Source organism: Scyliorhinus torazame, unplaced genomic scaffold, assembly GCF_047496885.1.
Source record: "Scyliorhinus torazame isolate Kashiwa2021f unplaced genomic scaffold, sScyTor2.1 scaffold_532, whole genome shotgun sequence".
NCBI lineage: Eukaryota > Metazoa > Chordata > Chondrichthyes > Carcharhiniformes > Scyliorhinidae > Scyliorhinus > Scyliorhinus torazame.
Window position 1 is genome coordinate 35482 of NW_027308259.1, and position 105755 is coordinate 141236.

General features: G+C 48.1%; 2 protein-coding genes, 1 non-coding gene and 2 pseudogenes across 10 annotated transcripts; 1 reads left to right on the plus strand and 4 right to left on the minus strand.

The window, feature by feature from the left end:
* The first annotated feature begins 10484 nt into the window (after positions 1 to 10484).
* Positions 10485 to 61707, plus strand: LOC140406440 (uncharacterized). Of its 6 annotated transcripts, XR_011939151.1 has the most exons (4): positions 10485 to 10751; positions 13362 to 13467; positions 28609 to 28717; positions 61615 to 61691. XR_011939151.1 is itself a non-coding variant. In XM_072494476.1 (3 exons), the coding sequence occupies exon 3, from the start codon at positions 17578 to 17580 to the stop codon at positions 18766 to 18768; it is 1191 nt and encodes a 396-aa protein (XP_072350577.1). In that variant the 5' UTR covers positions 10519 to 10751; positions 13362 to 13467; positions 17147 to 17577; the 3' UTR covers positions 18769 to 23098. The 6 variants fall into 6 exon arrangements, 3 of the variants coding, with proteins under 3 accessions (XP_072350577.1, XP_072350578.1, XP_072350579.1); XR_011939153.1 differs by lacking the exon at positions 28609 to 28717 and having other exon boundaries at positions 10505 to 10751; positions 61615 to 61707; XR_011939152.1 differs by lacking the exons at positions 28609 to 28717; positions 61615 to 61691 and adding an exon at positions 22697 to 23098 and having other exon boundaries at positions 10505 to 10751.
* On the minus strand, positions 11809 to 11881 carry trnak-cuu (transfer RNA lysine (anticodon CUU)). Its single transcript has one exon. It is a non-coding gene; the product is annotated as a tRNA-Lys (tRNA).
* Positions 24897 to 26013, minus strand: LOC140406445 (uncharacterized; annotated as a pseudogene).
* LOC140406443 (uncharacterized) lies at positions 29359 to 89976 on the minus strand. Of its 3 annotated transcripts, XM_072494480.1 has the most exons (3): positions 47297 to 47347; positions 46510 to 46616; positions 29359 to 30564 (listed from the first exon to the last, which is right to left on the minus strand). In XM_072494480.1, exon 3 carries the CDS (start codon positions 30454 to 30456, stop codon positions 29503 to 29505), a length of 954 nt encoding a protein of 317 aa, XP_072350581.1. In that variant the 5' UTR covers positions 30457 to 30564; positions 46510 to 46616; positions 47297 to 47347; the 3' UTR covers positions 29359 to 29502. The 3 variants fall into 3 exon arrangements, with proteins under 3 accessions (XP_072350581.1, XP_072350583.1, XP_072350582.1); XM_072494482.1 differs by lacking the exons at positions 46510 to 46616; positions 47297 to 47347 and adding an exon at positions 87811 to 89976 and having other exon boundaries at positions 29359 to 30430; XM_072494481.1 differs by lacking the exons at positions 46510 to 46616; positions 47297 to 47347 and adding an exon at positions 37248 to 37281.
* On the minus strand, positions 58252 to 62369 carry LOC140406439 (Ig heavy chain C region-like; annotated as a pseudogene).
* Positions 89977 to 105755: the final 15779 nt, after the last annotated feature.

A 105755-nucleotide genomic window follows, 5' to 3' on the forward strand; every position in this document is an offset into this window, starting at 1 on the left:
GTACAGTTCTGGTCACCGCATTATAGGAAGGACGTGGAGGCTTTGGAGCGGGTGCAGAGGAGATTTACCAGGATGTTGCCTGGTATGGAGGGAAAATCTTATGAGGAAAGGCTGATGGACTTGAGGTTGTTTTCGTTGGAGAGAAGAAGGTTAAGAGGAGACTTAATAGAGGCATACAAAATGATCAGGGGGTTGGATAGGGTTGACAGTGAGAGCCTTCTCCCGCGGATGGAAATGGCTGGCACGAGGGGACATAACTTTAAACTGAGGGGTAATAGATATAGGACAGAGGTCAGAGGTAGGTTCTTTACGCAAAGAGTAGTGAGGCCGTGGAATGCCCGACCTGCTACAGTAGTGAACTCGCCAACATTGAGGGCATTTAAAAGTTTATTGGATAAACATATGGATGATAATGGCATAGTGTAGGTTAGATGGCTTTTGTTTCGGTGCAACATCGTGGGCCGAAGGGCCTGTACTTCGCTGTATTGTTCTATGTTCTATGTTCTATCTCCACCTCGGCCCCGTTGATGCTGACAGGGGTGTGTACAGTACTTTGCTTCCTGAAATCAATTACCAGCTCTTTAGTTTTGCTGGCATTGAGGGAGAGATTGTTGTCGCTACACCACTCCACTAGGTTCTCTAACTCCCTCCTGTATTCGGACTCATCGTTATTCGAGATCCGGCCCACTATGGTCGTATCGTCAGCAAACTTGTAGATGGAGTTGGAACCACGTTTCGCCACACAGTCGTGTGTGTACAGGGAGTAGAGTCGGGGGCTAAGTACGCAGCTTTGCGGGGCGCCGGTGTTGAGGACTATTGTGGCGGAGGTGTTGTTGTTCATTCTTACTGATTGTGGTCTGTTGGTCATAAAATCGAGGATCCAGTTGCAGAGTGGGGAGCCAAGTCCTAGGTTTTGGAGCTTTGATATGAGCTTGGCTGGGATTATTGTGTTGAAGGCGGAGCTGTAGTCAATAAATGAGTCTAATGTAGGAGTCCTTGTTTTTGAGATGCTCTAGGGATGAGTGTAGGGCCAGGGAAATGGTGTCTGATGTGGACCGGTTGCAGCGGTATGCGAATTCCAGTGGATCAAGGCGTTCTGGGAGTATGGAGGTGATGCGCTTCATGATCAACCTCTCGAAGCACTTGATTACGACTGAAGTCAGGGCACTGGTCCTGGTCCACAAGATGCAAAATAGCAATGATAATTTGATGTTTCTGAGTTATAGTCAGTGTCACTGGGAGGTGTGTGATAAAATAGGAATGGAAACATCATGACAGAGGCAAATGTGACTGACTCCACCTGATTCAGAGCTGTTCTACCCAAGGTGAGAGCAATGAGGACATGGGGAACTCCAGAGATTTCTGGTATCTGAGGTGCATCTGTCGAGGAACTGAAATCATTCCAGTGGTTCTCGATTTACTCAGTCACACAGGAAATATATCTGACAGCTAAAACCAAAGTTTCAATCTTCTCTTTGAGACACATTGTGATTGAAAAGATCAAATGTTAAAACATCAGGAGAGGAAAATTCAGACTGTCGCAAAGGGCATCATTGCTACCTCACAGCACCATGGACCCTGGTTCAATTCTGGCCTTGGGTGACTGTCTGTGTGGAGTTTGCACTTTCTCCCAGTGTCTGCGTGGGTTTCCTACCAGCATTCAAAGATTTGCAGCTTAAGTGGATTGGCCATGATCAACTTCTCCTTAGTGTCCAAAAATGTGTTGGTTAGGTGTGGTTACAGGGATAGGATGGGGGATTGGGCCTCGGTATAGTGCAAACTCAATGGGCCGAATGGCCTCCTTTTGCACTGTAGACATTCTATGAGTGAACTGTCGAATTCATCTGATTCACGCTAACACTGCCAATTTACCCTCTACAAGTGTACTCCCTTTGAAAGTTACTGTTAATCTGCTTCCAGCAACCTGTCAGTGTCAATTCCACATCACATCACATCACTGTGTAAAAACAATTCTCCTCATCACCCCCTTGGGTTCTGTTGTCAAATATCGTAAATCTCTGTGTCCTCTGGTTACAAACCCTCTTGGGAAACAGTTTCTCCCCATCGACACTATCACAAATCCTTCCTCATTTTAAACACCTCTATTAAATCTCCCCTTCACTTTCCCTGATATCAGAGGGACAATTCCTGTTTCTCCTGCTCTGAGTCACAAGGACTTGAAACGTTAACTCTGTTTCTCTCAGTACCGATGCTGCCAGAACTGCTGAGTTTTTCCAACATTTACTGGTTCTCTCCCTCTTTTTCCTCCTTCAACCTATCACAAACACTTCATGATTTTGAACACCTCAATTACAAAGGAATAGGAGAGAAATATAGAGGAAAGGAGAAAGAAAGACTGAGAGAAGAACTGAGATTTTAAAAAACAGAACGATGAGGTGGCGAGAGATAAAAGCTGAGAAATAGAGGAAACAAGTAACACAGAAAGAATGATATAAAATATAAGGGAGCAGGTTATCAGTTCCTAGCTACAGAGAGCAGAGGGAACTCAGTGACTGATCCACAGACACAGCCGCTTCTGAACGGGAATGGAGACTCTGAACAGAAATAACCGGCTCATTTGTAAATGTCACCACAACGTGATCTGTGTGACTCTGCCCTGGCTCTGTGGGCAGATAGAGGCCGCACTGACAGATGTTCTCACCAGATTGTGGTCCCTGGATTTATTTTCTGCTCAGAAGCGAGATGTGCGGTTTGGAACCGGCAGCAGAGAAACAGGAAGTTGTGTTACCTGCGAATGAAACATCAGGCGTCAGTTTCATGTTATCACTGTGAACAGTCTTCCTGCCTTTGAGGGTGAACTCACTCTGACAGCATCAAGAACACCCACACACATTGCTGCCAGTCTCAGCATTACATTCACCTCCATTCTGATTTTAAACATTAAAATAGGAGGTTATTTATATTTTTAACATATTCACTGAACAGGAAGATGGACTGAGGATTATCACTGGGAGAAATGAGGGGACATTATACAAAATTAACTTTTCCTCAAAGAGGGTTATTAGAAAATAGGAGATTTAAAGTTAGTCAGGGCCAATCAGAGAGAGAGAAAGTGGGAGATAGAGAGAGAAAGGATTGAGTCTCCATAAATGAGATGTTGGAGGAGAGGTTCAGTGTGTTCGATGCTTCTTCAGAGAGAGAAATTAAGGAAGTTTAGGTGCTCTCTGAAATAGAAAGGTTAAAGGAGTGAGTGTCTGAGAGAAAGATAGAGAGAGGTGGGAGGTATGTGAAATGAGTGAGTGTGAGAGCGGAGAGAGGTTAAGTGAGAATCCGAGAGAGAACAGAGATGTTCAGTGAATGAGAGACAGAAGAGCAGGTTCACATACCCGAGCATCACTGAAAATGATCAGAATAAGGAGACCACTCAGAAAACGGCCAACAGGAATCTTCAGCTGAACACATCACTCATTCTTAAAGGGACAGTCCGGGCTCTGACACTGTTCAGCTCCCAGTTAAAGGGGCAGGCACAGCGTCGCCCTTTTCTCTGGTATGTTTATGATTGTTAAAGGCTGGTAGGAGTGAGACTCATTTAAAAGGGCAGAATGTGGGAAGCATACAAGTCCAAAGATGTGCAGGTTAGGTGGATTGGCCTAACCTTAAATTGCCCTCAGTGTCCAAAAAGGTGCATTGGGGTTGCTGGGTTACGGGGATGGGGTAGAGGTGTGGGCTTAAGTAGGGTGTTCTTTCCAAGAGTCGATGCAGACTCGATGGGCTGAATGGCATCCTTCTGCACTGTAAATTCTATGATTCTATGAAAACTGGGAATCCTTGGACACAAGCCGCAGCTCCTTCTTTATCTGGGAATCAAGCTGTTGTATAATTGTCCCAGCAGTTACCAGGCTCCTGTGAGCTGCTCCAGCTGCTGTTTTAATGCAGACTTCAACCAATCTATTTTAAGTAGGTTTCGATTCAATTCATTGTGACTGCCACACAAACACATTTTCAGTCTGGAAACATAAACCAGCTGCTTTACATTCCATCAGGAACATCACAGTTTTACACCAATCTCTGATTTGACAGCACGTTTCCAGCATTCACCATCGTTCTTCCTGACTCTAAACACAGTTGTAAAGGTGCTTCTGTTCCGTGTCTATGAGCTCTGAGATATGGAAGAGAGTGATTGGGACACATTTCTTACACACCTCAGGATTAACCCACACGGGTATTTTGCTGACAGTGAAGAGAGATGAGAAAGACCAAAGTGTTGTTTGTCCCTCTCAGTGTGACCCTGAAGGACTGTGTCCAGGCTCAAGTTCTGTTCCTGCCATATGATCCTCCCCCAGATTGTCCTTTCTGAGCTCCAGACCAGCGATGTTCAGCACTCAGGTGGGAAAGACAAAAGTCTGTAACAACGTTTAAAACACATTTATTCAGAATAATAAACCTCATCAGCAGATTAAGACAGTCAGAGATTATTCAGTCCTGGACATGATTAACAGCATCAATCAGGGTATAATCTAAACCTTGTAGTTGCTTGTGAACTCGCTGATGTGTTAGCAGGTGGGATGAGTGAGTAAACCCCTTTCCACAGACATTGCAGTTGAATGGCCCCTCCCCAGTGTGAACTCTCTGGTGATTCAATAGGCTGGATGAACGAGTGAATCCCTTCCCACACATTGAGCAAGTGAACGGCCTCTCCTCACTGTGAACCTGCTGATATGTCAGAAGATTGTATGAACGTGTGAATCCCTTCCCACATTCAGAGCAGGTGAATGGTCTATCCCCTGTATGAAGTTGCTGGTGTATCAGAAGGTTGGATGAATTAATGAATCCTTTCCCACAGTCAGAGCAAGTGAATGGCCTCTCCCCAGTGTGAATTCTCTTGTGGTTCAGTAAGGCAGGTGGACGGCTGAATCCTTTCCCACACACAGAGCAGGTGAATGGTCTCTCCCCAGTGTGAGCATATTGTGTGTTAGTAAATTCTTTTTGTTTTTAAAGCTCTTCTCACAGTCAGGACAGTTAAAAAAATTGTTATCAGAGTGAACAAGTTGATGTGTCTGCAGGTGGGATGACTGAATGAATCCTTTCCCAGACAGGGAGCAGGAGAACATTCTCTCCCCAGTGTTAATACGTTGATGTGTCAGCAGATCCTTTTTACATTTAAAACTCTTCTCACAGTCAGGACATATAAACGGTCTCTTATCAGTATGAACAAGTTGGTGAATCCCTTCCCACAAACAGGGCAGGTGAATGACCTTTCCTCAGTGTTAACTCGCTGGTGTGGCAGACGTTTGTATGAATGGGTGAATCACTTCCCACAAATGGAGCAGAGGAACGGTCTCTCCCCAGTGTGACTGCGACGATGAACTTCCAGTTGTGATGGGTAACTGAATCCCTTCCCACAGTCCGCACATTTCCAGTTTCTCCATGGTGAGGGGTCTTTCTGTCTCTCCCGGTTGAAGCTTTGTCCACACACAAACAAGTGTTTAATTTCTCCCTGCAGTGAATGATGTGATACTTTTTTTGAGGCTGTGTAACTGGTTAAAACTCTCTCCACAGTCAGCGGACTAGAAAACTCTCATTGGGGGTGGGTCATGGTGCTTTTGCAGTCACACTGCTGAAACAGAACAAACACTTCTTCCAAATTCAAAGACTGAAGATATTGAGCTCTTAATGAATTGAGTGACTGTCAGATTTTGATGTGATGTTTGGTTTGAATTTTCTGTCGGCCAATCCTTCACTTCGAATATCCTGTAAAAGGAGTTTACAAAAGTCATCCCTGTCAATTCAGGGTAGAAATTCTGAACAGACAATTCTAGTTTCTCTGGAACATTTTTCCCTCTCTTGTTCCCCCAAAGCTGTAAATCCCCGTCCCACACACTCTCCCTCCTCCCTGGGCTGAAATCCAAACCCATCTCATCATCTGCACAATTTCTTTCCTCCACTCCCAGTTTTCTGCCTCCCTCACCCTAACTTGAAGGTGATCTGTGGAGGAGTTGTTGTCAAGTGACACTTAAACCTGAAACACTTCTTCAGTGTTTCCCTCCCTACCCCCTTCTCTAGCCAAAAAAAAAAGCAACCGCTGTAAAGATCAAGACTTCTACCTCTAGTCGAGGTAGAAGTAGAAAGCAGTTGAACCGTGATGTCACAGCCTGCAGGTAAAGGATTGGCTGGTGACTGGTAAGTAGTTTTTATTTTATTTTCCCTCAGGTGTTATCGTGCAGAGGTTGCTGAGTGAGTGCTTGTTGAGAAGGGGAGTGAATAAGAAGTAAGCTCTTTCATTCTTTTTCTTTTTTTTTCTGGAGGGGATGGCAGTAAAGGTAGTGCAATGTTCCTCCTGCAGAATGTTTGAGGTGAGGGACGCCGTCAGTGTCCGTGCTGATTTCATCTGTGGGAAGTGCACCCATCTCCAGCTCCTCAGGGACCGCGTTAGAGAACTGGAGATCGAGCTGGATGAACTTCGGATCATTCAGGAGGCAGAGGTCGTCATAGATAGAAGCTTCAGGGATGTAGTTACTCCGAAGAATAAAGATAGATGGGTGATGGTGAAAGGGGCTAGGAGGAAGCAGTCAGTACAGGGAACCCCTGTGGTCGTTCCCCTTGGTAACAAGTATACCGCTTTGGATACTGTTGGGTGGGTGGGGGGGGGGACATACCAGGGCTAAGCCATGGGATACAGGTCTCTGGCACAGAGTCTGTCCCTGTTGCTCAGAAGGGAAGGGGGGGGGGAGAGGAGTAGAGCATTGGTCATTGGAGACTCCATAGTTAGAGGGATAGATAGGGGATTCAGTGGGAACGCGAGAGACTCGCGGTTGGTGTGTTGCCTCCCAGGTGCCAGGGTGCGTGATGTCTCGGATCGTGTTTTCGGGATCCTTAAGGGGGAGGGGGAGCAGCCCCAAGTCGGGGTCCACATAGGTACCAACAACATAGGTAGGAAAAGGGATAGGGATGTAAGTCAGGAATTCAGGGAGCTAGGGTGGAAACTTAGATCTAGGACAAACAGAGTTATTATCTCTGGGTTGTTACCCATGCCACGTGATAGCTAGACGAGGAATAGGGAGAGAGAGGAGTTGAACACGTGGCTACAGGGATGGTGCAGGAGGGAGGGTTTCAGATTTCTGGACAATTGGGGCTCATTCTGGGGTCGGTAGGACCTCTACAAACGGGTTGGTCTACACCTGGACCAGAGGGGTACCAATATCCTGGGGGGGGGAAATTTGCTAATGCCCTTCGGGAGGGTTTAAACTAATTCAGCAGGGGCTTGGGAACCTGAATTGTCGCTCCAGTATACAGGAGGTTGAGAGTAGTGATGTCATGAGTAAGGTTTCAAAGTTGCAGGAGTGTACCGGCAGGCAGGAAGGTGGTTTAAAGTGTGTCTTCTTTAATGCCAGCAGTATCCAGAATAAGGTGGGTGAACTTGCGGCATGGGTTGGTACCTGGGACTTCGATGTTGTGGCAATTTCGGAGACATGGATAGAGCAGGGACAGGAATGGTTGTTGCAGGTGCCGGGGTTTAGCTATTTCAGTAAGCTCAGGGAAGGCGGTAACAGAGGGGGAGGGGTGGCATTCTTAGTCAAGGGCAGTATTACGGTGGCAGAAAGGACGTTTGATGAGGACTCGTCTACTGAGGTAGTATGGGCTGAGGTTAGAAACAGGAAAGGAGAGGTCACCCTGTTAGGGGTTTTCTATAGGCCTCCGAAAAGTTCCAGAGATGTAGAGGAAAGGATTGCAAAGATGATTCTGGATAGAAGCGAAAGCAACAGGGTAGTTGTTATGAGGGACTTTAACTTTCCAAATATTGACTGGAAACGCTATAGTTCGAGTACATTAGATGGGTCCGTTTTTGTCCAATGTGTGCAGGAGGGTTTCCTGACACAGTATGTAGATAGGCCAACGAGAGGTGAGGCCATATTGGATTTGGTACTGGGTAATGAACCAGGACAGGTGTTAGATTTGGAGGTAGGTGAGCACTTTGGTGATAGTGACCACAATTCGATTACGTTTACTTTAGTGATGGAAAGGGATAGGTATATACCGCAGGGCAAGAGTTATATCTGGGGGAAAGGCAATTATGATGCGATGAGGCATGACTTAGGATGCATCGAATGGAGAGGAAAACTGCAGGGGATGGGCACAATGGAAATGTGGAGCTTGTTCAAGGAACAGCTACTGCGTGTCCTTGATAAGTATGTACCTGTCAGGCAGGGAGGAAGTGGTCGAGCAAGGGAACCATGGTTTACTAAAGCAGTCAAAACACTTGTCAAGAGGAAGAAGGAGGCTTATGTAAAGATGAGACATGAAGGTTCAGTTAGGGCGCTCGAGAGTTACAAGTTAGCTAGAAAGGACTTAAAGAGAGAGCTAAGAAGAGCCAGGAGGGGACATGAGAAGTCTTTGGCAGGTAGGATCAAGGATAACCCTAAAACTTTCTATAGATATGTCAGGAATAAACAAATGACTAGGGTAAGAGTAGGGCCAGTCAAGGACAGTCGTGGGAAGTTGTGCTTGGAGTCCGAGGAGATAGGAGAGGTGCTAAATGAATTTTTTTCATCGGTATTCTCACAGGAAAAAGACAATGTTGTCGAGGAGAATACTGAGATTCAGGCTACTAGACTAGAAGGGCTTGAGGTTCATAAGGAGGAGGTGTTAGCAATTCTGGAAAGTGTGAAAATAGATAAGTCCCCTGGGCCGGATGGGATTTATCCTAGGATTCTCTGGGAAGCTAGGGAGGAGATTGCTGAGCCTTTGGCTTTGATCTTTAAGTCATCTTTGTCTACAGGAATAGTGCCAGAAGACTGGAGGATAGCTAATGTTGTCCCCTTGTTCAAGAAGGGGAGTAGAGACAACCCCGGTAATTATAGACCAGTGAGCCTTACATCTGTTGTGGGCAAAATCTTGGAAAGGTTTATAAGAGATACGATGTATAATCATCTGTAAAGGAATAATTTGATTAGAGATAGTCAACACGGTTTTGTGAAGGGTAGGTCGTGCCTCACAAACCTTATTGAGTTCTTTGAGAAGGTGACCAAACAGGTGGATGAGGGTAAAGCATTTGATGTGGTGTATATGGATTTCCTAAAGCATTTGATAAGGTTCCCGACGGTAGGCTACTGCAGAAAATACAGAGGCATGGGATTCAGGGTGATTTAGCAGTTTAGATCAGAAATTGGCTAGATGGAAGAAGACAAAGAGTGGTGGTTGATGGGAAATGTTCAGACTGGAGTCCAGTTAGAAGTGGTGTACCTCAAGGATCTGCTTTGGGGCCACTGCTGTTTGTTATTTTTCTAAATGACCTGGAGGAGGGCGAAGAAGGATGGGTGAGTAAATTTGCAGATGACACTAAAGTCGGCGGAGTGGTGGACAGTGCGGAAGGATGTTACAAGTTACAGAGGGACATAGATAAGCTGCAGCGCTGGGCTGAGAGGTGGCAAATGGAGTTTAATGCAGAAAAGTGTTAGGTGATTCATTTTGGAAGGAATAACAGGAAGACAGAGTACTGGGTTAATGGTAAGATTCTTGGCAGTGTGGATGAGCAGAGAGATCGCGGTGTCCATGTACATAGATCCCTGAAAGTTGCCACCCAGGTTGAGAGGGTTGTTAAGAATGCATACGGTGTGTTAGCATTTATTGGTAGAGGGATTGAGTTTTGGAGCCATGATGTGGAAGCATTGGAAAGGGTGCAGAGGAGATTTACCAGAATGTTGCCTGGTATGGAGGGAAGATCTTATGAGGAAAGGCTGAGGGACTTGAGGCTGTTTTCGTTAGAGAGAAGGTTAAGAGGTGACAAGATTGAGGCATACAAGATGATCAGAGGATTGGATAGGGTGGACAGTATGAGCGTTTTTCCTCGGATGGTGATGTCTCGCACGAGGGGACATAGCTTTAAATTGAGGGGAGATAGATATAAGACAGATGTCAGAGGTAGGTTCTTTACTCAGAGAGTAGTAAGGGTGTGGAATGCCCTGCCTGCAACAGTACTGGACTCGCCAACACTAAGGGCATTCAAATGATCATTGGATAGACATATGGAAGATAGCCGAATAGTATAGATGGGCTTTAGAGTGGTTTCACAGGTCGGCGCAACATCGAGCGCCGTAGGACCTGTACTGCGCTGTAATGTTCTATGTCCTCCTCTGCCTGGGTTCAGTTCTCCAGCTCCTGTCTGCAGACTGACAATAAAACCAATGGGTCTTATTGGGGGGTTTGGGTTCTCACCATTGTCCCCGCTCGCAGCGGCCCTCATTCAGCCTCTGGGAGCCGCATTCACTCTCACTGCGGCTGCGCTCAGCCAGGAGCAGCACCGCGCATGCTGCACAGAGAGGCTACTTCCGGGGGCGGGACATTCGGACGCCTGCGCGTTATGGCTCCTGTGATGGAGATAGGGCGTATTCATTCTCGCTTGGCATCGCCCGGTAGTCTTATCCGCCATTATTCCATTACGTTCCTCATGGTGATAAATTGGTTCCGGCACTTTTGATACAGTTCGGTCACCGAACGGGGCGGCCGCATCGGTGTTCTTCTCTCTGATTGGCCCCTGTTAACGGCTGTCATCTGTTCAGGAGGCGATATGCAGCAGGACGCCTGCGCGGCCGCCATCTTTCTCAAGTGCAGCAGGGCGCATGTGCGGCCGTCGTTGACCCGGAAGCCGGAAGAGAGAATCTTGTGAAATTCCTTTGGAAACTCCTTTCGAAATACGAGGATTTACTGACGGGAATTTCAAACCAAACATCACATCATCCTCTGACTGAGTTACTCGATTCATCAGGACCTGAAAATCATTGGGCGGTAAAATGGTTTGTCTGAGGGCAAAGATTTCAGATATTAGAGTGACTGGGAAAATTTAAATGACCATTCCAGGTTAAATTTGAGACTAATTACACCGATCACATTGGGGAAGTTAAATAATTTGCTGTTGTACTCTTATGTATGCAGGTAAATTTTAAAATGACCGCATTAGCATACTTGGCAGGTCAACTGGGCAAACTGCTGACCTTGTTAGTAGTGAGAGTTACTATCCGGGATTTTGTTAAAGTTTGTTGTTTCTGTTGCATTTCACTCAGCTCATCGTGGCAGCAAAGTAGGTATTCAGCCTAATCCCAATTTCCAGATTGTGGTCTGTAGCTTTTTAAGTTAAATCAATTCAAATGTCTATCTGAATACTTTAAAAATGTTATGAGGGTTTCTGCCATCATTTCAGGCAGCATGTCACAGATCCTCACCACCCTCTAAACCTCCTAGTCCTTCTCTAAATCTCTGCCCCCTTTTATATGTATCTCTCAACCAAAGGGAATAGGACCTTCCTATCCAATCTATTTAGATCCCTCTGAATTTAAAAAAAAATAGAAATTTATATTTTTCTCCAATTAAGGGGCAATTTAATTTTGCCAAGCCATCTAACCTGCACATATTTGGGTTGTGGGGGTGAAACCCACACAGAAAATGGGAGAATGTGCAAACTCCTTACAGACTGTGACCCAGGGCCAGGATCGAACCCGTGTCCCCAGCACGCAGGCACACAACCACTGTGCCACCATGAAACTCCAGAATTTTATACATTTAGAATAATCTTTAACTGCAATGAAGTTACTGTGAAAATCCCCGTAATCACATTCAGGCACACCGAGGGAGAATTCAGAATGTCCAATTCACCTAACAAACATGTCTTTCGGGACTTGTGGGAGGAAACCCATACAGACACTGGGAGAACCTGTAGACTCTACGCAGACAGTGTCCCAAGTGGGAATTGAACCCTGGGACCCTGTCGCTGTGAAGCAACAGTGCTAACCACTGTGCTACCGTGCTGCCCATAAAACAGTCCAGCTCAATGTTCTCAGATTAAAGAAGCTGAAGCGCCCAACATGGGTCTTGAACCCACGGCCCTGGGATTAAGACTCCCATGCTCTACCGACTGAGCTAGCCCGGCTGCTTTTCACAATTTCATTTTGGTCTCCCCTCCGTCTTTTCTGTTCCAAAGAAAACAGCCCCAGTTTATCCAAACTTTCCTCTGAGCAAACATTTTCAATTTCTGGTCAATGTTCTTAAATCCCCTCTATACTCTCTCTGGTGCAATCTTCCTGTGCACAGGAATCTAGCTCTGGCCTAACTAGTCCTGTCCTGCCATTTACCATGTAATCCTTTGCCTTGTTTTCCCTCCAGTTTTCTTCCTCACTATCACCAATGTTTAATCATTTTTGTGTCACATGTAAACTTCTTATTCATGTTCCTACATTTACTTTCAAATCAATGATGTAAACCAGGAGTGAAGGGCCCAGTACTGATTCCTTGGAAACCGGCACTGGAAACAGCCCTTTTATTTTCTCTTTTTTATGGGATGTGAGTGTCACGGGCAAACCAGTTTGGTTGCCCATTCCTAATTGTCCTTAAACTTGAGTGGCTTGCTAGGCAATTCAGAATTAACCACATTTCAGTGAGTTAGCTGGATCAGGTAACGCAGGTACAGACTCGATGGGCCGAATGGTCTCCTTCTGCACTGTAGATTCTATGATTAATTCCGACCTTGGGTCACTGTCTCTGTGGAGTTTTCCTGCGTCTGCGTAGATTTCCTTTCCGGGTGCTCTGGTTTCCTCCCACAGTCCAAGAATGTGCAGATTAGGTGGATTGGCTGTGCTAAATTGTCCCTGGGAGGTGTTACGGGGATAGGGTGGGGAATTTGCCAAGGTAGGGTGCTCTTTCAGAGGGTTGCTATGGACTCGATGGGCCGAATGGCCTCCTTATGCACAATGGGGATTCTATGATTCTACATTGGATCCAATGATGTGTTCACTCACACACTGCAGCCTGACGCTTATTATTGGAACAGACAATGTGTTTGTTACTCTCAAAGTGAGTGAATCCTTTGCTGTTTATCCTCTGGGCCCCATCTCCACTATTAGTGTCTAATTGTCCTACTGAGACTCTCACTGTTATTATTGGACATTCAGCGCACAGTCTGAGCCTGTGGCCGCTCTCACCATCTGTAACCGTCATAATGTCTGGGTGATTGACGGCAGCTCCAGACCAATAGGAGGTGGAGAGGCAGGATTGGAGGACCGACCGAGAGCGGCTAGTCCTCCAACCAATCGGAGTGAATGAGGGGTGGGGCCCATTGTGATTGAAGCATGCGCTGTGTGGGTAATGAAGATGCAGAAGGGCTGTGTCTTCAGATCCGAAATCGTGAGGGGCGGGGCGGCGGGCATGAGCGATCATCCTGGACCAGGGAGCAGGAGGAGAGAATGTTGTGAATTTCTATCCTGGACTGACAGTGATTAATTTTGGAAACTCCTTTTACAGGGGATTAGTAGGGGAGGGTTTATACTCAGCAAATTCAAACCGGGAGAAATATTTATCTTTCCCGAATTTTATTTCTGGACTGACAGTGATGCCTTTGTAATCTTCTTTCACAGGGACTTAGCTAGGGTTTCGCAGACAGGAAATTCACAACCAATCCTCACATCAATTCTGACAGCACCATTCACGTTATCAGGACCTGGAGATTATCGACCTTTGTGTGTAAGCATTGAATTCCATATCATTATCACTCACTGTGTAAAATTTCTTCCTCATATCCTCCCTGTAGATCTTGCTCACAACCTTAAATCTGTGTCCCATAATTCTTTTACAATCTACTGATGGGAACAGATTGATTTATCTTTTTTCCGGGTTTGCTGTTATCGCTTCCGGTGCCAGGGTCATGCCAGATGGTCCGTCCAGATTCCACTCCGTTATTGTGTATTTATAGCGGTTGAATGGACTTGGACCAGTCCATTTCCAGTTCCAGTACACAAGTGAAGTCTCCGCCAAGCATTGATTGACGTGTATCCAGTTCTGGGATGGATCCCAACCATTTTTTTTTTACAAATGCCAGATCGGCCCAGTTAGGGGCTTAGCCATTCACTAGCACCCAGTGACCCACTGCCCACCACGTAACTCTCATTAGTGTCCTCAATGATCCCAGTGACCGAAAGAGGAATCTTTATTGATTAGAATTGCAGCAGCTCGAGCCCTTCGTCAAAGCCCGAGTGAAACACTTGGCTCACCCCTCCGCAGTCTGGTCTGATCTCTAACCTGCAAGTGAGTCTCCTGCAAGAACACCACACCAGCATTTTGATTCTTTAGGTGAGCGAAAACCCTTGACCTTCACTGGTCCACTCAATCCCCTTGCGTTCCAGGTGACCAGCTGAATCAAGGGTCTCTGCACCAGCCCCCATCACGGAATCAGCCATTTCCACCGTGAGGTCTATCCAGCAAATCTTCAAAAAGTACAGGCCAAGGGTCCACCCAAGATGACCGCCACACACACACATCTTCAGAGTAAAACAAAAACAGTTTTATAGTCTTCATCAGCAAAGTAACCCCCCTCCCCCATTTTTCACCAACGTCCCACCGAGACACACAAATCTATCTCCCCCCCCCCCCCCCCCCCCGGCTGAGCTTGTCGAACCAGCCAAAACTGGTTCACCGGCTGCAGCCCCCCTCCCCCCCCCCCCCCCCATCTCACTCCCACTCACCAGCTGACTGCTGGCAGGGCAGCTCCTCTCAGGACAACAAGAAAATAAAAACAACAATGTTGCCCACTTGAGAATAAAATGTGCCGTCACCCCCCACCCCTCCCCATAGATCTATGTTGTGCTTTGTAAAGAAAATCTCTCTTCATCTCCACACAGAAAAACAATCTTTCAGAAAATGTCAAAACTATAGACAGGATATCACAACACTCACCCCACCCCACAGGGAACGTACATCTTGTCCAATACAGATAACTGGCCCCAGTCCATGCTTTACAATAAAGGCATTCGCCCCCTCCAGTGTCGCTAAATGTAATTCTTTGGACCCATTTGTCACCCGCAGCTTTGCCGGGTATACCACCCCGAATCAAACTACTTTCTTACACAGAGCATCCTGAACCTTATTAAAGGCTGCTCGCTTCCTCACCAGCTCGGCTCCCACATCCTGGTAAATCCTCACTTGGATAACTGAGTGAATCCCTTCCCACACTCAGAACAGGTGAATGGTCTGTCGCTGGTGTGATTGAGGTGATGGATTTCCAGCTCACATGGGGATCTGAATCCCTTCCCACTGTCCCCACATGAAAAATGAAATGAAAATCGCTTATTGTCACAAGTAGGCTTCAAATGAAGTTACTGTGAGAAACCCCTAGTCGCCACATTCCGGCGCCTGTTCAGGAGGCTGGTACGGGAATTGAACCGTGCTGCTGGCCTGCCATGGTCTGCTTTAAAAGCCAGCTATTTAGCCCTGTGCTAAACCAGCTCCTGTTTCCACGGTTTCAGCATGCTGTTGGTGTCCTTGTCCCTCTCCACGTTTGATGATCAGTTGAATAATAAACTTTATTAGTGTCACAAATAGGCTTACATTAACACTGCAATGATGACTGAGAAAATCCCTTAGTCGCCACACTCCGGCGTCTGTTCGGGTAATCAGAGGGAGAATTCAGAATGTCCAAATCACCAAACAAGCAGGTTTTTGGGGACTTGTGGGAGGAAACAGGAACACCCGGAGGAAACCTACACAGACACGGGGAGATTGTGCAGACTCCGCACAGACAATGATCCAAGCCGGGAATCGAACCCAGGTCCCTGGTGCTGTGAATCGACAATGTTACCCACTGTGCTATCGTGGTGCCCTTGTCTCCACAGAAGCATGAGTACGGTCTCTCCCCGCTCTGGTTTGATGTTTCAGATTGTCCAGTACCGATGACAACTCAGGATTCAGGCGGTAGGGTGGAAATCCTCAGCCGGTCAAATTCGGTCGGGTGAGGCATGAGGGAGGGATGGAGCCGGCGCATGGGTCAGTAGGCTTCATAAACACTCCGTGTAGCCCGAAGCCCCGAATACGAAGCTAGGATACAGCAGTTGAACTGGCGAAAGCTGCTCGTCTTTTCCCCGAGACAGGCCTGAGTGGACGAAGTGTGGGGCCGGGTGAATGCGGAGGGAGCGATAGCCCCGGCTTAGCTCCACCTCCCATTCACTCTGATTGGCTGGAGGACCAGCCGCTCATATTTGGTCTTCCAGGCCCGTCGCCTCTTCCTATTGGTCTGAACCTGCCGTCAAATCAGTCGCCGGGCATTGTGAGCTGGAGCAAACCCTTCACAATCATTGTCAGCTCCCTGGTTTGCAGCTGCGGGGCTTCTCCCTCCCTCCCGGGAACAGGCCCAGGTTAACGGGCACCATCCTGCTTCAGACACTGGAGGATGGTTCACATCAGAGGATGGGGGAGGGGGGATAATAAATAAGAGCTTACACTTTGCACTCAAATCAATGAGGACTCTGATCTCTGGCAAGGAAGGAAACCCTGGCAGGTGGGCGGGGAGGATTCACAAACACCCGCTGGAGGCCCCAAACCCCCAATAAGACCCATTGGTTTTATTGTCAGTCTGCAGACAGGAGCTGGAGAACTGAACCCAGGCAGAGGAGAGGGAGGGAGAAAACTGGGAGTGGAGGAAAGAGATGGTGAGATGGGTTTGGATTTCAGCCCAAGGAGGAGGGAGAGTGTGTGGGATGGGCATTTACAGCTTTGGGGGAACAAGAGTGGAAAAAATGTTCCAGAGAAACTTGAATTGCCTGTTCAGAATTTCTATCCTGGACTGACCGTGATGGCTTATGTAAACTCCTTTCACAGGGGGTTAGTATTGGAGAATTTGCACAGAACAAACTGAACCCAACAGAAAGGTTTGTCTCTTTGCGAATTCTATCCTGCATTGACAGTGATGACTTTTGTAACATGAGAGATTACAGCGATCAGGAAAGATTAAATGGAGTGGGGCCTTTTTTCTATCGACAACAACAAATTTAGCAGTGACCTGCTATAAATCTTTTAAATTATCAGTAGTTTGGAGAGGGGCGATGTGAGAGAGTCCAAAACCAGGGACCATCAATAAACAACAAGTCATAAATACAAGATAGTTACGAATAAATCCAAGGGGGCAATACGGACAAATTTATTTATCACGTTGAGAATATGCAACTCATTACCATGGAAAGGAGTTGAGGAAAGTGCTGAGATGTTTTCAAAAGGAAACGGGGCAAGCACATGAGAGAAAATGGAATCGAAAATCAGCTGAAAGGCTCAGTCGGAGATGTGTGCCGAATATTGACAGCAGCAGAATCTGTGACAGAATGGCCTGTTTGTGTCTTATATATTCACAGTATTTCAATGTAATCTCCTTTTACAGAATATTTGCAGATGTAAACATCATGTTGAGATCTGACAGAGTCACTTGATTCATCAGGACCGGCCTTTCAACGTGGAAGGAGAAATGTTTGTCTGTTTTGTCTTTCGGAAAAAAATTCAAAAATCGCTGTGATTGGAAAAGCACCGAGACACAGACATCTAAGTAATTTTCCACAGTTAGCTGGAACTGAGCTTTAACCAATCACACAGCATGAAATTAAATTGCAGCATTTACATCAGGGAGACACCGTACTCAGGCTTCAACTGATGATCCAAGTTGGAGAGACAAGGACATTCGCACCAAAGGAGTCAAGAAGCAGCAATGGGACATTCAGCCCCGTGAGCCTGTTCCACCATTTAATAACATCACGGCTGATCTGATAGTGACCGCAAATCTGCATCCCACCTACACCTGATAACCTGTCAATAACCATGGAGAAACCGTGGAAATGTGGGGACTGTGGGATGGGATTCAATTACCCGTCTGAATTGGAAACTCATCGACGTATTCACACTGGGGAAAGGCCATTCACCTGCTCCGTGTGTGGGAAGGGATTCACTAAGCTATCCAACCTCATCACACACCAGCATGTTCATACTGACCAGAGACCGTTTAAATGTGCTGACTGTGAGAAGAGCTTTAAAAGCAGAAAGGATTTACTGATACATCAACGAACTCACACTGGGGAGAGGCCGTTCACCTGCTCCGTGTGTGGGAAGGGATTCACTCTGTCACCCCACCTCCTCAAACACCAACTTGTTCATAATGATGAGAGACCGTTTAAATGTTCTGACTGTGAGAAGAGCTTTAAAAGCAGAAAGGATTTACTGATACACGAACGTACTCATACTGGGGAGAGGCCGTTCACCTGCTCAGTGTGTGGGAAGGGATTCACTCGGTCATCCGACCTCCTGAAACATCAACTTGTTCACACTGATCAGAGACCTTTTAAATGTTCTGACTGTGAAAAGAGCTTTAAAAGCAGAAAGAATTTACTGTCACATCAACGCACTCACACTGGGGAGAGGCCATTCACCTGTCTGGAATGTGGGAAGGGTTTTAATGATTTGTCAAACCTCCGGACTCACCATCAGGTTCACTCTGACCAGACACCGTTTAAATGTGCTGACTGTGAGAAGAAGTATAAAAGCAGAAAGAATTTACTGATACATCAATGCACTCACACTGGGGAGAGGCCATTCAGCTGCTCCGTGTGTGGGATGGGATTTACTCAGTCATCACTCCTCCTGAGCCATCAACTTGTTCATACTGATCAGAAACCTTTTAAATGTGCTGACTGTGAGAAGAGCTATAAAAGCAGAAAGAATTTACTGATCCATCAACGCACTCACACTGGGGAGAGGCCATTCACCTGCTCCGTGTGTGGGAAGGGATTCATTTGTTCATCCCAGCTTCTGAGACACCAGCGAGTTCACACTGGACAGAGACCGTACACTTGCCCCGTATGTGACAAGAAATTCACTCAGTCATCCCACCTGACTTCACACCAACTTGTTCACACTGACCAGAAACCTTTTAAATGTTCTGACTGTGAAAAGAGATTTAAAAGTAAACTGAATCTGCTGAAACACCAGCGAGTTCACACGGAAACAGAATCATAGAATTTACAGTGCAGAAGGAGGGCATTCGGCCCATCGCGTGCACCGGCCCTCGCAAAGAGCACCTTACTTAAGCCATACCTCCAACCTAACCCATAACCCCACCTCAATTTTTGGACACTCAGGGTAATTTAGCATGGCCAATCCATCTAACCCGTGACAAATGTTGAATTCTTTACCCGTCAGTCTGGTCTCAATAAAACTCGAGATGGATTTGTAGGCATAGTATTATTTATTTTAAACCAACTTGCAAGTCTGACTCGCTTCTCAGGGACACAGAACCAGTCTCCTGGACCCCTTGGAAACGAATGAGGTAGGATACAAAGGGATCTCTGGAAATACATTCAAATGGCATCAAGTTTCACAGACACGATTCCCATAGGTCATCCTATGCCCCTCCTGACCTGGCCATACATCCTAATTGGCTCACTTCTCATTCCTTAACCCTGGCCACTTGTTACCCAGCATCCTTTTCTCCTCCTCTACCAGACACACCTCCCCTTCCTTACCATGCTTTCTGAAATCCTTTGTCTGTGAACTCACTAGAATTAGACCGGCCTACATCTACATTACTATAACTAATATATTTAAACTAACTATTTTATATCACATTTGTCACCCGCACATCTTTGGACTGTGGGGGGGAAACCGGAGCACCCGGAGGAAACCCACACAGACACTGGGACAACACGCAGACTCCGCACAGCCAGTGACCCAAGCCGGGAATAAAACCAGGGACCTTGGAGCTGTGAAGCAACAGTGCTAGCCACTGTGCTGCCGTGTCTCCCACACGTGGGAGCGGTACTGTGGCGAGGTTGTTCAACTGCTCCGTGCGTGGGAGGAGATTCATTCAGTCAAACAACCTAAACCGACATCAGCCAGCAAGTTCACAGGCATCAGCGGGGTTTGGATTCAGCTGTTGTTGCTGCTGTTAGTCACATCCAGGACTGAATGATGCCTTGACGTCTGATTCCAGTGAGGCGCCACAGTTTTCTGGTGTATATAATCAGTGATTTAGACTTAAATGCATACTCCAGGATTATACAAAAGTTGCTCATGTGTTTTAGACAATGAGGGAGAAAGCCATGGACTGGGTCAGGTGGACAGAAAAGTGGTAAATGAAAATTTAGATAATGAGCCATTGGGAACGCACTTCAGTTAACTCCCGATAAAAATAAGGTCACTTTAGGGGAATGGAAAAAACTGATTGGTGGGGAAGTTTAAAAAAAATAAATTCAGACCCAATTATTATTATTATTTTTCCAATCAAGTGGCAATTTAGCCTGGCCAATCCACCTAACCTGCACATCTTTGGGTTGTGGAGGTGAAACCCATGCAGACACGTGGAGAATGTGCGAACTCCACACGGACAGTGACCCAGGGCCGGGACTCAAACCCGGGTCCTCAGCGCTGCAGTCCCAGTGCGAACCACTGCTCCACGTGCTGCCTTAGCTACAAATAATTCTAATAACTTTATTGAACAGTTCTCAAATGGAAAGGCACTTGACCACATTAAAACTAAGGATCTGCAATAGACGTTTGATCTAGCAAGTCATATTTAGGGCAAGATTATAAACAGAGGGCATTCATTTAAAGTGATTAGAAAAATAAGCAATGCTGAGCAAGGCTAGGAGAGTGGGCAAAGTGGCAGGTGGAATACAATGTGGAAAAGTGTGAGGTTATCCACTTTGGAAGGAGAAATGGAGGCATAGACTATTTTCTAAATGGGAAAATGCTGAGGAAATCACAAGCACAAAGGGACTTGGGAGTCCTTGTTCAAGATTCTCTTCAGGTTAACGTGCAGGTGCACTGCAGCCTCACGGCACCGAGATCCCAGATTCGATCCCGGCTCTGGGTCACTGTCCATGTGGAGTTTGCACATTCTCCCCGTGTTTGCATGGGTTTCGCTCCCACAACCCAAAGATGTGCAGGGTAGGTGGATAGGGCACACTAAATTGCCCCTTAATTGGAAAAATGAATTGGGAACTCCAAATTTTTTTTTTAAATGTAAAAAAAAGGTTAACGTGCAGGTTCAGTCGGCAGTTAGGAAGGCAAATGCAATGTCTTCAAGTCAAGAGGGCTATAATACAAGACCAGGGATGTACTTCTGAGGTTATATAGGGGCTGGTTTAGCACACTGGGCTAAATCGCTGGCATTTGAAGCAGACCAAGGCAGGCCAGCAGCACGGTTCAATTTCTGTACCAGCCTCCCCGAACAGGCACGGAATGTGGTGACTAGGGGCTTTTCACAGTAACTTCATTTGAAGCCTACTTGTGACAATAAGCAATTTTCATTTTCATTTCATTTAAGGCCCTGATCAGACCTCATTTGGAGTATTTTGAGCAGTTTGGGGCCCCGTATCTAATGAAGGATGTGTTGGCCTTGGAAAGCGTCCAGAGGAGGTTTACAAGAATGATCCCTGGAATGAAGAGCTTGTCGTATGAGGAACGGTTGAGGACTCTGGGTCTGTACTCGTTGGAGTTTAGAAGGATATGGGGGAATCTTATTAAAACTTACGGGATACTGCGAGGCCTGGGTAGAGTGGACATGGAGAAGATGTTTCCACTTGTAGGAAAAACTAGAAGCAGAGGACACAATCTCAGACTTAAAGGGCGATCCTTCAAAACAGAGGAAGAAATCTTACAACACCAGGTTAAAGTCCAACCGGTTTGTTTCGACTCACTAGCTTCAGGGGCACAGTTCCTTCCTCACGTCATGAGGAGGAATTCAAACAGATGAGAAATTTCTTCAGCCAGAGGGCGGTGAATCTGTGGAACTCTTTGCCACAGAATGCCGTGGAGGCCAAATCACTGAGTGTCTTGAAGACAGAGATAGATAGGTTCTTGATTGATCAGGGGTATGGGGAGAAGGCAGAATGGGGATGAGAAAAATATCAGCCATGATTGAATGGCGGAGCAGATCCGATGGGCCTAATTCTGCTCCTATGTCATATGATGTGAAGAAAAACATTCTGTGCTGCGTGTGGGATCATGAATGCACTGCTCGAAAATGTGGCGGAGGCAGATTCAATTGATGCCTTGAAAATAATTGGACAACTATCTGTGACTATCAGATCAGCCATGAGCTTATTAAATGGTGGAGCAGACTGGGCTGAATAGCCAACTCCAGCTCCTTGCTCATCTGTTCGTATCTTTTGAGGAGAAAAATATCTGCAGAGTTCAGGGCCAATGACAGGGGATTGTGACTGTTGCAGAAAGTTGGCACAGATACAATTTGTTGAGTGCCTTTGTTTTGTGCTGTCACCTTTCTATGCCACTGTGTTATGAGGGAAATGCAGAGCACCAATGCAAGAGAGGCAGATTGCTCCCTCGATATGGATTGGATTTGTTTATTGTCACGCACACCGAGGTACAGTGAAAAGTATTATTCTGCGAGCAGCTCAAACAGATCATTTCGTACATGAAAAAGTAAACTAAAAAGAAAATACATAATAGGGCAACACAAGGTACACAATGTCAATATATAGACAAAGGCATTGAGTGAAGCATACAGGAGTGTAGTACTAATTTGGTCTGTCCATAAGAGGTTTAGCGGGGAAGAAGCTGTTTTGAATCCGTTCATGCGTGTTCTCAGACTTTTGTATCTCCTGCCTGATGAAAGAAGTTGGAAGAGTGAGTAAGCCGGGTGGGAGGGGTCTTTGATTATGCTGCCTGCTTTTCCAAGGCAGCGGGAGGTGTGGATAGTCACTGAATGGGGGGCAGGTTTGTGTGATGGACTGGGCTGTGTTCACTACTCTCTGAAGTTTCTTGCGGTCTTGGGCCGTGCAGTTGCCATATCAGGTTGTGATGCAGTCAGATAAGATGCTTTCTATGGTGCATCTGTAAAAGTTGGTAAGAGTCAGTGTGGACATGCCAAATTTCCTTAATTTCCTGAAGAAGTAAAGGCGCTGTTGTGCTTTCTTGGTCGTAGCATCGATGTGGGTGGACCAGGACAGATTTTTGATGATGGAAACCCTGTGGCCCAGTGCAGGAGAGGCGGTTGTTGGGCAGTGTGAGCTGAACATACATGGCTGGATAAAGACTAAGGCAGATGTCAAGACCCTTTGAGCGAAAACAGGTCTGGAGGGAGTGGGTCAGTGAACCTGGGGAGTTGCATTTTGCATGAATCGTGAGTGTGACCCAGTCACAATTATGAACAGTAAACAAACCTATCACTGGTTTGATGAGATGATTTACCGTGTCCCAGATGTTGTAAATACTGTGCATACTGTAGATCAGCCTGCTTGCTGCCCATGTCTATTCTGATATCAGAATAATGTGCTTCTGTATGAAATAAAGTTACCAAACCTCTCATTGTGCTTCATGCCCAGCATCTTGCCTAACTGTGGATCTCCTGTTTTGCTGACTGGGAAATAGAATCTTCCTGTTTACTAATTGCCCTATGGCTGCTGTGTTACCCAGAATCCGCCGCGCTGCAGAAAGTCCCCGATCAGTGAGTGTACGAGGCCAGTGCGCAGGGGCAGTGTGGGTGTGTGCTCCGAGCATGCTCAGTGTCAGTCATGGTGAGAGAGTGAGGAGGAGCTGGGTTGAACACAACAGTGAGCTGTACCCCTGTGAGAAGGGCATCTCCCAGTCTCTGTTTGACTCTCCTGCAGCTTCCTGTCCTGGTTGAGTTGGACAAGGAACCCTCATCATTTGAGCTGGAAAAGGTCATTGATTGCTGAGCAAGCAGAAAGGTGCCCGGCAAGGATGGAATTCCAGCTGAACTGCTCACACACACAAAGTTCCATCGACTGTCACACCTTCCTGCCCTCCCGTTTTGGGCTGTGAGACTGGTCCACGGAACATGTGTGATGCAATAAAAACAGCAGTGACAGAGGAGACAGCATCAACTGCAGGGACATCTCACTCCTTAGTGTCAGGGGAAGACCTTCACTTGGGTGATGTTTAAAAGATTCATCTACTTGCAGACTGAGTTTATCCAGAAGCACAGTGCGGTCTCTGTGCTGACAGATCTACGGTGAACATGATCTTCTCCACACACCAGCTACAAGCGAAGAGAACAATTGGGATTTGATCTAAAGTGTCAGTGCTGAGAAAGTGAAATGTTCTAATTACTGAGTGAAAGTGAACCTTTCATTGTGAATCACAATTTACTGGTCCAATTGGAAAAGACACCAAAATGTTTCGATCTCTGAAGATAAACTTCAACCTTGAAGTTATGTTTCGGAGCTCACACGCTGTGGGAATCTTTGTGAATGTTTCCTCTTCCCTTTTGTAAACAAGCAGAGAAGCTAACCCTTTCCCCTGACAGCACGGCAACAATTTGAAATAAAGACTTTGACTTTTAAAGATTTGGCTTCATCCCATTTGTAGGGGTCATATTCCCGTGCAAATCAGCGCGGGCGGGATGGAAATTTGCCAAATATTTTTATAATCCGAATCTTTATTGTCACAAGTAGTCTTACATGAACACTGCAATGAAGTTACAGTGAAAAGCCCCCAGTCAGCACATTCCGGAGCCTGTTCAGGTACACAGAGGGAGAATTCAGAATTGTCATGTGAGAGTACCTTTAAGAAATGGGTGTTTATCAAATAGCTGCAGTGAAGACAGACAGTCCAGCTCCACCCACACTCTGATATCACTGCAGCTATTTGATAAACATCCATTTTCTAAAGGTACTCTCACATGACAGAATGTCCAAATTACCTAACAGCACGTCTTTCGGGATTTGTGGGGGGGGAAACCGGAGCACCCGGAGGAAACCCAAACAGACACTGGGAGAACGTGCAGACGCCGCACAGACAGTGACCCAAAGCGGAATCGAACCGGGGACCCTGGAGCTGTGAAGCAACAGTGCTAATCACTGTGCGGCTGTGCCACCCCTTTAAAGGTCCTTTACCTTGGGTGGGAATTTCCTGTCTTGGGTTGGGGAGAGGGTGGCGGGGGGGGGGAAGGGGGTGTGTGCAACCGGAAAAAAATCCCTTCCCACTCTCAGAGCAGTGAATGGTTTCTCTCCAGTGTGAGCGCATTGGTGAGTCAGCAGATCCATTTTGCTTCTAAAATTCTTCTCACAGTCGGTACACATAAAATGTCTTCTGTCAGAGTGAACATGTTGGTGTGATGTGAGATGGGTTCGAGTTATAGAGTTTTACAGCACAAAACACGGCCCTTTGTCCCATTGTGTCTGCCGGCGATCAAGCACCAATCTATTCTAATCTCAGTTTCAGGGATTATTAACATCAACTGAAACAAACTCCAGCTGTCAGAATGAACATGGTTCTGTCCTGGATGTGATTTTGGTTCAGTCCTGGATGTGATTAACATCAATAACAGCAGATTCCTGGAGGAACTTGTGAACTCGCTGGTGTGTCTGCAGGGTGGATGACCGAATGAATCCCTTCCCACACAGGGAACAGATGAACGCTCCCCCCTGGTGTGAATGCGCTGGTGTTTCAGCCAGAGGGACTGCTGAGTGAATCCCTTCCCACACACGGAGCAGGTGAACGGCCTCTCTCCAGTGTGACTGCGCTGGTGAATCAGCAGATCCATTTTGCCTTTGAAGCTCATCTCACAGGCAGAACATTTAAAAGGTCTCGTGTCAGAGTGAACACGTTGGTGTGAAGTGAGGTGGGCAGACTGAGTGAATCCCTTCCCACACTCCAGGTGGGTGAATGGTCTCTCCCCAGTGTGAACTCGCTGGTGTCTCATCAGGATTGATAACTGAGTGAATCCCTTCCCACACACAGAACAAGTGAATGGTCTCTCCCCAATGTGAACTCGCTGGTGATCCAACAGTTTGCATAACTGAGTGAATGTCATCCCACACTTGGGGCAGGAAAATAGTTTCTCCGCAGTGTGAACTCGCTGGTGTAACAGAAAGCTGGATAACTGAGTGAATCTCTTCCCACACTCAGAGCAGGGGTACGGCCTTTCCCCGGTGTGAACCCGCTGGTGTGTCAGCAGATTTTCTTTTCTTTTAAAGCTCTTCTCACAGTCAGAACATTTAAAAGGTCTGGTGTCAGAGTGAACAAGTTGATGTGTAGTGAGGTGGGTTAGTCGAGTGAACCTCTTCCCACACTCTGAGCAAGTGGCCTTTCCCCGGTGTGACTGCGGCGATGAATGTCCAGCACAGACGGGGATATGAATCCCTTCCCACAGTCCCCACATTTCCACGGTTTGTCCATGGTGCCGGTGTCCTTGTGCCTCTCCAGGTTGGACAATCGGTTGAAAACCCGTCCACACAGAACACGTGTACGGATTCTTCTCGCCGTGAATGGTGTGATTTATTTTCAGGCTGTGTAACAGGTTAAAGCTCTTTCCACAGTCAGTTCACTGGAACACTCTCACTCGGGTGTGTGTGTCTCGGTGCTTTCCCAGGCACACCGGTGTTTGAAATCTTTCCCACAGACAGAACAGACAAACATTTCTCCGTCCACATTCAAAAGCCAATGATATTCAGGTCTTGATGAATTGAGTGACTCTGTCAGATCTTGATGTGATGTTTGATTTGAGTTTCCTGTCTGCCAATCCACTCCTTGTGACCCTGTAAAACCAATTTGCATAGGTTAGTCCAGGACAGAAACTTAGAACAGATAATTCTAGTTCCCGGAGCATAATTATTGCTCTCGTTTCCCAAAGGTGCACACCCCAGTCCCACACTCATGCTAACTCTTCCCACAAACTCACCACAATGATTTCACAGTCACCAATACCGAGATGAACATTGAATTCCAGGTTTTTAATTGAATTTACACTCCATCAATTGCCATGATGGGATTTGAACCCTTGTCCCCAGAACACTAGCCTGTGTCTGTGGATTGCTGGTGTAGTGAACTCCCATGGAGAGTGGTACTGACCTGGAACTCAATGCTTGCACTCAAAGACCAATAATATCCAGGTTCTGATTAATGAAGTGACTCTCTCAGGTCTTAATGTCTGGTTTGATTTCACTTTGCTGTGTTTAAATCCTCCCCTTGTAACCCCCTGTAAAAGGAGTTTCCAGAATCCATCACTGTCAATCCTGCTGAGTGGACAGGGCTCACCGCGCATGCGCTCTGCTGCTCACTGTCCCCTATGAGGATGGTGCTGGTTAACTGGGGAAAGGCTCTGCAGTAAAACCTTCCCACTCGGTGCAAACTCGGAAGTGGTAATTTTCTTGTTTTAGCTTTGAGGCCTCCACTGGGTGTTTGTGAAGCCTCCCCTCCCACCCACTGCCTCCTTATCCGCCTCCTTCCGGCCTGAAGATGAGACAAACTAGCGTCTGTCCCTGGACATGAGCCGGTTCATCAGGGCAGCATGGTAGCACTAGTGGCCAGCACTGTGACTTCACAGCACCAGGGTCCCAGGTTTGATTCCCTGCTGGGTCACTGTGAGGACTCTGTACGTTCTCCCTGTGTCTGTGTGGGTTTCCTCCGGGTTCCAAAACCTCATTTCCTGCCTGAGAGGTGTTGACCAATGGGAAGATTTGGAGGACCTGATGGACTCTTGTGCTCCAGCCAAACAGACTACGGGCTTTGTGTGAATGAAGTTTGAGCTTCACACATCTTCTTCCTGTGTCAAACCGCTGAGTAAAACACTTTATTTTCACTTCAATGGACTCTTTTAGAGACCATTGACCCTTCTACAGAACTGTTGCAACAAGGAACAACAAACGTTACCTCTGTTTCTCTTGCCACAGATGTGGCATGGTGGCACAGTAGTTAGCACTGCTGCCTCACAGCGCCAGCGACCTGGGTTCAATTCCAGCCTTGGGTAACTGTGCACATTCTCCACGTGTCTGTGTGGGTTCCCTCCGGGTGCTCCAGTTTTCTCCCACCGTCGAAAGATGTGCCGGTTTGGTGGATATGCTATACTAAATTGCCCCTTCGTGTCCAAAGATGAAGTGGGGTTACGGGGAGAGGTTGGGGGAAGTGCACCTGGGTGGGGTGCTCTTTTGTAGGGTTGGTGCAAGCTCGATGGGCCGAATGGTCTCCTTCTGCACTGTAGGGATTCTATGATGCTGCCAGACCTGTTGGTTTAATCTCGCATTTTCTGTTTTTACTTGACATTACGCACCTTTTTAATCTACTAATTATATTTATTGAACCACTGTACCATCAACTACCAGGAGCAGTGTGTTGATGCTTCAGCCATTCCGGCCTCGGATGACTGTGTAGAGTTTGCACATTCTCCCCATGTCTGTGTGGGTTCCCATCGGGTGCTCCAGTTTTCTCCCACAGTCCAAAGATGTGCAGGTTAGGTGGATTGACCATGCTAAATTGCCCTTAGTGGCCAAAAAAAGGATCGGTGGGGTTACTGGATTATGGGGATAGGGTGGAGGCATGGGTTTGAGTGGGGTGCTCTTTCCAAGGGCTAGTGCAGGCTTGATGGGCCAAATAACCTCCTTTTGCACTGTTAGTTTTATCATTCAGTCGAATTTTCTCTCTCTCAATCTCACCCGATTGGTGTCTGGTGGTAAATCCGTGACAATAGCACAGTGGTTAGCACTGTTGCTTCACAGCACCTGGGTCCCCAGTTCGATTTCCACTTGGGTTACTGTCTACGTAGAGTCTGCACATTCTCCCCATGTCTGCGTGGGTTACCTCCCACACAGGTGCCAGAATGTAGCGACTAGAAGATTTTCACAGTAACTTCATTGCAGTGCTAATGTAAGCCTACATGTGACAATAATAAAGATTATTATTAGGTGTTTGTGTATTTTAAGGAGCAGGTAGAACTTTTTGGTTCTCCTGGTTGTGCCCTCAGATATTCCATCTGTTTGTGGCTAATGTGTCTGGAGTCTTTCAGTTCTTCCGCCTCCAATTCCCTTCCTGCCTCGTGTATATGGGTCTCGGTAGCTTGGTGTGATATGTGTTGTTTGGTTGTCTGTCTGTCTCCAGCAGGTATTGTTGTCTCTCGATAATGACTGTGCTGCTATCCTTGTCTTCTGGTCTTATGAACATTTCCGTGTTGGATCCAAGCTCCCAGATTGTCTGTCTTTCTCTCCGGGTAAGATTCTGTTTGTCTCTTGTATTTCACTGTGACAGGGCAGAGACCTGATTGAAGGGATTCAAACATGGGAGTTCTGGAAAAATATGGGCAAGGATTTGGGACGTGACAACATGTTCAAAGAGTTTGGAGAGGAGAGGAAGGTTGAAGATGGGGCAGTAATTTATAAGGATGGCAGGATCAAGGGTTGTTTTATTGAGGAAGGGGTGATGATGGCAGATTTGAAGGACAGAGGGACAGTACCTGAAGAGAGAGAAATGTTGACAATATCCATGGACACAGGGTAGTTTGTTGATCAGTAGCTCAGTGGGAATCGGGTCGATGGAGCAGGAGCTGGACCTCATGGACAAGATGAGCTCTGAGAGGGCATGAGGGGAGATGAGAGAGAAACTAGAGAAAGATGTGAGTTTAGGGCTCGGGAAAGGATGACATTTAGAGACAGTTTGGTCCGGTGGGCTCGTGGAAGGGAGGGAAGCAGCAGAGGCAGCTGATCGGATTTACTCAATCTCAGTCACAAAGAAACTCCACAAGCTCCTCACACTTCTTGTTGGAGCTGAGGATGGAAGAGACAGGGGAGAGCGAGAGTACTTCAAAAGGAACTAACTTGTGTCAGAGATATTAGAAAGTTTCAACACTGCGTATTTAACACAAATCTAATTTATTTGACTTTTAGCCAGAATATTAGCCCCTGTAAATTGTCTGGAGTTTGTTATCAGCAGAAAGAGACACAAATGAACATGGTTCAGTCCTGAATGTGAGTTAACAGCAAAATCCATGCACTGTGGTCACTTGTGGCCTCTTTGGTGTTTCAGCAGGTGGGATGACTGAGTGAATTTCTTCCCACACTCTGAGCAGGTGAATGGTCTCTCCCCAGTGTGAATTCGCTGGTGTGTAGACAGAGCAGATGGCCAAGTGAATCCCTTCCCACACTTGGAGCAGGTGAATGGCCTCACCCCAGTGTGAATTTGCTGGTGTGTCAGCAAGTTGGTTAACTGAGTGAATCCCTTCCCACAGTTGGAGCAGGCAAATGGTCTCACCCCAGTGTGAATTCGCTGGTGCTTCTGCAGCTGGGACGACTTAGTGAATCCCTTCCCACACTTGAAGCAGGCGAATGGTCTCTCTCCGGTGTGAATTCGCTGATGTACAATGAGGTCAGATGATTGTCTGAACCCAGTCCCACAGTGAGAGCACTTAAACGGTCTCTCGTCAGTGTGAACACGTTGATGGCTCATCAGATCCCCAGAACTTTTATAGCACTTTCCACAGACTGGACATTGAAACGGTCTCTCCTCAGTATGAACTCGCTGGTGTCTCAGCAGGTGGGATGAAATAGTAAATGCCTTCCCACACTTGGAGCAGGTAAATGGTCTCTCCCCAGTGTGAACTCGCTGGTGACTCAGCAGGTGGGTTGAAATGGCAAATCCCTTCCCACACTTGGAGCAGGTAAATGGTCTCTCCCCAGTGTGAACTCGCTGGTGTGTGGACAGAGTGGATGACTCGGTGAATCCCTTCCCACACTTGGAGCAGGTGAATGGTCTCTCCCCAGTGTGACTGCGTCGATGAGTTTCCAGCTTGGATGGGTAAGTGAATCCTTTCCCACAGTCCGCACATTTCCACGGTTTCTCCTCAGTGTGACTGCATTTGTGTCTCGTGAGGCCTGATGATAGATTGAATCCTCGTCCACACACACAACACGTGTACGGTTTCTCCCCACTGTGAGCGAGGCTTTTTCCTTCCATGTTCAAAGTACGATGATATTCAGGATATGATAAATTGAGAACTCTGTCAGATCCTGATGTGATGCTTGGTTTGAGTTTCCGGACTTTGAAGCCTCCTCTTCGAACACCCTGTGAAACGGATTCAAAACAGAAAATAGGGAGTGAGAGAGAACCCACAAAAACACAAAAGCAGGTTGTGAAATTGAGCTGAATGAATGAAGGAATTTATAGTATTCCTACCATTCGGTTACCAGCAGCATTTTGCGATTACTGGAACTCAGTAGAACTTTAAAACTTCTCAGGTGCCAATAGAAATTGTTTTATTTGTCTTCTATCCATTACAATTTGAAAGTCATTTAAAAGGCAATTCAAAGACAATTTGAAGCTTTTAAAAGAATCAAAGTAAGAGGAATGGCAGGGAAGGGAGTGCAATGTTCCTCCTGCAGGATGTTTGAGGTGAGGGATGCAGTTAGTGTCCCTGCTGATTTTACCTGCAGGAAGTGCTGCCATCTCCAGCTCCTCCAAGACCGAGTTAGGGAACTGGAGCTGGAGTTGGAAGAACTTCGGATCATTCGGGAGGCAGAAGGGGTCATAGATAGCAGCTTCAGGGAATTAGTTACACCAAAGATTGGAGATAGGTGGGTAACTGTAAGAGGGACTGGGAAAAAGCAGTCAGTGCAGGGATCCCCTGCGGTCGTTCCCCTGAGAAACAAGTATACCGCTTTGGATACTTGTGGGGGGGACGACTTACCAGGGGTAAGCCATGGGGTACGGGCCTCTGGCACGGAGTCTGTCCCTGTTGCTCAGAAGGGAAGGGGGGGGGAGAGGAGCAGAGCATTAGTAATTGGGGACTCTATAGTCAGGGGCACAGATAGGAGGTTTTGTGGGAGCGTGAGAGACTCGCGTTTGGTATGTTGCCTCCCAGGTACAAGGGTACGTGATGTCTCGGATTGTGTTTTCCGGGTCCTTAGGGGGGAGGGGGAGCAGCCCCAAGTCGTGGTCCACATTGGCACTAACGACATAGGTAGGAAAGGGGACAAGGATGTCAGGCAGGCTTTCAGGGAGCTAGGATGGAAGCTCAGAACTAGAACAAACAGAGTTGTTATCTCTGGGTTGCTGCCCGTGCCACGTGATAGTGAGATGAGGAATAGGGAGAGAGAGCATTTAAACACGTGGCTACAGGGATGGTGCAGGCGGGAGGGATTCAGATTTCTGGATAACTGGGGCTCTTTCTGGGGAAGGTGGGACCTCTACAGACAGGATGGTCTACATCTGAACCTGAGGGGCACAAATATCCTGGGGGGGAGATTTGTTAGTGCTCTTTGGGGGGTTTAAACTAATGCAGCAGGGGCATGGGAACCTGGATTGTAGTTTTAGGGTAAGGGAGAATGAGAGTATAGAGGTCAGGAGCACAGATTTGACATCGCAGGAGGGGGCCAGTGTTCAGGTAGGTGGTTTGAAGTGTGTCTACTTCAATGCCAGGAGTATACGAAACAAGGTAGGGGAACTGGCAGCATGGGTTGGTACCTGGGACTTCGATGTTGTGGCCATTTCGGAGACATGGATAGAGCAGGGACAGGAATGGATGTTGCAGGTTCCGGGGTTTAGGTGTTTTAGTAAGCTCAGAGAAGGAGGCAAAAGAGGGGGAGGTGTGGCGCTGCTAGTCAAGAGCAGTATTACGGTGGCGGAGAGGATGCTAGATGGGGACTCTTCTTCCGAGGTAGTATGGGCTGAAGTTAGAAACAGGAAAGGAGAGGTCACCCTGTTGGGAGTTTTTTATAGGCCTCCTAATAGTTCTAGGGATGTAGAGGAAAGGATGGCGAAGATGATTCTGGATAAGAGCGAAAGTAACAGGGTAGTTATTATGGGAGACTTTAACTTTCCAAATATTGACTGGAAAAGATATAGTTCGAGTACAATAGATGGGTCGTTTTTTGTACAGTGTGTGCAGGAGGGTTTCCTGAAACAATATGTTGACAGGCCAACAAGAGGCGAGGCCACGTTGGATTTGGTTTTGGGTAATGAACCAGGCCAGGTGTTGGATTTGGAGGTAGGAGAGCACTTTGGGGACAGTGACCACAATTCGGTGACGTTTACGTTAATGATGGAAAGGGATAAGTATACACCGCAGGGCAAGAGTTATAGCTGGGGGAAGGGCAATTATGATGCCATTAGACGTGACTTGGGGGGGGATAAGGTGGAGAAGTAGGCTGCAAGTGTTGGGCACACTGGATAAGTGGGGCTTGTTCAAGGATTAGCTACTGCGTGTTCTTGATAAGTATGTACTGGTCAGACAGGGAGGAAGGCGTCGAGCGAGGGAACCGTGGTTTACCAAGGAAGTGGAATCTCTTGTTAAGAGGAAGGAGGCCTATGTGAAGATGAAGTGTGAAGTTTCGGTTGGGGCGATGGATAGTTACAAGGTAGCGAGGTAGAGAGCTAAGACGAGCAAGGAGGGGACATGAGAAGTATTTGGCAGGAAGGATCAAGGAAAACCCAAAAGCTTTCTATAGGTATGTCAGGAATAAGCGAATGACTAGGGAAAGAGTAGGACCAGTCAAGGACAGGGATGGGAAATTGTGTGTGGAGTCTGAAGAGATAGGCGAGATACTAAATGAATATTTTTCGTCAGTATTCACTCAGGAAAAAGATAATGTTATGGAGGAGAATGCTGAGCCCCAGGCTAATAGAATAGATGGCATTGAGGTACGTAGGGAAGAGGTGTTGGCAATTCTGGACAGGCTGAAAATAGATAAGTCCCCGGGACCTGATGGGATTTATCCTAGGATTCTCTGGGAGGCCAGGGAAGAGATTGCTGGACCTTTGGCTTTGATTTTTATGTCATCATTGGCTACAGGAATAGTGCCAGAGGACTGGAGGACAGCAAATGTGGTCCCTTTGTTCAAAAAGGGGAGCAGAGACAACCCCGGCAACTATAGACCGGTGAGCCTCACGTCTGTAGTGGGTAAAGTCTTGGAGGGGATTATAAGAGACAAGATTTATAATCATCAAGATAGGAATAATATGATCAGGGATAGTCAGCATGGCTTTGTGAAGGGTAGGTCATGCCTCACAAACCTTATTGAGTTCTTTGAGAAGGTGACTGAACAGGTAGACGAGGGTAGAGCAGTTGATGTGGTGTCTATGGATTTCAGCAAAGCGTTTGATAAGGTTCCCCACGGTAGGCTATTGCAGAAAATACGGAGGCTGGGGATTGAGGGTGATTTAGAGATGTGGATCAGAAATTGGCTAGCTGAAAGAAGACAGAGGGTGGTGGTTGATGGGAAATTTTCAGAATGGAGTACAGTCACAAGTGGAGTACCACAAGGATCTGTTCTGGGGCCGTTGCTGTTTGTCATTTTTATCAATGACCTAGAGGAAGGCGCAGAAGGGTGGGTGAGTAAATTTGCAGACGATACTAAAGTCGGTGGTGTTGTCGATAGTGTGGAAGGATGTAGCAGGTTACAGAGGGATATAGATAAGCTGCAGAGCTGGGCTGAGAGGTGGCAAATGGAGTTTAATGTAGAGAAGTGTGAGGTGACTCACTTTGGAAGGAATAACAGGAATGCGGAATATTTGGCTAATGGTAAAGTTCTTGAAAGTGTGGATGAGCAGAGGGATCTAGGTGTCCATGTACATAGATCCCTGAAAGTTGCCACCCAGGTTGATAGGGTTGTGAAGAAGGCCTATGGAGTGTTGGCCTTTATTGGTAGAGGGATTGAGTTCCGGAGTCGGGAGGTCATGTTGCAGCTGTACAGAACTCTGGTACGGCCGCATTTGGAGTATTGCGTACAGTTCTGGTCACCGCATTATAGGAAGGACGTGGAGGCTTTGGAGCGGGTGCAGAGGAGATTTACCAGGATGTTGCCTGGTATGGAGGGAAAATCTTATGAGGAAAGGCTGATGGACTTGAGGTTGTTTTCGTTGGAGAGAAGAAGGTTAAGAGGAGACTTAATAGAGGCATACAAAATGATCAGGGGGTTGGATAGGGTGGACAGTGAGAGCCTTCTCCCGCGGATGGATATGGCTGGCACGAGGGGACATAACTTTAAACTGAGGGGTAATAGATATAGGACAGAGGTCAGAGGTAGGTTCTTTACGCAAAGAGTAGTGAGGCCGTGGAATGCCCTACCTGCTACAGTAGTGAACTCGCCAACATTGAGGGCATTTAAAAGTTTACTGGATAAACATATGGATGATAATGGCATAGTGTAGGTTAGATGGCTTTTGTTTCGGTGCAACATCGTGGGCCGAAGGGCCTGTACTGCGCTGTATTGTTCTATGTTCTATGTAAAGACATTCTCTTCTTGCTTAGGCAGACAGCTCAACAATAACTTTTAAAAGTCAAAGTCTGAAAATGAAATGTAAAAAAAGAGAGAGAGCTAATCTTCAGCTTCAAACCAACAAAACAAAAACTAATCTAAAACTAAACTCCACCTAAACTAAAACACCAAAAACACACACACACTAAAAACACACACACAAAAACGGCGGGGGAAACTTCTTCAGTTATACCCTTTCATATCTGTCTTAAGTCATCTAATCACACCCCAATACAATCCTAATTGGTTTGGGTTAGACTCAAACACATTTGATTTGACGGCAAGCCGTCCATCTTCAATGTGCAACATTCGTTTTAATTGTTTCATGTCTGAATACTTGTGCATGTTATGGAATGCGATATTCTGCTTTATCTTTACCAGCAAAAACTGGTCTGCTGACTTAGCTGTTATCTGCATTATGAACAATGGTGCCTTCATATTACTGTGGCATTGTTATGGTGTAGCTCTGTCCTTGATCTGACAGAACAAGTATAGTGTCAAATTGTCTTGCAACTGTGCTGTTTTAATCTATGATGGAATTATGCTGTTTCATGCTGTTTTTGTGTCTCTGTATGATCAGAGATGACCTGAGGTTATAAGTGAATTTAAAATGGGTGTCTAAAACTGGGGCTTAATATTTATGCTTAAACAGTTATCTTTTACCTATACTAGTTGTATTAGAAATACCTGGCTTCTACAGTCGTCCCTTTGAAAAGTCGAAAGATTAAGTGAGATATATCAGAATAAGATAAAAGACATCATTAATGCGATAGGATAGGTAAAAGCGCAAAGAATAACTCATTAATATTGTCATTGCAGTTTTAAACAAAAGAATGGACACTTGGCATTGCAACAGGCATTTCAAAATAATTATTATAATTAATAAATTAATCAAATTTGATACTACTGATTCAGTGTTAATAAATTAAATAATATGTTAATAGTCAAATAGTTGATTGATCAGTAACATTTGAACAATAGTATTTCATCTCAAATTCCTCAATTGGGGGTGCAGTTGGGTTAGTTTGAATCATTCTGATAGTTGGTCCCCTGCGTTTAGCGAATAGTTCTTTGATGCACTTAGCACATTGGTATGTTATGTAAATGATGAATACAGCTACACAGGAGAATAGGATTATTCTTATTGTGGACATTCCAGTGTGTCCAAGCCACTCGCAAATTTTATCCCAGAGAGAGATTAATTGGGGTGGATCAAGTTTTTTTTATTTCTTTTTGGATATGTAATGCCAAATCTTTAACTTCTTTAGAGTTATCGGGAATGAAAGTGCAACATTCTGCACCAATTAGGGTGCAGGTGCCACCCTTTTCAGCTAGCACATAGTCAAGTGCCATTCGATTTTGTAATACCATGGTTCGAATTGCTCGCATTTCGTCAGAAATCTAGGGCAGTGGCGGTGTAATCGGCTACGTTTTGTAAGATGGTTGTTATTTTATTCAATTCATTCTCCATCCTCATTTCCCAATAGAAAGGAATCATTCTAGCATAAATTGCATCTCTTAAGGTAATGGAACCTATTTCTTCGAGCAGCTGCTTCTGAAGCATGACGGAGATTAGTCACATGACGAATGGCGGGTACAATGTATCCTAAATAGCAAGATCCTGACCAGGATCTTGGGAGCCAGGGATATGGTTTATTATCACAAATAAAATAAGTTACATTATAAGCAGAATATAAGTAAATATATTCTAAGAACCATCGGTCTTTGAATGTTTTATTATTTTTCAGGTTAGGTATGCCTGTTATCCTTGAGGACCGCAGAACTCTTTGTAAGCGATCATTTGTACATTTATAAGCTGTGTTAACATCTACATAATTAGTACAAACACTATTACCCATTTGTATCCCTTTAGGGTTCTTACTGATGAGGCAAATTGATCCTTTTTGTTTAATATTAGTTGGGAGGTTAAGATGTTGAGGTTTTTTTTTGGTCAAGGTTATATTTTTTTTTGTCAAGGTTATATTTAAGTACCTGAAAAGGTATTTAGTGGATAGCCTGCAGATTTCTATAAGTTAATAGATTTTTGGATGTGAATCTGGTACGACATTTACAAAGCCAGTCAAAAAACTGCAAATGAGTCATTACGGTTGTATTATGGTTAACATTTTACAGATCTTAACATTGATATACTGATTGAAAATTGACATCATGATTACATAATTCAGCAATAAACAATTAATAATAATAACTTCATGTACACAAATAAAATGATTATACAATAAAAAGTTGAACATATGATCTAGTAATAAATGGTAAAATTATTATCAAAATTGTCAGGTGGCCCCTCAGCAAAATAAAGATGGCGGCCGTGGAACTGGGCCTGATACCAGATAAAATCTCCGCAGCTGCAAACGCGGGATTTGCAGCGCCTTATTCCGGCCTTGTGACCGGCAGGAGGTGTTAATGGCGCCTTCACTCCCTCCCCACCCCGACTCCCGGCTCCATTCCTCCCTCCGCCTCACCAACTCTCACCGCCCCAAACAGCCACTCCCGCACTCTCAGACCTCCAAGCAAAGTGACATTGCGCATGCTCCAGATAGCCCCTCATTGCGTCTGCGCACTGGACTCCTGTGGAGTAAATAGGGCACATTCACAGCCGCAGGGAATGTTGGGTAATAGCCGTACCATTGACATCGCAAACAGTTAATACAAAATAACGAGATTACCAATAAAAATAATCAAACAAATTGTCAATGTGTATTCTGCTGTTCTTCATTTCTCAAAATGATTAAATGCTGCTCTCCTGTGGAACAATGCAGAACTTAAGGTTTTTTCCCCAATGGGTCTTTCCTCTCTCCTCCCCAGAAGATGCAAACACTTGCTGGGTTCAATCCCAGAATCAGTAATTCCTCTATCTCCTTCCCACTTGCTCATGATACTGAATGTTCAGTGTTATCTCAAATGATCCAGCACAGATGGAAGTAACTCGGCACATCATGTCTGTACTGACTCTGTACAAGAGCTACCACTTTTCCTGGTTAAATTCCATTTGCCACTGTTCTGCCCATATAACCAGCCCATCTGTATCATCCTGTAATTTAAGGCTTTTGTCTTTGTTATTTTCCACACCAACAATTTTCCATCTGCAAACTTATCGATTATACCTTCACAGATTTCAAATCCTCGATTTTTTATATTATTACTATTGTTGGCTGAGGATGCATAAGGTCTCCATCAGCACCTGAGCCTGTGTTTCTTTCCTGTGAGACAATCAAAAGCTTTAATTACCCTGGAGAAACAATGCTGAAAAAGCTGACGTTCTAGCCAAGGCTAATAACTGGGTGCTGCCTTGCCTGTCTCTGAATGTACTCCACTACTGCCTGTTCACTCCCCACTTATGTAAGAAATATTGACCGTAATGACTGGGAAGTGTTTACTGACAATCAGTCACTATCATGGCAACGTGCCCATCAAACTGCATCATTAGGGCGGCAGAGTAGCACAGTGGTTAGCACTGTTGCTTCACAGCACCAGGGTCCGGGTTCGATTACCGCTTGGGTCACTGCCTGTGCGGAGTCTGCACATTCTCCCCGAAAGACATGTTTGTTAGGTGAATTGGACGTTCTGAATTCACCTGAACAGGCGCTGCAGTGTGGCGACTAGGGGATTTTCTTAGTAACTTCATTGAAGTGATAATGTAAGCCTACTTATGACAATAAAGGTTATTATTATTTTTTAAATTGATGTTCTTGTAAAATATTGAACTGTTATATTTACTTTCGTAATGGAGGTGTCATGTGAAGAATGTGTCAGTCAGGAAGGATTGTCAGTGAGGATTAATCAGCATTTTCTAATGGGCGATGTTAATCAGAGTAAGTGTTCAGACACTGAATTGTAGAGTTTTTTTACAAAGGCAATTTAGGACTAAGTAAAAATTCATTATTGTATTGTTCACCAGTTTCTTTGGGAGTTCTTAAATCGAAGGATAGGATCACTGTTGCATTTAAAAAGGGACCCCGCCATCACACAAACCAACATATATCTTGAAGATTAAACTCCAGCCAGTTAACGTATGAAGAAAGTTAATAATAATTTTTATTGTCTCAAGTAAGCTTACATTAACACTGCAATGAAGTTACTGTGAAAAGCCCCAAGTCGCCACATTCCGCGCCCGCTTGGGTACACTGAGTGAGAATTCAGAATGTCCAATTCACCTAACAGCATGTGTTTCGGGACTTGTGGGAGCAACAGACTCCAACGAATATGGTTCAGTCCAGGGGAGGAAACCAGAGCACCCAGAGGAAACCCATGCACACACGGAGAACGTGCAGACTCCGCACAGACAGTGACACAAGCCAGGAATCAAATCTGGGACCTTGGTGCAGTGAAGCAACAGTGCTAAACACTGTGCCACCGTGCCGTCCACAAGACTGTGATGCGAGTAGGAGCATTAAGGTTCAGACAGGATAATACCACGAGAAAAGATAGAGAGACAACAGAAATGCAGGAAGACATCAATAGACTGATCAGCCGGCTAGAAAGGTTGCAATCTGAGGTCAATCCAGAGAAGCGCGGGGTAATAAATACATTTGGGAGGACAAATGCGGCAAAGGGAAAGAATATGAATGGTTTGACAGTGAGGTGTAGAGGGACAGAGGGGCCTAAGAGTGCAAGTCCACAGATCCCTGAAGGTGACAGGAGAGGTAGATACGGTGATTGTAAAGGCAGAGAGGATACTTCATTCACGGGGACATAGAGTACTAGAGCAGGGAATATTCCCAGCAATTTCTATTGGAGGAAAGACCTGAAACCCCTCTCTCCACAGATGCTGCCAGAGCTGCTGAGTATTTCCAGCATTTTCTGATTTTATTATAAGATCAGGGAGGTTATACTGGAGCTGTCCAAAATACTAGTTAAACCACAGCTGTCCAAAACACTAGTTAAACCACAGCTGCATTACTGAGTACAGGTCTGGTCACCACATTACAGGAAGGATGCGTTCATACCAGAGAGGATGCAGAGGAGATTGATGAGGATGGTGACGCAAATGGAGAATTTTAACAATGAGGAAAGATTGGAGAGGCCGAGGTGGTTTTCTGTGGAACAGAGAACGCTGAGGAGAGATTAACTGAGGTGTTTAATATTATGAGGGGCCCGGATAGAATGGATAAGAAGAATCTATATCAATAACCAAGGGGTTTAGATTTAAAGTAATCAGCAGAGGGTTGGGAGTGGAAGGGGGTAATCATTTCAGTGGTGGGAGTCTAGAACTCACTGTCTGATAGGGTCATAGAAGCAGAAATCCCGATCACTTTAAAATAAATGTCTTGGATATCCAATTGAAGGACTGGGACAAACAGGGCAATCCACTGAGATCTGCAAAATAGGATTAAGCTGAATAGCTCCACTTCAGCCAGCACACACACAATGGGCCAAATGGCCTCTATCTATACCAGAACTTTGAGGTTTTTACTCTGTTGTTGGAGTTTGTTTCTGATGATAATAACCTCTAAGGGATTGGAGTTTAACATTCTAGATATTGGTGAAATAAATCAGCTGTTTTAAACACGTTGCAGATTTTTGTCTTTCCCGCCTGAGTGTTTAACATCACCTGGCTGGAGCTCAGGAAGCACAATCTCACCTCATAGAATCAGAGAATTTACAGTGCAGGAGGCCATTCGGCCCATTGAGTCTGTGCCAGCCCTTGGAAAGAGAATCCTACTTAAGCCCACACCTCCGCCCTACCCCCATAACCCAGTAACCCCACCTAATCTTTTGGACACGAAGGGCAATTCAGCATAGTCAATCCACCTAATCTGCACATCTTTGGAGTATGGGAGGAAACTGGAGCACCCGGAGGAAAGCCACACAGACACGGGGAGAACGTGCAGACTCTGCACAGACAGTGATCCAAGCCGGGAATCAAACCCGGGTTCCTGGCGCTGTGAAGCAACGGTGCTACCCACTGTGCTACCATGCCACCCTTGCATCCAAGCTCCCGGATTGTCTGTCTTTCTCTCCGGGTAAGATTCTGTTTGTCTCTTGTATTTCACTGTGACAGGGCACACCTGATTGAAGGGATTCCAACATGGGAGTTCTGGGAAAGCTGGGCAAGGATTTGGGAGGTGACAACATGTTCAAATATTTGGAGAGGAGGCTTGGATCTCTGTGGAGTTTGCACTTTCTCCCCGTGTCTGCGTGTGTTTGCACCCGGTGCTCAGCTTTCCTCCAACAGTCCAAAGAAGGGAAAGTTAGGTGGATTGGCCTTGATAAATTGCCCATTAGTGTCCAGGGATGTGCAGGTTCGGTGGGGCTGTGGGGTTACAGGGACAGGGTCGGAGTGTGGGCCTAGGCAGGGTGCCCTTTCAGAGAATTGGTGCAGACTTGATGGGCCGAATGGCCTCCTTCTTCACTGCAGGAATTCTATGGTTCTAATTCTATTCTATGAATCTTTATAAAGCTCTGGTCACCACTCTTCAGGAAGAATTGAAAGGCTGTTGAGAAGGTGCAGAGGAGATTTACCAGAATGGTTCCAGCAAAGGAGGTTGAGGGGAGATTTGATTCTGGTACACAAGATTACTCCAGGTTTCCATTGGGTAGACAAAGAAACTCTGTTTCCATTCACTGATCATACAAGCACTAGGGAGACAGATTTAAAGTTTTGGGTAAAACCTGGATTGAACTATAAAAGATCCTGAGGGTTCTTGACAGGGTGGATGTGGAGAGAATGTTTCCCCTTGTGGGAGAATCGAGAACGAGGGCAAAATAAGGAGTCACCCATTTAAGGTGGAGATGAGGATTTTTTATTCTCTTGAGGGTTGTAAGACTTTGAAACTCACGTCTTTAAAAGGCAGTGGAAGCAGAGTCCTTGAATATTTTTAAGGCAGAGCTGGATAGATTCTTGATGAGCAAGGGGGTGAAGGGCCATCAGGGGTAGGCAGGAATGTGGAGTTGAGGTTAGAATGAGATCAGCCGCAATCTTATTGAATGCTGAACAGGCTCGAGGGGCCGAGTGGCCTGTTCCTAGTTTGTATGTAAAAGGTACAGGAGATATGAGGTGATATGAGATATATGTTTTTACAAAAGCGAGCGGCAATGACCTGAAACTTGCTGCCTTGGAGAGAGTTTGAAAATAGATCCATGAATCATTTGATTTCTAAAGGAAATTGGATAGATATTTGAGGGAAATAAACATGCGAGGATAGAAGGGTAGAGCAGGAGAATAGGACTGACTGGATTGCTCCAGAGAGCTGGCATGGATTCACTGGGCCGAATGCCATTCTCTGTACCATCATGTCTCTGACTCTTTTGTGAAGTCTAGTTTTGTAATTTAACCCCGGGGGGTTCAGATATCACTCCGGTAAATCTGAGCTCACTCCCTCCGAGGTCATTCTATCCTTCCTCAGGTTTGTTGCCCAGAACTGAACACAGTTCTCCAGGTTTGGTCGAACCAGGGTTTGTGAATCTCGGGGCTTTTCCAGTCACACTGAGACCTGAAATCTTCCCTCACAGACAGAACAGACAAACCTTTTACCTTCCACACCCAGATGCTGCTGAAATTCAGGTTCTGATGAATCGGGTGACTCTGTCAGATCGCGATGTGGCGTTTGGTTTGCTTTTCCCGTCTGTTAAACCTCTACTTCCATACGACCTCATTAGGGTGGAGTATCACCCTAATGAGGTAGTATGGGTAGAAGTCAGAAATAGGAAAGGAGCAGTCACCTTGTTAGAAGTTTTCTATAGGCCCCCCAATAGTAGCAGAGATGTGGAGGAACAGATTGGGAAACAGATTTTGGAAAGGTGCAGAAGTCACAGGGTAGTAGTCATGGGTGACTTTAACTTCCCAAATATTGAGTGGAAACTCTTTAGATCAAATAGTTTGGATGGGGTGGTGTTTGTGCAGTGTGTCCAGGAAGCTTTTCTAACACAGTATGTAGATTGTCCGACCAGAGGAGGGGCAATATTGGATTTAGTACTTGGTAATGAATCAGGGCAAGTGATAGATTTGTTAATGTGGGAGCATTTTGGAGATAGTGACCACAATTCTGTGACTTTCACTTTAGTAATGGAGAGGGATAGGTGCGTGCAACAGGGCAAGGTTTACAATTGGGGGAAGGGTAAATACGATGTTGTCAGACAAGAATTGAAGTGCATAAGTTGGGAACATAGGCTGTCAGGGAAGGACACAAGTGAAATGTGGAACTTGTTCAAGGAACAGGTACTACGTGTCCTTGATATGTATGTCCCTGTCAGGCAGGGAAGAGATGGTCGAGTGAGGGAACCATGGTTGACAAGAGAGGTTGAATGTCTTGTTAAGAGGAAAAAGGAGACTTATGTAAGGCTGAGGAAACAAGGTTCAGACAGGGCATTGGAGGGATACAAGATAGCCAGGAGGGAACTGAAGAAAGGGATTAGGAGAGCTAAGAGAGGGCATGAACAATCTTTGGCGGGTAGGATCAAGGAAAACCCCCAAGGCCTTTTACACATATGTGAGAAATATGAGAGTGACTAGAGCGAGGGTAGGTCCGATCAAGGACAGTAGCGGGAGATTGTGTATTGAGTCTGAAGAGATAGGAGAGGTCTTGAACGAGTACTTTTCTTCTGTATTTACAAATGAGAGGGGCCATATTGTTGGAGAGGACAGTGTGAAACAGATTGGTAAGCTCGAGGAAATACTTGTTAGGAAGGAAGATGTGTTGGGCATTTTGAAAAACTTGAGGATAGACAAGTCCCCCGGGCCTGACGGGATATATCCAAGGATTCTATGGTAAGCAAGAGATGAAATTGCAGAGCTGTTGGCAATGATCTTTTCGTCCTCACTGTCAACAGGGGTGGTACCAGGGGATTGGAGAGTGGCGAATGTCGTGCCCCTGTTCAAAAAAGGGACTAGGGATAACCCTGGGAATTACAGGCCAGCTAGTCTTACTTCGGTGGTAGGCAACGTAATGGAAAGGGTACTGAAGGATAGGATTTCTGAGCATCTGGAAAGACACTACTTAATTAGGGATAGTCAGCACAGATTTGTGAGGGGTAGGTCTTGCCTTACAAGTCTTATTGAATTCTTTGAGGAGGTGACCAAGCATGTGGATGAAGGTAAAGCAGTGGATGTAGTGTACAGGGATTTTAGTAAGGCATTTGATAAGGTTCCCCATGGTAGGCTTCTGCAGAAAGTAAGGAGGCATGGGATAGTGGGAAATTTGGCCAGTTGGATAACAAACTGGCTAACCGATAGAAGTCAGAGAGTGGTGGTGGATGGCAAATATTCAGCCTGGATCCCAGTGGGATCAGTTCTGGGTCCTCTGCTGTTTGTGATTTTCATTAATGACTTGGATGAGGGAGTTGAAGGGTGGGTCAGTAAATTTGCAGACGATACGAAGATTGGTGGAGTTGTGGATAGTGAGGAGGGCTGTTGTCGGCTGCAAAGAGACATAGATAGGATGCAGAGCTTGGCTGAGAAGTGGCAGATGGAGTTTAACCCTGAAAAGTGTGAGGTTGTCCATTTTGGAAGGACAAATATGAATGCGGAATACAGGGTTAACGGTAGAGTTCTTGGCAATGTGGAGGAGCAGAGAGATCTTGGGGTCTATGTTCATACATCTGTGTACAGTTCTGGTCGCCTCATTTTGGGAAGGATGTGGAAGCTTTGGAAAAGGTGCAAAGAAGATTTACCAGGATGTTGCCTGGAATGGAGAGTAGGTCTTACGAGGAAAGGTTGAGGGTGCTAGGCCTTTTCTCATTAGAACTGAGAAGGATGAGGGGTGACGTGATAGAGGTTTATAAGATGATCAGGGGAATAGATAGAGTAGACAGTCAGAGACTTTTCCCCCGGGTGGAACACACCATTACAAGGGAACATAAATTTAAGGTGAAAGGTGGAAGATATAGGAGGGATATCAGAGGTAGGATCTTTACCCAGAGAGTGGTGGGGGCATGGAATGCACTGCCTGTGGAAGTAGTTGAGTCGGAAACATTAGGGACCTTCAAGCAGCTATTGGATAGGTACATGGATACGGTAAAATGATATAGTGTAGATTTATTTGTTCTTAAGGGCAGCACGGTAACATTGTGGATAGCACAATTGCTTCACAGCTCCAGGGTCCCAGGTTCGATTACGGCTTGGGTCACTGTCTGTGCGGAGTCTGCACGTCCTCCCCGTGTCTGCGTGCGTTTCCTCCGGGTGCTCCGGTTTCCTCCCACAGTCCAAAGATGTGCAGGTTAGGTGGATTGGCCATGATAAATTGCCCTTAGTGTCCAAAATTGCCCTTGGTGTTGGGTGGAGGTGTTGAGTTTGGGTAGGGTGCTCTTTCCAAGAGCCAGTGCAGACTCAAAGGGCCGAATGGCCTCCTTCTACACTGTAAATTCAATGTAAATCTCTGATTAATCTAGGACAAAGGTTCGGCACAACATCCACGGTCAGCTGGTTGACTCTTAAAATGCTCTCTGAGGTACACTCAGTTCAAGGGCAATTAGTGATGGGCAGTGAATGCTGGCCCAGCCAGCGACACCCACATCTCATGAATGAACAGAAAAGAAAATCTGCCATCCTTACCTGGTCTGGCCGACACGATTCCAACCCACAGCAATGTGGTTGACTCTTTAAATGCCCTCCGAGATGGCCGAGCAAGTCACTCTGTTTAAGGGAAATTAGGGATGGGCAATAAATGTTGGCCCAGCCAGTGACTCCCGCAACTGAATAAAATAAAATCCTGGAGACTCCAGTCAGTCAATCCGGGAGAGGTGGCATCCGGTCCAGGCTGGCAGCGCATGTGCCTGCGGCACCGTGTCCTCTGTAAAGATGGCGGCCGGTAACCCGGGCCTGTCACCGCTCAGCTCTCACTCTGTTCGGTGCTGTTTAAGACGGGACCGTTAACATTTTCCTCGGGAGTTGAAGCCTCCACGGGGTATTTATGAAGCCTCCCGGCTCACTCCGCAGCTTCTATCGCACCCCGGCCACCCACCGGCTCCAATCCTGAAAGTTGCTCGATTGTTTCTTTCCCGCTCCTGCACCGTCAGCGACAACCTGAACCGCGCATGCGCCGGTCACAGCCCGAACGCCGCATGCTCCAGTCAGAGCCGGACTCTGTGCATGTGCGAGGAGCTTCTGTCATGTGGATAGAGCACATTCTCAGCTGCTACACACATTGGGTAATAAACCCACTATTGGAATGGATATGTTTGATTTAAATTGCTTTGAGAAATGATTACGATTCGTCACATTGGGCCAAGGCAACACCCACATCCCAAGAACAAATAAAGGAAAGTTGGCAGTTAGAAAGGCAAATGCAATGTTCACATTCATTTCAAGAGAGCGACAATACAAGATGAATGGGGATGAGAAACATATCAGCCATGATCGAATGGCAAAGCAAACTCGAAAACTCGATGGGCTGAATGGCCTAATTCTGCTTCTCTATCTTTTTTTTTTAAATGAGGGAATCTCATCGAAACATTTGTAAAATAATTGTTGGAATCCACCCCAGACCTGGATACAGATCAATTGATTCTTGGAGGGGACTTCAATTGTGTTCTGGATCATAAATGGACTGGTCCAAGCTGATTCAACCAGAACAAGAACATGAAAAAGGAATGAAACCGGACGGACCACCCGGCATCGACCCAGGCACCACAAATGACAATGGCAAGCTCAGCAAAAGATTTTTAAAATCTGTTCCCATCAGTAGATTGTAAAAGGATTACGGGACACAGATTTAAGATTGCGAGCAAGATCTACAGGGGAGATAGGAGGTAGACATTTTATACAGTGAGTGATAATGATATGGAACTCAATGCTTACACACAAAGGTCGATAATCTCCAGGTCCTGGTAACTCGAACAGTGGTGTTAGAATTTGATGTGAGGATTGGTTGTGGGTTTCCTGTCTGCGTATCCCTTTCTAAGCCCCTGTGAAAGAAGTTTACAAAGGCATCACTGTCAGCCCAGAAATGAAATTCAGGAAGATAAATATTTCTCCTGGCTTGAATTTGCTGTGTGTAAATCCTCCCCTACTAATCCCTTGTAAAAAGAGTTTCCAAAATTAATCACCATCAGTCCGTCATTTCATTTCATTTCACATGGGACAGAACGTCTAATAAGACAGTGAAATCCGGAGAGCAGGATTTGCTTCCTTTTCTTTAACAGCCTCCCCGAACAGGCGCCGGAATGTGGTGACTAGGGGCTTTTCACAGTAACTTCATTTGAAGCCTACTTGTGACAATAAGCGATTTTCATTTCATTCATTTTCATCTCTGCCACCGCTTTGCATCATCAATAAGACATTGGGACTCAAAGACTAATCCAGTTTGATGGACAAGTTGTCTCCATTCTGAACAATGGGCAACAAGCTCCTCCCACTCATTGAAACATCGCCCCCGACAAACACGGCAAACGCGCATGCGCCCTGATGCACATCCAATAAAGATGGCGGCCGTTAACCCGAGCTGAAGATGAGGAGCTGCAGACCCGCTCGGTACAAATATGGTGCCGTAAACCTTTCCGAGGTTTGCGATTTCAACAACTTTACACAACGTTTCCGCCCGCTCCCGCGATCTCTCGCTCCTTCCATATTGTTAAACGCCTCTTACCAATTTACGATCTAAAAAAGACTTCCTTCTCCATCGCCATTACCCACACTGCGCATGCTTCAATCACAGCGGGCCCGCCCCTCATTTACTCCGATTGGTTGGAGGACTCGCTGTCCCCGGTCGGTCGTCCAGTCCCGCCCCTCCTCTTCCTATTGGTCCGGAGCTGCCGTCAATCACCTGGGCATTGTGAGGCAGATTTCAGGCTGACTCGCTGATTGTTCAATAATCATAGAGGTACAATCATAGAATTTACAGTGCAGAAGGAGGCCATTCGCCCATCGAGTCTGCACCGGCTCTTTGAAAGAGCACCCTACTTAAGCCCACACCTCCACCCTATCCCTAACATACAAAGTAGCAAAGATCAGTGGGAGACTAGAGGACTGGGAAATCTTTAGGGGGCAACAGAAAGCTACTAAAAAAGCTATAAAGAAGATTAAGATAGATTATGAGAGTAAACTTGCTCAGAATATAAAAACAGATAGTAAAAATTTCTACAAATACATAAAACAAAAATAGAGTGGCTAAGGTAAATATTGGTCCTTTAGAGGATGAGAAGGGAGATTTAATAATGGGAGATGAGGAAATGGCTGAGGAACTGAACAGGTTTTTTGGGTCGGTCTTCACAGTGGAAGACACAAATTACATGCCAGTGACTGATGGAAATGAGGCTATGACAGGTGAGGACCTTGAGAGGATTGATATCACCAAGGAGGTACTGATGGGCAAGCTAATGGGGCTAAAGGTAGACAAGTCTCCTGGACCGGATGGAATGCATCCCAGAGTGCTAAAAGAGATGGCTAGGGAAATTGCAAATGCACTAGTGATAATTTACCAAAATTCACTAGACTCTGGGGTGGTCCCGGCGGATTGGAAATTAGCAAACGTGACACCACTGTTTAAAAAGGAGGTAGGCAGAAAGCGGGTAATTATAGGCCAGTGAGCTTAACTTCGGTAGTAGGGAAGATGCTGGAATCTATCATCAAGGAAGAAATAGCGAGGCATCTGGATGGAAATTGTCCCATTGGACAGACGCAGCATGGGTTCATAAAGGGCAGGTCGTGCCTAACTAATTTAGTGGAATTTTTTGAGGACATTAACAGTGCGGTAGATAACGGGGAGCCAATGGATGTGGTATATCTGGATTTCCAGAAAGCCTTTGACAAGGTGCCACACAAAAGGTTGTTGCATAAGATAAAGATGCATGGCATTAAGGGTAAAGTAGTAGCATGGATAGAGGATTGGTTAATTAATAGAAAGCAAAGAGTGGGGATTCATGGGTGTTTCTCTGGTTAGCAATCAGTAGCTAGTGGTGTCCCTCAGGGATCAGTGTTGGGCCCACAACTGTTCACAATTTACATAGATGATTTGGAGTTGGGGACCAAGGGCAATGTGTCCAAGTTTGCAGACGACACTAAGATAAGTGGTAAAGCAAAAAGTGCAGAGGATACTGGAAGTCTGCAGAGGGATTTGGATAGGCTAAGTGAATGGGCTAGGGTCTGGCAGATGGAATACAATGTTGACAAATGTGAGGTTATCCATTTTGGTAGGAATAACAGCAAAAGGGATTATTATTTAAATGATAAAATATTAAAACATGCTGCTGTGCAGAGAGACCTGGGTGTGCTAGTGCATGAAGTTGGTTTTCAGGTGCAACAGGTGATTAAGAAGGCAAATTGAATTTTGTCCTTCATTGCTAGAGGGATGGAGTTTAAGACTAGGGAGGTTCTGCTGCAATTGTATAAGGTGTTAGTGAGGCCACACATGGAGTATTGTGTTCAGTTTTGGTCTCCTTACTTGAGAAAGGACGTACTGGCACTGGAGGGTGTACAGAGGAGATTCACTAGGTTAATCCCAGAACTGAAGGGGTTGGATTACGAGGAGAGGTTGAGTAGACTGGGACTGTACTCGTTGGAATTTAGAAGGATGAGGGGGGGATCTTATAGAAACATATAAAATTATGAAGGGAATAGATAGGATAGATGCGGGCAGGTTGTTTCCACTGGCGGGTGAAAGCAGAACTAGGGGGCACAGCCTCAAAATAAGGGGAAGTAGATTTAGGACTCAGTTTAGGAGGAACTTCTTCACCCAAAGGGTTGTGAATCTATGGAATTCCTTGCCCAGTGAAGCAGTAGAGGCTCCTTCATTAAATGTTTTTAAGATAACGATAGATAGTTTTTTGAAGAATAGAGGGATTAAGGGTTATGGTGTTCGGGCCGGAAAGTGGAGCTGAGTCCACAAAAGATCAGCCATGGTCTCATTGAATGGCGGAGCAGGCTCGAGGGGCAGATGGCCTACTCCTGCTCCTAGTTCTTTTGTTCTTATCCCTGTAACCCCTCAACCCCATCTAACATAAGGGCAATTTAGCATGGCCAATCTACCTAACCTGCGCATCTTTGGACTGTGGGAGGAAACCGGAGCACTTGGAGGAAACCCACGCAGACACGGGGAGAACGGGCAAACTCCGCACAGGCAGTGACACTTTTGTTGGGACTTGCTGATTTTGGTCTTTTATTTTGACTGGACCACAGGCTTGGGGAAAGCAAGAGAGGAAAGAAGGTTCGATAGAAACTAAAATGATCTATTGTGAATTTCTATCCTATTCTTCCAGTGATCATTTTTGTAAACTTCTTTTTCAGCCATTAGAACTGGAGGATTGGCAGCTGGACAACTCGAGCCAAATATAACATCGAGATCTGACAGCCACTCAATTCATTAGGATCTAAATATCACAAACTGTCAATGTGCTTGTCTGTTCTGACTGTGGGAAGAGATTTCAAACATCAGTGTGACTGGAAAAGCCCCGAGACACACACACACCAGAGTGGGAGTGTTCCAGTGAACTGATGTCTCGGATCGTGTTTTCCGGGTCCTTAAGGGGGAGGGGGAGCAGCCCCAAGTCGTAGTCCACGTTGGCACTAACGACATAGGTAGGAAAGGGGACAAGGATGTCAGGCAGGCTTTCAGGGAGCTAGGATGGAAGCTCAGAACGAGAACAAACAGAGTTGTTATCTCTGGGTTGTTGCTCGTGCCACGTAATAATGAGATGAGGAATAGGGAGAGAGAGCAATTCAACACGTGGCTACAGGGATGGTGCAGGCGGGAGGGATTCAGATTTCTGGATAACTGGGGCTCTTTCTGGGGAAGGTGGGACCTCTACAGACAGGATGGTCTACATCTGAACCTGAGGGGCACAAATATCCTGGGGGGAGATTTGTTAGTGCTCTTTGGGGGGGTTTAAACTAATGCTGCAGGGGCATGGGAACCTGGATTGTAGTTTTAGGGTACGGGAGAATGGGAGTGTAGAGGTCAGGAGCACAGATTTGACTTCGCAGGAGGGGGCCAGTGTTCAGGTAGGTGGTTTGAAGTGTGTCTACTTCAATGCCAGGAGTATACGAAATAAGGTAGGGGAACTGGCAGCATGGGTTGGGACCTGGGACTTTGATGTTGTGGCCATTTCGGAGACATGGATAGAGCAGGGACAGGAATGGATGTTGCAGGGTCCGGGGTTTAGGTGTTTTTGTAAACTCAGAGAAAGAGGCAAAAGAGGGGGAGGTGTGGCGCTGCTAGTCAAGAACAGTATTACGGTGGCGGAGAGGATGCTAGATGGGGACTCTTCGTCCGAGGTAGTATGGGCTGAGGTTAGAAACAGGAAAGGAGAGGTCACCCTGTTGGGAGTTTTCTATAGGCCTCCAAATAGTGCTAGGGATGTAGAGGAAAGGATGGCGAAGATGATTCTGGAGAAGAGCGAAAGTAACAGGGTAGTTATTATGGGAGACTTTAACTTTCCAAATATTGACTGGAAAAGATATAGTTCGAGTACATTAGATGGGTCGTTTTTTGTACAATGTGTGCAGGAGGGTTTCCTGACACAATATATTGACAGGCCAACAAGAGGCAAGGCAACTTTGCATTTGGTTTTGGGTAATGAACCAGGCCAGGTGTTAGATTTGGAGGTAGGAGAGCACTTTGGGGACAGTGACCACAATTCAGTGACGTTTACGTTAGTGATGGAAAGGGATAGGTATACACCGCAGGGCAAGAGTTATAGCTGGGGGAAGGGCAATTATGATGCCATTAGACATGACTTGGGGGGGATAGGTTGGAGAAGTAGGCTGCAAGTGTTGGGCACACTGGATAAGTGGAGCTTGTCCAAGCGTGTTCTTGATAAGTACGTACCGGTCAGGCAGGGAGGAAGGCGTAGAGCGAGGGAACCGTGGTTTACCAAAGAAGTGGAATCTCTTGTTAAGAGGAAGAAGGAGGCCTATGTGAAGATGAGGTGTGAAGTTTCAGTTGGGGCGATTGATAGTTACAAGGTAGCGAGGAAGGATCTAAAGAGAGAGCTAAGATGAGCAAGGAGGGGACATGAGAAGTATTTGGCAGGTAGGATCAAGGAAAACCCAAAAGCTTTCTATAGGTATGTCAGGAATAAAAGAATGACTAGGGTAAGAGTAGGGCCAGTCAAGGACAGGGATGGGAAGTTGTGTGTGGAGTCTGAAGAGATAGGCGAGACACTAAATGAATATTTTTCGTCAGTATTCACTCAGGAAAAAGATAATGTTGTGGAGGGGAATGCTGAGACCCAGGCTATTAGAATAGATGGCATTGAGGTACATAGGGAAGAGGTGTTGGCAATTCTGGACAGGCTGAAAATAGATAAGTCCCCGGGGCCTGATGGGATTTATCCTAGGATTCTCTGGGTAGTCAGGGAAGAGATTGCTGGGCCTTTGGCTTTGATTTTTATGTCATCATTGGCTACAGGAATAGTGCCAGAGGACTGGAGGATAGCAAATGTGGTCCCTTTGTTCAAGAAGGGGAGTAGAGACAACCCCGGCAGCTAGAGACCGGTGAGCCTCACGTCTGTTGTGGGTAAAGTCTTGGAGGGGATTATAAGAGACAAGATTTATAATCATCTAGATAGGAATAATATGATCAGGGATAGTCAGCGTGGCTTTGTGAAGGGTAGGTCATGCCTCACAAACCTTATCGAGTTCTTTGAGAAGGTGACTGAACAGGTAAACGACGGTAGAGCAGTTGATGTGGTGTATATGGATTTCAGTAAAGCGTTTGATAAGGTTCCCCACGGTTGGCTATTGCAGAAAAGACGGAGGCTGGGGATTGAGGGTGATTTAGAGATGTGGATCAGAAATTGGCTAGCTGAAAGAAGACAGAGTGTGGTGGTTGATGGGAAATGTTCAGAATGGAGTTCAGTTACAAGTGGCGTACCACAAGGATCTGTTCTGGGGCCGTTGCTGTTTGTCATTTTTATCAATGACCTAGAGGAGGGCGCAGAAGGGTGGGTGAGTAAATTTGCAGACGACACTAAAGTCGGTGGTGTTGTCGACAGTGCTGAACGATGTAGCAGGTTACAGAGGGACATAGATAAGCTGCAGAGCTGGGCTGAGAGGTGGCAAATTGAGTTTAATGTAGAGAAGTGTGAGGTGATCCACTTTGGAAGGAATAACAGGAATGCGGAATATTTGGCTAATGGTAAAGTTCTTGGAAGTGTGGATGAGCAGAGGGATCTAGGTGTCCATGTACATAGATCCCTGAAAGTTGCCACCCAGGTTGATAGGGTTGTGAAGAAGGCCTATGGAGTGTTGGCTTTTATTGGGAGAGGGATTGAGTTCCGCAGTCATGAGGTTATGTTGGAGCTGTACAAAACTCTGGTACGGCCGCATTTGGAGTATTGCGTACAGTTCTGGTCACCGCATTACAGGAAGAACATGGAAGCTTTGGAGCGGGTGCAGAGGAGATTTACCAGGATGTTGCCGAGTATGGAGGGAAAATCTTATGAGGAAAGGCTGATGGACTTGAGGTTGTTTTCGTTAGAGAGAAGAAGGTTAAGAGGAGACTTAATAGAGGCATGCAAAATGATCAGGGGGTTAGATTGGGTGGACAGTGAGATCCTTCTCCCGTGGATGGAAATGGCTAGCACGAGGGGACATAGCTTTAAACTGAGGGGTAATAGATATAGGACAGAGGTCAGAGGTAGCTTCTTTACGCAAAGAGTGGTGAGACCATGGAATGCCCTACCTGCAACAGTAGTGAACTCGCCAACATTGAGGGCATTTAAAAGTTTATTGGATAAACATCTGGATGATAATGGCATAGTGTCGGTTAGATGGCTTTTGTTTTGGTGCAACATCGAGGGCCGAAGGGCCTGAACTGCGCTGTATCGTTCTATGTATGGGGCAGCACGGTAGCATAATGGTTAGCATAATTGCTTCACAGCTCCAGGGTCCCAGGTTCGATTCCCGGCTTGGGTCACTGTTTGTGTGGAGTCTGCACGTTCTCCCCGTGTGTGCGTGGGTTTCCTCCAGGTGCTCCGGTTTCCTCCCACAGTCCAAAGACGTGCAGGTTAGGTGGATTTGCCATGCTAAATTGCCCTTAGTGTCCAAAAATTGGCCTTAGGGTTGGTTGAGTGGGGTTACTGGGTTATGGGGATAGGGTGGTGTGGGCCTTGGTAGGGTGCTCTTTCCAAGAGCCGGTGCAGACTCGATGGGCGGAATGGCCTCCTTCTGCCTGTAAATTCTATGTTCTATGACTGTGGAAAGAACTTTAACCAGTTACACAGCCTGAAAAATCATTTTGTTTCCTCTTGTGGGAGAGTCTGAGTCCAGAGGGCATAATCTCAGAGTAAGGGATCTCAAATTTAGGACAGAGATTAGGAGACATTCTTCCATCAGAGGGTAGTGAATCTGTGGAATTCTTCAGCTGTGAAATCAATCTGTCTCTGGAGTTAACCATAAAAAGGCAAAGGTGAAGGTGTGTTTACCCGGATGGGCCGCTTGGTGGCGCAGTGGCGCTTTCACTGAGGGGCCATGAGTTCTGTAACATCCCAGACAGGACTGGTGAAAAATATCTGTCTGGGAAAGGGGAGACAACTGTATAATCGGGGAAATGGAGCGGTGCCGATGGACCTCAGAGAAAGGAGTTCTGATTAGTCTTATTTTCTTGATTTTTCATTCAATTTCAGAGAAAATATTACACAAAACTTTAGTTTGATGTTTACAAAAGGGAACATAACGATTGAGGGTCACAGTGAGAACAAAACACATGCCCTCTGAGCTGCCAAATGTATGTACAACTGTAACAGACACAAGAAAGAGAGAACAGGAGCTCAACATAAAGGGAAGGCAACAGTTGTGAATAAGATCGAGATACATTACTTATTTAGACATGACAGTGAGAGAAATTATTAGCTATAATTACATTACAGCCAAAATTATCTCGTACATTTTAAACTGAAAAACAGAAATACTGTCGATGATTGTCTCAGTTACAGATGCAGAATAATAAACTGAGAGAATTTTACTGTTAGAGTCACCAAGAGGAGATATTGTATTTGTGTCACACACAGATCATAATAAACAGCTGAGGAAAATCTACAGCGTCCGAACGTCAACCGATCACTTGATCTGTAAAAGAGAGAGAAAATGATGAAGCAGATGTTTATGATCGGGAACATTGATGTTAGAGTTTTTAATCAATCAAACATTTATAGATTTTTTTAAACGGCTTCTGTCAGTTTGAAGTGTGAGTGGATTGAATCTTCTCACCTTCACCAGAGTGACTGCAGCGCTGTAGGAAATGCTCAGGAAGAACAGGGTGATGAATGTGGAAGCGGTTGTCCAGATGTTCCCGTTATCATCCTCATAGTCTTCAGTCCAGGTGTGCTCTGTGGTATCTATGAGGATAAAGCCAAATAAATATAATCAGACTGTTTATTAATCATGGGTATATTTTTAATATTCTCGTTTCATTTTCTCCCGCTGCTAATTCATTCTTTAATATATTTGTCATTGCATATCTACTGTTGAGTTTGTGACACTCAGAAATCGATCTGTGTAACTTAATTTTCCCAATTAAGGGGCAATTTGGCGTGGCCAATCCACCTACCCTGCACAACTTTGGGTTGTGGGGGTGAGACCCATAGGTCACAGGGAGAATGTGCAAACTCCACTGGGACAGAGACCCAGGAGTGGGATCAAACCCAGGTCCTTAGCGCTGTGAGGCAGCAGTGCTAACCATAGCATCACCGTGCCGCCCTTGCCTGCCGTTTGTGTTTGTTCCTTAGCTTTTGTGTCTGTGTAGATGCAAATTCGTGTTTCTTTACTCTTCTTTTGTGTGTCCCAATGTCTTTATAAGTGTCATTGTGTGTGTTCCTGTGTCAATGCGTATTGATCTGTGTATTTGTGTGTCAGCGTCTGTATGTGAACTTTGTTTATCTTCTGTCAATGTGTAGATATGAGTGTTTTATTGTGCGTGTTGAAGTCTATGTTGATATATTAATGCCTGTGTTAATATAAGTTTATACTTCCCTGCCCAGTAATAAAAGTGTTAATGTGTCTTTATACGTTCAACATGCATGTCAGTGTCTTAATGTTTGTGTCTGGATAAGTGCGTTTATGTGTGTGTGTGTGTTTGTTGATGTGTGTATTTCATCATAGAATCATCATCGTATAATCCCTACTCTGCTGAACGAGGCTATTCGGCCCATTGAGTCTGCACCGACCCACCAAAAGAGCACTCTACCTGAACGCATGCTCCTGCCCTAACCCCAGAACCTCGTAACCCCACCAAATGTTGTGGGTACTAAGGGATAATATAGCATGGCCAATCCACCTAACCTGCACATATTTAGTTTGCGGGAGGAAACCGGATTATGCGGAGGAAACAGGAATAGACACGGGAAAACGTGGAAACTCCACACAGACAATCACTAAAGGCTGGAATTGACCCCGGGTTTATGTAGCTGTGAGGCAGCAGTGCTATTTATGCGTTGATGATTGTTTATAACTATCTATTGATGTGTGTTGATGCCTCTATGTGCACTAATGTATGTTTGTGCTAGCATGTGTATGAGTATGCTAATATGTGACCACGTGTGCCCATAAGTGTGTTAGTGTGGATTATTGACTCTGTTTGAATGGAAAAAATTGTGTCATCGTGAAATTCTGCTAATGTACATGTTATTGGTTACATTTGCGTTTCATATTCTTCTGTCAGCTTGCTTGTCTGGGTTTATATGTTTGTGTGTCAGTGTGAACATGTGGTTGTATGTGTCTGTTTGTATACATTTGTGTAGCCGCTTGTGTGTGTGGATTAGTGTGTGTATGTGTATTTGCACGTGTGTCAGTGTGTGTATAAACGGGTGCTTTTTTGTGTTTATGTGCATGTTTGTGAATTTTTGCGCACGTTTGCGTGTGTTTTTGCGTCAAAATATGTGTGGTTCGTTGTGCCTGGGTGTATGTTTATGCATGTGTTTCTGTGTGTGTGTCTATATGTGTGTTTGTGTCTACGTGTGAGCGTGTGTATGTTTGTGGGTCTGTGTTCATGTGTGTGTAGTGTTTGTCTGTTTATCTGTCTGTGTATTTGTATCAGCTGCCTGTAGCTTGGCCAGTTGTGGGTATTATTGGTACCGATGTAGAATATGTTGAACTTTCTGCTTATAAATGTGTTTTCTGTGAGATGCAAGCTGACATCAGGTGACCGAATGCAAAAATACAAGGAAGCGCCTCAGGAGAGAACATTGAAAACCCAGAGAGAATTCAATCACCAGTCTGGATTTGGATTATGGGGAGTCAGTTTTAGCAGACGGATAAGAGGAACAATGGGACTTTAAAAAATGCATCTTTATCATGATGGTCTTTTAAACCCTTCAGCCAGTAAGCTACATGACGTCTTGTAATGTCAGTAACTGCGTTCTGAGTCTAGAGAACCGTTTACTTCCAAACTCCCTGCTTGGGGACTGGGAAGATATTGAGTTAATAATCTACCTCTCTCTGGTCAGCTCAGCAAATTGCCTTTGGGATCTCCCTGTTGGAGGTGGTGAGACAGAGAGTTCACTCATCACCTTCTTCCTCTTTTGGTCGGGAATGTGGAGGTAAAATGGGTTAGTATTGGCCCTTTGCCCCCTTTGTTGGGGAAGTGTTGGTACAGTAAATTAAATAATGCCGCTCCACTCATTGGTGGAAGCATGTGCACAGTGGATTAACTAATGCCCACCCCCCTCTCGTTGTTGGAAGCGGGTGTACAGTGGATTAACTCAGCCCCCACCGTCTCTTTGTTGGGGAAGTGGGGGTACAGTGTGTTAACTGATGCCCCTCCCCTCTTTGGTGGGCAAGTGGAGGTACAGTGCATTAAGTAATGCCCCTCCCCCTCTCTCTGTTGGGGAAGTGGGGGTACAGTGTGTAAGCTAATGCCCACCCCCCTCTCATTGTTGGAAGCGGGTGTACAGTGGATTAACTCAGCCCCCACCGTCTCTTTGTTGGGGAAGTGGGGGTACAGTGTGTTAACTGATGCCCCTCCCCTCTTTGGTGGGCAAGTAGAGGTACAGTGCATTAAGTAATGCCCCTCCCCCTCTCTTTGTTGGGAAGTGGGGGTACAGTGGATTAACTAATGCCTCTCCCCCTCTCTTTGTTGGGAAGTGGGGGTACAGTGGATTAACTAATGCCCCTGCCCTCTCTTTGCTGGTGAAGTGGGGGACAGTGGATTAACAATTTCACTTTCCCCTCTCTTTGACTGGGGATTGTTGGTCCATGTTTCTGTGTGACCCTCAATTCAGTTCCCAGTGGGTGTGATACAGCAACTTAAAGCTGACATTAATTTTAAAGGGATGGACAATGAGCGAAGCAGGAACACCGAGATCTAAATGTGATGTGTTTGTTTGTCTGAAATGGGGAATTGTCCGATTTCTCCTCAGCCGGAGGAAAGTAAATTAATCCTGTAATGAATGAGTTTCATTCTGTCTCTAACCCAGGGTGCATCTGAGCTGGGAGCTCTGGTTGTATCAGACTTGGGGCTGAGACCTGTAGAAATCCGGGTCTCATTGAACAGATCTAATATCAGCAAAGTGGAAGCTCCATTAATTAAGCGGCTGTACATTTAAATCACAATTGGAGGAAAAAGTTTTTATTATTTTTATTTCAGTTAGACATGTAACCCATAGATTCTCATTGACATGAATTAACGGTGTCCATCAGAGCGAGGAAAATGTTCACAAAACTGGGTTTACCGCGGGATTTATCAACCGTTCTGTTGATGATCTTCAAGGGGATGGCTTCATGTCCCACCACACAGGAGTAAGAAGCGCCGCTGGCCCACTCCTCCGCTGCAATGGATAACAGGCTGTACATGAAGAAGGAGCTATTGCCGTTCTCCGCCATCACCTCGGTGTTCTTGTAGTTCCCGGGATTCACCGGCTTGTCATTGACGGTCCACTTGACGAAGATCTCTCGGGGGGAGAAACCTCTCACTAAGCAGCTGAGGGAGAAGAATCTCTGAGCGGAGACGTCTTTAGCCGAGGGCAGGAGGACAGAGACGGACGGTTCCCGCGGATTGGGATCTGCAGAAAATGTACAATAAATGTTAATAAAATGGGGAATTCGGGAGACATTGGAACCGCGGGTTAGATGTGAAAGAAATGTGTTTTGTGTTGGATTTTAAACGTTTCCATTTCCCAGTTTGGGATCTGTCCGGTTTCCCAGCTCGGAGCTGAGGTGGACACAATCCTTTACCCTGAGAATTTACGGATGTTGGATATGACAGTTTCAGAAAGCGTACAGCAGGGAAACAGGCCATTCGGCCCAACTGCTCTGTGCTGGTGTATAAACTCCACTCCAGGCTCCTCCCACCTTACCCCAAGAGGATTGGGAAACTGCCAATGTAACACCCTTATTGAAAAGGGAGGGAGTCAAAAACAGGTAACTATCGGCCAGTGACCTGAATAGCTGAGCATTTAAGCATACAGAGTGTAATCAAGCTGGGTCTGCCCGGCTTCGTGAAGGGTAAATCATGCCTGACAAATTTATTGCAATTCTTTGAGGTGATAACGAGAAGGCGAGAGAGAGGGGGACCAGTAGATGTGATATACATGAATTTCAAAACTGTGTTTAATAAGTGAATGTACTATTGCCATGGCTGCAGATACAAAAATAGAAAGGCAAGTGGTGAGGATGACAGAATATCCACAGAGGGACAGAGACAGCGTAACTTACTGAGTAAAAACTTGGCAGATGGAACATAATGTTCGAAGATGTGAGGTTAGACACTTCGGTCGGAGGAAGAACATAACGGAATATTATTTAGATGAAGAAAAACTGGAGAAAGCTGAAGTAACGGGGGAATTGGGGGGTCCTCGTGCAGAAACCACACAAAGCAAGTTCTGCAGGTAATATGGAGACAAATTGAATGTTGACATTTATTTCAAAGGGGATAGAATATAAACATGGGGAAGTCTAGCGAAAACTATACAAGGCATTAGTTAGACTGCACCTGATATTCTTTGAATCGTTTTGTTGCCCTTATCTACGGAAGACAGATTGGTTTTGAAGGCAGTGTAGAGAAGGATCACGAGGTTAATCGCGAGTATGGAGGGATTTTCTTATGGGGAGAGGGTAAGTAGGTAGGGCTGTACTTATTGGAGTTTAGAGGAATAAAGGAGGCCTAATTGAGACATGAAAGATTCTCAGGGAGCTTCTTAGGATAGACGCTGAGGGGTTGTTTTCCCCAGTGGGAGCGTCTGGGAGCAGCATGCAGGATCACAAAGTGAGGGTTCATTTCAGACCGAGATGAGGTGAAACTTCCTCTCTCCGAGAGTAGTGAAGCTGTGGAATTATTTAACCCGGTGGCTGTAGATTCTGGGTTGCTCAGTATGTTCAAGGTTGAGAGAGACATATTTTAAATCAGTAAAGCCGGCAAGGGATATGGGGATAAGGCAGGAAAGAGGAGTTGAAGATTATCACATCAGATCAGTGATGACCTCACTGCAGGCTGGACCGGTGTTGATGGGCCCAATGGCCAACGTCTGTTCCTAAGTCTTGTGGTCTATGGTCTCGCTCCATCTAAACCCAATATCACTGTTTTTAATTAATTGTTCATTCATCTGCATATCAATTTCCCCCTTAAACTCTAAACGCCCAGAGTATTTAGTTAGTGGAATTACCAATCAGAATGGACCATAAATACACTGAATGCTAAATACTGACCGCTGCACTGACACTAGAAATAGGCACAATGCCTCACTTATTGCTTCAATCTCACCGCTCACCTATTTTTTTGTGGATTGAAATTCTTAAAGGAGTTGGCAGGTCCTGATGGCTCGCCACACAGTCAAACACAGCCCCACTCAGCCAGGCTTGTGTCGAGATGTTTAATTTGCTGACCACGCTCTCAGTATCTGCCCCAGGCTGGTCGGCAATCTCTGATTTCAGCGGCTTCTTCGCTTCACTCCAGGACACGTTGACTCCATAAGGAGCATTCGAAATGACGCAGGTTAAGGTTACAGTCGCCTCCAATAAGACCTGTTCTATTGGTGGCGGCAGTATTGTTACTGAGGCATCAGCGCAAAGGGAAGGATCTGTGAATGAAAACATGAAAATTAACCCAAGTTTCATCTTCAGAATCAGGACAACAGTATTCAGCCTTCAATCACTCAATGGGAATAAATCAACTTCGAAATACCAATCTCTGAAGACCGCCTTTAATATTCGATATACAATAGAAAACCAGCGTGTTCTGTGAAAACTATTATAGAATCATAGAGTCACTCACATGCAGAAGAGGACCATTCGGCCCATCGAGACTGCACCGACCCTCCGAAAGAGCACTCTACATAAAATAATTCCCCCACCCTATCCCTGTCACCTCACAACCCCACCTAATCTTTGGACATTCAGCGACAATTTAGCATCAGCAATTCACCTAACCTGCTCATATTTCCTCTGTGGGAGGAAACCGGAGCATCTGGAGGAAACCCGTGCAGAGACAGGGTGAAGGTGTAAACTTCACACAGTCACACAAGGTCAATATTGAGCCCGGTCCCAGGCATTGTGAGGCCTCAGTGCTAACTACTATTGTGAAAGTCGTTTAGCCCCGGTATCATTTTAAAGAATCAGTATTGCAGCATTCCCAATGCGATACATAATTCCTGATCTCTGGAATACAGTCATGAACGCTAATTTATAAATAGGTTGGATGAACCTTTCAACACTTTCCCCCGGAGCTGTATCAATAAAGGTTTCAAGACACCCATTGCTTCTCAAATATAATCAGTTGTTTCGGAATAAAGCTGATATCAAGGCCACCTCACTCACTAAATGATTTCAAAGTAGAGGGAAACATTCTTTGCTGTTCTGATAAAATCCTGAATGGCGAGCAATCCTCATGCAGCTCTTACATCAGAATGAAACACAAACCACATGGCAGTAAATTAGAAGTTATTCTCTGCTTTGTACTAACTCCAGTAAATTCCTGATTTGGATTAACATCAGAGTGCAGGATGATTCATTGTTTCCTCTGTTTGTGTCTCTTACCAGACGCGGTGATGGTTTGACTTTGGGTGACCTCTTGATGAGTGACCTGGCAGGTATAGACCGCTTTGCTGAACCATTCCCCAGCGGAGACTGTCAGCCGACTGCTCGCCGAGAAGTTCCCATTCACTTCACAGGCGGGAGAGGTGACAAATCCTCAACCCATGGGTTGTCCATTCTTCAGCCACTTCACGTTAATTGAGTTTGGACAGAAATTGTAGATTGAACAGACGATGGTTGCAAATTTCTGTCTTGAGATTTCTTCATTGGAACTCACGGTGAGGAGAACATTTGGAGGGATGTAATTTCCACCAGCTTCAAAAACACAAGTTAACATTTCTTACAGAAGATCTTGTAACAAATAAAATGACTTATTAGTTTAACTCTTTATCTGCAGTCAATATTTTTCGCCAGGAATCAGAACTATGCAGTGCACCATAAATGTATCATAAATAACCAAAGTTGTAAATCAAGGAATCACATATTTTCTATTTCTCACATGTTCCACAACACTTACATTTCATTCCAATGCTCTTGTCTGAGCCGCTGTGTCGAACCTCACAGCTGATTTCGCTGCATCTCCCCTCTGACTCGGTGATGGTTAACTGACTGCTCAGGGTGTAGGTTCCCTTCTTGTTTCTCACTGACGGGTATTTCTTAACTCCAGTGGTGATCAGCTGCCCATCTTTCTTCCAGGTAAGGCTGGTGATTTCTGGGGAGTAGTCCATCGCCAAACAGCCGTCGGTCACGGAGCCATCACTGTTGTGTTGCTGACAGGAGGAGACCAGGCTGTAGAGAGTGGGCGGAGACGGTGTTGCTGGGAGAGAATGGCCCATTCAACAAGTTAGACTGTGGGATTGTATTTATTCAGTAACCAAACCTTTCAAAATTCGACTAGAACTATGAGTTTATTCTAACATTTTCCTATTAAATGCAACATCCACATTTCAGCGTTTATTTCATCTATCATTTGAGAATCATCACCTGTTTGCCCCCTCATTATAAACTCACATCTCCTGGCAGAAAAGAACATTTGGATACCATCTGAATGGTGTAATTTGCAAAGAGAGGAGCAGTGGGGTTTTCCCCATTTTTTCAGCCACCATGTGGAAATGTCCCATAGTTCCTGAGTCTCCCTCTTTTTGAGAGCTGACTGGTGGTGATTTAACCTGAGGGTCACCACACCTCAGGCGAGGGGCAAGGTTGAGAATGGGGGTCTTTATGAATAACCTCAGCTGGTCCAGCAATTGAACCCACGCTGTTGGGATCGCTCTTCATCACAAACCAGCCACCCAGCTAACTGAGCTGTGTACGTCACAATACAGCTAACTGAGCTGTGTACGTCACAATCCAGCTAACTGAGCTGTGTACGTCCCAATCCTGCTCACTGAGCTGTGCACGTGACAATCCAGCAAACTGAGCTGTGTACGTGACATCCAGCTAAGTGAACTGTGCATGTCACAATCCAACTAACTGAGTTTAATACGTCACAATCCAGTGAACTGGAACTGTGTACGTCACAATCCAACTAACTGAGCAGTGTGCGTCACAATCCAGCGAACTGAGCTGTGCACGTCACAATCCAGCGAACTGAGCTGTACACGTCACAATCCAGCTAACTGAGCTGTGTACGTCACAATCCAGCTAACTGAGCAGTGTGCGTCACAATCCAGCTAACTGAGCTGTGCACGTCACAATCCAGCGAACTGAGCTGTGTACGTCACAATCCAGCTAACTGAGCAGTGTGCGTCACAATCCAGCTAACTGAGCAGTGTGCGTCACAATCCAGCTAACTGAGCGGTGCACGTCACAATCCAGCTAACTGAGCAGTGTGCGTCACAATCCAGCTAACTGAGCTGTGCACGTCACAATCCAGCGAACTGAGCTGTGCACGTCACAATCCAGCGAACTGAGCTGTGTACATCACAATCCAGCTAACTGAGCTGTGTGCGTCACAATCCAGCTAACTGAGCAGTGTGCGTCACAATCCAGCTAACTGAGCAGTGTGCGTCACAATCCAGCTAACTGAGCGGTGCACGTCACAATCCAGCGAACTGAGCTGCGTACGTCACAATCCAGCTAACTGAGCTGTGTACGTCACAATCCAGCTAACTGAGCTGTGTACGTCACAATCCAGCTAACTGAGCAGTGTGCGTCACAATCCAGCTAACCGAGCTGTGTACGTCACAATCCAGCTAACTGAGCTGCGTACGTCACAATCCAGCGAACTGAGCTGTGTACGTCACAATCCAGCTAACTGAGCAGTGTGCGTCACAATCCAGCTAACCGAGCTGTGTACGTCACAATCCAGCGAACTGAGCTGTGTACGTCACAATCCAGCTAACTGAGCTGTGTATTTCACAGTCAACAATATTTTGTGATAAATAAATTGTCTCTTCATTTATATCATTGCAGTTTTGGAATTTGCCTTTATTCAAACTGACTGATGCCTCCTCCTCTCTCCACCTCACTACCCCCAATCCCCAAAACACCCCACTTCGGAATGCACACTTACGTAATTACAACAAAACTCTAAATTTGAGTAGTTGCAACAATCTCTAATTTTAGGATCTTGCACATTAACAGCGGGAGGCGGCCATTCTGCTGTCGAGTCTACTCCCCCATTCAATAAGATCCTGGCTGTGCTGATTGTGGTGTTAACTCCACATTCCGCCTGTCACTGAGACCGGGCTGTCTGCAATCCCCCCGCACCCGCCCCGCGCTCCCTGTTCCCCATCTCTCTGCGGTTCCCGCTGGATCTCGGCACCGTTCGCCTGCCCCCTTCGCTTTCTTTCACATCTCGTGTGCTTTGTCCACTGCTCGTCTCTTTCTCCAGCTCTTTGAATGTTTCCCGTTTCCTGGCACTTTCCATGGGTTGTTTGAACTTCTCGCCAGTATTTTGGCTTTGCCCTGATTCTTATCGCTGATCGCCCACTCCATGGACTTTATTCCGGATAGCTGCAATTCTCTCAGCTCTCTGCGCCTTCAACTGGCTCTGTGTACTACCCCCGGCTCTCTGTCCCTTTCCTATGCTTTCTACCAGCTCTCTGTCCTTTGCTGCGGCTCCCTGTGCTCTCCCCAGCACCTCTGCCCTTTCCCCCACATTCCCCTCCCCATTTCTGCCCTGTTCCCCGCATCCTTGTTCTTTCCCTGGCCCTGGAAGTTACTCCCGGCTCCGGCGCTTTCTCCCGGCTCTGGCGTTTTCGCCCGGCTTCGGCGCTTTCTCCCGGCTCTCTGAACTATCCTCCAGCTCGCCCCAATCCCGGGCCACACAATACATTCGGGCGCCAGTCGTGCTCATGCCTTGCTCCAGTTCTCTCTTTCTCTCTCATTGCAGACATTCCGACGCTGATTTAGGGACCGTGCATGAGAGAATGAGTGAGTAACGGAGTGAGGGGAGGAGAGTGAGTGCAGGTCATTGAATTGGATGACTGAGGATACAAGAGTATGGATGAGTGGGAGAGAAAGGTTGAATGACTGAGTGAGGGTGAATGGGTGAGGGTGTGTCACTGAGGGTGAATGACTCAGGGTGGGTGAGGGAAAGTGAGTGAGAACAAAGAACAAAGAACTGTACAGCACAGGATCAGGCCCTTCGGCCCTCCAAGCCCGTGCCGACCATGCTGCCCGACTAAACTACAATCTTCTACACTTCCTGGGTCCGTATCCTTCTATTCCCATCCTATTCATGTATTTGTCAAGATGCCCCTTAAATGTCACTATCGCCCCTGCTTCCACCACCTCCTCTGGTAGCGAGTTCCAGGCACCCACTACCCTTTTTCATGTCAGACTATAAGAGTTATCATGTTTTTAGAATTCTGTGACTTCTGTGAAATCCTAACGCAGCAACCATGTTCTCTCGATGTTCTTTACTAATACTGTTGGTCTTGATGCCCGGTGAGTCTATGTTCAAATGGTCACTGTCTGTTCCCAGCATTCACTCCCAGGTATTTAATAGATTCTGTAATTTGTTGCAGGAACCAATGGCAAAGATGAAGTATCCCAGGATCCCTCTGAATTAAGGGTTCTGGAAGGACAGTCCATAACACTGGACTGCAGCTACTCGACAACTGGTGCTCCAACTCTGTTCTGGTACATCCAGTCTCCCGGGGAAGCTCCTAAATATTTATTCAAGATATATAGCTCAGGAGCTACGTCTCAAGATTTGCCAACCAGGTTCTCGGCTGTTTTGAACAAAGAAAACAAAACGGTTCCTGTAAATATCGCCGCGGCGCTTCTCTCCGACACCGCAGTGTATTTCTGTGCCATGGAGCCCACACTGCTGCAGAGAAAGAGTGGAGCCCGTACAAAAACCAGTTCCAGTTATTGTCAGCAGAGGGGGCGCTCGCACTGAAAACATAAACTATAACTGAGCCTGTGAGGATCATTATTAAGATGTGAGAACAATCTCTTCCTCAAAGCCAGCAAAACTAAAGAGCTGGTAATTGACTTCAGGAAGCAATGTACTGTACACACCCCTGTCAGCGTCAACGGGGCCGAGGCAGAGATGGTTAGCAGTTTCAAATTCCTAGGGGTGCACATCTCCAAAAATCTGTCCTGGTCCACCCACGTCGACGCTACCACCAAGAAAGCACAACAGCGCCTATACTTCCTCAGGAAACTAAGGAAATTCAGCATGTCCACATTGACCCTTACCAATTTTTACAGATGCACCATAGAAAGCATCCTATCGAGCTGCATCACAGCCTGGTATGGAAACTGCTCGGCCCAGGACCGCAAGAAACTTCAGAGAGTCGTGAACACCGCCCAGTCCATCACACGAACCTGCCTCCCATCCATTGACTCCATCTACAACTCCCACTGCCTGGGGAAAGCGGGCAGTATAATCAAAGATCCCTCCCACCCGGCTTACTCACACTTCCAACTTCTTCCATCGGGCAGGAGATACAGAAGTCTGAGAACACGCATGAACAGACTCAAAAACAGCTTCTTACCCACTGTCACCAGACTCCTAAATGACCCTCTTATGGACTGACCTCATTAACACTACACCCCTGTATGCTTCATCCGATGCCAGTGCTTATGTAGTTACATTGTATACCTTGTGTTGCCCTATTATGTATTTTCTTTTATTCCCTTTTCTTCTCATGTACTTAATGATCTGTTGAGCTGACTTCCGGTTGCGGCGATGACCAGCTAAGCCGCACGTTTCGGCACCTCCCATTTCAACGGACTTTTGGGCTCTTATCGGGAGCCCCAACGGAAATTTTTTACGGCCAAACCCAGTGTGAGGCGACAAAGGAAGGAGTCCCCCTGGGTGTGGATGGAAAGAAGCGATAGTAGTGGCCAGATTGCGGAGGATCCTCTGGAGCAGTGGCAGAGAAGAGAAGGGAGAAGCAAGATGGCGGCTGAGGGAGCCCAGATGGTATGGGGCCCGGAACAGCAGAAGTTCCTCCGACGATGTGTGGAGGAGCTCAAGAAGGAGGTGCTGGCGCCGATGTTGCTGGCGATTGAGGGATTGAAGGAGACGCAAAAGACCCAGGCGATGGAGCTCCATGGAGTGAAGGCAAAGGCAGCCGAGAATGAAGACAAGATACAGGGCTTGGTGGTGAAGACAGAGACGCACGAGGCACTACATAAGAGGTGCATAGAAAGGCTGGAAGCCCTGGAAAATAGCTCGAGGAGGAAGAATCTAAGGATTTTGGGTCTTCCCGAAGGGACAGAGGGAACTGATGTTGGGGCGTATGTGAGTGCGATGCTCCATACTTTAATGGGAGCTGAGGCCCCTACGGGCCCCCTGGAAGTGGAGGGAGCATACCAGGTCCTCGTGAGAAGACCAAAGGCAGGGGAAATACCACGAGCAATAGTGGTGAGGTTCCACCGCTACAAGGACAGTGAGATGGTCCTAAGATGGGCTAAGAAGACACGGAGTAGCAGGTGTGAGAACGCGGTGATCCGCGTGTATCAAGATTGGAGTGCGGAGGTGGCGAGAAGGAGGGCGAGTTTCAATCGGGCCAAGGCGGTGCTCCACAGGAAGAAAGTAAAATTTGGAATGCTGCAGCCGGCAAGACTGTGGGTTACACACCAGGGCAAACACCACTACTTCGTGACGGCAGAGGAGGCGTGGACATTTATTCAAGAAGACAAGTTGGACTAGATTTGAGGAATTGATGTTTGGAAAGAAGTAGCAAGGAGGTGGCAAAAAAATGCAAAGGGGGGAGAGGAGGAGGGTTTATCTGGAAAAATGTTAGACGGGAGAATTGTTCTGCCCCCCTCCCCCCCCCCCCCCGAGGGGGGGCACACGAAGACATGGGGGCGCCGGTGGGGAAGGGGACAGGGAGGGGGAGAGGGAGCTGCGCCACTAGGGGCGGGGCCGAGAGGGAAGCGCGTTTTTTTTTCCCGCGCTATGGAAATTGCGGCGGGAAAAGTGGGCGCAGGAAGGAAGGGGGCCTCACACGCAGGGAAGCCAAGGGTAAACGGGGGAAGCCGAGGTCAGCCAGTGTTTTCTGATTCCAGGAAGCAATATGGGGGGAGCAATCAAGCTAGAAGGGAATTTATCGGGGGGGGGGGGGGGGTAGATTAACTGGTTTGCTGCTGCTGAGGGTAAGGGGGAGCTGATACGGGATGGGATGGTCGGGACGGGAGGGCACCGTCTGGGGACAAACGGGTGTGTGGGACCCGGGTGAGGAGCTGGTTTAAAAAAGGGGATGGCTAGTCGACGATGGGGAGAGTGGGGGTAAAGGGCCCCCCAACCCGGTTGATCACGTGGAACGTGAGAGGGCTGAATGGGCCGATTAAGAGGGCAAGGGTATTTGCGCACCTAAAGAGGCTGAAGGCGGATGTGGTTATGCTTCAGGAGACGCACCTGAAATTGGCGGATCAGGTCATATTAAGGAAAGGATGGGTGGGACAGGTATTCCACTCAGGCTTAGATACAAAAAATAGAGGGGTGGCAATACTGGTGGGGAAACGGGTATCGTTTGAGGCTAAGACCATAGTGGTGGACAGTGGGGGCAGGTACGTGATGGTGGGTGGCAGATTGCAAGGTGAGGCGGTGGTGCTGGTGAACGTATATGCCCCGAACTGGGATGACGCGGGTTTTATGAAGTGTATGTTGGGGCGCATCCCGGACCTAGAGATGGGAAATTTGGTAATGGGCGGGGGGGGGGGGGGGGGGGGGGGGGGGACTTCAACACGGTGCTGGACCCAGGGCTGGACCGCTCCAGATCTAGGACCGGGAGGAGGCCGGCAGCGGCCAAGGTGCTTAAGGGGTTTATGGAGCAGATGGGAGGAGTAGATCCCTGGAGATTTGCTAGACCGAGGAGTAAAGAGTTTTCCTTCTTCTCCCACGTCCATAAAGTATACTCCCGGCTAGACTATTTTGTCTGAGGAAGGGCGCTGATCCCGAAAGTGGTAGGAACGGAATATTCGGCTATAGCCATTGTGGTAGTATGCATTAGGGGTCATGTGGGACTGTGAAGCCGTGATGTCATTGGCTGACAGATCCCGGGTCCTGGTTGGCTGTTGATCTCTAGCTCCGCCCTGAAGGCGGAGTATAAGAACCAGGAGTTCTCCCCGCAGCTCCAGTCTGTTGCTGAACTGCGGGGAACAAGTCACGCTTAATAAAGCCTCATCGACTTCATCTCTATTCGTCTCTCGTAAGTCTTTGTGCGCTACAATTTATTAAGCGTGATTAAAGGACTATGGAGCTCAGGATCGCACCGGAATGCCTGCGGATCAGCCCCCACGCAGTGAACTCAGCAGCAGTTTTTAAACACTGGCAAGCTTGTTTCGAAGGCTACCTCCGAACGGCCCCCGGCCGGATCACAGAAGACCAGAAACTGCAGGTCCTGCATTCGAGGGTAAGCCCGGAAATTTACCCTCTCATAGAAGACGCAGAGGATTTCCTGACGGCGTTCGCAGCACTAAAGAGCGTCTACGTTCGCCCAGTGAACCAGGTCTACGCACGCCACCAACTCGCAACGAGACGGCAAAGTCCCGGAGAATCGCTAGACGAATTCTACGCCGCGCTGCTAATTTTGGGACCGGCCTGCAGCTGCCCGCCCATAAACACGGCTGAACACACGGACATGTTAATTCGCGATGCATTTGTGGCAGGTATGAACTCTCACCAAATCCGCCAAAGACTGTTAGAAAAAGAGTCGCTAGGACTCTCAGAGGCACAGGCCCTTGCAGTTTCCCTAGATGTGGCCGCGCAAAACGCCCCGCGCGTACGGCCCCATCCGCGCGGCAGCCCCTTGGGCTCCGTGGACCCTTGTCGCGACAAACCCCCCCCCCCCCCTCACAGGCTTGCACGGTTCAGACACCAGGTCATCCCGGGGGGGCCCGCTGCTATTTCTGCGGGCAGGCGAAACACCCCCGGCAGCGCTGCCCGGCCCGCGCAGCAACTTGCAAGAGCTGCGGGAAAAAGGGCCATTTCGCGGCTGTGTGCCGGTCCCGGGGGGTCGCCGCTGCCCCCGGAGAAGAAAGAGTCCAGCGCATCCCAAACGCGCCCCAACCCCCCCCCCCCCCCCCCAGCGCCCCATGTGCGACCCGCAGGCGCCGCCATTTTGGGTCCCGGCCACCACGAGGGGAGGAGGGGCGCCGCCATCATGTGACCCCCCAACCATGTGCAATGCATGGGGGTGGCCATTTTGTCCACCCCCGCCGCCATCCTGGGACCCCCAGCCATGTGCGATGCATGGGGGCAGCCATTTTGTCCACCCCGCCGCCATCTTGGACGACAACAAAGGACCCCAGCATCGACGGGTCCACGGGGTTCGAAGAAGACGCTGAGACACTGCGACCACATCTGGCCTCGGTGACGCTGGACCAAGCATGGCCCCGGACGCTCCAGACGACGACAACAACGGTGCTGATCAACGGACACGAGACACCATGCCTGATCGACTCCTGGAGCACCGAAAGTTTCATCCACCCCGACACGGTAAGACGCTGTTTCTTGACCATTCGCCCAAGTATGGAAAAGATTTCCCTAGCTGCAGGATCCCACTCTGTACAGATCAAAGGGTTCTGCATAGTGACCCTAACCGTGCAAGGGAGGGAGTTTAAAAACTACAGGCTCTACGTCCTTCCCCAACTCTGCGCGCCCACATTACTGGGATTAGACTTCCAGTACAACCTGCAGAGCCTAACATTCCAATTCGGCGGCCCAATACCCCCACTCACTATCTGCGGCCTCGCAACCCTCAAAGTTGAACCCCCATCCTTGTTTGCAAACCTCACCCCGGATTGCAAACCCGTCGCCACTAGGAGCAGACGGTACAGCGCCCAGGACCGGACATTTATTCGGTCCGAGGTCCAGCGGTTGCTGAAGGAAGGCATAATCCAGGCCAGCAATAGTCCCTGGAGAGCACAGGTGGTAGTAGTAAAGACAGGGGAGAAGCAAAGGATGGTCATAGACTATAGCCAGACCATCAACAGGTACACACAGCTAGATGCGTACCGTCTCCCACGCATATCCGACATGGTCATTCGGATTGCCCAATATAAGGTCTTCTCCACCGTGGACCTCAAGTCCGCCTACCACTAGCTCCCCATCCGCCCAAGTGACCGCAAGTACACAGCCTTCGAGGCAGACGGGCGACTATACCACTTCCTAAGGGTCCCATTTGGCGTCACAAACGGGGTCTCGGTCTTCCAACGGGAGATGGACCGAATGGTTGATCAACACAGGTTGCAGGCCACGTTCCCGTATCTTGACAACGTAACCATCTGCGGCCACGATCAGCAGGACCACGACGCCAACCTCCAAAAATTCCTCCAGACCGCTAAAGCCTTGAACCTCACATACAACGAGGACAAGAGCGTGTTTAGCACAAACCGGCTAGCCATCTTGGGGTATGTAGTGCGCAATGGGATAATAGGCCCCGACCCCGAACGCATGCGCCCCCTCATGGAATTCCCCCTCCCCCACTGCTCCAAAGCCCTGAAACGCCGCCTGGGGTTCTTTTCATATTACGCCCAGTGGCTCCCCCAGTACACAGACAAGGCCCGCCCCCTAATACAGACCACTGCCTTCCCCTTGTCGACAGAGGCTCGCCAGGCCTTCAGCCGCATCAAAGCGGATATCGCAAAGGCCACGATGCACGCCATCGACGAGCCCCTCCCCTTCCAGGTCGAGAGCGACGCCTCCGACGTAGCTCTGGCGACCACCCTTACCAAGCGGGCAGACCCGTGGCCTTTTTCTCCCGAACCCTCCACGCCTCAGAAATCCACCACTCCTCAGTGGAAAAGGAAGCCCAAGCCATAGTGGAAGCTGTGCGACATTGGAGGCATTACCTGGCCGGCAGGAGATTCACTCTCCTCACTGACCAACGGTCGGTAGCTTTCATGTTCGATAATGCACAGCGGGGCAAAATTAAAAATGACAAGATATTAAGGTGGAGGATCGAGCTCTCCACCTTCAACTACGAGATCTTGTACCGTCCCGGAAAGCTGAAAGAGCCGTCCGATGCCCTATCCCGCGGCACGTGCCAACGCACAAATAGACCGTCTCCAAACCCTCCACGAGGACCTCTGCCACCCGGGGGTCACTCGGTTCTACCATTTTATAAAGTCCCGCAACCTCCCTTACTCCATGGAGGAGGTCCGTACAGTCACCAGGAACTGCCACATCTGCGCAGAGTGCAAACCGCACTTTTTCAGGCCGGATAGAGCGCACCTGATCAAGGCTTCCCGCCCCTTTGAACGCCTCAGTCTGGATTTCAAAGGGCCCCTCCCCTCCACCGACCGCAACACATACTTCCTGAACGTGGTGGACGAGTACTCTCGTTTCCCTTTCGCCATCCCCTGCCCCGACATGACAGCGGCCACAGTTATTAAAGCCCTTAGCACCATATTCACACTGTTCGGCTGCCCCGCATATATCCATAGCGACAGGGGGTCCTCCTTCATGAGTGACGAGCTGCGCCAGTTCCTGCTCAGCAAGGGTATAGCCTCGAGCAGGACGACCAGCTACAACCCCCGGGGCAACGGGCAAGTAGAGAGGGAGAATGGCACGGTCGGGAAGACCGTCCTACTGGCCCTACGGTCCAGGGATCTCCCAGTTTCACGGTGGCAGGAGGTCCTCCCGGACGCTCTCCACTCCATCCGGTCGCTGCTGTGTACCACCACTAACCAAACGCCTCATGAGCGCCTCCTTGTCTTCCCCAGGAAGTCCTCCTCCGGAACGTCGCTGCCGACCTGGCTGGCGGCCCCAGGACCCATCTTGCTCCGGAAACATGTGCGGGCGCACAAGTCGGACCCGTTGGTCGAGAGGGTTCACCTCCTCCACGCAAACCCGCAGTACGCCTACGTGGCGTACCCCGACGGCCGACAGGACACGGTCTCCCTGCGAGACCTGGCGCCCGCCGGCAACACGCACACCCCCCTGACACCGATCATCCCCTCCCTGCCACCGGCGCACCCCGCGACCGCCCCCTTCCCGGGAGGATCGGTCCTCCTCCCATGTCCAACCAGGAGTGAAACAGAAGCAGACACCGAAAAGCTCCCAGAGACGACAACGCTTGAACAAGCACCTGCACCACCACCGGGGCTGAGGCGATCGACAAGGAAGACCAGACCGCCCGCTCGACTCCTGGCATCGGTATAACACAAGAATGTTGTGGGACTATAACGAGAATGTTCTGTTCCTCTTACGAATATTATAAATAGTTCACAAACCTTGTACATAGCCCAGTGTAGGGCACTGTAACGACATGCAAAAAAAAATTTTTTTCCTCCCAGGACCAGCCTTGTAAACCCCTACCACCATGCGAAGCACCACCCCGCCGGGTTCATTTTTAACAAGGGGTGAATGTGGTAGTATGCATTAGGGGTCATGTGGGACTGTGAAGCCGTGATGTCATTGGCTGACAGATCCCGGGTCCTGGTTGGAGAACCAGGAGATCTCCCCGCAGCTCCAGTCTGTTGCTGAACTGCGGAGAACAAGTCACGCTTAATAAAGCCTCATCAACTTCATCTCTATTCGTCTCTCGTAAGTCTTTGTGCGCTACAGCCATTTCAGATCATGCCCCACATTGGGTGGATCTGGATCTAGGAGAGGAGAAGGAGCAGCGCCCACTTTGGAGATTAGACATGGGACTGTTGGCGGACGAGGAGTTATGTGGAAGGGTGAGGGGATGTATTGAAAGATACCCAGAGGTCAATGATGATGGAGCAGTCCATGTGGGAGTAGTATGGGAGGCGCTGAAGGCGGTGGTTAGGGGGGAGTTGATTTCCATAAGAGCCCACAGGGGGAAACAAGAGGGTAAAGAAAGGGAGAGACTGATTGGGGAGACTCTGAGGGTGGATAGGCAATATGCGGAGGCCCCGGATGAAGGGCTATACAGGGAAAGACGGAGACTACAGACGGAGTTTGGCCTGCTGACCACGGGTAAGGCAGAGACGCAGTGGAGGAAGGCACAGGGAATACAATACGAATATGGGGAAAAGGCGAGCCGACTGCTGGCCCAACAACTTAGGAAGTGGGGGGCGGCGAGAGAGATCGGAGGAGTTAGGGACGGGGAGGGAAGGATGGAGCAGAGAGCGGGGAGGGTGAACGGGGTGTTTAAGTCATTTTATGAGAGGCTGTATAAGTCCCAACCCCCGGAGGGGAAAGAGGGAATGATACACTTTCTGAAACAGCTGGAGTTCCCGAGGGTTGAGGAGGAGGAGGTGGCAGGTTTGGGAGCGCAGATTGATGTGGAGGAGGTGATTAAAGGAATTGGGAACATGCAGGCAGGAAAGGCCCTGGGACCAGATGGGTTCCCGGTGGAATTTTACAGGAAATATGTGGACCTACTGGCCCCACTCCTGATGGGAACCTTCAATGAGGCTAAGGAAAGGGGGACACTACCCCCGACAATGTCGGAGGCGACGATATCGTTGATCCTGAAATGAGACAAAGACACGCTGCAGTGCGGGTCATACAGGTCCATCTCCCTCCTAAATGTAGATGCCAAGTTACTGGCCAAAGTGATGGCGACAAGGATAGAGGACTGTGTCCCAGGGGTGGTACATGACGACCAGACAGGGTTTGTTAAAGGGAGGCAATTGAATGCCAATATGCGAAGGTTACTGGGGGTGATGATGATGCCCCCACCGGAGGGGGAGGCGGAGATAGTGGTGGCGATGGATGCAGAGAAGGCATTTGATAGAGTGGAGTGGGACTACCTGTGGGAGGTACTGAAGAGATTTGGATTTGGAGAGGGGTTCATCAGATGGGTTCAGCTCCTGTACGGGGCCCCAGTGGCAAGCGTGGTTACAAACAGGCAACGATCCGACTATTTCCGATTACAAGACAGGGGTGCCCTATGTCCCCGTTACTGTTCGCGTTGGCAATCGAGCCATTGGCCATAGCGCTGAGGGGCTCTAAGAAGTGGAGGGGGGTGCTCGGAGGAGGAGAGGAACATCGGGTGTCATTATATGCGGATGACTTGCTGCTATATGTGGCGGACCCAGTGGAGGGGATGCCAGAGATAATGCAGACACTCAGGGAGTTTGGAGAGTTCTCAGGATATAAATTGAATATGGGAAAGAGTGAACTTTTTGTGATGCACCCCGGGGAACAGGGCAGGGGGATATACGATCTGCCGCTGAGGAGAGCAGCAAGGGATTTTCGATATCTAGGGATCCAGGTGGCCAGGAACTGGGGAACCTTGCATAAGCTTAACTTGACGCGACTGGTAGAGCAGATGGAGGAGGACTTTAAGAAGTGGGTCATGGTGCCCCTGTCACTGGCGGGCAGAGTACAGGCGGTTAAAATGGTGGTCCTCCCGAGGTTTCTTTTCGTGTTTCACTGCCTCCCCATACTGATTACAAAGGCCTTTTTCAAGAAAGTGGACAGGAGTATTATGAGCTTTGTGTGGGCTGGAAAGACCCCGAGGGTAAAGAGGGGGTTCCTGCAGCGCAGTAGGGACAGAGGGGGACTGGCACTGCCGAGTCTGAGTGACTATTATTGGGCCGCCAATGTGTCTAAGATATGTAAGTGGATGAGGGAAGAAGAAGGGGCGGCGTGGAAAAGGCTGGAGATGGCGTCCTGTAAGGGAACAAGTTTAAAAGCACTGGCGACGGCGCCGTTACCGTTCCCCCCGAAAAAATACACCACAAACCCAGTAGTGGTGGCGAACCACACACACATGTTTTGGTCATGTCCGGTATTGCATGGGTTCTGGGTGGGTGTGGCAAGAGTGATCTCAAAGGTGGTGGGGGTCCGGGTCGAACCGAGCTGGGGGTTAGCTATATTTGGGGTTGCAGAAGAGCCGGGAGTGCAGGAGGCGAGAGAGGCCGATGTTTTGGCCTTTGCGTCCCTAGTAGCCCGGCAAAGGATTCTACTTATGTGGAAAGAAGCCAGACCCCCGGGCGTGGAGGCCTGGATAAACGACATGGCAGGGTTTATAAAATTGGAGCGAATAAAATACGCACTAAGAGGTTCGGCTCAAGGGTTCACCAGGCGGTGGCAACCGTTCCTTGACTATCTCGCAGAGCGATAAGGGAAAACAGGAAAGACAGCAGCAGCAACCCAGGGAGGGTGGGGGGGGGGGGGTGGGGGCGGGGGGGGGGGAGAGAGTATTCAGTGTTTGGGTTTTTTGTTCTTTTCTTTCTTTCCATGCTACTTGTTTATATTTATTTTTTCAGTATTATTATTTCTCTTTTCTTGTTCTTTTTCTGCACTTGTTGTTAGTTTGATATATTGTTTAAATAACGGTCAATGTACATTTGTTACAAAGTTGTAAAAATGGAAAATTCTTTTTGATCGAAAAACTTTAATAAAATATATATTTTAAAATAATGATTGTAGCGCACAATGACTTACGAGAGACGAGAAGTGATGAAGTCGATCCAGGCTTTATTAAGCGATGCTTGTCCCCAGCAGCTCAGCAACAGAATGAAGCTGCGGGGAGAAGCTCGGCTTCTTATACTCCGCCTTCAGGGCGGAGCCAGAAGTTGGCAGATCCAACCAGGACCCGCGTGGAGAAGCTGAACCTCTCTCGACCAACGGGTTCGATTTGTGCACCCGCACATGTTTCCAAGCAAGATGGGTCCTTGGGCCGCCAGCCAGGTCGGCAGCGACGTTCCGGAGGAGGACTTCCTGGGGAAGACAAGGAGGCGCTCATGAGGCGTTTGGTTAGTGGTGGTACACAGCAGCGACCGGATGGAGTGGAGAGCGTCCGGGAGGACCTCCTGCCACTGGGAAACTGGGAGATCCCTGGACCGTAGGGCCAGTAGGACGGTTTTCCAGACCGTGCCGTTCTCCCTCTCTACTTGCCCGTTGCCCCGGGGTTGTAGCTGGTCGTCCTGCTCGAGGCTATGCCCTTGCTGAGCAGGAACTGGCGCAGCTCGTCACTCATGAAGGAGGACCCCCTGTCGCTATGGATATACGTGGGGCAACCGAACAGTGTGAATATGGTGCCAAGGGCTTTAATGACTGTGGCCGCTGTCATGTCGGGGCAGGGGATGGCGAAGGGGAAACGAGAGTACTCGTCCACCACGTTCAGGAAGTAGGCGTTGCGGTCGGTGGAGGGGAGGGGAAATCCAAACTGAGGCGTTCAAAGGGGCGGGAAGCCTTGATCAGGTGAGCTCTATCCGGCCTGAAAAAGTGCGGTTTGCACTCTGCGCAGATGTGGCAGTTCCTGGTGACTGTACGGACCTCCTCCACAGAGTAGGGGAGGTTGCAGGACTTTACGAAATGGTAGAATCGAGTGACCCCCGGGCGGCAGAGGTCCTCGTGGAGGGCTTGGAGGCGGTCTATTTGTGCGTTGGCACGTGCCGAGGGATAGGGCATCGGACGGCTCGTTCAGCTTTCCGGGATGATACAAGATCTCATAGTTTAAGGTGGAGAGCTCGATCCTCCACCTTAGGATCTTGTCATTCTTAATTTTGCCCCGCTGTGCATTATCGAACATGAAGGCTACCGACCGTTGGTCGGTGAGGAGAGTGAATCTCCTGCCGGCCAGGTAATGCCTCCAATGTCGCACAGCTTCCACTATGGCTTGGGCTTCCTTTTCCACTGAGGAGTGGCGGATTTCTGAGGCTTGGAGGGTCCGGGAGAAAAAGGCCACGGGTCTACCCACTTGGCTAAGGGAGGCCACCAGAGCTACGTCGGATGCGTCGCTCTCGACCTGGAAGGGGAGGGACTCGTCGATGGCGTGCATCGTGGCCTTTGCGATATCCGCTTTGATGCGGCGGAAGGCCTGGCGAGCCTCTGTCGACAGGGGGAAGGTAGTGGACTGTATTAGCGGGCGGGCTTTGTCTGCGTACTGGGGGACCCACTGGGAGTAATATGAAAAGAAACCCAGGCAACGTTTCAGGGCTTTGGAGCAGTGGGGGGAGGGGGAATTCCATGAGGGGGCGCATGCGTACGGGGTCGGGGCCTATTATCCCATTGCGCACTACGTATCCCAGGATGGCCAACCGGTTTGTGCTAAAGACTCATTTTTCCTCGTTATATGTGAGGTTCAGGGCGTTAGCGGTCTGGAGGAACATTTGTAGGTTGGCGTCATGGTCCTGCTGATCGTGGCCGCAGATGGTTACGTTGTTGAGATATGGGAACGTGGCCTGCAACCCGTGCTGGTGAACCATTCGGTCCATCTCCCGTTGGAAGACCGAGACCCCGTTCGTGACGCCAAATGGGACCCTTAGGAAGTGGTATAGACGCCCGTCTGCCTCGAAGGTGGTGTACCTGCGGTCACCTGGGTGGATGGGGAGCTGGTGGTAGGCGGACTTGAGGTCCACGGTGGAAAAGACCTTATACTGGGCAATCCGATTGACCATGTCGGATATGCGGAGGAGAGGGCACGCATCTAGCTGCGTGTACCTGTTGATGGTCTGACTATAGTCTACGACCATCCTTTGCTTCTCCCCGGTCTTTACTACTACCACCTGGGCTCTCCAGGGACTATTGCTGGCCTGGATTATGCCTTCCTTCAGCAACCGCTGGACTTCAGACCGAATAAACATCCGGTCCTGGGCGCTGTACCGTCTTCTCCTAGTGGCGACGGGTTTGCAATCCGGGGTGAGGTTTGCAAACAAGGACGGCGTTTCAACCTTGAGGGTTGCGAGGCCGCAGATAGTGAGTGGGGGTATTGGGCCGCCGAATTGGACTGTTAGGCTCTGCAGGTTACACTGGAAATCTAATCCCAGTAATGTGGGCGCGCAGATTTGGGGAAGGATGTAGAGCCTATAGTTCTTAAACTCCCTCCCTTGCATCGTTAGGTTTGCGATGCAGAGCCCTTTGATCTCTACGGAGTGGGATCCTGCAGCTAGGGAAATCTTTTGCGTGCTTGGATGGATGGTCAGAAAACAGTGTCTTACCGTGTCTGGGTGAATAAAACTTTCAGTGCTCCCGGAGTCGATCAGGCATGGCGTCTCGTATCCGTTGACCAGCACCGTTGTTGTCGTCGTCTGGAGCGTCCGGGGCCGCGATTGATCCAGTGTCACCGAAGCCAGTCGTGGTAGTAGTGTCGCGGCGTCTTCTTCGGACCCCGTGGAACCGTCGATGCTGGGGTCCTTTTATGTCAACCAAGATGGTGGTGTCCATGAATCGCACGCGGCCGGGGGCGGACAAAATGGTCGCCCCCATGGATCGCACATGGCTGGGGGGGTCACAAGATGGCGGCGCCCATCCTCCCCTCGTGGTGCCCGGGACCCAAAATGGCGGTGCCCGCGGGTCGCACATGGGGCGCTGGGGGGGGGGGGGGTTGGGGGGTGTTTGGGATGTGCTGGGCTCGTTCTTCGCCGGGGAGTGCGGCGACCCCCCGGGACCAGCACACTGTCGCGTAATGGCCCTTTTTGCCGCAGCTTTTACAAATAGCTGCGCGGGCCGGGCAGCGCTGCCGGGGGTGTTTCGCTTGTCCACAGAAATAGCAGCGGGCCCCCCCGGGATGGTCTGGCACTTTAACCGCGCAAGCTTATGAGGGGGGGGGGGGGTTTGTCGCGACGGGGGTCCACGGAGCCCAAGGGGCTGCCGCGCGGTCGGGGCCGTAGGCGCGGGCGTTTTGCGAGGCCACATCAAGGGAGGCTGCATGGGCCCGTGCCTCTGAGAGTCCTAGCAACTCTCTTTCCAAAAGTCTTTGGTGGATTTGGGGAGAGTTCATACCTGCCACAAATGCATCACGAATTAGCAGGTCCGTGTGTTCCATCGCGTTCACCGGCGGGCAGCTGCAGCCTCGTCCCAAAATTAGCAGCGCGGCGTAGAATTCTTCTAGCGATTCTCCGGGACTTTGCCGTCTCGTCGCGAGTTGGTGGCGCGCGTAGACCTGGTTAACGGGCCGAACGTAGATGCCCTCCAGCAATGCGAGCGCCGTCGGGAAATCCTCTGCGTCTTCTATGAGAGGGTAAATTTCCAGGCTTACCCTCGAATGCAGGACCTGCATTTTCTGGTCTTCTGTGATCCGGCCGGGGTCCGTTCGGAGGTAGCCTTCAAAGCATGCTTGCCAGTGTTTGAATACTGCTGCCGAGTTCGCTGCGTGGGGGCTGATCCGCAGGCATTCCGGGGCGATCCGGAGCTCCATAGTGTTTTAAGCTCGCTTAATAAATTGTAGCGCACAATGACTTACGAGAGACTAGAAGTGATGAAGTCGATCCAGGCTTTATTAAGCGATGCTTGTTCCCAGCAGCTCAGCAACAGAATGAAGCTGCGGGGAGAAGCTCGGGTTCTTATACTCCGCCTTCAGGGCGGAGCCAGAAGTCGGCAGATCCAACCAGGACCCGGGATCTGTCAGCCAATAGCATCTCGGCTTCACAGGTCCCACATGACCCCTAATACATACCACCACAATGATCTGTTGAGCTGCTTGCAGAAAAATACTTTTCACTGTACCTCGGTACACGTGACAAGAAACAAATCCAATCCAATCCAAAAACACAACACCCAACAATAACAGGTGAGCAGCAGCTGAGGAATGTTATTTGTTAGTTTTTTTTAAACTTGCAGCTATACCGTAAATCAATTTATGGTGCTTTCACTCACGTTTTGCCGTTTTGTGATCTTGTCATGTCTTTCGAAAGCAAGATGAAATCCTTTCTCCATTTACACTCTCAGTTTCTAGGTCTCTCAGACCACAGCCGACACATGGTGTCTATTTGGCTAGAGTATTTTGCTGGTAACAAGCCGGGAGCTCAGAATTACCTCAATGTTTATTTACCTTCTGGTTGAATGTTTTCTGACACAATTCACAGTCCAATTCTTCCCCCTGACAATAACCAGATGACCGGGGCCATTCCTACCCCGTGCCTAACAATGAAACCTGTATTCTTATCAGGATACTGACTAGATCTCTGTTCGGGTTGTTTAGATTCACTGACAGCCAGTTCCCCAGGTTCAGATGCTAAAACACCATTGGGCTGCGGTGGAACAACGGTTAGCTCTGCAAAAAGCTGCTGAGACGGACCTTTTTGTAACACTGTCGCTGGAAAACGTCCCTCAGTCGCCCGAAGTGAAATCTGTTTCTGATCTCCGTTTATTAACAAGGGTTCTTTTTCTACTTAAGTCTACATTAGACACCGTGTTCTCTCCACGGCCGTTTCTGATAATGGTAAGTCTATGTTCAAAGGGACATTGTCTATTCCATGTGTTAGAATCCATCCCAGACTTTGACACAGCCTGTGTTCTGTTGCCGCAACAAGTAATAGACTCACTACTCCTGGATCGCCTCTGTTGGAACATCAATATTCAAGGTAAGCTCCGAAATAATTACCGAGGTGATATAACTCGGATCATGGAGATAATTCTCAGCGTGTCCTATACCGGCTTTCTGTTCATGTGGCCAAGGATAAAGACAGAATTCAAATGTGTCTTATATAAACCTGTTAGTTTTGTTCACTGAGAGCACGGTAACGAACTCATTTCACAGTGAGAGGCATCAAAAACACTCAGCCGAGAAAAAAATAGTCGCGGAGGTTGTTGTACGAGTTTTTGTCTTTTATCTGACACTGTGCCTCCCTGTATAGTAATAAACCTCTCCGCCCTTCACATTCAGGGCGCTTATATTCAGGTAACCAGACTTTGTCGACTCATCATCAGTCGCCAGATATCGTCCTAAGATTTCATCTTTCTTCAGTCCTGCTACTTTGTAAATTATGCAAATTGGAGGCTGTGCCTGTTTCTGCCGATACCATTGCATAGTGCTTATAACCTGATCTGTATACTCGCAAATTAACTGCGCTGAACGCCCTTCTAATACAGTTAATGTCACTGGAGACTGAGTCAATGCACATAATCCGCCTGTGAAAGTAGATGAACAAAAGAGCACAAGATTAAAGAGAATAAAGCGAAACGTGTGTCTATCGAGACCTGAGTGTGTAAACTCTCATTTGCCAAGCTGCACATAATATGTATATATCTTATCGTTAACGATATTAAAGTTTAGTGCAAACACTTTGCAATCAATATGCTAAACTGTCATGATGAACCTAATCGTATACTTACTGTCCCACAGCGTCGCCAGTATTAACAGAGACATGTCTGACTGAATCTCTGAGTGAATGTGAATGGGATGAGGCAGAGATTGAGAGGAGAGGGGGAACCCGGGCTCTGTTCCGCTCATTGTTCCACCCACACACTGCAGGGGCCAGGCCCATTGTGACATCACTCAGGATACCATCCCTATTGGCTTTGGCATTGATCTCACGTGACTTTCTAATTAGCAAACTGCTGCTTGCCGCCCCCTGCTGACGGATTCTGTTCACTCCAATTTAGAACTACTGAGTGGGTTTATTGAAATACACATCAAAACACTGTTAAATATTCTCTCCCAGAAACCTAAATTGAAGGTGACAAACGCAATCTTGTTTTTTCTTGATATTTATCCTGGAAAACGATGTTAATACGTCAGCGGTTATACATCAGGAAAACAATAATTGATTGATTTGATTTCTTGTCACATGTTCTGAAGTACAGTGAAAAGTATTTTTCTGCGGCCGAGGGAACGTACACAGTCCGTACATAGTAGACAAAGTGAATAATCGACAGAGAACATTGACAAATGGTATATTGACAAACAGTGATTGGTTACAGTGTGGAACATGGGGCCAAACAAAGCAAATACATGAGCAAGAGCAGCACAGGACGTCGTGAATAGTGTTCTTACAGGGAACGGATCAGTCCGAGGGGGAGTCGTTGAGGAGTCTAGTAGCTGTGGGGAAGAAGCTGTTCATATGTCTGGATGTTCGGGTCTTCAGGCTTCTGTACCTTCTGCCTGATGGAAGGATCTGGAAGAAGGCACTGCCTGGGTGGGAGGAGTCTCTGATAATGCTGTCTGCCTTCCTGAGGCAGCGGGAGTTGTATACAAAATCAATATGCATGTGGCAAGCTTGTGTACTGCGTTGAGCTGAGTTCATCACACTTTGCACTTTCTTGCGATCTTGGGACGAGCAGTTGGCAAAGCAAGCTGAAAAAGTAAATGTCAAGTCCTGGATAAAGGTATGGATAGGGTACACCAGAATCACACCTGGAATGAGACTTCCCAAAAGAGAACCGGTATGCTCTTGACTATCTTCTGGCCCGTGAGGGTGGGGTATGCGCCATAAGTGCAGGGCAAGTGTATCATGGGAGTTCAAGACCTAACCGCTAACATCACTAAATTTATGGATCGCATACGGGATCGCCTGGACGGAAGGCAGGACCCTAGCTCTTGGGTAACTGGGGATTCGGAGGTTGGAAGGACTGGTTGATAAATATGGCCATGTATTTAGCAGTGGCACTCGGCTGCATCTTTGTGGGCCTGGCCATCCTTAAATGCGTGATGGGTAAAATGCAGGGTGCACTGGAACGGACAAACACCCCTAGAGTCTTGGCTGTTCGGATCCACGAGGGTGCAGCGGATGACGGAGTGCTGCAACAGGAATTGGAAATGCAGCGACGAATCTTCTTAGATGAGGGGCCATAGCTACGGGTTGGACAGATAGGTCATCATGAAATGATAAAAGGAGGGATTGAGGAATTGAACAAACGAATGTGATATAAAATAGATAGTTCAAATATTAGTTACCGTAATGTGGATGTGATCAGTCTAATAGTACTGAGTTCACAGACAAAGGATTTCAGAAAGCATGGCAAGGAAGGAGGGAGGGGTGTCTGGTGGAGGATGGGAAAAGGATGCTGGGTAACAAGAGGCCCAGGGTTAAGGAATGAGAAGTGAGCCAATCAGGATATATGGCCAGGTCAGGAGGTGTATAGGATGGCCTATAGGAATCTTGTATGTGAAACGTGATGCCATTTGAATATATTTGTAGAGATTCCTTTGTCTCCGATAGCACTCGGCTCCTAGGGTTTCAGAAGAAACCTTGTGTGTTCTGAGGGTCATTATGAAGCGAGTCAGACTTGCAAGTTGGTTAAAAATAAATAATACGATGCCTACAAATCCATCTCGAGTTTTATTGAGGTCAGACTGACGGGTAAAGAATTCAATATTGTCACAGCCAGATCCATCTTTTCCACTCTTGCCACTAAGCGGGATCCAAGATAGGGTAGTGTCTAGTGGGGGAGGGAAGTGTCTCGGATAATTTACAAGGAGCTCATGGGAGCAGAGGAGACGCAGACCGAGGAGCTGAGGCATAAATGGGAGGAGGAGTTGGGAGGGGAGATTGAGGAAGGCCTGTGGTGGACGCGCTGAGCAGGGTTAATGGGACTGCAACATGTGCCAGGCTTGGCCTGATTCAATTTCAGGTCGTCCACCGGGCCCACATGACAGTGTCCCGGATGAGCAGATTCTTCGGCGTGGAGGACAGGTGTGTAAAGTGTCTGAGAGGACCGGCAGACCATGTCCACATGCTTTGGGCGTGTCCAAAACTTAGGAGATATCAGGGGTTCGAGGACGTCATGTCTAGAGTATTGAACATGAGGGTGGCAATTAGTCCAGAGGTGGTGATTTTTGGGGTTTCAGTGGCCCCGGAAGTCCAGGGGGAGAAAGAGGCCGACGTCTTGGCCTTTGCTTCCCTGGTCGCCCGGAGACGGATACTTCTAGCTTGGAGGGACGCCTGGCTGTCAGACATGGCGAGTTTCCTGGGCTTGGAGAAAATCAAGTTCGCCTTGAGAGGGTCGTTGTTAGGGTTCGCCCGGAGGTGGCAACCATTCATTGACTTCTTTGCGGAGAATTAATCATCAGCAGGGGCGGCGTGGGGGTTAGGGGAATGTGGTATAGGGGGTCATTTAGGCAGCTCTGGGTGGGGTGGGCTACGGCAATTGCACTATGTACTTTGTTTACTGTACAGCCCTTTTGTTTTCTCGATCTGGAATTCCTCTGTTTACAAGGCCGAAAAATACCTCATTAAAATTGTTTGTTAAAAAAAGTTTCAACACACTGCTTTTTTAAAAAAAAAAAAGCCAATTTTTATTAAGGTATTTAACGCATATAGAAAAAGTGACATTGTACAGTACAGAAAAAAAGTCAAGACACAAATTACAAATTAAACATAGTGCAAACCACGGCTCTGTTCACGCACGGGCCTGCCTCAATATCCCCCTACTCTACTCTACCCTAGCCACCCCCCCACCACCCCCTCCTGCTGACGCTTACTCCTCTGCGAAGAAGTCAATAAATGGCTGCCACCTTCGGGCGAACCCTAATAGCGAACCTCTCAAGGTGAACTTGACTTTCTCTAGGCGAAGAAAGCTATTCATGTCTGATAGCCATACCTCAGTCCTCGGGGGCCTTGACTCCCTCAATGCTAACAGTATTCGTCGCCGGGCTACCAGGGAAGCAAAGGCCAGAACGTCGGCCTCCCTCTCTTCCTGGACTCCCGGGTCCTCCGAAACCCCAAAGATTGCCACCTCTGGGCTCATTACCACCCCAGTTTTCAATACCCGGGACATGACATCTGCGAATCCCTGCCAATACCCCCTCAGTTTAGGGCACGACCAGAACATGTGTACATGGTTAGCCAGCCCTCCGGCGCATCTAGCACACTTGTCCTCCAGCCCGTAGAATCTGCTCATCCGGGCCACCGTCATGTGGGCCCGGTGCACGACCTTAAACCGGATCAGGCTGAGCCTGGCGCATGTTGCGGTCGTGTTTACTCTGCTCAGGGCATCTGCCCAAATACCGTCCTCCAGCTCCCTCCCCGAGCTCCTCCTCCCACTTAAGTTTCAGGTCCTCGGTCTGCGTATCCTCAGCTCCCATTAGTTCCTTGCAGACGTCTGAAACTCTACCCTCTCCCACCTCTCCCCTAGAAACTACCCTGTCCTGCCTTCCCTTCGGCGGGAGACATGGGAAGGACGGCACCAGGCTGCATACAAAATCCCTCACCTGCAAGTATCTAAAGTTGTTTCCTCTCGCCAGGCCAAACTTCTCCTCCAGCGCCCTCATGCTCGGAAAGCTCCCTTCCAGGAACACATCCCCATCCTCACAATCCCCGCCCTCCTTCACAGTCGATATCCCCCCGTTCATGTTCTCTGGGGCAAATCGGTGGTTGCCGCAGATTGGGGTCCACACCAATGCTCTTACCTCCCCTACATGCCTCCTCCACTGGCCCCAGATCTGAAGAGCCACCACTATCAGGCTGGTGGAGTACCGTGCCGGCGGAAGTGGCAGAGGCGCCATGACCAGGGCTGCTAAGCTAGTGCCCCTGCGCGAAGCAACCTCCATTTGCTCCCAAACCGGCCCCGCACCCACCATCCATTTCCTTATCATCACTATGTTGGCCGCCCAGTAATAGTTGAAGTTCGGCAATGCCAGCCCCCCTTCTCCTCTGCTCCTTTCAAGCATCACCCTCTTCACCCGCAGGGACATCCCTGCCCATACAAATCCCAGAATAATTTTATTCAGCTTCTTAAAGAAGAACCGCGGGATAAAGATAGGGAGACACTGAAAAACAAACAAGAACCATGGGAGAATCGTCATTTTGACAGTCTGCACCCTCCCCGCCAATGACAGCGGAAGCGCATCCCACCTCTGGACCTCCTCCCTCACTCGTTCCACCAGTCAGGACAGGTTGAGCTTATGCAACCAACCCCAGTCCCGTGTCAACTGAATACCCAAATATCGGAAACTCTCCCCCACCACCCTGAACGGTTGCCATAATACCGTTCATCCCACCATTGGGTCCGATACATATAACAGCAGATCATCCGTGTATAACGAGACTCTGGTTCCACTCTCCCCCGGACCAGCCCTTTCCAGCCCCTAGAAGCTCTGTGCAATTGCCAGCGGCTCTATGGCCAGCGCAAACAGCAGTGGGGAGAGAGGGCAGCCCTGTCTTGTCCCATGTTGCAGTCTAAGGTTATCCAATGTCGTCCTGTTCATCCTTACACTCGCCTCCGGGGCCTGATACAATAGCCTAACCCAGTCGATGACCCCCACCCCGGACCCGAACCGTCCGAGTATCTCCCACTCCCAATCGACCCGGTCAAAAGCCTTTTCAGCATCCATGGCTACCACTATCTCTACCTCCCTACTCTCCGGGGGCATCATAATCACGTTGAGCAGCTTTCTTAGGTTGGCCACCAGCTGCCTCCCCTTTACAAACCCGGTTTGGTCTCCACAATTACATCCGGTACACAGTCCTCAATTCTGGTCGCCAAACTCTTGGCCAGTAACTTGGCGTCTACGTTGATCAGAGAGGTCGGCCTGTATGACCCACAAGCCTCCGGGTCCTTATCCCGTTTCAGAACGAGCAAGATGGTGGCCTGCGACATCGTCGGGGGTAAACTCCCTCTGTCTCTTGCCTCGTTAAAGACCCTGACCAGCACCGGCCCCACTATCCCGGCAAATCTTTTGTAAAACTCCACCGGATACCCGTCCAGCACCAGGGCTTTACCCGGCTGCATGACCCTCAGGCCCCCCAATACCTCTTCAATCCTGACCAGGGCCCCCAGTCCATCCACCAACCCCCTCCCCACTCTTGGGAAGGTCAGTCCGTCCAGGAATCGCCTCATCCCCCCCGGTCCCCCGGGTGGTTCCGAAGTGTACAGCTTCCTAAAAAAGTCCCTGAAGACCTTGTTCAGCCCTGCCGGTTCACCCACTAGACTACCCTCCCCATCCACTACCCTCCCTACTTCCATGGCCGCTTCCCTCTTCCTCAGTTGCTGCGCAAGCATTCTACTGGCCTTCTCCCCATGCTCATAAATCGCACCTTTTACCATTAACACACTGCATATTTAACACTAACCTAATTTATTTGACTTTTAGCCAGAATATTAGCCCCTGTAAATAGGCTGGAGTTTGTTATCAGCAGAAAGAGACCCAAATGAACATAGTTCAGTCCTGAATGTGAGAAACAGCAAAATCCAATCACTGTCGTTACTTGTGGCCTCGTTGGTGTCTCAGCAGGGAGGATGACTGAGCGAATCCCTTCCCACACTGAGAGCAGGTGAATGGTCTCTCCCCAGTGTGAGTTCGCTGATGTACAGTGAGGTCAGATGATCGTCTGAACCCAGTCCTGCAGTGAGAGCACCTGAACGGTCTCTCGTCAGTGTGAATACGTTGATGGTACATCAGTTCCCAAGAACTTTTATAGCACTTCCCGCAGTCTGGACATTGAAACGGTCTCTCATCAGTGTGAACTCGCTGGTGCTTCTGCAGGTTGGATGACTCAGTGAATGCCTTCCCACACTTGGCGCAGGCGAATGGCCTCTCCCCAGTGTGAATTCGCTGATGTACAGTGAGGTGAGATGAGTGTCTGAACCCAGTCCCGCAATCAGAGCACCTGAACGGTTTCTCGTCAGTGTGAATACGTTGATGGTACATCAGATTCCCAGAACTTTTGTAGCACTTCCCGCAGTCTGGACACTGAAATGGTCTCTCCTCAGTGTGAACTCGCTGGTGTCTCAGCAGGTGGGATAACTGAGTGAATCCCTTCCCACACTGAGAGCAGGTGAATGGTCTCTCCCCAGTGTGAACCCGCTGGTGTCTCCGCAGGGCCGCTAACTGAATAAATCCCTTCCCACACTTGGAGCAGGTGAACGGTCTCTCCCCAGTGTGAACTCGCTGGTGACTCCGCAGGGCCGCTAACTGAATAAATCCCTTCCCACACTCAGCGCAGGTGAATGGTCTCTCCCCAGTGTGACTGCGTCGATGAGCTTCCAGCTGGGATGGGGAAGTGAATCCTTTCCCACAGTCCCCACATTTCCACAGTTTCTCCTCAGTGTGACTGCATTTGTGTCTCGTGAGGCCTGATGATCGAGCAAATCCTTGTCCACACACACAACACGAGTACGGTTTCTCCCCACTGTGAACGATGCTTTTTCCTTCCATGTTCAAAGTACGATGATATTCAGGATACGATAAACTGAGGAGTCTGGTGCTTGGTTTGAGTTTCCAGACTTTGAAGCCTCCCCTTCAAACACCCTATGAAACGGATTTAAAAACAGAAAATAGGGAGTGAGAGAGAACCCACAAAAACATAAAGGCAGGTTGTGAAATTGAGCTGAATGAATCTGGTTATTGTGGGGCCGACACTTGGAAAAAGTGACCATGTGACCATGAAAATGGTTGAATTGTTATAAAATCCAATTGACCTCTTTGGGAGGAGAGAGAAAGAGGTGAAGAGGGATTTTGTATATCTACAAGACATATTAAGAGAGCAGTTGGCAAAGCAAATTCGATCTGAGCATCATCAAGAGTAATATTGATACTGAAACTATGCTTCTGGTGGCACATGGATTAGCACTGCTGCCTCACAACTCCAGGGACCTGGGTTCAATTCCGGCCTTGGTGACTGGCTGTGTGGAGTTTGCACTTTCTCCCAGTGTCTGCGTGGGTTTCCTCCCACAGTCCAAAGACGGGCAAGTTAGGTGGATTGGCCTTGATAAATTGCCGCTTAGTGTCCAGGGATGGGCAGGTTAGGTGGGGCTATGGGGCTACAGAGATAGGGTAGGGGTGTGGGCCTAGGCAAGGTGCCCTTTCAGAGAATCGTTGCAGACTTGATGGGGCGAATGGCCTCCTTCTGCACTGTTGGAACTCTATGGTTCTAATTCTATTCTATGAATCTTTCTAAAGCTCTGGTCACCACTCTTCAGGAAGAATGTGAAGGTTCTTGGAGAAGGTGCAGAGGAGATTTACCAGAATGGTTCCTGCAAAGGAGGTTGAGGGGAGATTTGATCGAGGGCCACAACATTATGCCAGATTTCCATCAGGTGGACAAAGAAACTCTGCTTCCGTTCACTGATCGTACAAGCACTAGGGACACAGATTTAAAGTTTGGGGTAAAACCTGGATTGAACTATATAAGATCCTGAGGGGTCTTGACAGGTGGATGTGGAGAGGATGTTTCCTCTTATGGGAGAATCGAGAACGCAGGCATCACTGTTGCAAAGTGAGGGATCACTCATTTCAGATGGAGATGAGGATTTTTTATTCTCTTGAGGGTTGTAAGACTTTGGAACTCACGCCCTTAAAAGGCAGTAGAAGCAGAGTCCTTGAATATTTTTAAGCAGAGCGGGATAGATTCTTGATGAGCAAGGAGGTGAAAGGTCATCAGGGGTAGGCAGGAATGTGGAGTTGAGGTTAGAATGAGATCAGCCGCAACCTTATTGAATGCGGAGCAGGCTCGAGGGGCCGAGTGGCCTGTTCCTAGTTTGTATGTAAAAGGTACAGGAGATATGAGGTGATATGAGATGTATGGTTTTACAAAGCGTGTGGAATGACCTGAAACTTGCTGCCTATGAGGGAGTTTGAAAATAGATACAATGAATGATTTGATTTCAAAAGGAAATTGGATAGACGTCTGAGGGAAATAAACCTACGAGGATACAGGGATAGAGCAGGAGAATGGGACTGACTGGATTGCTCCAGAGAGCTAACAGGACAGTGATTGACCGTCAGCCAAACAACCTTTATCCCATTTTCAATATTTTTATATCCGCTGAAGAGAAATGTTCAAAAGAGCTGGTTTAGCTCACTGGGCTAAATCGCTGGCTTTTAAAGCAGACCAAGGCAGGCCAGCAGCACGGTTCAATTCCCGTACCAGCCTCCCCAAACAAGCGCCGGAAGTGGCGACTAGGGGCTTTTCACAGTAACTTAATTGAAGCCTACTCGTGACAATAAGCGATTTTCAATTTTCATTTCAAGAAAATTACAAAAAAACCTTTTGGACTGGAAAAGGGAATGAAGGATGACCTGATCCTGTAAGATTATGAACAGGTTTGATATGATCGACAATTGGAAGATGTTTCCACTGGATAAGAATAAATATGAGTTAGTCATTAGTTAATCGAATGTGCAGTTCAGGAGCAGTTCAGACGGAGATCACTCATACTTTTCACGTGTGCAAAGGGATTTCCTCAGTTTTCCCAATGGCTAACACTCCAACTTTAAAAGTCCCAAACCATTTGATCCGATTTCAGCACATTGTTATTGGCGAGGGGCAGTTTAACTATTCGGTCCAGGGAGACAAAAATCACTGTTCACCTGAACCTGCTCAGACCCCAACACGGTAACAAATCCCTGTTCATGTTTGGTCTGTTGTCAATCACACCCAGGACAGACCTGTGGTGGACGGCCTGTACTATTTAGTTGCTTTATTAATTTATGTAATAAATTTCTTACCTTGGCCAAATGGTACCAATCGTAATCGGTTGGCAAAGCATAGTTTCTATCTGCAATATCGATTTCAATGGCTGGGGTATTACTCATCATGCATAGCAGCTGAGAATGTGCTCTATCCACATTACAGATGGTCCTCGCACATGCGCAGAGTCCGGCTGTGACTGGTGCATGCGCTGACGGTGCGAGGAGCGGGAAAGAAACAATCGAGCGACTTTCAGGATTGGAGCCGGTGGGTGGCCAGCGAGCAATAGAAGCTGCGGAGTGAGCCGGGAGGCTTCATAAATACCCTGTGGAGGCTTCAACTCCCGAGGAAAATGTTAACGGTCCCGTCTTAAACAGCACCGAATAGAGTGAGAGCTGAGCGGTGACAGGCCCGGGTTACCGGCCGCCATCTTTACAGAGGACACGGTGCCGCAGGCGCATGCGCTGCGAGCCTGGACCGGATGCCAACTACATAAGAACATAAGAACTAGGAGCAGGAGTAGGCCATCTGGCCCCTCGAGTCTGCTCCTCCATTTAATGAGATCATGGCTGATCTTTGTGGACTCAGCTCCACTCTCCGGCCCGTACACCATATCCCCGAATCACTTTATTCTTTAGAAAGGCATCTATCTTTTTCTTAAAAACGTTTAAAGGAGCCTCAACTGCTTCACTGGGCAAGGAATTCCAGAGATTCACAACCCTTTGGGTGAAGAAGTTCCTCCTACACTCCGTCCTAAATCTACCTCCCCTTATTTTGAGGCTATGCCCCCTAGTTTTGCTTTCCCCGACCAGTGGAAACAACCTGCCCGCATCTATCCTATCTATTCCCTTCATAATTTTATATGTCTCAATAAGATCCCCCCGCATCCTTCTAAACTCCAATGAGTACAGTCCCAGTCTACTCAACCTCTCGTCATAATCTAATCCCCTCAACTCTGGGATCAACCTAGTGAAACTCCTCTGCACTCCCTCCAGTGCCAATATGTCCTTTCTCAGGTAAGGAGACCAAAACTGAACACAATACTCCAGATGCGGCCTCACCAACACCGTATACAATTGCAGCATAACCTCACTAGTCTTGAACTCCATCCCTCTAGCAATGAAAGACAAAACTCGATTAGCCTTCTTAATCACCTGTTGCACCTGCACACCAACGTTTTGCGTCTCGTGCACCAGCACAGCCAGGTCCCTCTGCACAGCAGCATGTTTTAACATCTTACCGTTTAAATAATAATCCATTCTGCTGTATTCCTCCCAAAATGGATAGGATCACACTTGGCAACATTGAATTCCATCTGCCAGACCCTAGCCCATTCACCTAAACTATCCAAATCATTCTGCAGACTTCCGGTATCCTCTGCCCTATTTGCTTTACCACTCATCTTAGTGTAGTCTGCAAACTTTGACACATTGCACTTGGTCCCCAACTCCAAATCGTCTATGTAAATTGTGAACAACTGCGGGCCCAACACTGATCCTTGAGGGACCCCACTAGTTACAGGTTGCCAACCAGAGAAACACCCATTTATCCCCACTCTCTGCTTTCTGTTAGTTAACCAATCTTCTACCCATGCTACCACTTTACCCTCAATGCCATGCATCTTTAGTTTATGCAGCAACCTTTTGTGTGGCACCTTGTCAAAAGCTTTCTGGAAATCCAGATATACCACATCCATTGGCTCCCCGTTATCTCCTGCACTGGTAACGTCCTCAAAAAACTCTACCAAATTAGTCAGACATGACCTACCCTTTGTGAACCCATGCTGCGTCTGTCCAATGGGACAGTTTCCCTCCAGGTGCCCCACTATTTCCCCCTTAATGATAGATTCCAGCATTTTCCCTCAACCGAAGTTAAGCTTACCGGCCTATAATTACCCGCTTTCTGCCGACCTCCTTTTTTAAACAGTGGTGTCACGTTTGCTACTTTCCAATCCTCTAGACTCTGGGGTGGTCCCAGTGAATTTTGATAAATTATCACTAGTGCGTTTACAATTTCCCTAGCCATCTCTTTTAACACTCTGGGATGCATCCCATCAGGGCCAGGAGACTTATCTACCTTTAGCCCCATTAGCTTGCCCAATACTGCCTCCCGAGTGATTACAATCATCTCAAGGTCCTCACTTATCATATCCTTATTTCCATCAGTCACTGGCATGTTATTTGTGTCCTCCACTGTGAAGACTGACCCAAAAAACCTGTTCAGCTCCTCAGCCATTTCCCCGTCTCCTATTATTAAATCTCCCTTCTCATCTTCCAAAGGACCAATATTTACCTTAGCCACTCTTTTTTGTCTTATATATTTGTAGAAGCTTTTACTATCTGCTTTTATGTTCTGAGACAGTTTACTTTCATAGTCTACCTTACTCTTCTTTATGGCTTTTTTTAGTAGCTTTCCGTTGTCCCCTAAAGACTTCCCAGTCCTCCAGTCTCCCACTAATTTTTGCCACTTTGTATGTTTTTTCCTTCAATTTGATACTCTCCCTCATCTCCTTAGATATCCACGGTCGATTTTTCCCCTTTCTACCGTCTTTCTTTTTTTTGTCGGTATGAACCTTTTCTGAACACTGTGAAAGATCGCTCGGAAGGTTCTCCACTGTTCCTCAACTGCTTCACCATGAAGTCTTTGCTCCCAGTCTACCTTAGCTAGTTCTTCTCTCATCCTATTGTAACGCATTTGTTTAAGCACAAAACACTAGTGTTTGATTTTACCTTGTCATCCTCCAACTGTATTTTAAAGTCCACCATATTGTGGTCGCTCCTTCCAAGAGGATGCCGAACTATAAGATCATTAATCAATCTTGCCTCATTACACAGGACCAGATCTAGGACTGCTTGTTCCCTTGTAGGTTCCATTACATATTGTTCCAGGAAATTATCCTGGGCACATTCTATAAATTCCTCCTCAAGGCTGCCTTTACCAACCTGGTTAAACCAATCGATATGCAGATTAACATCTCCCATGATAACCGCTGTACCATTTCTACATGCATCCGTTATTTCTTTGCTTATTGCCTGCCCTACCATCCTGTTACTATTTGGTGGCCTATAGACTACTCCTATCAGTGACCTATTCGCCTTACTATTCCTGATTTCCACCCAAATTGATTCAACCTTGTCCTCCATAGCACCAATATCATCCCTTACTATTGCCCGGATGCCATCCTTAAAAAACAAAGCTACACCACCGCCCTTACTGTCCATTCTATCCTTTCGTATAGTCTGATACCCTTGGATATTTAACTCCCAGTCGTGACCATCTTTTAACCATATTTCAGTAATGGCCACTCAATCATCGTCATTCACTATGATTTGCGCCATCAACTCATTTACCTTATTTCCTATACTACCAGCATTCAGGTAAAGTACACTTATGCTGTTTTTTATGTCTTTGTTATGAATCCTAACACCTTGATCAGTAACTTTTCGCAATTTATTTTTCCTCTTACCCTTTCTCCTAATTTTCCTTGTCTTTGAACCCATATCTCTACATAATAACCTGTCACGTAACCTGCTGCCTTGATCTCCATTAACCATTATACTGTTCATAGCTTTACACTTCCCTTCCCCCCAACTTGCTAGTTTAAAGTCCTTGTGACCAACCTATTTATCCTATTCGCTAGAACACTGGTCCCAGAATGGTTCAGGTGAAGACCGTCCCAACGGTACAGGTCCCTCCTGCCCCAGTACTGATGCCAATGCCCCATGAAATGGAATCCCTCTTTCCCGCACCACTCCTTTAGCCACGTGTTAACTTCTCTAATTTTCTCAACCCTATGCCAATTGGCACGTGGCTCGGGTAGTAATCCAGAGATTATAACCCTGGATGACCTGCTCTTTAATGTAGTCCCTAGTGTTTGATAATCCCCAAACAGGTCCTCTTTCCTAGTCTTACCTATGTTGTTAGTCCCAACGTGGACCACAACAACTGAATCCTCCACCTCCCTCTCCAAAATCCTTTCAAGCCGATCAGAGATGTCCCTCACCCTGGCACCGGGCAGGCAACATACCATACGGGACTCTCGATCTGGCTTACAAAGGATGCCATCAATCCCCCTAATTATAGAATTCCCTACAACTACCACTTGTCTTTTTGCTCACCCCTCTTGAATGGCTTCCTGTACCACGGTGCAGTGGTCAGTCAACGCATCCTCCCTACAGCCCTCTTCCTCATCCACACAGGGAGCAAGTACCTCATACCTGTTGGACAAGGTCAAGGGCCGAGGCTCCTCAACTCCTAAACTCAGGATCCCCCTACCTGCCTCCCTTGCAGTCACACCACTCTGTCCCTGACCACTGTCCGAATTAACAGAACTTATTCTACCGGGTGTGACTGCCTCCTGAAACAAAGCGTCCAGGTAATGTTCCCCCTCTCTGATGTGCCGCAGTGTGTGCAGCTCGGTCTCCAGCTCATCAATTCTGAGCCGAAATTGCTCGAGCAGCCAACACTTGCTGCAGATGTGGTCACTGATGGTCTCAATGGGATCCACCAGTTCCATCATCATACAGCAACAGCACATCACCTGTCCAGCCACATTCAACTAGTTAATTAATTTAAATATATATTTTTAAAACATTTTCTTTATAGAACCTCAAGGATAAACTCGAACACCAACCAAAACACAGCCCTCTCTCGCCACTCACCTAAACTCAGATGCACTCTGTTCCAATCAGCACTCCGTGTCTAAAGGCACTCCTGCCACACCTTTTGTGCACTCACCTCTCCCATCACTGTCCTGGCTCTCTACTCCCGCGCTTTTTAAATCTCCCGGCTCTCTCCTCCGGCGCTGTTTTGCTGTCACGGCTCGCTCTGCTCCCGCGCTGTTTTCGCTCTCCTGGATTGACTGACTGGAGTCTCCAGGATTTGATTTGATTCATTTGTGGGAGTCACTGGCTGGGCCAACATTTATTGCCCATCCCTAATGTTCCTTAAACCGAGTGGCTTGCTCGGCCATCTCGGAGAGCATTAAAAGAGTCAACCACATTGTGTGGTTTGGAATCATGTCGGGCAGATCAGGTAAGGATGGCAGATTTTCTTTTCTGTTCATTCACGGGATGTGGGTGTCGCTGGCTGGGCCAGCATTCACTGCCCATCCCTAATTGCCCTTGAACTGAGTGCATCTCAGAGAGCATATTAAGAGTCAACCGGCTGACTGGATCTGGAGTCACATGTAGGCTGACCAGGTAAGGATAGAAGATTTCCTTCACTGAAGGACAGGAGTGAACCAGATGGGTCTTTGCAACAATCGGCAATGGTTTCAGGGTAATCAGTAAACTTTCAACGAGTTCAAATATCACCTTCTGCCTTGGTGAGATTCATGGGTCTTTACAACAATCGACAATGATCATAGAATTTACGGTGCAGAAGCAGGCCATTGGCCCCATTAGGTCTGCAAAGTATCGAATTCAAATATTACCTCTGCCTTAGTGAGCGTCAAAGCTCGGAAATCATTAGGACAATGCTGCCTGAAATGATGGCAGAAACCCTCATAACATTTAAAAAGTATTTAGATAGACATTTAAATTGATGTAACTTAAAAAGCTACAGACCACAATCTGGAAATTGAGATTAGGCTGAATACCTACTTTGTAGCCACGATGAGCTGAATGAAATGCAACAGGAACAACAAACTTTAATAAAATCCGGGATAGTAACTCGCACTGCAAACAAGGTCAGCAGTTTGCCCAGTTTAGCTGCCAAGTATGCTAATGCTGTCATTTTAAAATTTACCTGCATACGTAAGAGTACTGTGGTGAACCACCGTGTACACCAAATTAGGGGATGTAAGGTAGGACCTGCACTACAGGTTCGCCGGTAGCCTCTGCCGGCTGGCTCCATCCACTAGGAGCTGTATAAATATGCGTGTCCTCCATTGATCTGCCATTTTGCCAGCTGCAGTAGGAGGCCACGCATCTGACTGCAATAAAGCCACAGTTGTACCCAATCTGAGTCTTTGTGCAATTGATGACGCATCAATTTATTGCAGTCAGGTTTTCAATGAAATGGATATCAAAATCAAACCAGATCACCTGCTGCTGGATCTGCACTCGCCCGACGCCAGAAAGGACTTTACTCACTGGCTAGCTTGTTTTGAGGCTTACATCAACGCTGCGATCCCCACGCCAATGGAGGCTCAGAAGATAAACGTCTTGTATTCTAGGTTGAGGTCCAGCGTGTTCCCGTTGATCCAGGACGCCTCAGTTACGCAGAAGTGATGGCGCTCCTAAAAGAACACTATGCGCAGAAAACCAACACGCTCTTTGCCAGGCACGTACTCCCCACTCGCTCTCAACTCCCTGGTGCGTCCATCGAAGACTTCTGGCGGGTCCTAATCCCACTCGTCCAGGACCGTGACTGTCAGGCCCTTACGGCCGCTGAACATGCTAATCTCCTCATGCGCGATACTTTCATAACAGGGATTGCGTCGGACCGCATCTGAGAACGACTACTGGAAGGGGCCACTCGACCTAGCGGAGATGAAAACGTTGGCGCTCTCCCTGACGGTCAGCATCCCGTAATGTCTAGGCGTACCCCCCTCGCCGCGCGGCCTACCGTCCTACCCCTCCTGGACCCCACAAACAACCCCCCCAGCTGGGGCCCAGCCTAGCCAATACGCCTGCGCCGCACGACGATCCACACACCCAGGGGGTCCCCGCTGCTACTTCTGCGGTCAACAGAAGCCCCCCCCGCCAACTCTGCCGGGCCCCCACCTCCACTTGCAAGTACTACATAGAACGATACAGCGCAGTACAGGCCCTTCGGCCCACGATGTTGCACCGAAACAAAAGCCATCTAACCTACACTATGCCATTATCATCCATATGTTTATCCAATAAACCCAAATGCCCTCAATGTTGGCGAGTTCACTACTGTTGCAGGTAGGGCATTCCACGGCCTCACTACTCTTTGCGTAAAGAACCTACCTCTGACCTCTGTCCTATATCTATTACCCCTCAGTTTAAAGCTATGTCCCCTCGTGCCAGCCATTTCCATCCGTGGGAGAAGGCTCTCACTGTCCATCCTATCGAACCCCCCGATCATTTTGTATGCCTCTATTAAGTCTCCTCTTAACCTTCTTCTCTCCAACGAAAACAACCTCAAGTCCATCAGCCTTTCCTCATAAGATTTTCCCTCCATACCAGGCAACATCCTGGTAAATCTCCTTTGCACCCGCTCCAAAGCATCCACGTCCTTCCTATAATGCGGTGACCAGAACTGTACGCAATACTCCAAATGCGGCCGTACCAGAGTTTTGTACAGCTGCAACATGACCTCCTGACTCCGGAACTCAATCCCTCTACCAATAAAGGCCAACACTCCATCGGCCTTCTTCACAACCCTATCAACCTGGGTGGCAGCTTTCAGGGATCTATGTACATGGACACCTAGATCCCTCTGCTCATCCACACTTCCAAGAACTTTACCATTAGCCAAATATTCCGCATTCCTGTTATTCCTTCCAAAGTGAATCACCTCACACTTCTCGACATTAAACTCCATTTGCCACCTCTCAGCCCAGCTCTGCAGCTTATCTATATCCCTCTGTAAACTGCTACATCCTTCCACACTGTCGACAACACCACCGACTTTAGTATCGTCTGCAAATTTACTCACCCACCCTTCTGCGCCTTCCTCTCGGTCATTGATAAAAATGACAAACAGCAACGGCCCCAGAACAGATCCTTGTGGTACGCCACTTGTAACTGAACTCCATTCTGAACATTTCCCATCAACCACCACCTTTTGTCTTCTTTCAGCTAGCCAATTTCTGATCCACATCTCTAAATCACCCTCAATCCCCAGCCTCCGTATTTTCTGCAATAGCCTACCGTGGGGAACCTTATCAAACGCTTTACTGAAATCCATATACACCACATCAACTGCTCTACCCTCGTCTACCTGATCAGTCACCTTCTCAAAGAACTCGATAAGGTTTGTGAGGCATGACCTACCCTTCACAAAGCCATGCTGACTATCCCTGATCATATTATTCCTATCTAGATGATTATAAATCTGGTCTCTTATAATCCCCTCCAAGACTTTACCCACTACAGACGTGAGGCTCACCGGTCTATAGTTGCCGGGGTTGTCTCTGCTCCCCTTTTTGAACAAAGGGACCACATTTGCTATCCTCCAGTCCTTTGGCACTATTCCTGTAGCCAATGATGACATAAAAATCAAAGCCAAAGGTCCAGCAATCTCTTCCCTGGCCTCCCAGAGAATCCTAGGATAAATCCCATCAGGCCCCGGGGACCTATCTATTTTCAGCCTGTCCAGAATTGCCAACACCTCTTCCCTACGCACCTCAATGCCATCTATTCTAATAGCCTGGGTCTCAGCATTCTCCTCCACAACATTATCTTTTTCCTGAGTGAATACTGACGAAAAATATTCATTTAGTATCTCGCCTATCTCTTCAGACTCCACACACAACTTCCCATCCCTGTCCTTGACTGGTCCTACTCTTTCCCTCGTCATTCGCTTATTCCTGACATACCTATAGAAAGCTTTTGGGTTTTCCTTGATCATACCTGCCAAATACTTCTCATGTCCCCTCCTTGCTCGCCTTAGCTCTCTCTTTAGATCCTTCCTCGCTACCTTGTAACTATCCATCGCCCCAACTGAAACTTCACACCTCATCTTCACATAGGCCTCCTTCTTCCTCTTAACAAGAGATTCCACTTCTTTGATAAACCACGGTTCCCTCGCTCTACGCCTTCCTCCCTGCCTGACCGGTACATACTTATCAAGAACACGCAGTAGCTGATCCTTGAACAAGCTCCACTTATCCAGTGTGCCCAACACTTGCAGCCTACTTCTCCACCCAACCCCCCCCCCTCCCCCCCAAGTCACGTCTAATGGCATCATAATTGCCCTTTCCCCAGCTATAACTCTTGCCCTGCGGTGTATACTTATCCCTTTCCATCATTAACGTAAACATCACCGAATTGTGGTCACTGTCCCCAAAGTGCTCTCCTACCTCCAAATCCAACACCTGGCCTGGTTCATTACCCAAAACCAAATCCAACGTGGCCTCGCCTCTTGTTGGCCTGTCAACATATTGTGTCAGGAAACCTCCTGCACACACTGTACAAAAAACGACCCATCTAATGTACTCGAACTATATCTTTTCCAGTCAATATTTGGAAAGTTAAAGTCTCCCATAATAACTACCCTGTTACTTTCGCTCTTCTCCAGGATCATCCTCGCCATCCTTTCCTCTACATCCCTAGAACTATTTGGAGGCCTATAGAAAACTCCCAACAGGGTGACCTCTCCTTTCCTGTTTCTAACCTCAGCCCATACTACCTCAGGAGATGAGTCCCCATCTAGCATCCTCTCCGCCACCGTAATACTGCTCTTGACTAGCAGCGCCACACCTCCCCCTCTTTTGCCTCCTTCTCTGAGCTTACTAAAACACCTAAACCCCAGAACCTGCACCATCCATTCCTGTCCCTGCTCTATCCACGTCTCCGAAATGGCCACAACATCGAAGTCCCAGGTACCAACCCATGCTGCCAGTTCCCCTACCTTGTTTCGTATACTCCTGGCATTGAAGTAGACACACTTCAAACCACCTACCTGAACACTGGCCCCCTCCTGCGACGTCAAATCTGTGCTCCTGACCTCTATACTCTCATTCTCCCTTACCCTAAAACTACAATCCAGGTTCCCATGCCCCTGCTGCATGAGTTTAAACCCCCCCAAAGAGCACTAACAAATCTCCCCCCCCAGGATATTTGTGCCCCTCAGGTTCAGATGTAGACCATCCTGTCTGTAGAGGTCCCACCTTCCCCAGAAAGAGCCCCAGCTATCCAGAAATCTGAATCCCTCCCGCCTGCACCATCCCTGTAGCCACATGTTTAATTGCTCTCTCTCCCTATTCCTCATCTCACTATCACGTGGCACGGGCAACAACCCAGAGATAACAACTCTGTTTGTTCTAGTTCTGAGCTTCCATCCTAGCTCCCTGAAAGCCTGCCTGACATCCTTATCCCCTTTCCTACCTATGTCGTTAGTGCCAATGTGGACCACGACTTGGGGCTGCTCCCCCTCCCCCCTAAGGACCCGGAAAACACGATCCGAGACATCACGAATCCTTGCACCTGGGAGGCAACATACCAAACGTGAGTCTCTCACGCTCCCACAAAATCTCCTATCTGTGCCCCTGACTATCGAGTCCCCAATTACTAATGCTCTGCTCCTCTCCCCCCTTCCCTTCTGAGCAACAGGGACAGACTCCGTGCCAGAGGCCCGTGCCCCATGGCTTACCCCTGGTAAGTCCCCCCCCCCACAAGTATCCAAAGCGGTATACTTGTTTCTCAGGGGAACGACCGCAGGGGATCCCTGCACTGACTGCTTCTTCCCAGTCCCTCTTACAGTTACCCATCTATCTCCAATCTTTGGTGTAACTAATTCCCTAAAGCTGCTATCTATGACCCCCTCTGCCTCCCGAATGATCCAAAGTTCTTCCAACTCCAGCTCCAGTTCCCTAACTCGGTCTTGGAGGAGCTGGAGATGGCAGCACTTCCTGCAGGTAAAATCAGCAGGGACACTAACGGCATCCCTCACCTCAAACATCCTGCAGGAGGAACATTGCACTCCCTTCCCTGCCATCCCTCTAACTTTCTACCAAGATCTGGCTAACAACTAAATTAAATTTTTTTAAAAAATAATAATAATAATACAATATGGTACTTACCTCACACCAATGGGTTTTATTATTAGGTTAGAGGAGGAGGGCGGGTGGGAGACACTACATGTGTAGTGTCTCGGGTTTCCTCTCCACCAGAATTTATTGGTGAGGGACTTCCCAGAAGTCCGCAGGTCGAGCTTCCGGTTCCCGCCTTAAACAATAAATTTTTTTTAAAACAACAGCAAAGAGGGACCGAAAACGGGACCAGGTAAGTGTTTACTTAAATACTCACCCACCAGCTGCCTCTGCGCTCCGGCTGAAACTCCAACTGATTTCCCCTGCAAGGTAAGTTCTTTTCAACCTAAATACTTACAGGCAACCCCTGCACTCCACTTCCCAGAAGTCCGCGGGTCAAACTTCCTGTTCCTGCCTTAAACAATAAAATTTAAAAAAAACAACAGCAAAGAGGGACCGTAAACGGGACCAGGTAAGTGTTTACTTAAATACTCACCCACCAGCTGCCTCTGTGCTCCGCTCCCGCTGAAACTCCAAGATCTGCTCCTGTAAAGGTACGTTACTTTAAAATTTCAGTACTCACCCACCAGCAGCCTCTGCACTCCGCTCCCGCTGAAACTCCAACTGTCGTAAAAAGGGCCACTTCACAGCTGTGTGCCAGGCCCACGCAGTCACCGCTATCGTGCCCGCCATCGCCCCCTCTCCCTGCCAAACGCACAATGGGCGCCGCCATCTTCTCCTCCCGGGGCCATTTGCGGCCAGTCGGCGCCGGCATCTTCCCCCCACTCAGTCCATGTGCGGCCATAGGCGCCGCCATCCTGCCCAGCACCATCAACGTGCGTCCCATGGGTGCCGCCATCTTGTCCCGCCCTGAAATGTGCGCCGCATGGGCGCCGCTATTTTGTTCCCCACAGGACCTCCGGACATCCCACAATCTGGGTCGCCGACACTCTCCATCTGAAACCTCGGATGACCACCTGATGACGCTGGACCAATCTCGTCCACACAACCTGGCCACCGCTTCGACAACGGTGAAAATCAACGGCCACGTGACCACTTACCTGCTCGACTTCGGGAGCACCGAAAGCTTCATACACCCAGATACAGAAAGGCGCTGCTTCCTCGCGGTCCAACCCGCCAATCAAAGGATCTCCCTGGACTCCGGATACCACTCTGTCCCGATCAGAGAGTTCTGTATGGTCACTCTCACTGTCCAGAACATAGAATTCAGTGGTTTCCTTCTCTACGTCCTTCCTAATCTCTGCGCTGCACTATTGCTGGGCCTGGATTTTCAGTCCAATCGCCAGAGCCTCACCTTTACATTCAGCAGGCCCCTACCTCCACGCACCGTTTGCGGTCTCGCGACCCTCAAGGTTGACCCCCCCCCCTCCCTCTTTGCCAATCTAACTGCAGATTGCAAGCCCGTTGCTACCAGGCGCAGATGGTACAGCACTCAGGACAAGGCCTTCATCAGGTCCAAGGTCCAGCGCCTGCTTTGGGAAGGCATGATCGAGGCCAGCAACAGCCCCTGGAGAGCCCAAGTGGTAGTAGTAAAAACTGGGGAGAAACACAGAATGGTTGTGGACTACAGCCAGACCATCAATCGGTACACGCAGCTCAATGCTTACCCCCTTCCACGCATATCTGATATGGTCAATCAGATTGCGCAGTACCAGGTCTTCTCAACAATTGACCCGAAATCCGCCTACCACCAGCTCCCCATCCTGAAATCGGACTGTACGTATACTGCCTTCGAGGCGGACGGTCAGCTTTATCACTTTAGGGTTCCTTTCGGCATCACTAACGGGGTCTCGGTCTTCCAAAGGGAGATGGACCGAATGGTCGACCAGTACGGTTTGCGGGCCACATTTCCGTACTTAGATAATGTCACCAGCTGCGGCCATGATCAGCAGGACCACGATGCCAACCTCGCTAAATTCCTCCGCACCGCCACTCTTCTCAACATTACGTATAATAAAGCACAACCCGCTTAGCCATCCTCGGCTATGTAGTCCAAAACGGACTTCTGGGGCCTGACCCCGAACGCATGCGCCCCCTCATGGAGCTCCCCCACTGCTCCAAGGCACTCAAACGCTGCCTGGTGCTCTTTTCCTACTACATCCAGTGGGTCCCAAACTATGCGGACAAGGCCCGCCCATTCATACAGTCCACTCAATTTCCCCTCGCGGCCGAGGCACAACATGCCTTCGCCCGTATCAAAGCTGACATAGCCACGGCCTGGATGCACGCAGTGGACAGGGCACTGCCCTTTCAAGTAGAAAGCGATGCTTCAGATGTCGCCCTTGCCCCCACGGGCTGACCCGTGGCATTCTTTTCCTGCACCCTTCACGCCTCTGAAATTCGTCATTCATCCATCGGAAAAGAGGCCCAAGCTATCGTTGAAACCGTGCGCCATTGGAGGCATTACCTGGCCGGCAGGAGATTCACTCGTATCACTGACCAACGGTCGGTAGCCTTCATGTTTAACAACACGCTGCAGGGCAAGATCAAAAATGATAAAATCTTACGGTGGAGAATAGAGCTCTCCACCTATAATTACGAGATTTTGTATCGCCCCGGCAAACTCAACGAGCCCCCAGACACCCTCTCCCGAGGTAGATGTGCCAGCGCACAACTAGACCAACTCCGGGCCCTGCATGACAGCCATTGTCACCTTGGGGGGGTCACATGGCTGTACCACCTCGTCAAGGCCCGCAATCTGCCCTACTCCGTCGAGGAAGTACGGACAGTCACCAGGGATTGCCAGGTCTGTGCGGAGTGCAAGCCGCACTTCTACCAGCTGGAACGTGCTCGCCTGATGAAGCCTTCCTGCCCCTTTGAACGCCTCAGTGTGGATTTCATAGGGCCCCTCCCCTCCACCGACCATAACACGTACATTCTCAGTGTGGTCGATAAATAGTCCAGGTTCCCCTTCGCCATCCCATGCCCCGATATGACTTCTGCCACCATCATCAAGGCCCTCAACACCATCTTCGCTCTGTTCGGTTTCCCCGCCTACATCCACAGTGACAGGGGATCCTCATTCATGAGTGATGAGCTGCGTCAGTTCCTGCTCAGCGGGGGTATCGCCTCCGGCAGGACGAGCAGCTACAACCCCCGGGGTAACGGGCAAGTAGAAAGGAGAATGGGACGGTTTGGAGGGCCGTCCAGCTGGCCCTACGGTCCAGGAACTTCCCAGCCTCTCGCTGGCAGGAGGTCCTCCCTGACGCACTACACTCCATCCGGTCACTATTGTGCACCGCCACAAATAACACACCCCATGAACGTGTTTTTACCTTCCCCAGGAAGTCCACATCTGGGGTGTCGCTCCCGACTTGGCTCGCAGCTCCAGGACCGGTCCTGCTCCGTACGCACGTCCGACTCCACAAGGCGGACCCCTTGGTGGACAGGGTACACTTGCTCCACACCAACCCTCAAGTATGCCTACGTGGAGTTCCCCGATGGCCGCCAAGATAATGTCTCCCTCAGGGACCTGGCACCGTCAGGTTCCACCCCAGCACACTCCCCTACCTCCCCTCCCCCGGCGCTACCAACATTAACCCCACCAGGCCCATCCCTCCCCACCCCCCCCCCCCCCCCCCCCGCTGCCCACACAAGAGGACGAAGAAGATTTTGGCACGCTCCCGGGGTCATCCGACTACTGGCCAACACCAGCACCGACATCGGTGACACCAGCACCGCCATCGCCGCCACCATGACGTCGCTCCCAGCGAATCATCAAAGCACCGTATCGACTGAACCTCGGACGGCTCCGGACCGTCAAAATGGACATTTTTTTCCTTTCCCACTCATATTGTAAGACATTATACAACGTTGCAAATTATGTACATAGTTCCACACCACCCCCGCTGGACTAATTTTTAAAGGGGGTGAATGTGGTGAACCACTGTGTACATCTGTATTAGGGGATGTAAGGTAGGACCTGCATTACTGGTTCGCCGGTAGCCACTGCCGACTGGCTCCGCCCACGAGGAGCTGTATAAATATGCGTGTCCTCCATTGATCTGCCATTTTGCCAGCTGCAGTAGGAGGCCACGCATCTGACTGCAAA

What these genes read in the sequence shown, in the direction of transcription:
- LOC140406440 (XM_072494476.1), top strand. Translation starts at nt 17,578, where the DNA reads ATGGAGAAACCGTGGAAATGTGGGGACTGTGGGATGGGATTCAATTAC.
- LOC140406443 (XM_072494482.1), bottom strand. Translation starts at nt 88,760, where the DNA reads ATGGAAGGAAAAAGCATCGTTCACAGTGGGGAGAAACCGTACTCGTGT. An exon ending in AGACACCAACGAGGCCACAA is followed by an intron (nt 30,431 to 87,810) that starts GTAACGACAGTG and finishes CCTCGCTCACAG; the next exon opens with TGGGGAGAAACCGTACACGT.